The sequence below is a fragment of the Mchenga conophoros genome, linkage group LG7 (assembly GCF_057382185.1).
Source record: "Mchenga conophoros isolate Kocher_MC1m ecotype Shallow Benthic linkage group LG7, M_conophoros_male_GT1.1, whole genome shotgun sequence".
NCBI lineage: Eukaryota > Metazoa > Chordata > Actinopteri > Cichliformes > Cichlidae > Mchenga > Mchenga conophoros.
The window spans coordinates 27,325,437-27,469,273 of NC_140532.1; the positions used below are offsets into that span (position 1 = coordinate 27,325,437).

The 143,837-nt window shown below is 39.8% G+C and overlaps 8 protein-coding genes and 1 long non-coding RNA gene across 13 annotated transcripts; 5 read left to right on the top strand and 4 right to left on the bottom strand.

The window, feature by feature from the left end:
- Positions 1-5,444: 5,444 nt before the first annotated feature.
- On the bottom strand, positions 5,445-19,956 carry utp4 (UTP4 small subunit processome component). Its single transcript, XM_085283200.1, has 17 exons — positions 19,799-19,956; positions 18,180-18,344; positions 15,113-15,301; positions 14,919-15,003; positions 14,439-14,528; positions 14,110-14,321; positions 13,860-14,031; positions 12,003-12,094; positions 11,692-11,788; positions 11,074-11,138; positions 10,212-10,331; positions 9,657-9,813; positions 8,536-8,642; positions 8,354-8,449; positions 8,081-8,266; positions 6,739-6,849; positions 5,445-5,674 (listed from the first exon to the last, which is right to left on the bottom strand). The coding sequence occupies exons 2-17, from the start codon at positions 18,336-18,338 to the stop codon at positions 5,558-5,560; spliced, it is 2,055 nt and encodes a 684-aa protein (XP_085139326.1). The 5' UTR covers positions 18,339-18,344; positions 19,799-19,956; the 3' UTR covers positions 5,445-5,557.
- Positions 19,926-23,965, top strand: chtf8 (CTF8, chromosome transmission fidelity factor 8 homolog (S. cerevisiae)). Its single transcript, XM_085283201.1, has 3 exons — positions 19,926-20,310; positions 21,530-21,653; positions 22,538-23,965. Exons 1-3 carry the CDS (start codon positions 20,291-20,293, stop codon positions 22,802-22,804), a joined length of 411 nt encoding a protein of 136 aa, XP_085139327.1. The 5' UTR covers positions 19,926-20,290; the 3' UTR covers positions 22,805-23,965.
- Positions 23,966-29,329: 5,364 nt separating this feature from the next.
- Positions 29,330-43,327, bottom strand: has3 (hyaluronan synthase 3). Its single transcript, XM_085281156.1, has 5 exons — positions 43,170-43,327; positions 35,223-35,316; positions 34,598-35,133; positions 32,871-32,972; positions 29,330-30,995 (listed from the first exon to the last, which is right to left on the bottom strand). Exons 2-5 carry the CDS (start codon positions 35,314-35,316, stop codon positions 30,066-30,068), a joined length of 1,662 nt encoding a protein of 553 aa, XP_085137282.1. The 5' UTR covers positions 43,170-43,327; the 3' UTR covers positions 29,330-30,065.
- Positions 43,328-47,303: 3,976 nt separating this feature from the next.
- tango6 (transport and golgi organization 6 homolog (Drosophila)) lies at positions 47,304-70,770 on the bottom strand. 2 transcript variants are annotated; one of them, XM_085283202.1, is made up of 18 exons: positions 70,462-70,770; positions 67,797-68,437; positions 67,480-67,596; positions 67,072-67,216; positions 66,700-66,806; positions 66,297-66,459; positions 65,425-65,492; positions 64,636-64,748; positions 63,870-64,046; positions 62,979-63,105; positions 62,118-62,318; positions 60,197-60,340; positions 58,834-59,319; positions 56,991-57,048; positions 56,750-56,908; positions 52,238-52,389; positions 49,834-49,947; positions 47,304-47,646 (listed from the first exon to the last, which is right to left on the bottom strand). In XM_085283202.1, exons 1-18 carry the CDS (start codon positions 70,676-70,678, stop codon positions 47,470-47,472), a joined length of 3,366 nt encoding a protein of 1,121 aa, XP_085139328.1. In that variant the 5' UTR covers positions 70,679-70,770; the 3' UTR covers positions 47,304-47,469. The 2 variants fall into 2 exon arrangements, with proteins under 2 accessions (XP_085139328.1, XP_085139329.1); XM_085283203.1 differs by lacking the exon at positions 70,462-70,770 and adding an exon at positions 69,292-69,514.
- LOC146570276 (uncharacterized) lies at positions 69,583-78,999 on the top strand. Its single transcript, XR_014893450.1, has 3 exons — positions 69,583-69,917; positions 77,718-77,772; positions 77,961-78,999. It is a non-coding gene; the product is annotated as an uncharacterized LOC146570276 (long non-coding RNA).
- Positions 75,973-77,021, bottom strand: LOC146570277 (uncharacterized). Of its 3 annotated transcripts, none has more exons than XM_085283205.1 (5): positions 76,981-77,021; positions 76,847-76,893; positions 76,664-76,722; positions 76,121-76,577; positions 75,973-76,035 (listed from the first exon to the last, which is right to left on the bottom strand). In XM_085283205.1, the coding sequence occupies exons 2-4, from the start codon at positions 76,849-76,851 to the stop codon at positions 76,165-76,167; spliced, it is 477 nt and encodes a 158-aa protein (XP_085139331.1). In that variant the 5' UTR covers positions 76,852-76,893; positions 76,981-77,021; the 3' UTR covers positions 75,973-76,035; positions 76,121-76,164. The 3 variants fall into 3 exon arrangements, with proteins under 3 accessions (XP_085139331.1, XP_085139332.1, XP_085139330.1); XM_085283206.1 differs by having other exon boundaries at positions 76,847-76,888; positions 76,981-77,018; XM_085283204.1 differs by having other exon boundaries at positions 76,847-76,998.
- A 4,753-nt stretch (positions 79,000-83,752) lies between the features above and the next one.
- LOC146570278 (uncharacterized) lies at positions 83,753-84,923 on the top strand. The gene is made up of 4 exons (XM_085281157.1): positions 83,753-83,786; positions 83,870-83,911; positions 84,106-84,161; positions 84,270-84,923. The coding sequence occupies exons 2-4, from the start codon at positions 83,907-83,909 to the stop codon at positions 84,770-84,772; spliced, it is 564 nt and encodes a 187-aa protein (XP_085137283.1). The 5' UTR covers positions 83,753-83,786; positions 83,870-83,906; the 3' UTR covers positions 84,773-84,923.
- Positions 84,924-89,006: 4,083 nt separating this feature from the next.
- Positions 89,007-108,387, top strand: cry2 (cryptochrome circadian regulator 2). 2 transcript variants are annotated; one of them, XM_085283207.1, is made up of 13 exons: positions 89,007-89,300; positions 93,253-93,361; positions 94,051-94,193; positions 96,607-96,791; positions 96,963-97,051; positions 98,663-98,803; positions 100,507-100,632; positions 100,931-101,116; positions 101,239-101,390; positions 101,786-101,988; positions 103,347-103,427; positions 103,528-103,982; positions 105,719-108,387. In XM_085283207.1, the coding sequence occupies exons 1-12, from the start codon at positions 89,143-89,145 to the stop codon at positions 103,974-103,976; spliced, it is 2,022 nt and encodes a 673-aa protein (XP_085139333.1). In that variant the 5' UTR covers positions 89,007-89,142; the 3' UTR covers positions 103,977-103,982; positions 105,719-108,387. The 2 variants fall into 2 exon arrangements, with proteins under 2 accessions (XP_085139333.1, XP_085139334.1); XM_085283208.1 differs by lacking the exon at positions 105,719-108,387 and having other exon boundaries at positions 103,528-103,662; positions 103,770-103,968.
- Positions 108,388-115,245: 6,858 nt separating this feature from the next.
- Positions 115,246-140,125, top strand: LOC146570280 (C-Jun-amino-terminal kinase-interacting protein 1-like). The gene is made up of 12 exons (XM_085283210.1): positions 115,246-115,360; positions 121,941-122,013; positions 124,784-125,350; positions 126,807-127,355; positions 128,543-128,773; positions 129,215-129,290; positions 129,384-129,550; positions 129,638-129,741; positions 132,504-132,614; positions 136,112-136,182; positions 136,351-136,449; positions 137,556-140,125. Exons 1-12 carry the CDS (start codon positions 115,289-115,291, stop codon positions 137,626-137,628), a joined length of 2,193 nt encoding a protein of 730 aa, XP_085139336.1. The 5' UTR covers positions 115,246-115,288; the 3' UTR covers positions 137,629-140,125.
- The last annotated feature ends 3,712 nt before the right edge of the window (positions 140,126-143,837 follow it).

Consider the following 143,837-nt stretch of genomic DNA (forward strand, 5'->3'; position numbering starts at 1 on the left):
ATGTTACATATTATATCCCAAACAGTCCATTAGAACTGCTGAATAACTTTTAAAAGAACATTAATACCGATAATAGTCATTTTCAAGCTGACAAAAAGTGATTGGCGCCTATATCCTGTCACTGAAATAATATTTCTGCTTCAAATTTTATGGACATCATTCCCAAGGGTTATATGCAACACATTTTGCTGCAAATTTAAATCAAGCCTTTATTGCACAGTGTATAAAACCTCAAATTTCAAAAATGTTGTAATTCAAAAATAATACAAAACAAGGATAATGGCCAAATGGAAACAGGTGGGAGGAGATCTGCTTAAACAAATTAGGAACACTGAGTAATAGGAAAGAGAAAACAAGCGGTAATAAAAATGTCAATCCAATACAGCACTTATTAATTGAAACGAAAACCAAAAACGAATAACAATTACATCCAATTAAAGAAGAAACCACCAGTTAAAATAAACTAACAAATAGACCAGAAACAGGGGGTATAGCGGAAGCTCAACACCAGTAAACCATGGAACAACATATATATTAATTCTTTGCATACAGTAACTATGCTAACATGTTAGGAAACACAAAATAATTGAATAATCCTACAAACAAATTGCAATCAAAGCTGAACTCTAATGTTGTGAACAACACAGAAACGCACACAGCAACACGAACATAAATTAATGAATTAATAAACAAATAAACAACCAATAAATATTATAGGAGACAACGATACAAAACAAGAAACATTTCAAATCCCTAGAAAAATTGACAGCGTCCCTAACTTTCTGACCAGCATGCTTCACAAACAAATGGGGTTTTTTTTTGCTCTTGTGGGGCTTTTTTTTTTGGGGGGGGGGAACAATGTTTAAAGCAATAACAATAATAATATTTATATTTATGACAAGGTGCAATAATAATTAATGTGCAATAATAACAGTGTGCAATACACATACACTTCTTCTTTTTTTTATTACTAAGTTAATATACTGTGTTGTGTTGTTTGTGTTGCGTTGTGATGTGTCATATCGTGTCGTGTTGTATTATATGTATTGCCGACATAGGACAGTTTTCCAATCTCATTGTACTATTGTACTATGTATGACTGTGCAATGAAGAGTTATCTTATCTCTTCTTGGCACAGCTCCTGTGGTACCACCGTGGGTAAATGTTGCAGCCAGTATGAATTAGACAAAACAAGGTAACACGAGTATTTTGTTAAAAGTGTTATACAAATAAGTATGTAAATAACAATCTTGCAAAATACTCAGATCATAAAGCAGTCCACCATTCATTACAACTACAATAAGTCATATGATGTGTGGTCTGTGATATTTTTAAAATTAAATTTTGTTTCATGATTTTTTTTATCATCTTTTTAAGCTGAATAGGCTGAGGACATGTAAAACAAAAGCATTTATCCATTGAGTGTCACCATCGTGGTTCCCACAATAGTGGCATAGGTCAGTCAGGTCATCTTCAAATACAAGAAGCAAATACTTTACTTTTAACAATAATGAACTCTGTTTGCAAGACTACATAATAAGATTATAGCAAAAAAAGAACAATATTAAAAACACATTCAAGATAACAGTCTGTATTTTACCATTTAATTTATATTTGTAATGATACCTGTATTCTCAAGAAGACATATTGCAATCTGTTGTCTCTGACTTGCAATACTTGAAGCAGAGTTCTCAAACTCTACTGGAACATCTTTTAAGATGCACTCTGCAAACTGTGAATAAAATATATAACAATGCAGTCATTATTTGAAGTAACATTTGCTATTCAAAAAATTTGAATCATATTTATTTTTAGAAAAATCACAGTAAGTGCTTGTGTTGAACAAGAACGAGGACACAAATGGATACAATGGAGGAGACAGAGCAGAGACTAGAACCAAAAGCAAGTGGTTTTATTAAGGCAGGTAAACATGAACAAAACGCCAGCAAAGATGGAACAGGAGTAACAACTAAAGTGGGAAAATAATTATGAAAACTGTTATGAAACTATGATAAATATGAACCAATTTCGACAACTATCACAGCTCCTTCCTGAAACATCCTTGCTGCAGGAAGGAGCGCTTTCCCAGATAATTCATCCCAACAGCAGTTAGACTCTATAACTCAATCACGATGTCATAATTCACTGGACTTTGTGGACATCCATGGTTACAATTCATGCACATTGCACCTTCTATGTTTATGGACGTGCAGGTATACAGTATATGTATGTATATGTATACATATGTATATTTAGTGTGTACATATGTGTGTTCATGTATATCTATACGTATAGATATCTATTACTTTATGTGAACAGTAGTGGTAGAATGGTTATGTTAAGTTATGTTTTTGAAATGGTTTTCTAGGGATTTGAAATGTTTCTTGTTTTGTATCGTTGTCTCCTATAATATTTATTGGTTGTTTATTTGTTTATTAATTCATTAATTTATGTTCGTGTTGCTGTGTGCGTTTCTGTGTTGTTCACAACATTAGAGTTCAGCTTTGATTGCAATTTGTTTGTAGGATTATTCAATTATTTTGTGTTTCCTAACATGTTAGCATAGTTACTGTATGCAAAGAATTAATATATATGTTGTTCCATGGTTTACTGGTGTTGAGCTTCCGCTATACCCCCTGTTTCTGGTCTATTTGTTAGTTTATTTTAACTGGTGGTTTCTTCTTTAATTGGATGTAATTGTTATTCGTTTTTGGTTTTCGTTTCAATTAATAAGTGCTGTATTGGATCGACATTTTTATTACCGCTTGTTTTCTCTTTCCTATTACTCAGTGTTCCTAATTTGTTTAAGCAGATCTCCTCCCACCTGTTTCCATTTGGCCATTGTCCTTGTTTTGTATTATTTTTGAATTACAACATTTTTGACGTTTTATGCACAGGTTGAAAATGACATGTTATCGGTATTAATGTTCTTTTAAAAGTTATTCAGCAGTTCTGAGGGAATGTTTGGGCTCCTGTGTGTCACATTTAACCCTTCTTGATGATACCCAACAAGTTTGAAGCCGAAATATTGTTTCTGTCACGAGTTAGGAGACACACACACACACACACACACACACACACACACACACACACACACACACACACACACACACACACACACACACACACACACACGTTATATCAGTTGCACGGAAGTATCTGGCAACGCAAGTAATCCGGGCGCTGCAGCTTTAAGCAGCTGCGCGCGCTCCCGCGGACGGCAATCACTTTCTGGCACATCACCTGCTGCGGTGAGATAAGGAAGACAGGATAAACGCTTGCGTCGTTGTTTCACAGAACAGCATTATCAAAATGTGGCGATGGTCACATTATCCAGCAGACGTCACCGTGGAGATGGGCTCGAATGTTTCAGTGTTTCACGGAGCCTCGCCCTGTCCAACACTAGTTAAAAGTACAAACCGTGGATATATAAGTAAATAATATTCTGCGCTTGACAAACACGTAAATTCCCACACTTGCTCAATGAGCAAGACCTACCACACCTGGTGCACAGGTGTGCACCTCCCACTACACCCGCTATTGTCAGTGCTGCCAATTCTCCTGGGGATCTCGGAATTCCCAGACAATACACAATCGTCATTTGAAAAAAAAAACAGGAAAGTGGGTGGAGAAGAAGCAACAGTTTCACGAAAATCCCACAAATGTGTTCATCCGCCCACACTTTTCGATCAGACAGAGGGCGGAGATTGGTTTTCACCAGCATGACTACGTCACTGGAGGTATGCGACTGCCCAATGTTGACCCCAACTCTGCCCGTGGAAACTTTTATTTCCTGTGTAGATTTAGAAAAAAAAAAGGCAAACTTCAGTCAGTAGTTGCATATCTTTGGTACAGAGTCCCTACCCAAGTCAAAGTTGTTGCTGCAGAGGCAACACTGAGAGATGATACTTCTTCCAAGGTGATACTTGAATGTGCCATAGTTACAAGTAATGTTATTATTTTGGAGGATACTTAAAGTAAATACAGTTAAGCATATACAGTGGATATTATTCTGGTCTCGGACAGAAAAAACAATGTCAATCGGTTTATTTTTCTAAGCGCTAAATTAACTCAGGTTTGAGGGGGTATTCAAGCCTTTCCCAGCTGTGTTCAGTTAACTGTCGGGTTCACGCTCAAATCCACACCACTGATCAGTTTAAAATCACTAACCTGGTGTGAGGAAACCGAAGAACCCGGAGAAAGCATGCAAACTCAAAGCAATGACCTCATTCTGAAATGTGTGAATGTGAGCTTGAATTGTTGTCTGTGACTCTGCAGCCCACCACATCTCTTAAGTGGCATGCTTTAGCTAATCGACACCCTTGAATTGGGGAGGGGGGTGATTTATGGATATTTCACAGTCATTAATTACCCACATGGGAAGCACAGTTGTGCATCAAGAACATCCTGAGCTCTCATTTGGTGGGTCCTCTCGGGGTTCCTCCCACAGCCCATAGACATGCAGTTAGTGGGGTCAGGGTTTGCTGGTGATTCTAAATTGGTTGTCGGTTTCTCTGTGTTAGCGCTACATAAGCAGAGTGAATCAAAGACCATCTATACTGAGAGGTGACAAGTTTTAGATTTAATAGAATATATTTACCATTTGTATACTTCAGGTAATGTAATGCTATAGACTTTTCCCCCCAAGTGTCTATAAATGATTCTTTCCCAATTAACTGGCTGTAGCTCAGGTGGCAGAGCAGGTCAGCCACTAATCAGAAGGTCGGTGGTTCGATCCCAGGCTGCACGCCAAATATCCTTGGGCAAGATACTAACCCCGTGTTTGCCTACTGGTGGTGGTCAGAGGGCCCGGTGGCGCCTGTGTCCGGCAGCCTCGCCTCTGTCAGTGCGCCCCAGGGCAGCTGTGGCTACAATGTAGCTTGCTATCGCCAGTGTGTGAATGTGTATGTGAATGGGTGGATGACTGAATGTAGTGTAAAGCGCTTTGGGGTCCTATGGACTAGAAAAGCGCTATACAAATGCAGGCCATAACTGTGCAGATTAATTTATTCCATTAAAGGGAACAACATGAACATTTTAAAAACACAAATTAACACCAAAGCACAGGTTTAAAAACGTTCGCTTCATATGTCAACAGTACTGTAATCAGTGGCATTTGGCTTTATTTTCTCTAAAAGCATACAGTTCTGTGAGATATAAGTCATGCATGAACTAGTTTTCAGCACTACTGAGACAGGATGTTTCCAATTATAGAGATCTTGTGCAAATGCAAGTCCTACATATTTGTTTAATAGTCACACGGAAGGAAAAGGAAATCCAGGTTAAAGATTAGAAGTCATCCAGGTCTTTGTGTCTTTGAAACGTTCCATCATTTGTCTTTTCCCCATCATATAGCTCCAGTCTGGTTTACACTTTTGGTTTCCAGCAAGTTCATAACATTAAGTGAAGAAGAGACAAAGATTTCAGCGCACTTCTGCATCCAACACAGATAACAGTAAATACTTTATTTTATTTTCAAATTACATTATCAAAACTTTTTGTACAAAATGGATACTTAATACAACGAGGTAACAATCTCATCCTATCACATGTACTTTTAGGTTGCAAACTTCTTCTGGCGGACAGGTGCTGGCAGCTGAGACATGATGTCCAGGAGGGGGCGCTCCACTACCACCAGAGAGAGATCCTCCAATAGACTGACACACATGAGGTGCTGTGGGACAAAAGATCAGTAGAAGAGATGTCAGCAGAAAAGTGGTAACTAAGTGGCTTGGTGAAAGAAGCATCAAAATTCTGGATCCATGGCCAGGAAACGGCACAGAACCCACTGAGAACTTGCAGTGAATCCTCAAGAAGCTGGTGGACAAACAAAACCCACAAATTCTGACGAACTCCAAGCACTGGTTATGCAAGAACGTATAACCAGTATAATATCCACAGAGGCAGGTGTCTGCCACAGCCAACGAACCCAAGTGCTACAATCTACAACACACATTAGCAGAATGTGAGATACAAGTTGGAACGGCATAAACTGAGACACACAACCAAGTGGTTGTGATAGTGTACAGGAATATTTGTGCCGCCGTCTCCCTCTGGAAGATATCATCAGCTGTGGTTGTGAACAACAGTGCCAAGGTCCTGTGGGACTTGAAATTCCAGACAAACAAGGAACTGCTAGTTCTAAACTTCCAGGATCTTCTCTCCCTTACACGAATCTAAAAATAAAGTGCTCTGCTATTGGACTGAGCTACAAACAATGAACTGAAAACCGTTGCTGTACATCCACCCTTACCTGACATAGTGCACCTTACAACACAAAAACATATTTTATTTTCCAGCATGTTTATAACTTTAGCCAATAGCAGGACTTTCTCTTTTCATTTGCTCTGGTTAACTTTGTGTCTTCCTCACTCACAGTGAAGAACAGTCACACTTTAGTGACACGTGGCTACAAGTGTGCGAGCTAGTATAACAGCTTCATGTGAAGGATTAATGGAAGCTGAAAGTTATTTTTTATTATTTGTAGTTTATTGTTTATTTGTTGCAACAACAATGACATTGCTCAAATGTCTCATTTGAAACAAGGTGGTTTCTTTGCTTTTTGACCACCGTGCAGCTCTGAATTATTTGTCTGACTGTGATGATGTGTATTTCACAAGGTGGGATTTCATCCTTGAAAATTACTACATGTGCGCTTATAAACATAGATGAGTGTGAAGCGGACGCTACTGTTTGAAGGAGTAAAATGAAAGATTGTAGTCACCATAAATATCCTACCTGGAAACTCTTACAGATCTTAAAGGCATGGCTTTGTCCAATCCTCTGTGACACAGGAAGGCTCTTTAATGTCATTTGATTCCAGAGCACTGCATTCAATTCTGGGAAGGGCTGCATGTAGATACAAAGACACAGAAATACACAGTGACAGAAAGAGATTAGTAAAGCCTCAAGATTCTCAAAAAATCTTTCTAAAAATATAGCCAGCTCTTGACAGAGGCGGTCGCACTTTCTCCCTCTCCCTTATCTTTCCTGCTTGGCTTCTCATGTCTTTTGTATAGTCTCGCTTATTCTAACCCTAAGAGAGTCTCCCAGACTTGTTCTCTAAAAACCTAAAGAAGAATTATGGATTTGATCAACTGGTCCCTTAACAGAATTGACACCCTCCTGGGCTTGGGAGAGCCTGATTGTCCTGCGGAGACGTTTGTTGCCAGATACTCGATGGTTGGTTGCGTCGTGTGTCTGGCGACACTCTCGATGGAGGACATTGAACAGCTGATTGGAGCTGGCTCGGACCTGGCTTATCGAAGAACATGAAGCGGCTATAGCTGTTCAAAATCCCACAAGGCTGGCCGACATGATAGACGATGGGCAGGGCTGTGAGTACTCAGACTGTGTTTGTTTTTAAACGCAATATGGATAAGATCTTGAAGAAGAACAATGGGAATTGAGAGACCTGTTGACCAGTGACTGACATTAGACCAACTGTAAAATTGGAAGCAGTTTGTTCGCACTAACCAAAACAACTACCATCTTCCTCTCATGCGACCCCCCCTGGCGCCAGCTGGATGCTCAAGGCAAAAGCTGGCGGGAATAACAAAAATTCTCCCAAGGACTTCTCGATTAATTGTCCTAATGGATACATACAAACTAATCCAAAGATATTAGTTAATCAGTCATACAAGGGAACATCAGTGAAGAGGAGTATAAATGCAGACCACAGAATGTTCAACAAGGTCTGAAATAACTGCTGAACTGTCCATAAATCCTTGGAGAGGGTTAAAATGTTTGCTCATGACTCAGACACACACAGATGTTTAAACTGCAGTGGTGTCCATAGTAGGAAACCACAGAAACAGCTGCTGCTCTCCACAGAAGTCTGCAGTGCTTTGTAGTTTTGTGTGCTCAAAAACAACACTGCTGAATTAGTTATGATGTAGCATGAAGAGAGAGGCAAGCACAGTGGTGTTAGTCACATGATCAGGGCTGCCACTGGTTCTGGACTTCCTGTTATTAAAGCTTATCGAGACCATTGAATCATATTCAGCTTTCTCCTCCATCTGTATCACACTGACGCCTGGGCCAACTATTTTAACACAGCTATGGACATGCACACACATACCAGACTCTGATCAATGATGCAGAACATGTATGTGTCGTGCAGAATGATGTGATCCGGGTTTTTCGGGTTGAAGGTAATGTGGGTGATGGGCGTGTCCCGCTCCAGCCACAGGGAAAGCAGTCCTTGTGCCTGCAGTCTTCGACTCCACTGTGTGTACTCCTTCTGCACCAAGGAGAATTCAAAGATCTGCACACGACAGAGAACACATGCAGTTACAGGATCTGTTGGTTACTATGAGATCTGAGTAAAACTAAATCTTAAGCTGTTTCTGACCTGCTGGTCAGCATGCACAGAGATGAGATTGTTGGTCACTGGGTGGATGGCGATTGTAGTCGGACAGGAGTTGTACACAGGAACCATACAGTGGAGCTACAACAAAACAAAAATTACAATTTTACAAACTCCAATCTATCAAAAATGATTCAAGTTTGACACATCAATAAATCAGAACTCACCTTCATCTTGTGGAGGTTGTAGATGTGGATCTCACAGTCAGTGTTTGCTGTAGCCAGCCATTTACCATCATCACTGGCACAAAGGAGGTGCACTGGCTGTCTGGAACCTTGATATCCAACACACATACATACACACACCAGTTATGCAAGATGTTATCAAACAGTTACAACTGCACAGTATAGCTGCATGTAGCATTGGCAGGGAATGGCCTTCGTGCATTAGGATTTGTTTACATGTGACCACACTGGCAATTTGCATCATGGAGCAGAAGCAGTGAGGATCTCTGGCAAGAAGCCTGAGGAGAGTTAAGCAAGAGTTGAGTCTACTGCTACAATCTACAAAGAGGAAACAATAACTTGACAGAAAGAGCTGCATCAGGTCGGGAATGCCTACTGGTTACCATTTAAGTCCGGCTTTGACTTAAATATCGGGCTTTACAGAACCGTCCCTAGACATTTGAGGGAGAACGTTTAGTGCAATCATTTCTTTATATTTTCCTTCCAAGGGGCCAGACCTTCTTGTACCGTAATCTTATTACAAGAAGCTATGATGAATCCAAATTTGATATTTTTGATGCGTCATAAATATGTATAAAGGAGGTCAGAACAGCGAGTTTACAGGCATCTGTAAAACATGGTGGAACGTCTTGCTTGGCTTAGGATTATTTTTCAACCAGAAGTATTGTTAAAATTATTGCAATTGTAATTAAATGAACACACAATCACTGTCAGCTTTTTGATCACCATGCAATATCATCTGGACAGTGGTTTCATTTATCAGCATGACAAAGATCCCAAACAGTCTCCCAGCGCAGTAAAACTATACCTGGATAGAAAAGTGGAAAAAAAAATGCACACAATGGTGTGCGTGTGTGTGTGTTGGACTCTGGACTCACTAACAGGCTCCGAGGAGCATGGAGTCTAGGAGCCAGCTTCAAGTTCCAAAAACGCATTCACTCGAATGCATTTTTGGAACTTTAGCCTTGGTGAGATCACTCAGGCCTGGGCATTAATTTGCTTCAAAATATGATGCATGTACACAATATATTGTGTTTAAGGTACTGTCTTGTCTTTCTGTTTGGTTTGGCTTCTGTGGGTTGTGCTCCTGGCTTTCCACTCACCGGTCTTATGTTTAAGGGTATGAAGATATCTGCACTCCTGTTGACTGACAGCAACAACAATAACTGAAGATTGGCAGGAGGAAGCAAAGAGTTTGGAGGAGTCAGAGGAGAAGCAGAGCTGGTGGACCGAGCGAAGCTCTTTAGGCAGCTTGGACACCTGGAGAGATGAAGACACAGAGACCATCACACTTTGTTATATTTAGTCAAAGGCATCATTTTACTCTTGTGATTATTTGAGCAGCTTTACATGTAAAAACTTTTGTTGGATGGTAAATTGACACATCCAGTGAACCTGCGGTCTACACCCCGGTAGCTTGTCAAGGGGAGTAAATGTTAGTTTTAGCCACTCTGTGGTGCATTGAGAGAAGAGCTGTGCACTGTTTGCACTCACAGTTCTTGACAAGAGGGACATCCCACACAGTACTTAAGACACATACATTGCTGAAGTTACTTTACACCTTTAGAAAAACAAAAGAAAACAAAAACTCCTGCTATGATTTAAAGTTGTGTTATTTAAGTGCAATGTCACAGGCATGCTCGTGCTAAGGTACCCACCTTGTTAATGCTGATGGTGTTGTTATACTGTATTCTGTAGAGACGAACACTGGAGACAGTGGAATATGCCAACCAGCCTCCACATGCAGACAAAGCACTACAGCAGATGTGATCCTCTCCCTGCAGGAAGCGACACACAAAGTATGGATACATCAAGCACACTAGCGCCTAAAGCTAATTCTTCAAGGGTCATTGTTAAGTGTCTTGTTCAATCTGACTGAAAGGAAACAGAAAGGCCACACTAACACACTAGGGACATCATTTCCCTGCAATTAAATTAAATGTATTTTATTAGAAGACAATGTAATTATATTTAAAGCTGGTCACATTAGAATTAGAAGGTCAAAGTCTGTTTTTTTAATTTTATTTATTTATGTATTTATTTAACACACTATAAAGACATAATACAATTGCAGTGCACCCCCAATTTTGTTGCACATGTACAATTACAATAAAGGACGTTTCTATTATTAGGATGTTTTGCTGGACTCTTACCATGTGTGCAATCATGCTGCTGTAGTTTTAGCAAATGTCCTATAAAGTTATTTTGTGAATCACAGGACGTACACAAGAAAACTTCACTGTAAAAACACTTTTCGCACATATAAGGGCGTTAAACACACAAACAAGACAGATTATATATTTTAGTGTTTATGTCAACTAAACACTGATAAGTTACCAGATTTCATGATTGTAGAGAATTGTTTTTTCCTGTACACTTTCTAAAAATGTGACATTCCTTGTGAACAGAAAGGCCTTGACGCCACAGCTCGAAAGGAAGCAGCCAACTTTTAGAGCGTTGCAGCAAACCAAATGTTGCTCTGAAAGAAACTACGGATACATCGAAAATATTAACACATACCTTCCTCTTCAGCTCGATCAGCTTCTCTGGTTTCCTCTTCACAGGTAGACGGTCACCAGGTTTTCCTGTGTGTACATAACAGAATTATTACACTTTAGCTTTTCCACCAGTACCTACTCGGCACAACTCAATTAAACTCCACTCGGTTTCTGCCACATCTATTACAACTGAGCACCACCTAATGCATGTGGGATTGTTACAGCAGTGCAGCCAAAAGTCCTGTGACGCAGTATGTGACACAAACACAGCACAGCGATGGAGGTCGTCAAGGCGATGGTACACCTGCTGTCATTATTATTATTATTTACTCATCAAGGATTCTCATTACTGGACTGTAATTCATGCAAAGCTGCTGTAGTATTCAAGAATAAACTGTGGAACTGGAAATAATCATTTGTTTTATTTGTCCCTTCAAGGGCAATTTTCATTGTTAGCAAATCAGTGAAGGTGCCGAGTGCACAATTAGCACGACGAACAAAGCTGAAGCAGACACAATAAGGGGATTATTCTCAATAGCAGTAGAATTTTTTTGTTTCATTGTTGATTAACTACGTAGATCAAAGAGCTCCTTACATTTTCTTATAGTTAAATGTTTCTCTATTCAAGTGTGTTGCTCACCATGTCCTTCACTTTCTCCAAGTTTCCACAGCTCTAAGCGATCAGGGAACTGGAAGAGAAGGAGTCCAGCTTTCTTTGCACAGCCAACCAGGCTCCTCTACAAGAAGACAGAAAAAAAGGTCACTGCACATTGTAACAGGAACAGTCATGGACAACATTGTTTTAATAAATGGTATTAAACATTATTAAAGTGCTTCAGAATAATTTGTTAACAGGCTAATCCATGAAATACAGATAGAATAACAGGTTAGTTCAATTTTAAAGACGCCACTTTAGCTGAATTGACTTGTTCGACGTTTTCTTCTACTCACATGTGGAAAAGCTATTTTGCGCAGTGCTGACTCTTGAGTGTTCTTCTCCACCTTATCCAGCAATGGGCGCACCACCAACTGGGTGTCCATACCTGAAGGAAAATATCGAAACTTTACATCTAAACTTTAAATCCCTGGGTTGCTTCTTTAGCCACTTTGATTTAATGCGCTGATTTGCATGATCCCAAATGTTTTTTCCTTTTGTCACCTTAACTTTTTACAAACACACATCATGAGACCAGCATGACTGAATTTGAATGTAAAACTAACGGCAGCAACAGCAACTTGACTTTTAAAAGACAGGCCCTCTCTATACCCAGCTCTATTATCCATCTGGACACTACCATAACCACAAACAGACCACTAATAGGGACATGACATTGTGTTCAATAAGACTTCTATACAAGCCACCTTCTTTGTGCAACCAGGGTTGTTGCCTGTACTGGCCATTAGAATGAGCACAGATTTGAAGCACAGAAGCGAGCCATCCTTTATTTTCCACATTTTCCAGCCTTCGTTTCTCACATGTACCAAACAGCAGAAAATAGTCTGCTCCAGATGCTTCTGGACAAGTGGAAATACTCAGTGTTATTTAGGTGAGGTTGCTGCCTTGAGAGGATGCACTGGAGGCAACACTGGTGATGCCCTCTTTGTAGAGGTAAATGCAGTTACCTACACTTTGCACATCAGGCAATCTGACATCACAGACTTTGTCCTGGGGAGGTGGCAGGTTAACACAGTGTTGAATACTTGCATTCCTACATTCATCTCTAGATCAGTGATTTTCAGAGTGAGCCGGGGCCCCCTGGTGGCCACAAAGATACTACTGCAGAAGGGCCGCAGAAATAACAGAAATTCAGCTTGAAATTACTCTGTGTACAGCTACATATTCATATAAATGTATTTTTTTTTTATATAAAAAGCAAATTAAAACATAATTTGAGATGGTTAGTTTGTGATATTATTCATTACGTTGACCTGAATTTACTGCTTTTGTATTTAGGTTTGTGTCTAAGTGGCAGGTGAGTCTCACTTTGTCTTTAACACTTTGCGTATGACTGGGTAACATTCACAAGGACATAACTCTCCCTCATCTTTTGATTAGAGTGAAGATTTAAGCTTGGGTGGGCTCTATGGGAGTTTCTTGTTTTTAAGTAGGCCACAGCACTCTTGAATTTGGAAATGGGTGCTCTAGAGAGCAGGTCACAGGAAACTTCAAGGCTGAAATATTGGCTAAAAAAACCCAAAAAAAAGACATGTTAAAATATGCTGCAAATACTAACTTCTATGTTTGCTTGAGGTGAGGAGGATGACATTTTATTAAGACGCTTTGTCCCTTTCCTTCTCATTCATTTATTGGGGAGCCCTTCTCCAATGATTAAACAGCATGAACCTTCATGCTGGCACACATTTAAATGTCTCTACGGCACACGAACACCTCTGACGTCTGTCCCTGTGCCTTTGGTGTACTACATATGAGCTCACGTGATTACTCCTATGTATTTTTAAAAGATAAATTTATGTGAATGCATCACTTTGTTTGAAATTACACATTAATCTCTAAATTTGAGCATAATATCATTTTTTCCTATTAAATGACCTAAAAATTACTGACTGTACCTTTAATCTAATAAGGCAGCTCTACTCCTTTGGAAGATCAAAAAAACTAGTTCAGTTACAGCTTCACCTACAAAGCTCATCTTTCGCTACCAGCCATCATGTCAATAGCAACATTAAAAGAACACTTAGAAAACATCTTTACTGACAGAATCGTGGACTCATCGCCTGTATAAACTTTGAAACATCAACAATAACCGATTACATATAGAAACTTCCAAAAGCAGATTTAACACTTACCTCCAGAAACCACTGCGGTGTCTGTGTGAGCAAGTGCACTCACATCATGGGAGTGGTTTCGAAACGTCCTGGTCCGGACCCACTCTTTATCATGCTGGTCCACGGTTGAGGAGATGAACTGGAACTGGATGACAGTGCCCTCGGATGTTCCAGCTATGACACTGCTCTCATCCTGTGAAGCATTTATAACCAGTGACTTTACAGGTGTGTGCACCCATAGCTAGCTGCAGCAGTGAGTGTATCATCTCACCTTTGAAACGGACAGAACCAGAACATCCCACTTGGTGACCAGGTAAGTTCTAACCAGAGTTCCTGTGAGTCCGTTCCAGATCTGGACCTTTCCTGCAGAATCACCACTGATGATGGTGTGGTCGGACAGATAACCAACACTCCAAACAACCACTTCTTTATTCTTTGATGCTCCCATAGCCCTGTCCACCAGCAGTCTGCGTGTAGCATGCCCTGCAGTCACAAACACAATCACATCAGTAAAGAACACACATCTCTTCTCATGCTCCATTTCAGTTTTAACTGATTGTATTTCTGCTAATTGTGCAAAGCAGCTCAAGGAGAAAATACCCGTCTCTGCATCAAAGATTTTGATCATGTCAGTCATTCCAGCAGCAATCTGTGCACTCGATGGATGCCAGCACAAAGATATGATGCGTCCTAAAGAGGTCAAATACAACTGAATCAGGCGGGTTCACAAACACAAATATTTGTTTAAGACAGTTTTGTCATCCAGTGGTTAACACCACAAATGATCTCATCTTCTCATTAGTATAGGTGCTGTCTCTGTCTCTCCAGAGCGCAGACTCCAAGTTGGAGTCAGAAAAAACTCGATGCACCATTTGTGGTACAAATTTGTATTATGCAAAAGCACAGCCTGACACCATTTTAAGTTCAGTTGATCTGTTTTCAATACAACACACAGACGACAATCGCAGCTGCAGTAATATTAGCTGTTCTACTGTTCACTGTCTAACGTTTGTAGCCATTTTAAAGACAGAAATGTAGACTCTTTAAAGAAAAGACCTGTGAACTAGTTTGTCGTCTTACCTTTATGTCTGTTGAGGTTTCTTTGAAACTGGATCCTCTCCTCCAATATTGCAAATATCTTTACAGTCCCGTCCTCACAACCAACCTGACCCAGAAAACATTTCTTGTGATTAATGTATCAACAAGACTTCCTGATGAGTCTGACGCAGGAAATATCTGAAGTGTAAAATAACATCCAGAAGGTTTACACTCACTGCCAGCTGTGTTCCCTGGCTGTTGCTACTGATGGTCCAGATTGGTCCTCCATATGCATCTACAGTATACTGGGGCCTCAGGTTCTCCAGGTCATACTCTGTGATCTCTCCATTCAAACCAGCACTGAACAGTCGATGGCCCACCCAACACAGAGCCTCAGTAGCTCGGCCATCCTGTCCTGGGATCACCTGAGAAAATTAAAACCAGTGTGGAGGTTAGGTTCATTTGGTCTGCAGCCGTGAATCATCTACCTTCCTTCTGCCATTACAGAAACAACAGACACAACACAAAAGCAAAGTACAAAATACCCAAACCAAAAATTTATAATAATTTTAGCATCATATTATTACCCTCAAGACCACTTTTGCAAAACTCCATTATGCGATTGAGGGGTTTGAAAAAATGTAGAAAAATGCAAACCCTGAGCTTTGGCACCTGACACATCTCGCACTCACAGCAGTGATCATCATGCCTGTGGCTACATTTAACCACTTTCATTGGCTTTTAGCAATAAAAAAAAAAGAAAGAAATTTGGACAGTAACCAGAAGCCTTGGTCTTGAACATCCACCCATCATCCACACTTCAAACGGTGAGGTGGATGTGTCTCTTTGTGCAGTTCGAGTGTCTGGCTAGGCTCTTTAACATGGTTACTGGGGGTGAGGGGGTTCCCATGCCTGCCACTCTCCACTTGTCGTGGGAGCTTCCTGACATCTTCTCTCTCACACACTAACACACAGCAGAATTGTATTTTTGTTTATCTCCTTTTATTTTTTAAGGTGCTATGTGCATTTTTAGATCTATTTGGTACAGATGCAGGAGTTGGAGACCCAGTGTCTCTGTTGGCTTCATCCTTGACTCCTTCAATAATGAGGGAAATTACTGCACAAAACAACAACACTATGGTTTAAGAGTGTGACAAAAAGTGATACAGAGCAGTGAAGGGTTCCCTACAATTAATCTTCCAGCCATTATCAAAACTACACTATACTGCTGAAGTAATCACTTATCTGCCTTCACGCGCATTTGAATTTGATGGACGTCTCATTCTTAATCCATAGGGTTCGATATGATGCCAGCCCACCCTTTGCAGCTGTGACAGCATCATCCTCCCTGGGAAGGCTTTCCACAGGTTAGGAGTGTGTTTATGGAAATGTTTCATCATTCTTCCATAAACACATTTATGAGTCCAGACACTAATGTTGGATGAGGAGGTCTGGCTCAGTCTCCGCTCCAATTCAAATTCAAATTCAAATTTTATTTGTCACGTACACAGTCATACACAGTACGATATGTAGTGAAATGCTTGGACAACTGCTCGTGACCTAAAGAGAACAAAAAGGAAAAGGCTATGAATAAGAAAGGAAATAAATATGAAAAATTAAAAAGGGTAAATTTAACTAGGAAGGAATAAAATATAAATTAAGGTTAAAAATGAAATAACTGTACAACACAAATTAGAATGAAGGGTAAATTTAACTGGGAAGAATAAGATAAAGACAAATATATAAATTAAAGTACAACAAAATACACAATACACAATATAGAACTATATAAGAATGTATGAAGAAATCTAAATCTAAATAAATATATACACAATAACAGCAGCTGTACAAGTATTAACTGGAAATGAAGAATATAGTGACCAGTGTTGTGCAAAACCAAAGTCCAGAAAGTCCAGTGTGTGTGTAAGAACCATATGTGTGGGTCAGTACTGTGTGGTGGTGTGATTAAGAGACCGTATCGCCTGCGGGAAGAAGCTCCTCCTCAGTCTCTCTGTGTTGGTCTTCAGGGAGCGGAATCGCTTTCCTGACCTCAACAGAGAGAACAGTCTGTTGTTGGGATGGCTGAGGTCCTTCACGATCTTCCTGGCCTTGGTCCAGCACCGCCTGCTGTAGATTGAGTGCAGGTCAGGGAGCTCGGAGCGGATGGTGCGCTCAGCTGACCGCACAACCCTCTGTAGAGCTCGTCTGTCCTGCATGGTGCTGTTCCCGAACCAGGTTAAGATGTTTCCCGCCAGGATGCTCTCTATGGTGCACGAGTAAAAGTTCCTGAGCACCTTGGAGGGTAGTTGGAAGTCTCTCAAGCGTCTGAGGTGGTAGAGACGCTGTCGGGCCTTTTTCACCCCCATCCCAAAGATGTTCTGTTGGGTTGAGATTAGGACTCTGTGCAGGTCAGTCAAGTTCTTCCACGCCAAACTGTTCATGTCTATATGGACTTTGTTTTGTGCACTGGTGTGCAGTCATGTTGGAACAGGAAGGGACCATCCCCAAACTGTTCCCACAAAGTTGGGAGCATGAAATTGCCAAAAATGTGTGAGCATGCTGAAGGGTTTAGGGTTTCTTTCACTGGAACTATGGGACCAAGCCCAACCCCTGAAAAACAACCCCACACCACCAAACGTAACACTTGGCACAACACAATCATACAAGTACTCTTCTCCTAGCAACCTCCAAACCCAGACTCATCCATTGGATTGCCAGATGGAAAAACGCTCCATTACTCAAGAAAACATGTTTCCACTACTCTAGGAACCAGTGGTGGCGTGCTTACACCACCTGTATGTGACGCTTGGTGATGTAAGGGTTGGATGCAGTTGCTTGGTCGTGGAAACACATTCTATGAATCTCTCTATGCATTGTTCTGGAGGCCATATGAAGTTTAGAGGTCTGTAACAAATGAACCTGCAGAAAGTTGGAGACTTCTGCAGACTATGCACCTCAGCACCTGATCTCACTCTGTGATTTTACACATCGTACCATTTTATGGCTGAGTTCCTGTTTACAGTACTACTAACAGTGGACTGTGGAATGGTTAGTAGAGAGGTAATTTCACAACTGAGCTTGTTGCACTGGTGGCATCTTCTCACAGTACAATGCTGGAGTTCACTGAGCTTTTGAAATTGATCCATTCTTTCACAAATGATTGTAGAAGCAGTCTGCATACCTAGCTGCTTGATTTTATATACTTGTAGCCAACTCGGGTGTTCCAATGGATGATTTGGATGTGTGAATGAATACTTAGTGCATTTAAACCATGCAGTAATGTCATCTATCTGATGGCATTACCTTTTCTTGGAAGAAATTGTCATTGAAGTTGAAGATTTCTACTGCGCCATCAGCCCGGGCCACAGCCAGCCGCTCAGTTTGACTGTTGAACGCCATGGTCCGGATAGCACTCGGCATGTAGTCGAAGAAGCGGACTCGGTGTACTTTAAACTCGCCCATTATTGACTAGAAAACAGGAAAAAAGGTAGTCTCATTTCAGTGACAGCTGGGCAAAAGAAGCAAAACAATACTCATAAAACAACCTTTAATGGCATTTTGAAGTTCATTGAAGGTTTTTCTTAGTAAGAAATTGACAATTCCAAAAAGCCCAAATTATTTTTTGAAAACACTTACTGCCGATCTGAAAATGTACCTAGAATACATAAAGACGTTTCTTACAATTTGCAGTTTTATCATATAAAACGCTTCGTCCTTTTCCACGAGCAGTCACCTCTGCCTGCCAGTATATCACAAAGTTTGACAAGATTAAGACCTTGTATCAAAGCAATAAAATGAAAAGTTCGCCATCTCCAGTTCATAAAATATACAGAAATGAGCAGTCTTTTCACTGTAATGGAGATTAAAAAAAAATCATCCAAAAGTTCAGGAAAAAAACCCAGATAGATACAAATGATAAAATTTTTTGTACATGATTAAGTGAAATAACTATTTGATGCCTTGAAGCCCAGTCAAAATTCTGGCTCCCACAGACTGGCTATGCCCCCTTGTGGCACATCTCAACATGAGTTTTGTCTCATCTATGGTGATGGCACACCATAGATGAGACAAAACAGCTGTCAGATGAGCTCTGATGAGATACAAGACCATCAGAAAGGAGCTTTGTGAGAGGGTGACAACTTCCGGTGAATCGGGATCCTGCTATGTGGAGTTGTTTACAATACATCTGCTCCCTACACCATCTTGCTGCGGACCCTAACTCGGGGAATGTTGAATGACCAGTCCAGATACCTCGAACTCCGGAGTTAGCGCGTTCAAGAAAAAGCGAGGGAGGAAAAACAGGCTTTTGCATCAACACCACATATGAGTGGACGGAGTGAGGCCTAGGGTCTTTTCCGGAGCACTTCAGAGTTTGTATGGGCTGTGTGTGTGTGTGTGTGTGTGTGTGTGTGTGTGTGTGTGTGTGTGTGTACGGCGTCCATTTCTGTGTCTCCATGTTGGGTGAGTGTTTATATATGCGTGCATGAGGGTGGGAATGTATGTTTGTGTCTGTGTGTGCTTGTTTGTCTGTGTGTCAAAACGCGTCTTAGACTCCCTCTTTCTCTTATAAGATCTCAGCCCCCCAGGTGTGGGGGAGCCTGAGGTGTTCTACTTTGTTCGTTACAACGGGCTGACATGTGGATAAACATAACCAGTTAATGTGAACTGTAACACCGGTCTGCCACCTGAGGTACATAATGAGTAAACGAGTTAAAAATCTCTCACACGCTGCGCTGAATATATTAATCAAACAAATATCACAAAATTCACACATCTAGGTAAAAAAAAAGTGCTCGCTCTGTGTGCTAATATAAGAAGCACTGCGACAACCTACTCGTTAGCAAAGTGTAACACCTTACAGCTCATTACAAACACGTCGTGTAATTCAGTTGCATTAATTATTAATGTAAAACATAAGTTACCAACTGTGCCTCTTCGCTGTCGCCAGACTATCTTGAACACCAACTGAGACACGCCAGGACCCACGTTGTTACCCTTTGAACCGGTAGTGGATTCATGGACATACGTCATCACGTCGACAGTACGGACAACGGCTTGGATAAAATGTAGTGGATAGTAGTTGCATATGGATTTATTGGAATGGTTCATTCAACTGCTCCAAGTATCAGGGAGTTGGTAATTGGTGCATGGATTCTTTGTGGAATGGGAATCTCCCATCGTGTGCTGTAGATTACATCCCGGAGTCTTGTTACTTCAGTTCAGTAGGTGGCGGTAATACACCTGGTTGTTGATGTCAAGCGCCGAAGAAGACGACGAAGAAGAAACGCTCCCAGTGGGCGGGAAATACTGTCGGAATACGAACTGAGTGAAGAGTGCTGGTTTGTTACTGCAGCTGAAGCGCTACATCGGTAGCAAATTAGTTAGTGTTATTGCCAATCGTTATTGACGGGAGGATGGTTCAAATAATGATCAGGTAAAACTGATGAGCGAACTTTATCTTTCCATTACTTAGTGCCAAATATATGTTTATGGGGGAAATACTCAAGGCAAGTTCACGCTAATGATCGGAACAACTATAGTGTCATTAGCCACATTTTAAGAGGAGAGTAGAATTGATACTTACATTTAAAGCGGGATTTATGGTCCAGCAACACTTCTGACAAAGACTAGACCATTGAAAGGCTTAATGTTTGGTTTGTTAAAAGTAAGAAAAGGCTCATTTCATATTTATATCCTGTTCATAGCCTGTACATAGCTTGTACTCACTACAGCCTGTACATACTTATAGTTATAGAATATTCACAACATACTTCATACCGTGTACATTATAACATACCATAATAGACCCATTTCTGTCATATACTCACATATCTATATTATTGCTAATATATATTGTAATATATCTATATCACTAAAGCACTTCTGGATGGATGCAAACTGCATTTCGTTGCCCTGTACCTGTGACATGTGCAATGACAATAAAGTTGAATTCTATTCTATTCTATTCTATTCTTAAAAACTCAGGACCTGGGTATTCAAGCTCTAGTAAATCCTCCTGTGGTTTTGCCATGATGCTGACAGAGAGGGAGAGAAATGTTAGACATCCCTGTGTAGGCTTGGACAGGTGCATTCATCAGAGGATGAGATGGGTTTTTTTTTTTCATTTTAACAAAATTAGGTTTAGGAAATTTATATCATTATACAGTATTGCTATCACATTATACATGCGGAGATAAAATACTTGTTTTAGCTCAATAAGTTTGTAGGAGAATGAGGGAAGTCAAGGTTTAAGTCTAAAGTTGAATCTGTTTCGTACATGTGAGTGGTGTGTGCCTGAGCTAACAGTGTGAATATTTATATTTTTTCTTTTTAGAATATATTGACACTTGAATGTTTGTTTTTTTACAATTAAGTTTTTAGGGGTACCTTTTTATTATAGAAAATTATAACTGTAAAATGTATTGAAATCTTTCACCACAAGGTGGCAGGATTTTATCAGAAAGTTTTGCTTAATTGTCCAGCATTGCCATTATTAAACGCAACTTTGAAAGGATGTTGTATTGCTCTTGAAATATAACTTTTAATCTGATGTTTTTTTATGTTAATTAAAAACATATGCTCTTTTATCTACCGAATTAAACAGGCTGAGTATGACTGCTTTATAGGCTGTTGATATGCATCTGCTCTTGTAGAGGCAGCCCGGATGGCAGCAGTCCCCCCGAGTGGCTGGTGGTGGAATTACAGGGGGAGATGGTGTCTAGACACAACTCTGGTCTGGCAGGAAATGTGATGGGAGATCTACTGTATACCAAAGAGGTACACAACATGCTGAAAAACACAGTATAGCCCCCCAAAAAAGATCATTTATGTATTTACTAAAATCCAGCATCATTTCCCTCAAAAATAATAGCAGTGTTTATAAATCAATTAAAATTAAGTTTATACGAGAATAGCACAATCTCACACAGAAGAAAGTACTTTAGGTAGTAATAAAGCAAGTTTATTTATGAAATGGGACAGTATTGGTACAAAATACAGACTGACATGAAAAGCTCTGTTTTCTGAATTTTTTCATTTTCAGTTTTGTTTTGAGTTGTCATTGTGTCACCCAAATGCAAGTTTTGGATAATACAAAGATTAATTAAAGAAATGCAAATAGTTTACAGGCTTCCAAACTTAGCTAACAATGTTAACAGAATGTGAAGAAACAGCTGCTATGTTATGTCGAAAACATCTGTGTACTTTGATTAATTTAATTCAGTTTCAAAATGCAGTCACATCAGTGCAAAAATGACTGGTGAGAGAAAATGAGATGCTTAGGAATTTTCCATTCCCAGCATAAACACCATGGTCATACCAGCCACACAGACTCGTGAAGTCAGCATACTTGATGATAATATCAACATGTACAACTGAAGTAACAACAATGTTCGCTTCCACTTGTCTCAGTTGGGCTGTGTCTGTGGCTGCACAAGACTGCCATCAACTTGGCACTTAAGCGTCTGTTTGATACCCCTTTTTAGGGCTAAGACAGCAGACTTCCAAAAATGAACCCATGAGTCCTATTGTGTCAATAAATAACCAAATCATCAGATCAAAGAAAAAGTGGTACTTAAGTTGTTCTTGTAAATGGTCATCGTGTTGGGGGAAAGCTGAGAATCCACTGCCACTGTATTATTATTTTGTTTCCCATCCACCAGGGGGTGCCAGTGCTGATTGTAGGACATCACATTATCTACGGGAAGCAGGTCAAACTGGAGAAACCCTTTGCTGTTCTCACCAAGCACTTGGGCCATTCACAGGGCAGTCACAGCAGTAACAACGATGAAATAACACAGGAAGCAATGGAAACAGACCAACAAGGCTCTGCTTCCACATCTTATTCTGTGTCCGCACTCATTAAAACAAAACTGATTTTTAAGATCCGCCCCAAACCTATCATCACTAATGTACCCAAGAAGGTGTAGCAGGACTACATTTCATTGCTGGGACAGAGTCCCTGTCTGACTTGTCTTATTCTAAGAAGTATTTATACTGTGATGGTTTCTGATCTGAATGTTGTTGAAGGCAGCTTTTGGAAAGCAAAATAAGACATCAATGGGTTTGTCACTACCTGACTTTCTGTCCAAATTTAAAGAAAAACTGCAAATGAAAATTGTCATTTCCTTTTAATCATAGGAAAGACTGTATATGCTGGGCGGACTGATGGACAGGTGAAGCGTGTCTGAAGGCAAAAATTATATTTGTCATATATAATAACTGATGCACTCAACCTCAACCTTCGTGCCTCGCAGCAAGAAGGTTTTCTCTTCCTCCCACAGGATGAAGGCCTGCAGTTAGTGGGTCTTATCCTGTCTGTATTTCCTTTCCTGGGTGTCCCGTGCCTGTTGCGCCTGTGGTAGCTGGGATAGGCTCTAAACCTGTGACCCTGATAAGGATAAGTGAAAGAGATGTTTGTAACAGCAGTTTTTGTGTGCAGTCATGAATATATATTATAAAGAAATACTGGTGCAGACAAAGTTTTTTAGGGGCTTTGAACCAGAAATTAGACATACTTTCACTTACACTTTCTGTTTTACTTTTATTTTTGGTAAAATAGATTTAATTAAAATGGATTCATCGAGATAAAAATCAGATGATGCTAATTGTTTTGTAGTTTTAGTTCACCTTAACACTCTGGAGGGGAAGGGCACTGCAAATCAATACACATTTATTCGGAGTAACACATTTTGATCATTCCAGAGATTTGGGAACTCTGCCAGTGCACACTGAATTTGTTCTAGCATCACATAGTAGCCCAGAGTCTGAGAGCATTTTGAATTGGACTTTAAAAAAATAAAAAAATAAGCACTCACACACTCTCTCACAGATGCAGTGGATTTGGGTTCAGTATCTTCCCCAAAGATACATGCACACTGTGAGTCACTGAGCTATCTTCTCATCCCTTCTGTGTTTCTTTACTGTCTTTGGATTGATGCAGCAGTTGTATTATAATAAACTGAAGTGTAGATGATGAAATTGAATGATGTTAAAACTGAATAAATGTGATGTTTGAAACAAATACAGTTAAAAGTTTATGGGCAGTTTAAGAATATGTACATGAATAAATTCAATATGTAATACTGTAATTGTCTAATGTGTTTTTGTTTTATCTGAATATTCCGTTCAGTTTGATTTATATAGCATCACAACAACAGTTGCCTCAAGGTGCTTTACATTATAAGGTAAAGGCCCTACAATAATAGAGAGAAATCCCATCAAACAACCCTCTTGGAGCAAGCATTTGGTGACAGTGTGAAGGAAAAACTCCCTTTTAACAGGAAGAAAGCTCTGGCAGAACAGATTTTAAGGAGGGTTCGCCATCTCCCACAGTCAGTTGGAGGTGATGGGAGAAAGACAGGATAAAAGACACTGTGGAAGACATGCATAGCTTGAAATGAATCGCAGGTTATGATGGAGGAGGCCTTCAGACAGGTGGGAACCCTGGCATGAGTCAGGGAGAGGTTGAACAGCCTGATGAGGATCCTTGCCAGCTGGCAAGGCTTTGACCACAGCCCTGGGGTGACAGGGCTAATATAAGAGAGGCTATAGTGGCATTGCTTTGGATTGTAGGCAGACTAGAGGTAAGTCAGCAGGGGGCTGAGCATTAACTGCAGTGTTGAATCTGTTAAAGACTGGCTCTCCTCACCACCCTCAGCTCTTCTGCTGTTGGATGGCAGGAATCCAGTGATTGTCTTCTTGCCACTCCACATCTCTCATGTTGTTCTGCTGGAGTATCCACTCCAGCTTTCTCTTGTAATTAGTAAATTGTATTTCCACTGTATATATCAGAAATTTTTAAAGCTTTTATTTTACAAGAAGTGCAGAGAGCAGTGGGAAAAGCAGGGCTGCAACTTTGAAATCATTTGCGTGGAATCCAAGACTGTCCTTCACGTGACTCCTTCAGAAAGCTTCACGAGGAGGAACAGGACATAGACGTTATTTCACTTTGGGAAATTCACATTATAGCAGCAAGGAAAAGCGAATTAAAGATATAGCAGAAAAAATAAATGAATAAGAAAAAATTCTGTACAAAAAAGCAAAAAAATAAAACCTATAAAATGTATAATATTTACAAATATTTATAAAGAGTCAATGCACTCAAATTGAGAATTTTTTGTTTCATATGCATATAAAGTGCAGTAGGATTGATGCTATAAAGAACTGTATAATGTTTTGATCCAGCCTAGGAAGGATGAACTTAATTAAAATTTGTGTAGAATCGCTTATCAGAATTTCCACTTTATGTAATTTGTCTGGTTACATTTTCACTATTTTTGCTTTATCTAGTTGGCAAGGGATTTTGCAGATTTAATGCCATGTTTAGAGTTCTCCAAACACAGTCTTGGCACCAGAAATTATGTCTTCCTATCAATTCTTTAATTCAATTCCAGTTTTAGTTTTCTCAGGTGGGAAGGCTGTAGTAGAGCAGGTCATGTACTAATGGGGAGGTGGCTCTGTCCCTGGCTGCTCCAAGCTATCTTTGGGCAACATGCTGTGTTCACTTAGTCTGTCTGTCTTGTATGTCTCTGTATATCTTTGTTTAATGTGTTTTTTTGCTTTTTCTGTGTCTGTACTGTATGTTAATGAACCAAATAGCAGCGTGAAAGGCAAAAATATTGCTGATTGCAGAAAAAGATAAGAAAAGACACAAAAAAGACTGAAGAGTGACGACACTAAAGAACGATTCCAAAGTGACTTATTAAAAATGAATTTTATGTTTTCAAGTGAACAAAAAATACAGTAAAAAAACAGTCAGAAAATGATTTTAAACAGGGGGGAAATCCATGTAGTCCTTTAAATGAGACATTTTCTGTATCATATGAATAGGATTTTTGTGTTCTAAATAGAAAGCAGTTTAATGACTTTCAGCATCCTGTTGATGCCCAGAGATGGAAACAGCAGAAGATCAAGAAACAAGAGCTACAAAATGTCAGAGTTGTAATGTTCCTTTAAATGTATGTGACCTTTTCACCTTTCAAGTTGAAGCTTTTACATCTCAAAATAAAGCAATATGAATATAATTTAAATATTTTAAAGTGTCCATTATGCAGATGTTTCTCACACGAAACATACAGATACAGGTTTTTGGAACATATCCTAGAAAAAAACTTTGGTGTTTAGTCTTTTTGTTGGTGTGAACAGACAAAATCAAAATCTAGTGTAAAATGTGTAAATGACCCACATCAACATAACTGTATCCAGCAGAAAAACACACAGATATAATATATAATTCATTATATAAAAAAGACTTCTGAATTAAACTACAACACACCGAGAACTGTAAAATAACGATTCTAACAATGACACTGCTCAGCCACAACAAAATACAGCCCTACCTTCAGAGATGTTTGGATTCTCTTTTCTGGTAAATCATAGTGGATGATAATGCTGTTCGTGATTCATGAGAAACACGCAAAGTCTAGAAAACTTCCACACCTATCCTGTATACTTCCAAATGCAATCAGTGTCTCAGTAGGAACAGATTTCAGGTCTGGTTTTGATACAGTACACACTTTAGCATGTATGCAGAAGGGAGGTTCATAGTACTGTCTGAAATCACTATATAACTTCCAAACATCATTAAACTTTAATACAGTTGTGTCAACATACTGTTGTCTGATAAGATGGTCACTGTTTTTAGATTTTGACAAGAAGACTTTGATACCCCAGTAGAACAAATGACAATTGCACCTCGACCACATACTTTGAATCATTAAAGGTATTAATATGGATTTTTTTCTCCTCATAGTTGCTGCAAAATCAGTTGTTTCAAAAATTTATCACAACAATGTTTAAGACAGTTGTTTATATTGGCATGCCTACGCATTACTAGAAAAACGCCCATTTTAGGGTTATCCCCAGGAATTTCAGAATTGTAGTGCCATGCTGTAGTGGCAGTTTGCGGCAGTGTAAAATCTGTAGGCCTATTGCTTTAGTCAATTTGCCAGCTTGCTAACTAGCACAAAAGATATTAATGTCTTGAATGCCCCCTTCCCGATTTCCTATGTTTTTGTCTGTTTGTCACACTCAAATGTTTCAGATAATTAAACAAATCTAAATATTAGACAAAGATAACACACGTAAACACAAAATGTAGTTTCTAAATGATGGCATTTATTATTAAGGGGGGGGGGGGAATCCAAAAATAATCCAAACATAAATCGACCTGTGTGAAAAAGGGATTGGACCCCCCTGTTATAACATAAATTAACCGTGGCATATCACATCTTTGGATGTGATATCCATGTTGAATTTCTGTGGCCACATCCAGGCCTGATTGCTGCCACATCTGTTCTCAATTAAGAAATCACTTAAATAGGACCTGCCTGACAAAGTGGAGTAGACCAAAAGATCCTCAAAAGCCAGAGTTGATGCCACGGTCCAAGGAAATTCAGGAGCAAATCAGACACATCTCTCAGTCTCGAAAAGGTTATAAAGCATTTCTAAAGCTGTGGGACTCCAGCCAACAATAAGAGCCATTATCCACAAATGGCGAAAGGACGGAACAGTTTTGAACCTTCCAAGGAGTGACCGGCCGACCTAAATTACCCTAAGAGCACATTGATGACTCATCCAGGAGGTCACAAAAGACCCCAGAACAACACCTAAAGAACTGCAGGCCTCACTTGCCTCAGTTAAGGTCAGTGTCACAACTCCACCATAAGAAAGACGGAAAAAAATGGCCTGCATGGCAGAGTTTTAATATGAAAAGCACCGCGGAGCAAAAGGAACATCAAGTCTCAATTTTACCAGAAAACATCTTGATGATCCTCAAGATTTTTGGGAAAATACTCTGTGGACTGATGAGACAAAAGTTAAACTTTTTGGAAGGTGTGTGTCCCGTTACATCTGACATAAAAGTAACACAGCATTTCAGAAAAGGAACATCATACCAAGAGTAAAATTTGGTGGTGGTAGTGTGATGGTCTGGGGCTGTTTTGCTGCCTCAGGACCTGAAGACTTGCTGTGGTACACAGAGAATTCTGCGGTCTATCAAAACATCCTGAAGGAGAATGTCCGGCCACCTGTTCATGACCTCAAAGTAAAGCGCACTTGGGTTCTGCAGCAGGACGATGACCCAAAACGCACCAGCCAGTCCACTTATGAACGGCTGAATTTAAGAAACTACATTTTGTGTTTACTTGTGTTATGTTTGTCTAATATTTAAATTTGTTTGATAATCCTAAATATTTAAGTGTGACAAACATGCAAAAAAACAGGAAATCTGGAACGGGAAAATACTTTTTCATATCACTGTATGTATGCATCTTAACTAAATACATTTAGGGTCTTCACATGGGGAGATATGCTAGCTGGCCTAATAACAGTATAACAGTTTTAATAATGTAACAGCGTTCCATGACTGTTTGAAGCTATATTAGTAATGTTTCTTGCAATTCCTCATTTGTCTAAATCTCTTCTTGCTGTTACTCAAGTTCAAAGCAAATATTAATTTGAGAATAATTTTTCCCCGCACTGATAAACTAAATCTTGTGGTTCACCCACCTGCCAAATCTCAAGAGCCCTACAGGTACCGGTCAAAGCTAAGAGTGAACCATACTTTTTGAATCTACTCTTGGCTACATACAGTAACTGAAAGAGAGTTAAACAAATCAGTGTGAAAAAGCATCTTTAGTGGAATGCTATGTGGCAATGCTAATCAACGAGGTAAACACAGCAGATCTTTTTCAAGCACTAACACAACACGTTATGGTGGTGTTTGGTGATGAATTTAGCAATATGTATCATCTTAGGATCAACATGTTTCAAATTATTACAAAAGGTGGCAGCTGGTGCACAATCATGGTAAAACCTTACAAACATTATTTTTGTGACCTTTACAATTTACTGTTTGTAATCTGAGACAATGATCTAAATGGCTTGGAAAGAAAGTGACTGGACTTCTTAATTACTTGAAGACGTTTCACATCTTATCTGAGAAGCTTCTTCAGTTCTAAAACTAACTTGATCTCGTGCCTCACAACACGCCGCAAGGTGCGAAAAAAGGTCACTATCAGCAGAGGCTTCGGTTGAAACCATTGTGAGGCCTTGCCTTTCCCTATTATCTGACCCACTGAGATCACCTGATGCAAGAGCTAAGTGGAGGGTGAGGCGCCTGGGAAGGGAACACAGAACTGCATAGTAAGTGGCAGACAGTTGGTGTCGTAAGCCATCCCCTCTTTACAAAGATGGTCATTCATCTATGCCCACTGTGAATGACCAGTGGACCTGAAGAAGCTTCTCAGATCAGAGGTTAAAAGTCTTAAAGAAACTTAAAGAAGTCCAGATGATTTCTTTCCAAGCTCCTCACCTGGATCACCTGGATGACTGAGAACCTACACAGACAATTTGAGACAATGTTACTTTACTGAAATTCACACACTACACTAGTAGATACATAGTATAATGTATATACTATTAAAGTATAAATAGTAAAAATGGAAGTAGCGAAATTAAGACAGAATATTTATGTAATTTTTTTTCATGCACCAACTGTACAGATCTTAGGATGTTACAGAGTATGGATGTATTTTTATGTATAACTCACACACTAGTGTATTTTCTGTTTATTTCTTAAAGACTCTCTTCCTACTTCCTACCTCTCTATATTTTTAAATTCATGCTGACTGGCCAGGACAAATTCATCTCTTCCTCTCTTCCATGTTAAACACATCTTCAGTTGAATTTGTTGGCAGTTTCATATTTTTTAAAATTTGCTTTGTCTCTGTCTGGACTCTACACCTACTGAGCCTCCCTAATCTTTTCCAAAGCAGGTGCTCTGACTAATCTAAGTAAACATCTTAAATATAAAAGTTTCACATGTATTTTTAAAAAAAAAAAAGTAAAACACTGTATGACACTTTTCATTACAAAAAGCAACCTGTACCCATCAATTACCTGATGTTTTTCGTAGCAAGTATATGGATATTTTAAAACATTATGACCTATTCTGCTTGGTTAAGGTTTTCACTGTGAAGCACCATAAAAATGGGATAAATGGAAGAACTGTATGGATCTATAAGTCCCCACAACTAGAGTCATGCTTCTCAAATTTAAGAATCACAGTGTTGTAGCACCAGCAATGAAGATGTGTTTTCCTTGTTCAATGTTTTTGTTCCAGCAAGGTGAGTAGAGACCTTGCTTGAATCAAACTGCAGTGAAACTCAGACGAGCAATATTTCCAGTTTAGGCCTCTTCATATGGCAGATGATACTGTTCTTCCCTCTTATTACACCGTTTGGCTACAATTGCCAAATACAGTACCACAAGAATAAGCCAGTAGCAGGCGTAGAGTATCGTCCCTGCTATCAATAAGGCTTTCTCAGTCTCACTGAATGGCTCCTGTGTTTCACAGTAAACTGTATATGCCACACCTCCAAGCAGCACCATAGCCCAAACTGTAACTGGCACCGCTCCAATGAAGTTGACCACAATCTTCCTGCGGCCTGATGTGCCCCATCCAGCCTTGTTTATGGTAAGCAGGGCAAATATTTTGGCAGGAAGAAGGCTGGACATGTAGAGAAGTGAGTAAAGTGACATGAAGATCATGACCAGACTGCCACGCAAAAAACAGGCGTAGGTCGCCTTCACCATCCCAACCAACTGGACTGTCAATAAGAAGAGCAGGATATTCCACAGCCGTCCACGATAGAAGAGATGGATGACTGTAGCAACCAAGAAGAACGGGAAGAAGCCAGTGACCATGGATTCATAAGTCATCCAGAGGCTGTGTTTATGGAACCACAAGGCATTGTAGAGCCATTCACGAAAGTAAGACTTGCTCCATCGAGTCTGCTGGTTGAGCCAACGCAGATACTGGGTTGGTGTCTCAGTCTGACACTGTGATCGAGCTGTGAATTTTGTCTTGTACCCAAAGCTAAGCACCCGATTGGTGAGGTGGCGGTCATCTCCAAAGCTGCACTTGGAGCCTAAAAAGGTCTGATGGTACCATGGCTCCAAGAAGTGCTGTAGCAAGGAGTTCCTGTACATCCCGAGAGGGCCACTGATACACTGGACACAGCCAAAGTAGGACTGGCACGCACGCTCAATGTTGAAGGCCATCCAGTAGCGCACACTGCTTAAGAAGGAGATCCATGAGTCGTACTTGTTGAGTATCTGGAAGATAGGAAAGTGCATAAGAATATATTAAGATTGAAAGAAAGGAAAATCACAGTCAGGTTTCATTGTATCTTAACAGTTACTGAAAGCTAAGATTTTTCCATCAACTTTTCCTTTTTTTTTCAGGTTTAGAGAATATTGTCTTGAAACTCTCCAAGGAGCCTTCACCTTTTTTTGTCCCAGATATAAATAGAATAAAATAGACACATTTTCAGGACCTAGATGACATTTCAAATGTAGTTTTATACATTTTTGCATTGTAGTTTTTTTCTGTGAGGATTTTACATTTGAGTATTTCAAATGTGCAAAAATATGCATGGTTAGCCCACTTTTCTGAGTTAGATACAGCTCATTTCTGTATCTAACTCATTAAATTGCTAATTAATCTATCTACCTCATTAAACTCCTTTACTTTAATTAATGTAAAACTTTATGTTATTCAAGGTTGTGGCTGTAGCTGGGCTGGTTATGCTCCCTGCTCTGTTTCTCATGTCTCTCTTTGGCTGTCAGCAATATATGAGGTTAACCCGCTATAGGTAGGCTGCATGTCTGTTCACCTGATTCTGTCAGCTTAAATAATTAGCGTTATGACAGCTGATAATTCACCTAAATGTAGCTCACTGAACTGTCTACTTGTAAAATTGCCTGATTTGAGCAGCAGCTAGTGTGGGACTTTTGTTCAGAGTTGTCCTATGGACTTGGGCTGCCATAGGAGGTGCAGACCTGCCATTGCCTTTACGGAGAGATTGTTGAGCAATGGATTGTGGGTGGAACTGGCATTACAGTGTCCTTAGTGTCCTTATTTGAGGCCTGACTGAGCACTTGGTTTTTGGGCTGAGTGTCCATAGCTGTCAAGTTCAGCTTTGTGAATACTAATTATCTTGTTCAATCCTCTTCGTTGCTGGAATTGGCTACAGGAAGATGAGCTAGTAACAGTGTGGATTCCCCTTTGGCATTTCCTTTATTGTACAGCACTTTGGATGTGAAGCTGATGTTACGTGCTTTTCTTTTTATCTCCTTTCGTTATGTCCCCCAGCTCTGGTAAGTCTATTCCAGCCTCTCTTGCTTTTTATTTATTGATTGATTGACTGATTTTTGAGCACACCATGAGACCAATTTGCATTTCAAGTAGAGCCTTCAAGCTTCACAATATAGCCATGGTCTTCCGACAACAAGGGAAAGCATCGTCTCATGATGCAAATGTTGTTATAACTTCAGTCTGGATACGACCACTTGCTAGGCTAGCTATAATTTCAGTTTTTCGTTGAAGTGCCCAGAACGGTTCTTTGTGAATGACGGCCACTGTTGTGTTAATAGCCATGCCAAGGACAAAGAAAATGGATTGTCTGTCTTTGAATGATTTAACAAGGCCTTGTCTTGCAGTGAAAGCCATCCGGCAGTTAGTTGTAGGGCTGCTTGCCAAATCACAATATCTCCTATTTTTACACGTGTTCAATGTAAAAGGATAACTGTATGACTGAGAAGGATTTAGAGCTGTCTATGACATTTCCAATTGTTGTGATATTTTAAAGTACACTAGAAGGCAAAGTGACAATCGGTGACAAAGGGAAGCCCTGTCCAACAACACCCACCGCTATGGAGCCGCTACTCCTCCACATTGAAAGGAGCCAGTTGAGGTGGTTTGGGCATAAGCGAGCATATTAGCAATCTGAAGTTTGCCCTGTACTTTGATGCAAAAATGAACTGCATACTCACAGACACAGCGTAATAAAGAAGATAGAAGCCATTTTGATGCATAAAGGGTTCAGTATTCTGTGACTCTGATATTTAGATATTGAGTTTAATCAATAACAAGAGAGGAAATTCAAGTTGACTTTCTCATTACACTTTTCCTCTGCAGTGCTGTTTTACCTGCACGTCTCCACCAACCCCTCCCACCATTGGATCTTCCTCAAGGATCTTGAGCATTTCTATGGTACATGCTGGGTCTAAAACTGTGTCTGAATCACACACCTGGAGAAATAAAAGACGACATAAAAAACAAAAGGTGAGGCCTAGTGGGGGTTAAACACGGGCTCAGACAATTACAACCAGCAGTCTAAGACCCCAGGTGTTGCCAAACACAGGCTGGTATTGATTGTAAAATCCAAGAGAAAAATGAGAGGCTGCTGACAAACATCCCAGCTGGTTCTCTGTAATTTCAATGCACCTGGGTCAGCTGTGGACTCGACCTTTACCCTCAGTAAGGACAAAGGTGTGCAACAGTTGGCCATGAAGAAGGAACTCAATATCCAGCATTAACCCACAGGTCTGGATGCAGACCCGGAAAGTCTTTCCATAAGCAGTTAAATAACAACAACAACAGTTTCAACAGTCTTGCTTGACTATTACTTGTGTAAAGTAGTTAGGATTTCATTCTTGTTTTACATTACATTGCAAGTCCTTCACGGATGGTGAAGATTTTCATTCTTCTAATAAACAGATGGTTTATTTTTACTATGAAAAAAATCACAAGTAATGTTACTGTCATGTTAAATACAAAAGAGGTCATTTTTGGGTGTGCAGGATTTTATACTGCTGACAACGCATTTCACAGTGTTGATGTAAGAAAAGTCATGCGTTATAATTGGTGGGGGAATCCGGCTGTGGGTAAACAGGAAAGAAGGGGGCTATAAAACATAGTTTGTAACCTGGTCTGGTCCTATTTTTAAAATAACGTAGTTTTATTTGACAGAAGGATCAATTTAAATCAGGGTTTGTGAAGTTTTTAAAAAAGCACTGGACCGAATCTGCCGTCGGGCTCTGAGCAAAAGTCTACTGTGCAATTAGGAGGTGGCCAACCTGCTGAAATCACAGAGGACCCAAAGAAAAAGAGAGTTCTATTCCAAGGATCTGGTATGGAAACTCGTGTTCCACTAACACAAGGCCTATTAAGGTAGATGAAAACTCTCTTAGGAAGATGCAAGAGTCCGATTATTAAGATATGTGATTGACATCTTGTTCCTCTGAGCGACCACCTTTTCCTGTATGAAACCAGGCTGAAATTCTGACTGTGGTATCCTTGGGTTCTGGACTGCAGGTCAGAATTACACTGTCAGCACTAGTAGGCTTTGAAATAAAAAGAAATCTTGTGTACTCTATTTCACTGTGAGTGTGGTTTTTCTAATGGCCACATAGAACTTATGTACTTCTTGCTCTAAGGCAGTATTTTGCCCAGTTTTTAACATTAGTGTGTTAGCATTAGCATGTAGTTCAGAAGAAACAGCTAGCACAGGTAGACATAAGTGCAGGTTTTAAATGGCATCTGTTATCAAACATGGTTCTCTGGCATTCAAAAATGGATGTATTGGAGAGCAACTTGGGTTTAGTATCTGGCATACAGGCTGGACAGCCAGGGATTGAACTGCCAGTCTTCTGATTAGTAGATGGCCTGCTCTAACTCCTGAGCTACAGCCATCCCGTTTTACATTACCGTGGTTAGTAGCTAAGTGGTCAGAATGACTATACAAACTATGCAGATCATAACAAGTGGTCAGGATGAATATTCAGATTATACATCAGGTCAGCCTAAATTGTTCAAATGAATTCTTTGCCATTGCAAATGTACATATATGTGATGGTGTCTGTGTAGCCCTTACCTGCACGTAGTCCACACTGTCCCCCAGCGCTTTGAAGGCAGTGTACATCACCTCCCTTTTACCTCCCCACTCCTGCATAATGCAAGAATAGCGGCAACCTCTGACCATCCTTGACACCTGTGCCATCTCTTCCATGTGCGCTGTGCTTTCCCCCCCACCTCCACTACCGTCCCTGTGATAGTTCCCCTTCCACACCATGCTGCCAGCCTGGTCCGCTCCTCCCATCACTTCATGGAAAATGTCCATCATGTAGCGATCCTCGGGTCTATTTCCATCCACAACCAGCACCACCTTCAAGCCTGGAAAAGAGATTCGGCAGATGCTGTGGAGACACTTCCTTAGGTAGTCTGGGTCCTCTTGGTAAGCTGCGATGCAGAGGGCCACGGAACGCCGGAGGTGTTGAGGTCGGGCAGGACTCCTCATCCGCCGATGCTCCAAGAATGCAAAGAGGCTCTGGAGAAAGAGGTGGAGGGAGAGGAAGGCACCATATAGGCCAAAGGACAGGTGGTGCTGCTCAGTGTGGATAAACTGGTAGCCTTCACAATGAAGAAGGGAAAAAAAATCAGTAAATACGATCATACATTTTAATTATCATATACTTTTTGTGTTTGTGATTGAAATGAACCTGTAACATAGGCCAACAGAATGGTGAAGAGGACCACCGCAGCAAAAAGGGTGGTGACCACAATGTTCAGCGCATTCCTGTAGCAAGAGGGCATCTGAAGATGGAGCAGGAAGTGAGGCAGAGGGGTCCACAACAGATGTCAACATGAGAACAAGGGAGTGAGTGGAGATGGGTTTAGGAAAAGAGGGAACAATTTGTGGAGGGAAGAAGAGGTCAAGAAGAGAGAAAAAAAACCTCACGTGTGTAATCTTAATTTGTTGTCATATGGAAGTAATGAAACAAGACATGCTTTGAAAAAGCACAAACTTTATTCTGAGAGTCACTTAGACTCAACATGAATTTATACAATTGCCATTTTCTTTGTGTGTTTTTCAAAATAGTTGAGCACCTTGAGGCAACTGCTGTTGTGATTTGGCGCCATATAAATAAAATGCAACTGAACTGAGCTACAAACATCTCAGAAACAGCAAAAGCTACTAAAACAACTAAATCCCCCATTCTGCCATTAGAACCTCTGGTGCTCCTTTCTTCCACATCTCCAGGTTAGGGCTAGGGTTAACTTACTGCACAGGAGAGACTGGTTTATTCTTTACATTATTACATTCAGCTCTGTTGGACAAGCAGATTTATACACTTTTTTGAATGGATTCACAGATTTACATCATGGCATCATGCATTCTGCCCGCAGACTACATCAGGAGAATCTGTTTTATCGGCGCTCCTGACCAAAAGGAAAATTTTGCAAATAGAGGTGTTGGATCACATGACATCACAAAACATTTATATTCTTAATCACTGTTTTCATGAGTCATTTAGTCATTTACACAACAATTTAGTGTTTCTAGTAGCTCTAATTTGTCTGAAATATCTCCTCTCTCCTTTTCACTTTGGCATTTCTTTCCCCTTGTGCTCAGTGTGCTTACAGCAGTCTGAATCGTGAAATAAATCAACATATGAAAAATATACAAAAAAGACTAAACAGATTCAAACTACAAATTAAATCAATTGAAGTCAATTAGATAGAAATGATATAAACCATTGCAGCACAGTACCTTTAATACCTATGACATGCTCTAATTGCTGTAATAAAATATCGTCAACAGTGTCGAATGCTACACTGAAGTCTAATAGGACAAGCACAGAGATGAGTCCACTGTCAGAGGCCATAAGAAGATCATTTGTAACCTTCACTAAAGCTGTTTCTGTGCTGTGATGAGCTCTGAAACCTGACTGAAACTCTTCAAATAAATGATCCCTCTGCAGATGATAAGCTGGAAGTTTTAAAACTACTCTTTCAATAATTAAATGAAGGTTGGAGATTAGCTAAGACGGCTGGGTCAGGTGATGCTTTTATATTGAATCCTTAAACTTAATTACAGCACTTTTAGAAAGACATTTACTCTGATAAAACGTTTCCCCATTGCTGTATAATCCATTATTGTAAATGTAAAGTTATTAGTAAATGGTCAGATGAAAGATGGTTTTTGGGGAATACTGTTAAATGTTCAGTTTCTATGTCATATGTCAGAACAAGATCTAAGTGGGATTAAAGTGGTGTGTGGACGCTTTCACATTTTGTGAGAAGCCAACTGAGTCGAGTCTAGTTTAATCTATCATTTTCAGTATTTACACAAATGTTGAAATCACCCGCAACAATTATTTTATCTGAACTAAGCACTAAATGTGATAAAAAGCCCAAGAAACCAGATAGAAACTCTTAATAAGGATCAGGCAGACGATATATAACAACAAATAAAACAGCTTTTTGAGTTTTCCAATTAGAGTGGACAAGGTTAAGAGTCAGGCTATCAAATGAGTTAAAACTCTGTGTCTATGGTTAATAAGCTGGAATGGGACATTGTTGTTATTCTGCACCCTCAGACTGTGCTTCGAGGATTCTGACAGTTAGTTTATCATGAGGACGTTGATTTATTTCAACATATTCAACCTGCTGTAACCAGGTTTCTGTAAGGCAGAGTAAATCAATATGTTAGCCAATTATTAAATGGTTTACTAACAGGGACTCAGGGGAGAGAGACTAATTGTTTAATAATCCACATTTAACAGTTTTACTCTTTGATGTAGTTGTGTTTATTTTTTAATATTTAAATACTACTGTTACTGCCCATCACCCCTCCCAGGATATGGGCTGCCAAAGGTAGCCCTCCAGAGATTTCTGTCCTGCTTTTCTGTTCGGAGGGGGAGGTGTCAGGCATGATGGAAAGAGAGAAACTGCAGAGAGCCATGTAAGACCGCAGCTCTGCTTCCTCGTCCCAACTCTGGATAGTCACGTTTTAGAGGGGGTTAATAAATTTGTCCAGATTTCTAGAAATGACAGCTGCTCCATCCAAAGTGGGATGGATGCCGTCTCTTCTAATAAGACCAGATTTTCCCCAGAAAGTTTCCTAATTATCTATAAAGCCCATTTCATTTTTTGGACACTGCTCAGACAACCAGGAATTTAAGGAGAACATGCGGCTAAACATGTCACTCTTGGTTTGGTTTAACCACAAAGATGTCTGAAAGACTTCTCAAAGCTAGCTACTTAGAAGCTGAATCCAAAAAGCAATACACCATCGCAGACACATTAATATGACCTGCCTGCAAAGTCATTGCAAATGAGATGCTCAGCCCTGACCCAGTTAAAGAAACAGCCAAAGTTCTTCTATCAGATATGAGAGAGGGACTTTCAACTGATGAGGTGATGAGTCCGCTTTTGAATGAACTGAAAACATGCTAACCATAACTTTCTTTTAAATAGCAGTTTAATTATTTACATTTAGCTATGTGCTGCTTTCAGCTAACCATTAAATCGATTTATCACTGACGTATTAGTAATCAGTGTTGGGTGTTAAAAAGTAATATCACATATTGCATTAGTTCTTAATTCTAGTAATTTGTTGTTTGATGTAGTTACTTTTCAAATAAAGAAAAACAACAAAAGAAATATCTTACGTGCATTTGCAATTTCTTTGTCTTCCTATGACTCCTTGGCATGAAGCTTGGCAGCATGACATCCTCAATACCACATCACAGCCACAACAATTTATCATAGCAACACTAACAAAGCTATATAGAGAAATCCCCAGAATGTCAGTCACACACACTCTCTCTCACACTCACACACACCTTTTGACTAGTTGTTTCTGTACACATTAGCACATCCTTTTTTCTTTTTTTTACAAAAACCAAATATGCAAGAATGATGATGGCTGAATGATTCAAATGCTAAATGCAATGCTTAAAAAAATGCAAATGCTAAAATGACAGAAAATCTATTCAAGTTCTGGTGATGCAGATGCACAACAAAATGTGTTTCAACTGTAAAAACTGCCAATAGACTACAATTGCAATATTACGAGTATTTTACAACCTACTGACTCAACCAATGTCTACAATAAAAGCAGGTGGTATCCACAGCACTGGTCTTTAACGCTTTCACACATAGTGGTCACTACAGTGGACAGCTATTCAAAGGCTGTTTTCTTGTATTTGTGTCAGTGTTGATGGTATACTTGCACATAAACCACTACATTGGACACTGATGTGTCACTCAATACCAAATTCATAAGTCAAAACATATGTTGTCCACCTAAGTGGACATGTAAAAAACTCTTTGAAAAGTACATGTTTAAAAAAAATGAAGTTCAAAAATCTTTTTTTCATACCTAAAGATGAATAAAAATACTTAAGAAAGAAATCCTGATTGAGGTTGTCATAATTCATGCATGAACTGGTTAAAGAAGAGTAACAGGCGGCAGGAAGGAAGTATGCTGAGCTTTTGGGAACAGAACCACTGGTAGCTCTAGCAACTAATGGCAGCGAAATCTGATGAGTGGATAGAGACAGAGTTTTATTTGGACTGTTACCTTCAAAACAGGGTTCTAGTTCAAATTCGGGGATCTAGTGATCCCAATGTTGCAGATTTGAGTGGGTAAATGGAGCAAGCGGCTAAAAAGATCAGGCAACATTTGAAAAATCATCCGAATCTTCTCACTGTCAGTAAATACTGCTAAATCAGTGCTAAAACTATTGTGACACCTGACCCAAGCTAAAGTCTGGGCAGAGTCCTGGCAGAGAAGACATGACATCAGGATCAGTGGGACCACTTTCCTTAAAGCCACATATACAGATAGATAAAGTTATTATCCAACTTTGCCCCCAGCCATAAGCCACCTCAGTGGGACCTTCCAGATAAATTAGACCATCTCAGTAAAGACGAGCATGTCAGCATTTGTTTATGATGACTATCATGTTGGATGCGGCCACACTTTAGACATGTACATCACTGAAGACCTACATATCAGCCTCAAAACCTCTGAAGTGAAAGACTATCTTCAAGATCTGCTGAACCATGAGTGGATTTCAGAGTCCCGGTCACCCTACTCATCCCCAGTTGCCTGTATTAGAAAAAAGTCAGGTGAACTGAGATTGTGCTGAGATTTCAGGGGACTCAACAGAACGTCAGTACAGAGGCACAGAATTAAAAAATTTCCAGAATTCAAGATAGGCTAGATTCCCTTGACAGCCGCTTCTGGTTTTCTGCTCTTGATCAGGGCAAAGCATATCAACAGGGGTTCCTGGACCCTAAAGGTTGCCCCCTCACAGCCTTCATCACACCTTGGGGCAGCAAAACTGCATATTTAGGCCTTGAGCCTCAGCAGAGTTTCAATGAAGCATGGAGGACTAATTAAGAGGGCTTCAGGATGTAATCTGTCAGCTGTATTTGGAAGACAACCTAGTCCACTCTCCTTCATTTGATACTCATGTCGAACACATCAGAGATACCAAAAACATGGTGGCAAACTCAGATCACAGAAGTGTGATGTCTTCGAGAAGAAACTGGGTTTCCTCAGTCAGATGGTGCTAGAAAAAGGATAGCTGAGGACCCAGCTGAAATAGCTCCTGTCCAAGCTCTCAGAGAATGCAAAGAGATGTGGACCATTTTGTAATGCATGCTGACCCTCACCCTGCCCCACCCTGAGCCTGGTTCTGTTGGAGGTTTCTTCCTGTTAAAAGGGAGTTTTTCCTTTTAACTGTCACCACAGCACTGGTTCAAAGGGGGTCATATGATCTGTTTTCTTTGTATTATTGTCGAGTCTTTACCTCACAATATAAAGAACCTTGTGGCAACTGTTATTGTGTTTTGGTGCTATATAAATTTAATTTAATTCAATTGAAATTAATTGAATTTATCTAAAGAAGCAGATTGGAAAGACTCGCTGTCAAACATAGTGCCTGCCTACAACTACACTTGGAAGGAGGCTACTGGGTTTTCCACATACTATTTGCTGTTTGGCCACACTCCTCGGCTTTCTGTAGATGTCTTGTTCAACTTGCCTTCACAGGACCAGCAAGCAAGCTATGAGAAGTATGTGACAAAATGGCACTCTCAAATGAAGGAGGCTTATGAGATTGCACCTATTACAGCTCAAAAAGAAGCTTGGCAATCTCAAAGAGAGAAGTCCAGAGAAGCTTTGGTCATACTGGGGGGATGCAGTGTATGTGGTAGTGAGTCCAAAAGCCCTAGCATCCCAGTTTATGAGTTCAAACCACAAAAGGAGGAAAGAGTGACACAATACACAGGAACCTGTTCCATCAATGTACCAGCCTGCCCGTGGAAAAACCATACAGATGGGAACAAAACAAATAAAGAGAAGCCTGAGACAAAAGGAAGGAGAAGCTCAACAACGTATTAAGTTTTAATATTTGTTTAAGTATTAAGATGGGAGCTATTTGCCCCCAGGGGCTGTGAGGTCTTGATGGCCTGTAGATATACATAGAAGGTGTGAGAGACAGTTATAAGAAACTGATGCAGATTGAAGACACTAAGATGAACAGAAGTGCATTAATGTGTAAACAAAGATAAGTGTGGTAGAGTGTTGGATAAATATTGAGTCTGGTTACAGGAGAAAAGTCATAGTAATGTGATAAACTTGTTTATCGATCTAGACGGGAAAAATAATGTATACCTGGCAAAGACAACTGATGATTAATTGGTACTGTGGGTTTTATTTGGTGAACGTAACACAGTGTGGAAAATGTTTTATTGAACAGTTAAATGCAGTGTTTACAACCATAATTGTTACTCGGGGACAGGCACTAGTAGTGGAAAGAAATGTAATGAAAAAGAAAACATGTTAACAGAGTTTTATTATTAATTCGTTCAGGGTGTTGCACCCCATGTTTTAAGCATTAATAACAAGTTTCAACATTTTTCTTGATGTTGTTTTAATATGTTTGTTGTGAAAATAGTTCATCATAGTACAGAGTGAAAAAATTAATTTGCCCTCATCTGGCATTAAGGCAATACTGGGTTGCGTCAGTCAATGGGACTTGTGCCTCAGACAAATGAATGACTGTCAAAGTAATCGCTTACTAAAGTAATCCAAGCCAGTCATGGTTATGGTAGCTGACAGTAACACAGAACTGCTATTGTGTTGTACTTATGAGAAGTCGTGCTCATTGTAAAAAATAATCATGTGATCATTAAATGCCTCAGAGACTTCATCAATAACCAACGCCTCGTGGTGGCGCTGTGTGGCAGACAGGATGAGGACCAAAACACAGGACTCAAAAAAAAAGGAGTGAACTAAAGGAGGCAGCTTTGTTGCTGAAATAACGATATTTAAACATAGAAGCTCTGATAACCAAAAACTCAAAAACAAGGAACCAGAAGTAAACAACTAGGGGGAACAACGAGGAATAAACTGGGGTACCAAGGATCACACAGGAAAACACACAGCACATGGGACGACACGACAATAAGCAAAGGAACACAGAGGACTTAAATACACAGAGGATAACAGGAGGGAACACAGCCGGACGTAAACAGACACAATGTGTCAGGGAGGAAGCAAAGCTGAATACACTGAACACGCAACAAGGGACTATCAAAATGAAGCAGGAAACACACACAACTCAGATTCAAGACACCCAAGCTTAACACAGTGTCTAGGGAGACACGAGTAAACACAGGAGAAGATAAACACTGAGTGAGGGAGAACTAAGAACATTATGAACCTAAGAATCACAATAATTATTAAAAAACAAACAGCATCATGACTACAAAACACTGGGTGTGAATTTGTTGTGCCTAAAATACTCTGAAATGTTCGTCTTAGACATCTGTCTCAAGTCAATTAAAGCTTGCTAATGTGCTACTGTTACAGCTACCATCATATAACATAGCACACCAAATAAGGTTGTAGCAAAGAACGATTTATTTCCTATTTGTAATAGGAAGAACATTTTCATTCTTGCATGAACGTTCCACAGTCTTAGGCATTTTAGATTTACTTAAGTTCTTACTGTATGCACTGAGACTCTCTAATAATGGCAGGCATTGTGCAAAAAGGACCAACACATTAGGGAGGTCCAACACAGCAGTGATGCTGTGGAAAATCAAACAGTACAAGGTTTTTCATTGGAGACACCAGAAGCTTCAAATGGGTACTCTTTGGCTATTTTTTCAGATAGTTGCTGTCTTCTTCCACACAGGGAAAATGTTGCATATGCTAGGAGCTAACACAAGGACACAATAACAATGTTATGTTCAGACTGATTCACATTGATTTTTTTAGTTTTCAGTGTAATTTTAAAGCAGAGTAAGCTGAGCAATTCAAGCTAAGTGCCGGGCAGAAATCTCTACCATACACTGTAAACATTCAACACACATGCCTGAACACTATCCTACAATGTAACTATTGATTAATACGGTTTTTCTAACTTTTCATTCCGTTTTTGTCTCTATTCAACCTTCATTTAGTTAATCTTTAGAACTGCATACCAAATCTGAAGAGGTATCCAAAACTGAAGCCTAAGCATAGTCTATTTAATGAGCTTTTGTAAGATAAACCCACATTTTAATGTAGTTATGTTACAGAAATAAGAAATGACTGATTTTGCTATCCTGAGGGCAAGTGAAAAACATTTTAAAGACCTTACCTTCCTGAACCAGTGCCCCCTCTGTATTTTCCAGTTTTCAGTCCGTCAAGCCAGGACATCCAGCCCTCTCCTCTCCTTTGCACACAACTTTCCTTGTTCTCTCCCCCTCCTTCCTCCAGCTCACACTACATCTTTATTCCAGCTTGCTTGCTTAATTCACATCCAAAAATACACCAGGCTGCTTTGACCACCACACTCCAACCAGCGTGCCTGTAAGTCACCCTCCTCCTTCTCCTTCGATCTTCCAGGAGTTTCCCAGGGGATGAGGTCCCCAACCTGAGATGTGATCAGAGGTGCTCAGCCAGCAGCTGACGTTGGTGCAGTCTCTGTCGGTGTTAAGCAGCAGTTATTCTGCCGTCTGTGTGTTGCTCTCCATCCTATGGACATGGTCAGAGCAAAGTGAAGATGCCTGAGATTCAAAGCAAAAGGTTCCGTCTCTGCCTTAGTTTTGACGTCTTCTTTGTCGGGGGATTTCTCTAGCTTCTCTTCTCTCTTCTGCAGTCTCTGCTCAATTTTGCACCTACTGTTTTCAGCAGAGCTGAAAGCGTCCTCCTTTATCACTCTGTCCAAGCTGGTCGACTGAGAGCCCAACACTGCTGAGCGGCTCCTTCACCACCTGCTCCCCTCCCCTCCCTGGGCATCCTAACCAGCACCCGATCTCTCTGCAATGCAGCCAGCAGTCTTTAACAAGTCTGGGTGCTCCTTTCACTTCTCTACCTTACTCAAGGCAGCCCTTATGGGCTTATTCATCTTCCCTCCCTCTCTTTTCCTCTCCTCTTTGAGGCTGAGTTGCTGACACGCTTATACCTGGACAAACTGCAGCATGCACTGGAGAATCGATAGATGGCTGGCAAAGCACAGCGATCTAAACACAGCCATGTAAACACATTTCACTATCCATGCCAGGTAACATAATATACTAAACTTGTACACTTTATCTTTCTCTATGACACATAGTGAGATGTAGTAGTTATTGTAATAGAAGTCGCATGACTTTAGCCAGGGGCGCGTAAGGGAAGAAAAGTGATGACGAGGGGCCCTAGAAAACAGTAAAATAGTCAATTAGTCTTTTCTTTTAAAAGAAAATTATTAACCTATCACCATAAAATAATGTCTGACTCACAAGGATACTTGTGAACTTGATTATTTTATAGCATTAGTTTTGTTTTGCTATTGGCAACAAAAAATAAAATCCAATCAGCCTCTGACCCCGCCTCCCCCTCCTTCTTACACGATTTGGTTTGGTCCAGGTGCACGCGCTCCGGACTGACGCTGAGCGGTAAGATTGGAGGATAGCTCTGTGCAAAGTTAGAAGTTAGATTCAAAGAACAAAAGAGAGACAGGTGGAGATTAAACTCATAGAGAAGTCCACATGAAGGAAACTGCTTTACTTTCCATACACTAAATCATAGGTGTCAAACTCTGGCCCGTGGGCCAAATTTGGCCCGCAGCCTAATTACATTTGGCCCGCGAAGCCATACCAAATTACTATTAGAGCTGGCCTACTGGTGTTATACAGCTAATATATATATTGTTTAGTATTAAGCTTTGCTTGTTCCATATTCAGTTTTTCAGCAAAACGTGTTTGAGTCTATAAGAAAAGATTCATTCTTATATCTGGAGGAATAAATATATTTCAATAAATATTAACGTTAGCCTGCGACTTTGTTTCAGTTTTGAATTTTGGCCCACTGTGTATTTGAGTTTGACACCCCTGCACTAAATCATTTATGTGACAACGTGGTGCGGGGCCAAACAGACAAACACAGGCTCAGGCTTAGCTGTCCCACTCCCGTCTCCCCATACCCACACTCCTGACACTGAACCAGCCCCACTGTGTCTAATTGTGTCTAATTTGAGGAGGTTCATTGGGAAATTAATTCTATTCCACACACTATTCATTGTGTAATAACAATCCATTATTACAAAAGTATAATCCACATAAACAGAGAAGTGTGTATTTTGCTCTACATATATTTTGCACACTGCCTGTGACTGTTGCAGGTGATGAGATCTTTCAGGAAGCAAAATCTGATTAAAACCTGTTTGAGTTCCACAAGGTCTCAGGACAGAGATATGTTTTATTGTCACCTAGCGTAAAATATTACGCCTCGGGAGTGAGAATGTGTTGTTTTAGTTGGCTATACTAACATATAACATAACCCCGCACACTGTCTCGCCCAAGTACACACCCCCATCACCATCAACGGCGCTGCTGTGGAGAGAGTGAGCAGCTTCCGGTTCCTTGGCGTACACCTGGCTGAGGATCTTACGTGGTCAGTACACACAAACAAAACAGTGAAGAAGGCGCAGCAGCGCCTCTTCTTTCTCAGGAGACTGAAAAGATTCGGCATGAGCCCCCGCATCCTCAGGACCTTCTATCACTGTGCCATTGAGAGCATCCTCACTGGATGCATCACCACCTGGTATGGCAACAGCACCGCCTACAACTGCAAAGCTCTCCAGAGAGTAGTGCGGTGCTCTGAACGGATAATTGGAGGTGAGCTTCCCTCCCTCCAAGACATCTACAGGAAGCGCTGCCTGAGGAAAGCGGGGAGGATCATCAAGGACTCCAGTCACCCCAGCCATAAACTGTTCAGACTGCTTCCATCAGGAAGGAGGTTCTGCAGCATCCGGTCCCGAACCAGCAGACTGAGAGACAGCTTCTTCCACCAGGCCATCAGACTGCTGAACACGTCATAGACACCTCAGCTTCACTACTGGAACTTCAACATTATGCACTCCACACTGTATATAAATGCCACTTGTTTTGCACATATTCAACTCTGTATATTTTATATATTTTATTATTATTATATTTTTTTACTATTTAATTTGTAAAAATGTGTATACACACACACACACACACACACACACACACACACACACACGTAGGAAAATATTTAGTATACACATCCAGAAATGCATACACTATTATATATTGTACATATATTTATTAGTTTCAGGTTGGCCATTCTTGTATTTTGCTCGTTTGTGTTGTTGTGTTTGCACATCTCTGTTGCTTGTGGGGCTCGCACACAAGAATTTCACTCGCATGTGCTGTGCCAGTGTGCCTGCACATGTGATGTGACAATAAAAAAAAAAAATTAAAAAAAAAAAAAAGTGATTTGATCCCACCGCTGTCAAAGCGTTTGCTCATAGGGGGTCATATGATTGTTGGGGTTTTCTGTTTTCTTTCTATCATTGTAGAGTCTTTACCTTACAATATAAAGCACCTTGAGACAACTGTTGTTGTGATTTGGCGCCATTTTAAAAAATTGATTTGAATTATTTTATTACCATGTAATTGTAGCATATTTCAATCAGAATTTTGATTCTTCCTCTCTTGCAAATTTCTTCTTTGACAATCTCAATGTAATTTTTTTTGTTTAGGATAATTGCCTCCCATACTTTAGAAAGGCCCGTGGTAGTGAAGTGGAGAGAAGTGCAAATGTGTGATGTGTGATAATGTGATAATGTGCAGAAGTTCAGGGCAGTACTGTGGCATGAGGTTTTCTTTGGGCTTAAAGTTTTATAGTTTTTGTGGTACACAATATGAATATTATTTAACATCTTCATGCGTGCTCAATCATAAGGAAATCCCAAAAAGTAGATTCTGTTCATCTGGTTGTAGCGTTTGTAGTGGGTGGTGGTGTTTAGAGCTGCCTACCAAGGGGTTGAGGATCGAAGCCAAAAACTTTGAGCTGTTATAGGTGACCGAGTTGATCATACAGACAAAGGGTCTTTTCACGTTCTTACAATACCAACTCTGTGTAAATTGTACTCATGGCCATTGATCAATGGTTGTTAATCAGTGGTCATGACAATTTGCATATTAATGATCAATGAACTGACCTCACAGTCCATTGTTCATTAAAGGGTGCTAGTTTCACTCACTGTGCAAATGTACTGTTTATAAGGTTGGGGAAACCTGCAGTCAGCTGAGACTGAAGAAGTCACTTGGACGAGTGACGAAACATTTCTCCCACTGAAAACGCTACATACAGATGAACCGAATCAACCTTTTTGGGATTATTATTCAACATTAATATATATTAAAGTCAGTATTATTACAGTATTTAATTCACATAAATCTAAAGTTAAAATATTTTTCATATTTCAAATCACAGAAAATATGCTTAAAAATTTATTGTGGAATAGGGTGGTACACTAGGTCACAGTCCTTGGTATGCATGGATGTAGGATTTTCTGCTCTTTGTGGTCAACCACATTTCTGAAGACTTAATCCACATTACACGGAGGCATAAATTGTAGTGCAAAGAGCCCACGGAAATTAGTTCTATGGTAGGACGACAATCTTCTTCTCCAGCTTCTGCTCAGGGAAGATGAACCTCCTCATTATGTCGTCAAGCTCCTCCAGAGCCAGGTGGGCATGAAGCACGGATACCTCATCCAGGTCAGAGTTAACCACCCATTTGAGAGCTCGGTACAGGTCCAACAAAACATCACTGAGAACCTGGAGGAGACAGACACTAATGAAACTTTGGAAAAGGTGACACTAAAGTGACACAAATGTGGGGGTGCTGAGTTTGCTACCAAGTACATTTCATACAATATGACTCAAAACACTCCTTATCCTCCCATACACTTAAAAAAAAAAAAAAAAAAAAAAAAAAAAGCATAATAGTAATTGGTTACTTAATAAAAAGTCTGCTTAACTGAACTACATTCATTTTTTATTTGTACTTCAACTATTGTTCATTCATATTTACCGAGCTTTAGCAGGTTTATTTTAGTTGCCTTTTTTGCTTTTTTCTATTAGACATTATTTAAAGTATCGTCAAATTCAAAGCCAAGGAAAACTTTATTTGTTGGTCTCAACATTGACCAAAATATATTGTTTCCAGTTATATTACCAATTGATAATTGCCCTGAATCCAGACCCTTATACTGTAAGGCAACTGCTGCCTTGGAAAGTTGCTTAAAGTAGTTTAATCAGCACAACCCATTTTTACATAAAGTGGGAACCAGTTTACATAAAATCTGGAATTTTAGATAGATATAGTTATTGTTATAATTTGGTTTAGGGTCTGATTAAATAAAGTAGGAACACAGCATTTAGTATTTCTAATTTACCTTGAAAACTATGATTAAAAAAAATAATGTTCCAGATTTCAAATGGATTCTGTCGTTGGGGGAGGTGAGGGGGGTTAAACAGTCCTTCTGGTTTCTTCCCAGTCTTGTCTTCCAATAATGTCACTGTGTGTCATTAGTGCTGTGCAGCTGGTGTCACCATTCTCCAGCTGTTCCAGTAATTATACAACCTGGACTAAGTCAAACAGCTAGCCACTTCACTGGGGTCATGACAGGTGATTAAAAGCTATATAACACCTGAGCCAGCTTTTTACATACAATTAGCAGCAGCTACTACAGCTTTAAAACCACCAGCCTATTATTATTAGCTCTATTTCATGGCTTTGATCAGTTTGGCCATAGACAGAGGAACTGTAAGGATGTACTGTGCTGATTGGGTCTTATGGGTTGCTAGGTGGGGGTGGGGGGTTCTGTGTAAGAAACAGACCCCAGGACTCTTTGGTGTGCTTTTGTTGTTTCATCCTGAGATATTTCTAGTTAGTTCTCTGACTGTTTCCCTGCTTTCACGGTTTTCCCTGGACTTAGTTGCTAACCAGCTTGCTGGTCTAGTGAATCACCTGTGTAGCTGACTCAGTCTATTCTCCACATAGTTCTCATTCACCATGCATACACCTACAAAACCTAACATTAAGGCTAACAGACGGATTTTTCCATTTCAGTTCAGGTAGACAACAATGAAGAACCACTTACAGCTAAAAAGACAGAGCGAAAGTGGCTAAAGAAATAAGTTTTACGTCATGGTCCCTCAGTCCTCTCTGTGCGACTTCACTGGATTTTATTTTTATCTCTCCTCTGCCTGGTGCACTCCAAATGTACCTCCTCCTCTTCCCCACCTCTTTTCCTTGACCTCGATAAAAACGTCATTGATGAAAACGGCATCGAGGTCAAGCAAAAGTGGGTAGGAAATTTGAAAAGGACTTAGGAAACGAAAAGAGCGTGCCGAGAATAAAAACGACCTTACATTAGTCTCTCATTAACAACATGATGTCCGGATGTTGAAATGACAATATGCAGGATGTGGAGAAAATGGACTACAAAACATGGAAAAGTGTTTGCCCCCTTCCTGATCTCCTATTTTTTGGCATGTTTGTCACACTTAAATGTAAATATTAGAAAAAGCTAACAGCCTGACCTCAAACTGAAGCGTATTTGCACATTTGCAAGTGTTTCACTTTTAGGAGAAAAATATTTAAATGAGTCACGTAAATGTTAATTAAAAAGTTTAAGGCACACAATTTACTGCAAATTGCACGCAGTCAAACGTGGAAAAAACAAAAGAAAACAAAAAAACGTGTCTTGTGCCTGTTGTCTGTAAAAACAGCCCAGCACTGTCAGAAACACCCCTTATGGAACTGTGTTAATGTCACAATAATAGAACATTCAATAAAACATTTATTCACAATAGCACCTTACGCGGGTCCCCAGTAATACACCTACCAAATATGAAGTAACATCTCATCTTAAGGTCTTCTGGCATTAGGTTTAGAAAACTGAATCCAGTGCTTCCGAAGACATTTTTAAAAATACCCAGTGAGCTGTGAGAGTGTACCTGTGTGCTTTTGTCCCCAAGACCACGGAGCAGCGACGCAATAACGTGGACAGCAGCTCTCCTCACCTCTGCCTCCTTCTCCGTCTTTATCAGTGACGTCAGACAGGAGCTAATCTGCACAAAAACAGCATGCAAGATGTTCTTTTTAGCACTTTTCCAGCGTTTTGCTGCACCTGTCCCAACTTTTTTTTAGTCATGCTGTTGTCATCAAATATGAATTGAGTTATTTTTCATGAAAGAGTCAAATGTAAAATATTGCATTCCTTGTCCAATGTATCTGTTCCTATTTTACACAAGTGTCCCAATTTATGGGGAATTATATTTGTACAAAGTGTATCCACGACAGATAATAACAGTTAATAATGCTTTAAACTAACAAGCACAGATAACACAACTGTAGATAACTGTGGAAGCATGGAGTCTCACATTTCAGAAACACAGAAAATTATTTTCCCAATTGGACTTAGTGCAGTTTGATTTATTTTAAATACCTACCATCTTTATCTTGCACAGAGCTGCTGTAACTTTTGATTTGATTTTTGATTTTATTGATTAGCATTCAAATTCAAATCTCAGTGAAAACAGTGAAAAAACAAACAAACAGTGAAAACAGAACAAAAATCTACCATAAAGAAAGAAAGCATGAGACAAGGCTAATCAAAAGGTATTGGCTGAAGCATTTGCTTATTACGCCAACCCTTTTCACAAAATATCTTTTTGTATGCAGCTCCTGTACACAGGGCTTGAAGAAAATAATAAAACAAAGCAAAAACCAAACAAACAAATAAACAAACAAACAAACCAACAAACAAACAAAGAAAAAAAAAACTTTCCACCTTAGATAAGTAACTACATCAAAGCAAAAGAATCAAGAGGTTATTTTTTTTCTCCTTTTTGCTCTTTTAATTCTTGATTTATATATTTTTCTAATACTCTATTTTTAAACATGTTTTTAAACAAGGAAAATGAACTACACCTTTTTAAATCACTGTCATAACTATTCCACAGGTTAACTCCTCTAACAGAAACACATCTCTGCTTTATATTTGTCCTTATCTTGTTTTTTTTAAAGAAATCTGTTCCCCTTAAGTCATATTGACTCTTTCTGACTTTGAACAGCTTCTGAGTACTGGGGCAAAGCAAGTTATTTTGTGCTTTATACATTATCTGTGCCATTTTATATTCAACTAAATCATAAAATTTCAGGGTATTCAGATTAATAAACAAAATGTTAGTTGGTTCTATATAGTTTGATTGGTTTATAATTCTTATAGCTCTTTTTTGTAACTTGAAAATATGAAGAGTGTTCGTTTTATATGCATTACCCCATATCTCCAGACAGTAAGTCATATATGGAAGCAACAGAGTACAATAAAGTGTGTATAATGATTTTTTGTTCAGGACATTCTTTGTTTTATAGAGAATAGCAATGGTTTTTGACATTTTTGTTTTCACGTGGTTTACTCTCAAACTACTCTCAAAATATTACCTACCAAACCAAAATAATCACAAATACATCTGGTTGGTTATTGCAGCCTTGCAGCCTGGTTGAAAGAACTGGTGTATTTTCAGTATTTTTGTGAGTTTTGCAGTTTTCATTTCAGTATCTATGTAATATTACAGACATGAAGTCTGTTAACTTAACAACATTGAAAAATTACAAAGAGTTAGTCACTATAGAGCTGAGCTGTGCATCTCAGGACAAACATTCAGTATATTTAGAGTGAGATCTGTTTGTGTGCTGCAGACATATACAGAGGTGGCTCATTCATGCCAGCTGGCTGCAGCATGGAACCAACATGTCAGCCAGTTTACAGAGTGAAGTTAAACCAAAGTTCTTGAAAACCCACTTGTTCAACTCAATTATTTTACTAATTATCTTTTCACTGTTTCTATTGTAAATTATTGTCCTGTGTTTACATTGTTCCATCGGTTGTCCTGTATGAGGCATGAGTTATATAATGCTGTAAAATGTTTATTTGTAAAATCTTGTTGGTTTTATTTTTGTCAGTTGAAGCTGTACAGCTGTTTGTTTGATTTGGTGACTGGACTGAGAGTTCTCTCTCTTTTCTACTCTCCAGGAGCACTCAAAGCACCCATTCATACAAGAATCATGCTTTTCTATCTAACATTCACAGACGTTCATACTCGATGGATGCAGCAGAGAGCAACATGGGGTTTAGCCCAAGAATATCTGGCACGCACACTGGAGCAGCCTGGGATCGATCCACCAAACTTCTGATCAGTAGACAACCCGCTCTACCTCCTGAGCAACAGGAGTCAGATGAAGCCTCTAGAATTTCATGCCATTTAATTTATACTCTAACAATAACCTGTTTTTTGCTTAATGGGTTCTTAGAAATGTTAATGTGTTTATTTTCTATTGTCTATTGGTTAACCCTACCTCTTGAGCTAGTGACCCCAGGGAATAGTCCAGTCTCTGACAGATTTCCCCCAGGTTGGACAGACTGCTAGCCCGGATGCTTTGGTCAGGGTCTCTGGATTCTCGCAGGAAGATGCCCACCAGAGGACGGCCAAGGTGGGGAGCTAGTTCTCCTAAAGGAGAAACATCAAGCAGACAGGTTAGATCTAAGGCTCCATAAAACTGACCATTTATCAGAGGATGTCATGTCTGTGGTTCTCTAGGTGATTGTAGTCATCTTCTGTGGAAAATACAATATATGGACAAAAGTACTGGGATGACCTCTTAATATTTGATTCCAGGTATTTCCAGATGTATAAAAATTAAGCACTTAGTCATGCGGTCTGCCTTTAAAAACATTTGTTAAAGAGTGGGCTAATTGTAAAGGACTCAGTGAATTCAGGCATGGTACTGTAATAGGATGCCACCACTGCAACAGTCAATTTGTACATTTTTTTCCTTCTAGATATTCCACGATTTACTGTAATCAGTATTACAGCAAAGTGAAAGCATTTCAGAACCACTCAATCACAAAGTGGGAGCCCAAGTAAAGTAACTGAACAGGGTCAAAGGGGTTTCTGGTTACGTCACAAGTTATGATGTAGAGTTCAGAGCCAGTTAGATTTGTCTTATCCAGAAACAGACACCTTGCACCTTAATGATGTTAGCTTGTTCTACAATAGCCTTTTTTCAGCTCAGCTGCTCTCACTTTATTTCCATCTTTCACTAGCCGGTCACAACTTGCTTTAACAGACTCCATGAAAGAGAAATGCTGTTTTAGAGTCCATACTTGTATCAGTGTGTGTCTCAACTACACACATTAATATTCAACATTGGTAAAGCTGGTAAAACTGATGCACTCCAACAAATACATCTGCACGTCCTCGTCCTGTACATCCTGATAAACATCATGTTTTGAGAACAGCAGCTGGTTCAGAGCTCTTCCCTTTCAGTACATGTCCTATCACTGGTTACTATGAGAGTTCACAGGACTGTGCAAGGCCATTAAGCCAGTCACAGTTAGCAAACCAAACATTCATTTATTAAACATTTGCTCAACCAGGCGAGTCAATTAAGAGAACTTTCTTACTTAAAAACGATGGCCTGGCAAAAGCCAAATCTTGGCCAGTCTTGTGGGAGCATTTTAGCCAAACAGAGGAGCTCTCTGGGTGCCTGTGCAACAAACTGAATCTCGATCCAATCTCTCAGCAAGGATATAAACCATCTAATTGTCCCAGAGAAGTGGTACGATGGCAATCTGGCACAGTAAAACAGAGTGGGGTGGGGGGGGTTCTGTCAGGAAAGATTTTTATACACAGGGTTCCTTCTGATGGGGATCTGCAAAGAAAACAAGCGTGCACTGTGGTTTTTGTGTGGCTGTGATGACTACAACAAAGTAGTCACTTTTTTACCCGTTTCTTAAGGTCATGATATTCAGATATTGTTTATCTGCTGTGGATGGCTTTTAGACGTGACACTTCTTTTACCCTTCACTTGTCAAGTTTCCTCAGTTTTTTAAGGACACACAGCACACCATGCAGACATGTGCCATGTTTTACCAACGTGTCAGGTGGCTAGCTCTTTGGTCAGCACTTTTTGGTGTGAAAATGTCATTTCCTGTTTTGTACAGCTTTTTGAGTATGTTGATTATGACTAAATCGAATATTACATCTAGGGCTGCAACGATTCATCGAGAAATTCTATTATAAAAAATTCTTGTCAGAAATTATTTTCTTCGATGTTTCATTTAAGGCAGGGGTGGGCAACTCCAGGTCTCAAGGGCCGGTGTCCTGCAGGTTTTAGATATCACCCTGGGTCAACACACCTGATCGTTGTGTTAAACAATGTAAATGCAAGAGTGTCACCCACATTTGCAACTAAAAACAGACCTGTGATACAAAAATATTCACAAGCAATTATTAGAAACCTGATAACACAACAGCAGCAGTGATAATGATGCTGGTGTAGTTTAACGTGGAGCCAGAGTCTGTTTACACACTGTGAAGAGCAAAGAGGCAGAGCCGTTACCGACACACTGAGCTCAGGCAGCAGCGCTGCTCCCGTAACCACCTTTCAAACCTTTACTGGGAAAAACCTAGCACGAGCTCCATCCACACCGTTTGTTTTACACAGTGAAAAATCTGCAGTAAGCCTCCAGATGTTTTAAAATATGCTGATGAACTGTTAACTTAATCTGAGAGCATGTTTAAATTATACAGCTTATTGAAGGCTGATGGCAGCTGTCCTATTCTGCATAACAGGGGCGAGTCTAAAGGGGGGCATGGGTGTACTAGACCATGTTTCAAGGATTTCACAAGATTATTAAGATTAAAAGTGAAATAATATAAAATATTGTATTCATTAAATTGCATTAAAAATGTGAACTAAAATAAAATAAAAGCTACTTTTACAAGCCAATAAAGACGTACATGACAAGTGAATTATTGTTAATATTAATTACCATCGGTCTTCAGCAACACAAAAACTTGCCTATTATTAATGTCAAAGAGGTCGAGTACAGGTACATTTTATGCCTTAAGATATATACACCATATAAACCATTTCATTCTAATTTTAAATAAGATTTTTCATAGTCTGGAGGCTGCAGATGGCTCAGGTCTCCTGGGTCTTTCTCTGTCTGCCTCTGGCTCCTAGACACAGTTAGTGTGGCTTCTTCTTCCATCATTACCAAGTATAATTGGTGACAAACACACACACACACACACACACACACACACACACACACACACACACGATTGTGGTCAGCTGCTGCGTTCTTGTATGCGTTTTCTTATAGGTGCAGCAGTTAGAGACTAGAGATGGCACAATACTACTTTTTTATGTCCGATACCGATATCATAAATTTGGATATCTGCTGATACCGATATGAATCCAATATAGTGTATTTTTAATCAATAAAGCTGTTTTTCTAATATCTTGCTGCATTGTGTATAAGTTCATAGTGAAGTTTTAAAAAACAAAACACTAAAGCTATTCTGTTATACCTGTATTCAAAAAATACACTGCACCCAAAATGTTTCATAGTTCAGCAACACTGATCAAGCTAATAAACTTAAACCTGCACCATCCTCCCTATTCTGGTATTTTAAAGAGTACTTAGCAGAAATATTAAACAACCTAACTAATAGGGTTGCAAACTCCCAGCACAAAAAAAAAAAAAAAAAAAAAAAAAAAAAAAAAGGGAACCACCCCCCCGTGATGCTTAATCGACGTAATCAACCTTAATTTAATGCACATGTAAAAAAAAAAAAAAAAAAAAAAGCACAGAAATCAATTATTTTTCTACAATAATTAAATTGATTCAACATCTTTCTTCAACAGAATTGCAGACTGCACAGATCGTACCTTCCCAAAAGTACTATAGCTTACTGGGTTATATTAGACTTAATAGTTCCTCTATACAATAATGGATTTCTATACATTTTACATCAGATTAAAACTGGGTGTAAGATTCAGATAATTTATTAAAAGCTAGACATTTTAAATGAGAATAAGAAAGAAAAGTATGTCTTTGTGCCCCCTTTTCCCTGTTTATGCCCTATCGGCCCCCCTGGCTAAACTTTGCTAGATCCGCCCCTGCACAGTGACCGGCGTCAGCTACGTAGAAAAAGATCCTCGAGTAGAAAGTAATATTAAATAAATTCTAACAACAGATTATCAAGTTTAAACGTGCTGCTGTTGTTCAGCCGCTGGTTTCCTCTTTCTGGCGCAAACTGGGCCAAAAAACAAACAAGAGACACGGACTCACAACAGAAAAGCCGATCAGCTGATCATTGATCGGTTTCATGATTGAAGTAGCAACAGGAGAGGGAGGGGGAGAGAAGAGGCAGTCGCTCCATATATCGGTTGTTAAGCTTAACGCAGGAATGCTTTACAAACATTCAGAGATGAACTGACACACTTGCTTTACTTCTCTTTGGGATCACTTCCTCGGAGATGAAATGCCGGGCTGGTAGCGAGGCTACAAATGCTCCACCAGACCGCCGAGAGATCTGGCAAGCCACAGCCGCTCTATCACGTGATGCACACTGCTCCGACGTGCTACGGTTATGAGCCGAGTTACGCCATGTCGCAAGTCTTCTGAGGTGCTTTTGTGATATTTAATGGATCGGATTACATTTTTTATTTCTCTCCGATATCCGATCCAGTAATTTAGGTCAGTATCAGACCGATACCGATACGTAATATCCGATCGGTCCATCTCTATTAGAGACACATTGTGTTTTTCCACTTGTGCTCTGTCTTGCTATTCTTGTCTTTTGACCTATTTTCTTTTTTATATATACAGAAATAAGATGAGTTTATAGAGAGTCTATAGAGCTCATCAGAGAAAAAAGCAATGTTGTCACAACAGTGCGTTCAGATCCTGATTCAACACACAAGAGCACACAGCACTGACAGACATGAAACAGAAGCAACAACAACAAAGTAACATCACAGCATAACTGTTAAGTTGAATCTGATGATGCTCACCCATGGCCCTGCTTGTCCTCATCAGGACCTCTCCCACTTTAAGGCGGGTTTCCACGGAGCGCTCTTTGTTGGAGGAAAGGAGGGAGGGTCCATGTTGGAAGTCTTTTAGGAGCCGTTCCAGTATTTTGTCAGGGTAGGAATCAGCCAATGCAGCCAGACCTAAAGACGGTTTATAACGAGTCCATCAATCATCAGCAGCATCTGAATACTTCATCAACATTGGGATGAATCACTAGATTACCTTGAATGGCTGACAGGTAGACAAATGAGTCTACATGCTCCAGGCTTTCTAAGAAGAGCTGGAGAAAAATAGACCATCAGCATGATTTATAACCACATGGTCTACTGTGTAAAAAACACACACAACATCAAAACACATACAAACAGCAGAGCCAAGAAGAATACACACCACTCCATACATCAAACAAACAACTTTTTTTTTTTTTAAACTGTAGTTTCAGTTAAAATAAGGAGAAAGGACAGTACACATGAAAAGTGACCTCTAGAAAACTCAACTGTGTGACAAGGCAGAAAAATCAATAAAGGGGGGTTTTGCTGAAGGATGGTTGAAGGGGATGGGCTTCTGATCAAATAGAATAATACATTAGTTGGTATCTTCTCTTACCATCTTAACAAGCCCCAAGAGCTCAAAGCTCTTTTGAGCTGTCTCAAAGAGCTTCAGCTCCCTCATTTATTATAGAAGTCTCAAGAGACAGAGATATTGCCAGTGCTCACATTTTTTTTTTTTGAAACAATAACACACTGTGACAGATTTTATTGTATGTGTGCCAAAAAAAAAAAAATACACCAGATGAACATGGAAAAGAAAAAAAATCCATCTAAAACTTGACACAGACTTGAGAGCTGTTCACAAAAGCCTAAACAGAAATGGGCTCAATGGAAGAGTAGATGTCAAGAAGCCATTATTAACCATAGAGAGGGAAACTGGGAGGAAAAGCTATGGTACGCTAAATTACTCAAGAACTGGGCTGAGAATCAGTGACAACTGGTTTTTTGGAGTAAAAAGCTATGTTAGCTGCTCCCCTGCATGATTTGGCAAAGCTTCAAGCTGGATGCCCTTCCTGACATCAAAGCAGTGACCTTTCACTTGCCAAGTGAAAGTGTTAACTAGTACACCATGGGGGGCATAACAGGTGTTATGGAGTGATATAATCTCTCCAGTGTGTCCTGGGTCTGCCCCAGGGCCTCCTCCTGGTGGGACATGCCCAGAACACCTCACCCAGGAGGCATCCTTGTCAGATGCCAGAACCACCTCAACTGGCTTCTTTCAATGTGGAGGAGCAGCGGCTCTACTCTGAGCCCCTCCCGGATGGCTGAACTTCTCACCCTCTCTCTAAAAGAGAGACCAGCCACCCTTCAGAAGAAGCTCATTTCTGCCGATTGTATCCACAATCTCGTACTTTCGGTCACTACCCACAGCTCGTGACCAGTTTAAACAACTTTTAATAAATTGCTGGACGCAGTTTGTGGGGATGAACAAAAGTATTTTACCAGCATAATATAATCTGCAGTATGATCATTGCTTTAACAATGTAACAGATAGCTTTAAGATGGCCTTAAGATCCTCCTAGCAAAATATATACAGAAATGAGGGGTAGCTGAAGACCTTTGTACAGTGCTGCAAATGGTAATGATACTGGTTCTTATATAATGATTTTCTATTTAATGTCTAAATGTTTTTTCTATTTAACACTGACATACTGTCACACTAAGATGAACACACTGGGAGCAACTAACGCTTCAGTATCTCACCCGCTCTACACAGGCCACACCAACTCCTGTATATTATATGTGTGGATAATCATTTAATTTATTTTGAAATAAAGTACTTGAATCAAATTTCTCTACCTAAAAATTTAATTTATAATTTTAATTTATACAGGACTTGCAAATGTGAAGAACATAACATCTACTCAACTTGACAAACAAAAAGAAAAGAAAAGCCTAAGTTAAAAAAAAAAAAAAAAAAAGAGAACAGAACAAAAAAAATGAAAACACCAAAAAAGCCAAAACATATTTAAAACAAAAAAACAAACAAACAGAGCAGCTACCAGGTAACTTACCGTCAGGATTTTCTCCTGCGCCTGGATGGCCTCTGGCTTTCTATGTTGCACCATTTGTGTCAGTACCCTCAGGGCGTACGCTCTTGTTGGCACGTCTGGGTCACATGCCTCTATCAGCCAGTCAGAGATGGGCTTGGAAGGAGGGCAAGAGTCACTGGAGCCAGAGATCTGTCCTTCACATCCTGGACTTATTCCTGACCCTCCAGAAGATGCTGTAAGTCTTTCATGGCTTTGGGCAGGTTTATGTGAGTCGTTTGCTTCACCTTTCACTACATTTTTTACAGCTGTTTTATGGTTTCTGGGGGGCGGTGCGTCAGTGACAGAGATAGCCTCACTGCTGCTGTCAGGGCGGTACGCCCCGTGAGTGGCAATGACCGCTCTCAGGTTGGACGCTAGCTCCTGAATAATCACGTCAGGATGCTGCTGAGAGAGTATCTCCAGAGGTGGCAGCAGCTTTGACATCGACAAGTAGTCCTCCACACTGAACTGTAAAGTCAAATGTAAGGGTTTCTTGAGAGTTTCTGTTATGCATTTACTGTTATAAAGTGTGTTAAAGTTCTAAAACTTTGTTTTTAATGTTGCTTTAATGTTCTTCAAAAAACAGATTTCAAATTGTTTGCACATGTACACAGAAGTACATAATAGCTAAAGCTGGAATTATACTACCTGATTAGATCTCCATATAACAGGCATATGTACATCCTCAGAGTCTCAAAACGTTCCTTAAATAAAAATTCTAAATGTTTTTTTTAAAAAGCTATCTAGTGTTATGTGAGGCATGATAGCAGATAAGCAGCAAGAAATAGAGGGATGCATTTTGTAAAACAAAGTCAACATATGAACATCACAGGTTTAGAATGACTTAAAATTACTGGCGACCACCGGTGCTACCTCTCAGCCTCTTAGAAGACACACCTATGGTATCAATTCAAAATTCTTTATCTCCTTTTTCTCAAGTTATTGCATTCATTAGATTTTCAGGAAAAAGTGACCTCTGAGAGGTTGAGGTCACTGAGATTTGGACTCATCTGAGATATTTAGTAGATATGCCCAGATTAACAATTTGAAGCTCCTACATCACCTTTTATGGTTGGAGGTAATTAAAAACCTTTCTTAAAACCCCCCAAAATAACAAACAACTACCAACTGTAGCCGTCTATAAAAACACATAGAAAATGACCTTTGAAATTTAACTGAAGCTGCTGTCTTGAGCAAAATTAATGCTCAAGACCTGCAGATACTCTGTTATTGTACAAATATAATGTATAATCAAAGCTACAAAAAATGAAACTACAGAACATTATGAACTGAACGTGAAAGAGCCACATGCAGCAGAATGGAGTTATCAGTCACTTGTGCATACCTGAGGCTCAGACAACAGCGCAGACACCAGACCCATCCCCATTCTCAGTGTCTGGCTCTCTGCTGCACTGCCAGCATTCAGCCCAGCGGTCAGATCCAGGCCCGCACAGGCCCTCTGGAGCAGAGACATCATAAAGTCCACAACCTATAACAAACCCAGACAGGGGTCAGTTGCTCAGTGATGAAACATCAGGGAGGCAAATGTAGAAAGACTAAAAACAACAAAAGCAATTTGAAAAACTGAAGTGACAAAATTCATTTGAAAAGGGTGAAGTGCTAAGATATTAGCAAGCATAGGTGTATATGATTGTAACAAATACTATCATAAATAGCATACTAATAAAGTACTAGAATTTATACCCAAAGCTGAAAAATTTAGACGGATTATTTTTACATTTTTTCTTTTTCTTTGAAACTTCTAAGAAGTTTATGCTTCACTGTTGGGAAATAAAATTATAGTATTTTTTAGTACAAATGAGCAGAAATGAGTGTCTGTGTGTTGCACCTGTGCAGTGTGTGGATGCATCTTGATAACCAAGCTTCTCAGCATTGACCAGTAATTTAGCCCTCTATCTTCTCATCCAAGCACGGCCTCCAAAAACTAACATGGTAAGTGTGGTGAGGTCCAAAAATGTGAACTCCAGAAACTGATGGGTAATAAATGTGTCCTTTCATCTGATTTCAGGTTTTGTGTCTACAACTTTGAGGACTGCACATATTAATATTGCTTTCGGTTCGATTGCACGAAGAACGATGCATTAAAGTCCCAACTGCTCCAAAACCAGTAACAGCCCTCCACTTGTGCCGTCAACTGACAGTGACAGTGCAAAACTGAAGTCATCTGCTTTAGGAAAAATGACACTGAAGACATCCATTCTGTTCCTTCTGTCTAGGAGAAACTAAATTACATATATCGAATCAATTCAAATCCAATCTGGTAATGGCTTGCTGTATAAATGTTGTGTTTGGTCCAGAAGGTCCAGACCAGAAGCTTTATTTGAGAATTCAAGGTGACATTTAACCAGCATGGCTACCACAACATGCTGCAGCACAGCTTTGATCTTACTGGGAAAATCATTAATTTTTCAGCAGGAAAACGACCCCAAGGTGAGTAAGGTCTGTCTGAGCAAGAAGCAAAGTGATGGAGTGCTGCATAAGATCTCATTATCTCCACTCACAAATCTTGTATAGAGCGAAATTAGTAAAAACAAAGGTTTACACGTGTAAAAAAAGATTCACAAGGATAAACTAAGATTTTAAAATGTGTACGGTGATTAGTGTTTACATTTTGAGTACTCACACACGCATGCTTGGATTGATACACTAATACTGAGCAATAAAAAAAAAGTTAATAGTGACAGATTATACAGGTGACAGAGATGGAGTAAAATATTGGTAGTGGTAAATGTATGTTTTCTAGTAGAGGGGTGATCAGTCGTTCTGCTTATTTAGAAAAACAGGAATTCACAGGAAGTTGAATTCCCCGTTTCCTACTAGTACTTGAACAAACATTATATTACTGAAACATTGAGGAGCCTCAAACCCCATCTACACATGTGACCTGTGTGTATCGTGCACACATATTTAAGAATCCGTAAATGAGCAAAAAGAATGTCAGAAATGTATTTATTTTTTAAAGACATCTGCATGCACAAGAAGAGTTTTGAGAGCAGAAATAATCTGATTTTTGACATTGACCTTAAAAATGTGTGTGTAAATTATCAACGTTAACATTTTCACATAAGCAATTGTAAAATACTGCTACATGTGTTTAACTTGCCCTCTTTTAGTGTATGGACTGGTACACTCATTTCTGCTCAAAATATATACACAATCATTGTCATACTTTACACCTCTGGATCACATCAGATCTGTATACCTTTTAAGACTAATTTCATGCGTTTCTGTATGTCTCCACTCACCTGTGTTGTTTTTCTCAGGAGATGAGCGTGCTGCAGGGACTCAACCATCGTAGCCAGTACATGAAGCAAAGCCAGTCTTTGGGCTTGTTTCTCAGCTCGACCCAGTAGCTGCTGCTCCACTTCCAGCAGCGTCATGGCCGACATGTCAACCTCTTCTTCATCCTTTGTTTCTTCATCTGCAACAGCCCAGCTGGTGAGCTCCTACAGAAGGAGCAAAGTTATCTGAGGTTGCTTTCTGTCACAGAGCAAACACTGTAATATAATCTAGACATAAAACACTCCAATTCCCAATCATAACTACATAAAATGATCAATTTCTACTGAGGCTGATGAAAGCTCACATAAGCACTATTTATGAGGTTCAGTTCTTTTAAAACTGATCCATATTTAAATGAAAATGGCCAAAAAAATAATATAAATAAAGCAAATTAAAACATTTTGTTCTGATTTTCACTGCAATATTTGGTTGTTCAACTAATTAGATTCATTATTCTTTCAGGAAATCAGGAATCAGGAAATTGGAGGACATGTAAGAGTTGACTTGGATCGTTGACTGGTCCATCTTGGTGGGGTCCTAGGAGTGGGGGCTTTGAGGTCAAGGTCAGAGGTCACCTTGAAGTCGAGGTCACTTAATTTCAAGCTCAAAGATTTTTAGCAGATGCACCTACGGTATGAATTTCAAAATCCTATGTTGCCTTGTTATCAAGTTATTGCATTCACAAACTTGGGTTTCCACCTGGCAGGGTGATGATAATATTTCATCAGTCATTTAAGACTGAGAGGTAATGATTGAATGCTGGAAGTAACCCTCACTTTTGACCATCATAGGTCAGCAGTCTATCCTCGTGCATCCCTGTTTACCTGTAGCAGGTCAAGGAAAAAGTCTCCTGGCAGATCACAGTCTTTGAGCTCAGCCAGCAGGTGCATCAGACACTCCACTCTCCACTGGTCCCCTGACAGTCTCTCATACATCTCATCATCTTCATCACTGGGAAACAGCATCAGAAAGAACATATTTAATATACTACTCTGCTTAAGCATTATGTTTTTTTGGACGCCCCATTAATGTTTGGTTAAATACAACCAGTCATAAGTGATCACACACATACATCCCTCATTATTCTAACTTGCCCCATTTTTAAATCATCTCCCTTATGAGATGATATGCGATTTTCAAATACAGAGGCAAACTATGTTTCTTAATGCTTAATTCTTCATATTGACAACTTATGTAAGCATATAGGGAACAATATAATGAGATTCTAAATATTATATTACTTTGGACCTCTGACCTCTTCTGCAAGGCCAAATACTGCCTGTGTTTGCATTGAAAGAATAAGCTGCCTAGTTAGTTAGAAATATACTATAGTATAAAATTATATAACAAGCTCAAGTGGTTCATGTACAGTTATTTACCAATTAATACCAAATGTTCATTACCTATTTGTGCACAATGTTTGAAAGCAAAATAAAACAATATTCCCTTAAAACTAAACACTGCCTGTCAGCTTTGTGCTGTTCGACTGCTTCTTGTTGTTTGTATACTGTCGACACCTTGTGGATCAGACGAAAACCAAAAACAAATTCAGATTTTTGCATGTCATTAAAGATGTATTAATAAACACTTAACTTGTAAAACTTGAACATTTTACTTGTAATGTAACATTTTTACATTGCTGTGCTTTTGTTTTTTACTTTAAATTAAGGTTTTTAATACTTAGGATCTGTCATCTGTATGTTTAACATCATTACCTGCAGCTCTCTCTGCAGCTGAGCCTGGCCCCTCCTTCACTGCCAGCAGTGAAGTGGAAGTTTGCTGCCACCTGGTTATTCCCTCTCTGGAGGCCTGAAAGCTGCCTCAGCATTGACAAGGCTGCAGACATCTCAGCGTGGGTCAAGTACCACAGCAAGATCTCCTGACAGGGGGCGCTGTGGAGCACAGAGCGCACACAGGTAATTACTGTGTTCTACATCCAGTATCAGTTTAACTTTTCCAACAAAATTAGTGACTAAAACTGTTTGTTGAGCAGCATTTTAATTGTGATTACACTAAGACCAAAACTGAATTCTTCAACCCTTTCTTCCAAAATGGTCAACTCAGGTTTAGAAAAAAAAGTGTTGGTCAAAGTATCCAACCAATTAGCAGTGATCCACACGGCAAAGGGTAATATTATTGTAGCCACATCCATTACACACTCGAAGGCAGCGGTCCCCAACCCCCGGGCCACGGAGTCGTTTGGTACCGGGCCGCGAGCGTTGAGGCTCAGGTGTGAAATGCATGCTTTTCAGGGTTTTATCGTTTTTTTAGCGTTATTTTATTATCGGGTTTATGGTTAACTCGGTTTTCCTGGGTCTTTTCACATGTGTTATGCATAAAACTTTTTTTTTTTCGGCACCGCAAAAAAGATTGGGGACCGCTGCTCTAAGGCATGAATGCATTTAAATACACAAACTGATGAAAAAAGAAGCTGAAGAATGAAACGAAGTTAAATCGCAGCTAAAAACAGAAAATGTTTACCGGAGGTGAGAAACATTCTTCTTGGTAAAACAGAAGAGTGTGAAGATAACAGGAAGAACTTCTTCTAGAGCTCTGAGAAGAGAAGCTGAGGGAGTGTTTTCAACCATGCAGACCTGGCAGCAACGGGAGACACAAGACAAGCATCAAGTAAACAGCACGACCAGGATTCACCCTGTGAAAGAATTCTGTTTATCAAAGCCACAAGCTGCAGGTACAGGCATGAAATCAGCTGATGGTTCTTTTTTAATGACATTTCATTCAAATCAATTTATTCAAGTTCTGCAGTTTTCACTAGATACTGTTACAAAAGTTAATCTGTGGTCTTCGTAAATGGTAAATACGCTGGTTCTTATAATCACACTTTTCTACTCTGAGCACTCACAGCGCTTTACAACTTGCCTCATTCACCCACTCGCACAAGCACTTTTTTCTATGCTACTTCAACGCCACTGAGAAGACATGTCTGACTCAACTGCAACAACAATTCAATGAAACTCAAACGCAGGTTACTCAAAGACCACAGTTCAGCTGGATTAAAGCAGAAGAATAGGAAGAGGCAATACAATAATGCAGCATGAGTAGGCTGGCTAAAAAAAATGGAATACACTGGACCTAGTTATTAGGAAGATGCTGGATGGCACATTCAGAGATCATCTTGATGGCCCTATTCTACTCCACCAACATCCTCAATGCCGGACACATCCTTCCCAAAGAGCTCTGTTAGATGAAAGAAATTCACTCCTCTTACATTCCTGCTTTTACATGTCTGTAAAGACCTTGCGTCCTCACCTTGTATACATCTTCCACACACTGTGTCAGTTCTGACTCTTCCACAGCAGTTTGGGAATCACACTCACCTGGAAAAATGCACATAAACTGATTTATCATCCATATACTGCTCATCCATCCATCCATCCATCCATCCACCTTTATTTATAAAGCACTTTTAAACCACAGCTGATGCAAAGTGCTGACAACACAGCCTGGACATCTTCCTACATGAATTACACAAAGTAAATTCTCATCCTCAGTCAAACTCACCTTTTGATACTGGCTTTAGTTGTTAGCATATATCGTAGTCATGTGCATTACTTAACAAATGTATAAGACTACCAACCCAATGTGAGCTTTATGCCACAGGTGGCCTAAGTTAATAGTGTTGGAATTTTTGGTATTAACAAATGTTGGATGTTTCTATAATGGTTAATCCACCAGTGTGTTCTTTAAGCAAATCAAAACTTTCATGATAAAATACAACTATTGTTTACTGTGTACCAAGACAGCACTTTTTTTTTTTTTTTAAGATGCCAAATTACAGTTTATTACATATATAAAATTCCAGAAGGGAAGTCTTGATGCATGCTCAATCATCCAGGGAAGTAAATCCCAAAAGGCTGATTCTGTTCATCTGGACGTAGCGTTTTCAATGGGAGAAACATTCAGTAACTTGGATGAGCGACTAAACGTTTCTCCCACTAAAAACACTACGTCCAGATGAACAGAATCAACCTTTTAAGGCTCCAGGAGAGAATTTGCAGAACCTTTCAGAGAAGTATGTTGGGTATTAACCCCCCCCCCAAATATATATATATATATATATATATATTTTTTTTTATCTTGTCATATTATGACGTAGAGATGAAGATGGTTGTGTTACTGACTGGGGATAGTGGTGCAATGGTGCAGTGCAGCAAGCAGAGGGCTGAGAAGGTACTTTTCGGCAAAGCTAGATCTTTCTTGCACCATAAAGATCACCGCCCTGGTGGCCACAAGCTGGAATTGACGGGATGTCAGCTTGTCTTTGAAGTGCAGGAGTTCAAGGATCTGGAAAACAACACAAACAGCAAGCAAGCTGATTTATTTAAACAAGAAATGTAAAGAGTATATAAACTAGACAGAAAAATGAATAAAGAAAACTGGTTAAAGCAAGAAGGAGTCCATAAGGACAGCGTTAGTTTTAGCTTATGGTTAGGATAAAGGTAAGGATCAGTCAAATACTGATTAAGGTTGTGTAACACAGGTGACTGTCATTGTGATGTACTCTCCACAAACACAGGGGATGACCTGAGGGCAGATGTGTCTGAAGTAGGCGTCAGCTGAGGCAGACTGCTGAGGGCAGGCAATGAGGATCTTTGCCACAGCATCGCATTTCCTCCAGTCTGACTCACCCCCTGAAACAGGACAGAAACAGTGCGTCTATTTGGTTGGAACCACAGACATATATTGGCACAATTGGCATCACCCACTGGTCTGTGGACTTTGTACTTGTTTCTAGAGCTCACATTATCTTCTGGCAGCATTTTATATGATTCAGATTTCATAGATGAATTAGTGATCACAAGCTGGTGATACACCAACCACAACATTTCCACTTCTTCATGATGTGCTAATTCTTTTCAAAATACTGTACATGCTGGCTGCAATTACACTTCTCACCTGTGCCACCCTCCAGAATTGCTCTGATAACAGCCTGCACACCACTGGGCTGCATCAGTCGCTCAGACAGCAGCTGACCACACAGACGCCTCAGCCAAGCTGGAGCCCTGCAGCTGCAACCACTGGAGCTCTGAACTGGACCAGACTGAAAGGAAGGAGACATCTAAAGTGAGACCTCTGAAGTAAAATCTTTATTATTATGTGAAAAACAAACAGGCTTACAAAGATTGAATAAGATTAAAAAACATGACCTACACAGCAGCCCAAATGAATTGATCCAATGAGGAAATCAGAACAATAAGCCTTGATGAAGTTTGTCTAAACTTTGGGGTGATTTCAAGCAAACAAATCACCATCCAGCAGCACAAATTTATATTTGTCAAATAAAAACCATGCCGTCATTATCACCTGTTTGGCTCCTCCTTGGAGAATAAGGAGCTCTTTGATGACAATCGGCTGGTACACTTTTCCAAGGAGGGTCTTGAGGGTCTCCTTACATGTTTGACATTCCTCAGCACTGAGCAGCTGCATTAAAAAAAAAAAACATTCAAGAAGAACGAAAGAAAATTAAAACAGTATCTTCCAAAGAGACTGCTGGGTCTCAAAAATTAAAAACAAAAACCCATCTCCCACCCTGCCTACCCCACTATTAAGTCAGTTACGTCATTATTCCCTGACATTTCAATTTGTGCAAAAATAATCCTGACAGTGAGAACAATAATTACCTTTTCATCCTTGTGGTGTGGCATGTATCCCAGCTGGCATATTGCTGCAATAATGTCTCCCAGATATCGGGTGAACACGAGTGTGGCAAGAGACGATAACTCTGCCAGCTCCAACAGGACCTTAGTGGTGGTAAGAAGGCGGCGTGCCATTCCAGACACCGGGCCCACATGGACTAGTTTTTCCACCATGGCTCCAAAAGCTGACCTCCGTCCTAGTGGGACACCCACTCCAGGGGCCAAGTATGGGCAGAGCCCCAGACAAACCACAAACTGCAGAGCAGCTCCGATTGTCTTCTGCTGGGTGATGCTGAGGATGTCAGGAGCTAAAGGTGGGGCCATCTCAGGGGTACGACTTTTTGGTGCCAAGCAAGATTGATCCTGTTGGAAACGCTCCAGTTCATCAGAAAGGTGACGTGATAACGTGAGTAGCAGCAGGAGGCATTCCTGGACAAAAGCCCATGTGGCATCATCTGTATCCACACAGAACCAATCTGCTGTTGCCTTAACCTCCTCCCTTAGCCTCTTCACAACCTCAAAGTTGCTCTCCCTTTGAAGTTGCTCCAGGAGATGGGCCCAGTTGGCCCGCAGAGCTGCCAGAAGGACCTCCTGATGTGACAGTTGAGCCTCATGTGCAGATACCTCTGCAGACACACAGAACATCACACTACACAAAACTTCTATACAACACTATAAACCTTTTTTAATGAGAGAAAAATATTAAATTCAATTCAATTCCGTTTTATTAATACAGTACCAAATCACAACATCAGTCATCTCAAGTCGCTTTATATTGTAAGGTAGATCCTACAACAATATATAATAATTGGGCTTGTTTTCTCTAAACATCATAATATACACATTAAAAGTGTCCTCAAGTACATCTGTCATCCTTTTTTACTTTTAGGGGTACGATGTTTTGAAGCGTTTAGCTTCCAGAATCATAATCATAATCATATAAGCAGGTATTGGAGAATAAATTAAAAATTATAAATCAACTTGGGGGTTTTTTCGTTTTTGTTTTGTTTTTTTGTTTGTTTTTTGACAAATCACCAGCTGTAGCCAGAAACAAACACACACATCCACACATGTGCAATAACACTAAGTGCAATAATCTTTTCTGGCATCGTTGTATTTTTACTCAGTTGTATATAGCATTCGTATTCTATTTTTATTCTATTTTATTCTACTGTATATAGTATATTATTTTATTCTATTCTGTACAGCTGTGTACTGTATTTATTCTTATTGTATTCTAATTTTTGCGTCATAACTTTTGCACTGTCCACTTCCTGCTGTGACAAAACAAATTTCCCACGTGTGGGACTAATAAAGGTTATCTTATCTTAAACCAAAGACGTTCTCTACCGACTGTGAGACCAAAGGCAAAAGTTAAGACAGCTAAAATATTTGCTTTATATTATTCAATGTACTTAACCGATGTGCTTCCGGAATACATGCGTTTATTTAGATTAACGCTGTAAAACAGTCCACTTACCTTTAAGAGGTCTGGTGAGGATGTTTATCGCACATATAATCGCGGAAGTCATTTGACTTTCATACAGATTACAAATTTTACATTCCAAGTCTGGGTACGACTTCAGCGTTTGATTTAAAGTAAGACAGAATAAGTTGATCGTCGGATATAGACGGCTAAGGCTATTAAAAACATTTCCAACGGGCGCCGAAATAAGACGTCAGCACGCTCCTTTCATGGAATAGTTGGGTTGCGGTCATGTGGTTCTGATGACGTGCGGAGGCAGCGCGATTTTTGAGTGGAGGGCGGAAGTAAACATGGAGGACACTGTGAAGAGTCAGGAGAGCAGCTATTGTGCAACTTTAGACCCCGTTTCTCGGGAGAGATATAAACAGATAGTTAAAAAATATATCGGACGTGATCCGTATTCTTTGAAAATGTCCGAATACACCACAGAAGTAAAGGATTTGCCTACTATCGAGGCTGTGGATATCACCAACTACTTGGTCCTCCAGACTTCTTACTACACTAGGCAGCAAATGAAAGCTTTCAAGAGTCTGGAGGCGTACAATTTTTTTGTCAGCGGGTGGGTCCACAACCTTGGAACAAAACGTCTCCGTGATGGATACAGTTTGGTGTTTGCAAGGGTGAGTGTTTGTTCTTATATTGCTTTATCTTAAACACGCTAACAGTTAGCGGTAGCGGCTTTAACGTCAACAAACATGCCACATCCTTAGGACTTCGTTAGAGTGACAGTTGTTTGTTTCAAGGTAAACCATTCTCAGCGGTCTAACGAGACACCTCTGAAGACTTGGGTAATTGCAAAGGAGGATGGAGAAGTGATTGCAGCTCATTGCAATTGTATGGCAGGGTTAGTAGCCTAATTAAGTAGGCTCAAATCCGGGCTCTCAGCCGTCTGTTGCATATCCAAAATCGCCTCTGCACATCGATGCTGTTCTGCCTTAAGCTTCATTCTTTTCTCTCGTTTGAGAACTGATTCCGATCTGGGTTTTCGTTCGTAGCCGAGATTGACCGTCGGAGCCCAGTCCTCCGACTCTCGTCATCCAAAGCACTTGGGCAGCCTATAGTCCCAATCAAGTCAATATTAGACTACTAACTTAAAAGCACTAAGTAAACGAGAATTTAACGACAACCTAATGCTAATAAGTTCGTTTGCAAACATAACATTACCTCTGACGAAGTGGTCGCTGCAGACACGGGCATTGGCAGACTCTGCTCCTCCCGACTGTAAACGTAAATTTAAAATCCATTTTTTCCTACGTTTTTCGGTTAGAATTTTCCATTTTTCTCCTCTTCGTTGGGCTATTTTTGGTACCCTAAAATACCGTTTATCAGTTTCTCTGGTCGACCTACTGGAGCATCCGTAAACACAACAGGACATAGGCATTTTGCGTACTGTCTGTCTGTGATTTTGCGCTTATCTTTTTCACTTCCGACCGCCAGTCAAATTTCGCGCTTTACGTCGACGTCACGTCTACGTCAAATGAAACCTAGCTATTGGCTGGCAAGTAGTGATGGGTCGGTCGCGAACGAAATGGCTCTTAGATCCGATTCTTTGAAGTGAACGATGCGATCCGACTCCTTATTGGTAGTCGGGGTTTTTGTTTTTGTTTTTTCCCTTCTCCTGCCCTCTCTTTCACTTTTTTTTGCTTCACGCTGCAAGTCACCCTTGTGTTTGCGCTGAGAAGAGATGGCAAACAGAGCCTTGCATTTGCACCCCTCCCCCCAGCGCTGAGCTGAGGGGGCAGGGCCGTAGTTACACTCATATCAGCACACAACAAGAGCAGGAGGGAGAGGGAAAGAAAGAGAGCCAGGAGCAACAAGAGACAACACCATCACATTGGAAAGGTACAGTAAAGAAAATGAGTGACACCAAGAAAAGAAGCAAAGTCTGGAACCATTTCAATCTTATTGACAAAACAAAGGCAGAGTGTAGAGTCTACAAGAAAAGGATATCATATAGAGCCGGCTCCACAAACAACATGCACAGGCACCTAAGAACCATCAGTGCAATGGGAAGATAAAACGAAGTCAGTTGAGTGTGATATTAATATTTCTAAATGCCAACGTCCCCCTTAATTTAATAAATAATTTCCCCCAGGGATCAATAAAGTATTCTGATTCTGATTCTGATTAATTAAAGATCTGAGCGTTCTTTTTTTTTTTCATATTTTATTGTGTTGTGGTTTGCAGTGTTTTGTGTTGCTTCACTTTATATTTGTTTAAAAGGAAAAAGCTGAAAATTGAAGTAGTTAAAAGTTGAAATGTAAATAGTTGGTTTTTGTATTTTATTTATTACATTTTGTGGAGTGAATAAATAAAAGTATATTTACAGTGGCCCCTAGAGACAAAGCACGTACAAACTCCAAAACACAACGGAAGTGCTCCAGGATGCTAGGGGCCGTGTTGAGATAGATAGATAATCTAAGTGCTTTGTAGTTTTGGACGCATTTCGTCTCTAGGGACCCCCATAAATATTTATTTATTTATATATATACACACATACATGCATAAAGAAAACCACGTTTCTTTATATTACTAATTCCTTTTGTGCATAATTGTATATTGTTGTTGATAGTTAAAGCAACAAAACAACCTGAAGAGCCGGTTGGGAGCTGAAAGAGCTGACTCTTTAGTGAGTCAAGCCGAAAGAGCCGGTTCTCTAAAAAGATCCGGAAATCCCATCACTACTGGCAAGTGCCGGAGGGTCGTTCCCAACAGTGGGTTCAGACTTCGGGGTGTCACGTGATGCACGGGACTTAAAACAGTTCCGGCAGTGCTTACCGCTGCTTTAAATGGAGACAGTCAATTTTGGGAAATTATTAATCTATAAATGCATTAATTTATCTTATTTACATAACAAATGCAATTACATGTTGACATATATTTGTATTTTTACAGTAGAATATATGAGGGTTAGTCTGAACAGTTACTAAGACCCACTAGCTAAAAACAATTTTGGCTGTTCACCAAAAGCCAAACCCCCCAAAGAAGCCATACTAATTAAAATAACATGGCTACAAAAATCTATTAACAAAATAATGAAGATTGTTATTTCAAGATTTTGAACATCTAAAGTAGAGCTGGGCGATATGAGATTTTTTCATATCACGATATGTTTTTTTCATTTCAGGCGATAACGATATCTATCACGATATAAGCCAAATAACTATATTTGTAAGATTTAAATGTGCCGTTGCTCACAAGTAAAATGTGAAATAATCAGCAGCTTGTTTTTATTTAAATATTTATTTCCCATAATAAGTTCAACAGGGTAGATGTACTTAAGGAACATGAGACTTTTTCAGATAAATAAAGGCAAATATTGCAAACTACACAAAAGGCAGCCGCTAAAGCGTTTAAGTTTCAAAATAGAACAAACGAAACAGACTAAATTGTCAATTCAACTTAGAAACAAAATATTAATTCTAAAAATAAATCTTAGTTTGTTTTACAGAAGAACAGACAAAACTGACTAACTTTTTTCAATATCAAATAAACTGAGAACTAAAAGGAAATTCTCAATCTCTCCTTGTTGTATAGCTGAGCTTTTCAAACAGTTACTTTAGTCTGACAAAAGCCGAATGACGAATTAGCGCTTCCAGTCAGAGACTGAGGCTACGTCCACACGTACACGGGTATTTGTGAAAACGGAGATTTTCCGTTTTCGTTTTAAAAAATAATCCCGTCCACACATAAAGGCAGAAATGAAGGAAAACGCTGCTATGAACATGCCAAAGCAGCAGGTGGCGCTAGATTCCTAACCGTGCCGAAATGTTGGCCAATCAGAAGTCTAGAAGCCTCGGTGGGAAAAAGTAAACAAAGCTGGGGCATAGAAGCAGAACCGAGTCGTATGTGTGGAGGGACAGTAACTGTGTGTATATGTAAGCATTTAAACACTGCAGAGAGTAGAATTAACAGTATTGTAGAAATTCATTTCACAGAAACAATAACGTGGCGCACAGTGTGACGCATTCACCAGTTTATTGTATTTCCAGACTTGCTTTCGGCACATTTACAGTGCACGCTACTCTGTTTTTTGTCAGACTTGAAATAGCCGAAATACCTTCACACTACGGAACTTCTATGGCTCTTCCGTTCGACAATCTCTCCGGCATTGGAACCATCATCTGTTTTCTCTTCGGTCACGCTCGGTTGATTTTTCTAGTCGGCACACTCATTTCCTCCATTACGCGCTGGCTCCATTACCCGCTGGCTGCTTCCCAAACAAACACACGTGCGGCTTGGCACTTGTGCTGTACGTAACAAGTCACGCGACGTGACGCTGCGGCTGTGATTGGTTCGGCTCTGCGCTACTTAATTTGGATTGGCTGACCTTTTTTTTTTTTTTTGAGGACAAGAGCAGCGAGGTCTATCGGGATAGCTTAATTTCTCTATCGAGTAAAAGTTATATCGCGATACATATCGTTATCGTTCTATCGCCCAGCTCTAATCTAAAGTTAACAGTACCATGTGCAGTACTTGTATAAGTTATTAAGATAGAGGAAAAGCAGAAGGGAAGAGACTGAGAAGAGCAAGCAAGTGTGAGAGAGAAGACTTGGCTTGAAATGAGGAAGAGCTTACACCTGCCAGTCAGCATACCAATTAGGCAGGAGGGGGACAGTGTCCCAGAGACAGAACATGTAGACACTCAGTGGCAGAGGTGTGGACTCGAGTCACATTCGAGTCATTAATTTTATGACTTTAGACTTGACTTGAAAAAATGTTCTAAGACTTGTGACTTGACTTGGACTTTTACACCAATGACCTGGGACTTGAATTGGACTTGAACCGGTTTACTTGAAAAGACTTGATATTTCACCCCAAATATAAAATTTAACATGCATATTATATAGAGATTGAAAATGTGACGTCATTCAGGGGTAGAACCACAAAGGATTCTGGGAACTCGTGGCAAGAGGTACTAGCGCACGCAGGCTTTCAATTGAAATCAGTTACACAGCGATAAAAAGAAACAAAAAATGCCAAGAAGCTGTTGTATTATTAACTGCAATAGCCGGTCGCATGACAGCCACGGGAAGCCGACGGGTAAAGAGATCGGTTGTTATCGGATTACGTTGTGGAAGAGAAATTGTTCGAGCCATGTTTCCGAAGTAACAAAGAGGCGACTGGATTGCAGCCATTCAAAGACCAAATATAACGTCCCAGAACACTCCAGCTCACAGGTTAGTCTGCTCCAAGCATTCCCACAAAGGTCAGTCTGCTGTTGTAGTTAATGCGTCATTTTTCTTAACATAATTGGTGATATAGGTTACAAGCAAGTCTGGCGCTGAACAGAAATTGTCACGCTATGCTCCTTTATTTATTGTGCATAAATAGTGAATTGTCCTGACACAATATTGTGTTTCGCTTCTGTTATTATGGTACATTGACAAAAACATATACTTTTATTCACAGGATAAAACAGTTGTTTTGTATCACTAATTGCCCAGTACGATTACAGCATACAGTATTATTGTCACTGCTACATTTCTGTGATGCTACCAGAAATTATTTCCACTGCTAATTAATTACCATTGAGCTCAAAGGTCCTATTAATAAACGGTTAACGAATGTGTATTTATGACGACGATTTGTGAGACTGGTAAACTTATGATACGTACGATGGTCTTTCGTTCTACACGGTGCGTTTCAAGGTCCTGCACCCATCCGTCGGTAAACTGTACCTGGGCTTGTTGCAGTGACCTGAAGTTACTAAACTTCATGAGTGTATGCACTCACTCCAAGAACCGTATAATTATAAATATGCATATAAATATGCTACGATGAGATAGCTGACTTCATCTAACTAGCAAATGTTGTCCAGGCTACGTTGGTGATTCAGTTTTTTTTTTAAATGTGTATGATATTTTTGTCATGCGATTTTAAAGCTGGTCCTACAACCGCATCCAAGAATAACATGCAGCTTATCTCAGAACTGTCGGTGAAAATTATTCTTGGAGCTAAGTTTAATTGAGCTGCATTTTAAAGAGGTGCAATTTCACAATTTGTGTATATTTTCTAAGTTCACTATTTTGTCATGTGTTGAGAAAAACAGATTTAAAAATCACATGGTCTAATATTTACATTTAGCATAACTGCAACATGCTTTTCTCTTTTTCTTTTTTTTTTTTAAAGACTCAAAAGGACTTGAAATTCAAAGTTTCAGACTTGTGACTTTACTTGGACTTTTACACCAGTGACTTGAGACTCGACTCTGACTTGCCTGACATTACTTGAGACTTGACTTGAGGATAAAGACTTGAGACTTGCAAAACAATGACTTGGTCCCACCTCTGCTCAGTGGGTTCTCTTGAAACAATCCACCCCCCTATCGTCTTCTATCCATTCTGCATAATTTAACAGATCTTGCATCAGAGATATTATCGATTAAGCCCAATTGGAGTCTGGCTTTTAGTAAATATTTTTTAAACATTATGTTCTTAAATAATTTTTTAATTATTCCTTGCCCCTTATTAAAAGTAAATTCTTTTGTGCACACTCTTTTACTTCAAAAAAAAAAAAAAAAAAAAAAAAAAAGTATGATTATAAGTCTTTATTGTAAAAAGCCTTCTGCTTGGATATCAATACCTGATATTTTTTGGCAAACTTTCAGAACAGTCATACATGCATCTATATGCTTAAATTGTTAAACACCAGCTTAGGAGGAAATAAGTGGCATTGTTTAAGTTTAAAGCAATTTATTAAGTATTTTGGCAACTGGGCAAAGAGTCATTGACAGACCTGAGAATAGAGAAGAGCAGACAAGTTAATCAACCAGTTATCATTCACACCACTCAAATGAAAAGCCAAGAGTAACTGAACTCACCAAGAGTTAATAGGCAGCTTTGGCTGGAGTTTGAAGATTGCATGTCAAGAAAGTGTGTAGCTGGTGTATGGGAGTAGCGGCATAGGTAAGCCAACAGACTCTGTGGGGGTGTAGCGGGTTTGGGCAAACACTGCTCTTCCTCTTTGGTAGCGTGAACGAGAGCCAGTAGTGTAGACTGGTTCCAGACCAGACACGTCACTAAAAACAGGCTTGTTTTCCTCACCGCTGGTATCAGTGTAAACACGGTCCCCCCCTGTATAGCCACTAGTGAACCAGTCATCCCCAACCATCGTGTTACTCCCGTAACTACGAGGACCAGCACTGGAGTCTGTGGCGATGTGGGCATAGCCGTCGTTTGCCTCATAATTTGCACTGTCTTGGGAATGGTCATAAAAAAATGCTCCCTCCTGCATGGGGTATGTGCCCATATCGTCATATTCCATATCAAATCCATAATCTGAGGAGAAACAAGGCAAGAGCCAGAATGTATTCAAGGCCACTTAATTTTGTTCAGCTTTCTCAATTTTGTTAGTGTTATCATACCATATTCTACAGGAACACAGATGATGCTTCCAATCAGCAGACATGAAATCCACAAAACCCTAGAAACAGTCATTTCAGAACATAAGGTTTAAGCCAATATTTAGCCGTTTTAGTACCCATTTATCTTGATGCATCAGACAGGCCCTTTAAAATTTAGCTTTAGACTTAAACATAATTACTCACCTCATTCTGCTGCAGTTTGAGTTCTGACCTGCCCCTGAGAGCCTGCACTAACAAAAATGGAGAAACCCTGGTCAACCATAATATATCAATAATCCCAGCCCAAAATAAGCCACAAACTCATAGCTTCTACCAACCCTTAACTTGTGCCAAGAACTTCTCCTTAGTTGATGCAACCTACAGAAGCTGCTTTTATATGATCCTCAGTGCAGCAGGAGCTGATTGCTTAGTGATAGCAGCTGCCTTTGAAGTTAATCGCAAACAGCCGGCTTCTCAGTTCCCTCACTTCGCCTTTACCCTTATAATTGACGATCCATTTATTTACACTGATACATGGACCAGAGAACCACCTTAGCTCTGTATTGCAAAACAGAATTTGAGGTTTAAGGAAGTTTGTATTGAAAAACAGTTCATCACTCAAAGCTTTTTAACACAGTCCTCTTTAGGGACATCTGGTGGCCAGAAATATGAAGAGCAGCTTGAATCTAAAACGTACAATGAACTGCTTCATTATGACTGCCCACTCTACAGAGCTATGGTGCTTTGAATATGTTTTTTGGGGGGTGAAAAAATTATCTTATGTCTATTTTAATAATAAATAATTCAGACAAATAAACCTTCCTTGTTTAAACATGTGCCATGGTTTGTTTTCTTTTTGCTTGTGACGTCTTGATGTTTGTTTGTTTTTAACTAAAACTAAAATACACTATATATAACAATGTACAACACAATCTTATAATAGGTTAATAGGTTAACATTAAGACTGCCATAGCAGAAGATCTAGGAAAGAGATATGTAAATGAGAGGGAGACACTATGGATGGCATCGACTGTTAATCCTCGGTTTAAGGACCTGCCCTTCCTGTCTGAAGCAGAGACCTATTCCAGACTGTTGGACACTGTGGTGACTGTGATAAAGAAGGAAGAAATGTAAGTAAATAAATGAATTTATTTGGAAAAATTCAACTGAAGTTATAAGCAAGTGAATAAAGTAAAAAGCAAAAAAAAAATGCATATTGATGACATTTGTCATCAAATATTAGTGAAAAACAGGGTGAATCTTGGATTTGAATTTGGGCTTTCTGACATTAATATTATTTGAATTTAATGTTTTTCAGCAGCAAAAGAATGAGGAGACTGACAAACAGGTGGAGGAAGAGAATGCCACAGAGGAGGCTGTGGAGGATGCCACCCACATATCAAAGACAGCTTTGACTCCATCCCTCGGCCACCCCTAAAGAGACAGAGGACCTCATGTGCATTGGTGGACTTGCTCGGAGCTACGTTTGCCTCTACTAGTGACAATACTGCACCAAAATCAGACCATGATGTTGCTGCAGCTGAGATCAAGAGGTATAGAGATGAGACCCCTTTGCCTCTCACAGGAAATCCTCTCAGTTGGTGGAAGGACCATGAACAGGAATACCCTCAGCTATCCAAAGTAGCAAGGAGTTTCCTATGCATTCCTGGAACAAGTGTCTCTGCAGAGAGAGTTTTCTCCTCTGCAGGAGACATAGTAAATACACAGAGAAGTGTCCTGAGAGCTGACCATGTCGATCAGCTTGTATTCCTGCACAAAAATCTGAAAATTGAAAAATAAACACTGAGAAAACACTACACATGTAAAATCTCTGATATGAGAATGTTTGACATTTTGGTTGAGTCTCATAAGCACTTATTTAGATGAGTAAATTCCTTTTTTCAGGTTGTACTAAAAGTGTTCCATTGATGGACACTGCAGAGCTGTACTTTATTTTATTAACACTTAATTGTAATAGCACTTTACATTTTTTGTTAATGTTTACTTGGATGGATTCTTCAAGCAATTTCATTTTTGATTTATATTTGTTTATGTTAAGGTCACATAAAAAGTACTTTGTTTTGATGCTCCATAGAGCAGTTTTTGGACAAGTATTTTACAATCATAGTACTTAGAAAGACTTCAGTGTTACATGTTTACTTTTTTCATGTTAAAAAATACTTGATATTTCAGTAAAGTAGTTTTTGTTTGTTTATTTGACATGACTTCTAATAAGGCAGATGTTAATTTCTCCATTCATTTTGAACTTAGAGAGTGTTTTTGTTTCAGATGTTTCATGTCAAGCATTAAACAGTTTGGACTGTTTACTGTGAGTTTTCCTAATTAAATTTAGTCCTACTAAACACAAATATCGTCTGGCTTTTAGTATTGCAATATATCGTATCGTCTACCCTGTATTATGATACATATTGTATCGCCAGATTCTTGCCAATACACATCCCTAGTAACTTCCATAATTATAGCTATATGTAACCTATAGTGTATTCCTTATGTCCATTTTATACCTGGGAGCACAAGTGCTGATGAACTGTTTTTTATTTAGGCACAGGCAGAGCGTCCTCTTTTCCTGGCTCTAATTATGACGCACACTGGTTTGCTCCCTCTCGCACAAAATCACCCAAACACAGCACAAATCCCACTAATGATTCAATTCCTTATAAACCACTGAATCTGGTACTGAGGTAGTGACGTGCTGAATTAAGCTTCGGACGTCATTGATCATGTGACTGTTCAGACTAACAAAGCCCTGGCATAGTGTTTCTGAAGCAGTGTGTTGATGTTTTTTGACAAATATGCTGGAGCTTCAGCTTCCATTACTACTTAGCCTTCAGATATTAATAGTTGTAGTACTGTGTCTAAATGCTGACCTTTATGGGACTACTGTTGTAGCAAAAGGATTTTTGTGTGAGCCTATTTTAGTCTGCATGTGTGAATTTTGTAAAGATTTGTGTGTGCCTATTGAAATCTCTCTCTCTCTCTCTGTGTGTGTGTGTGTGTGTGTGTGTGTGTGTGTGTGTGTGTGTGTGTGTGTGTGCTCTCAGAACTATACACATGTATTTAGAGCTCTTTGTGCATTTTCAGATCTATGTGTATATAATCACATTTGTAAATGTGTGAATACATCTGTTCAGTGATTTGTGCTGATGCAAGGCAGGCTTAGGCTATGGACTGTGGATTGTGCTTGCTCAAAGCAGGGGCGGATCTTCTGTAGTGGCAATAGGTGGCATGTGCCATCCTAAAATAATCTCTTCCCACCCCTAGTGAGACCCTAGTTTTGCATATGATAATGCTGTTTATTAAAAAACCCTAGGCTAGCATTAACCCTTTGTGCAAGTGTAGAAACAATTAATATGAAATACATTTTTCAATTACACAATATAAACATATTGTGTAATTGAAAAATGGTTCATCCCACTGGGTCCCCTCAAAGTCATTAGTTTTCCTCACACAATGAGAATGTATGGAGACACAGCAGATGTAGCTATGAATGGTGTAACAGGAGAAGGTGAAATACAAAGCAAGATGAAGGAGAACAAGCTGAAAAGGACAAGCAACAGAGGAAGAAGAAATTGGCATATAGCCTAAAATCCAAACCAAAGAAGAAGAACACATTAAAAAAAAAGCTCTTAGAAAAAACGGAAAAAAGTGACATATTGCCCTAACTGACAGAATACCTGAAGCAGAGTGGTACAAAAGAAGAACAAGACAATAAGGATTTTTAAAAAAAGTATCCCGATGGCAATGCAGGTGAATGATTGCACGCGTACAAGTGTGCAATCATCATCCATTTGTCTTTCGCTCTGTGAGAGACCTCATCTGGAAGAGAACAAAGAACAGGTCCTTCCTGAAAAAGAAGTGTTGTTTTGGTAATATCTGTTTATACAAGTGATTTACAAAACTCAGTAAAGAGGAAAGCCTTGTGTTTTGTCTTACTTATAGATGAAAACAGATCTAATTGTTCTACAGGAATGTCATCCATGCTTAGATGATTTGACATTCAGGAAAAATCAATGGGGTAATGATATTTGGTTCTCACATGGCTCAAGTCACATTGCTGGGATAGCTACTCCCAAAGGTAAAACCATAGGATAATAATGGATTGCATTTATACAGCGCTTTTCTAGGCACCCAAAGCACTTTACAATTCCACTATTCATTCACTCTCACATTCACACACTGGTGGAGGCGAGCTACAATTGTAGCCACAGCTGCCCTGGGGCAGACTGACAGAAGCGAGGCTGCCATATCACACCATTGGGCCCTCTGGCCAACACCAGCTGGCGGTAGGGTAAAGTGTCTTGCCCAAGGACACAACGACCAGGACAGAGAGCCTGGGGATCGAACTGGCAACCTTCCGGTTACAGATGAGCCTCCCAATCCCCTGAGCCACGGTCACCCCAAAGCAATAACGAAGCAATCCCAAAGGCCACGGTTTTTGTTTTGTTTTTTTGTTATTAAAGAGATCATACTCAGTATATACTGAGTAACATTTATGGTTATATTTCTCTCTGGAAACACTGAACAACTCAAAGAAACTGAAACACCCATTAACTTCCTGCTTGAAAAATGTACCTTAGCTGCAGTCCATCACGTTGATTTTAGCAGAGCTAGAAACTAATGTAAATGAGTCACGAAAAGTTGATTCTGTTCATCTGGACGGATCGTTTTGTGGGAGAAATGTTCCGTCACTCATCCGAGTGACTTCTTCAGTCTCAGCTGACTGCAGGTTTCCCCAATCTTATAAACAGTACATTGCATAATGACTGAAATCAGCCCAGTGAAGGAACAATGGGCTGGGAGGTCAGTAAACGAGACACTATTTTAATAGACTGCATTGGTGTTCAGTAACAACATCTACTGGATTTTAAAAGGTCATAGCAGGCAACCTGGACAAAGAATGTGGTGAAAGACTATAGATACGTTTATTCTGACATCTGGGACCTATACTACGAAGCAAGTTCAACATATCCAGGATATTTTTTCATTACCCTAACACTGTTGATCAGGATAACTGGTCACAGAAACATGGCTATCTACAAACTAGGTTAACCCAGAGAATACTCACATGAAAGGTGTGGTGTTGGCAGCATCTGACCAATCTAAAAGAGGTGTTTCACAGATCATATCACTTTTCTCCCACAGAAAATGATCTATATGACACCTACACCAGAGACATTATCAAATGGTAATGAAATTATCTATAAAGAACACAAAATAAAGAAAATAAAATAGTGGAGGGCAACACTGTTGTAAGAGACTTTCTATGAACAGGAGACCATCATCGATCAAGTGGTGATATAGAGCTACTCTAATGTGCAGCCAAGTGACGGCACATTGGTCATTGTGTTCAGAATATGGGGTTGTCGTGTGCTTAGCAAGCAGTAGGAATGTGTCAATAAAAAGTGACAAAACTACACTGATCTACAATAACGCCTTCAGGCTGCACGGTTGCACGTTCCAAAGATCAGGACCACAGTAACTGAAGGCCCCCTCAGCACACTTGGGTCTGATTTACATTTGGGACAGAGCGAGCAGTGTGATCTCACTTGTTTCCCCTTTTCAGATTCATACTTTTCTCTGTCTACACTGAAATTGAGAAGAAAAAATTCAAAGAAGACAAAAAGATCTGCTTCTGTTGTAATACTTCTGCCGTGATCTTCAAGAACTGTGTGCTGCAGAGTATAGACTGAATACAGTGTGTGCACACTGTGTGCACACTGTGTGCACACGGTGTGGGATCAACATAATTTTCTTAAGTAACCTGTGACGGCTCATGTGCTTTGGATTTTGTAAAGGTTAATCAGTTTACCTCAACCTCAATTGTAACTTTTTGTTCCATGGCTCTGGTTCTTTTTTCTAGTGTAATGGTTTTACAAAAACAATTATGTTTGTTTATTTAGTGAAAATATTTTTTAGTAAGAATGACTTTTATTTCTGTCATCATTCTTTCAAGTATAGTTTTTTCTTTTTAATTGATTACTGCTTTTAATTTCTGGAAATATAAAATGTCATCAGTGACCACTGTGTCATTGCTACAATTAGACAATTCTCAAAACCAAGCCTGGAATTCTTGTAAAATGAAACATAAAACATTTTCCTGTATAGGGATTTGTAAATGTTGTACATGTTTTTGGCTGGGATAAGCTTTATCTTATTCCAAACGTGAAAAATTTATGGGAATTTTTCTATGAAGGTTTCATTAAAATCATTGATAAACATGCTCCATTAAAAAAATAGAGATTTTAAGGTCGTAAAAATACCTGGTTCACACAAGAACTTTTAAAGTTACTTCATGAGTGTAATGTGGTGTGAGCCAAAACCAGAAAAACAGATCCTAGCTCAGATTGGAAATGCTTTATAGAGCTCTGCAATAAATGCATTGTGACAATAATAAATGCAAAGGCTGCATATTTTATCTCAGAAAATGTGAACACTTCCTTAAAATTTTGGAAAACACTTCATAATAATAATAATAATAATAATAATAAATTTTATTTATGAGCGCCTTTCAAGTCACCCAAGGACACTTTACAATAGGATAAAACACTTAGTAAAACAATGGCAGAATAAGAACAAAAAAATAAAGCACAAGATAAAATGAACAAACAGTGGATTCACAGTGAATATGCAGATTTGAACAGATGAGTTTTGAGTTGGGATTTAAACTTCAGTTACTAAATGGATAAGATACTGATTCAGATCCCCCCTCACATACATAATCAAAGATAATGAGAAATTTGACAAAAAGAATGAAATACATAGTATTTTTAATAAGTATTTTATTAATTCCTAAAATGTTATTAAAACTCTAAATGCTACCTTGTGAAATGCATCTGGTCTGATTTGAAGCTGTGAGAAGGATGGAACAAAACTGTGTTGGTGATGAAAGGTTTAGAGACTGTAAGAGGACACAATTTGGTGGAAAGACAATGTGGAAACAACTTAAGATGGTAGAATAAAAGGGAAACATGGGGACATCTCCACAAATGAGAAGCTACTTGTTTCCAATTAACTACACAGGCAGCTGTTACCACTGAGCAATCAGTCCCCTCTGCAGCAAAGATCATATAAAATCAGCTCTTGTTGTTTCTAGTCAGTATGTGGAAGCTCCTGTTGCAATAAGGTACAGTGCTGGTATTGAGTTTGCATTGTAGTTTATTTATTGGTCTATTATGCATCTTATTATTTTTTGTGATCCTGTAACAGACTCTTGGGAGGTTGAAACACCTTACTCTACAGCAAAATGAGGTAAGTGATGCTATAAAACTAAAAAAAGAGTGCCGTAATCCAGCGGTGTCTGCATTAAAGTCAGAAATTTTAAAAACTGTTCATGTGCAGTGATGCTTCATAGGAAGGGTGCATTATGGGTGTGGATTGGATGTGTACATATCATGAATTTTATTTATTATTATTATTTTTTTTTTTAAAAACATGGTCTGCAGGTGGTTGTGGCTATTATGTCTCACTGGAAGCATCACTTGTGCACCTGTGGAGAAAGGCAAGAGGTTTACTAAACTTAAATGATTGACCAGTTAAAGTTAATGGGAGCTTAAATGTATTAGTAGCTAAGCTTAAAAGTCTTAGCTTCCATTAATTTCTCTTCTAGGGCTGGGACTGAACAGAGCTGAGACACCACAAACTCTTCCTTGGTATACATTCAGGGGAACGGGGAGTGACTCTGACAAAGCACCAGAACGCACTAGTAGTGGCTATGGAGTACAGAGCAGTCCTCCATATACCCTGTATGATGCTCCAGCAGCTGGTTCGTTGGGATATACAGTGGGTCAGTATGGAGCTCCAGCAGTTGGCTTTGCAGTAGGTCAGTATGGGTCTCCGGGAGGAGGTTCGGACAGATATGCAGCGGGTCAGTATCAGACAGGACCTACACAGTTTAACACTCAATCTGGCATCAACAATGGTGAAAACGAGCCAGTTTTCAGTGACGTGTATGGTCTGGAGCCAGTCTACTCCTTAAGTTCCCGTTCACGCTACCACAAAGGAAGAGCGGCTTTCGCCCAAACCCGCTACACCGCCACAGAATCTCTTGGTTTGTCTGTGCCGCTATTCCCATACACCAGCTACATGTTTGCTCCTCACATTGTCTACTGAAGAGCTGGGACTAGCTCTCTTGAATTGGGTTTCTTAAGCTAGTGATGGTTGATGGACTTGTCTTTACCTTGCAGGTGTTAATGTTGTGTCTCTGCTGCTTATGACTCAAAATTTGTCAATAAATGACTTTGGTTTGACTTGTTTAAATCAATTCTGATGCCTTTTGCCATGTTTCCTGAGGCAATATTCCAGAAACTGGCAGTCTTGTCACTACATTATTATTATATATATATATATATCTCTTTAAAAACCTTAACTGTGAAAATGATCAAATGTCAAAATTTGAGCCATGCAATTTAAACACGGACAAAATGGTCTTTACTGTCACCTTGAAGGCGTTCTTATATATAGCTTACTGTGGACACAATTGCAGGGCACAGAGGTAAGGTTAAAGGATGTTTTAATAGTCTGACTCAAGCCTTGGGAATTACAGGCAGCTTTATGATGCTTGTGCAGCAGTACCAACTCCTTGGGGCTAAGGCAGCGGTGGGCAATTCCAGGCCCCGAGGGTCCTGCAGGTTTTAGATCTCACCTTGGGTCAACACACCAGAATCCCATGATTAGTTCGTTACCAGGCCTCTGGAGAACTGAAGACATGTTGAGGAGCTAATTTATCCATTTAAATCAGCTGTGTTGGTTCAAAGACACATCTAAAACGGGCAGGGACACCGGCTCTCGAGGCCTGGCGATGCCCATCCGTGGGCTAAGGGCACTACAGGAAGGTCATCTAGCTCATCTTGCAGCTGTTTGTCAAATGCAACTACTAATCTAGTTAAGAGTGGACTTCTGTAAACCAGTCCACCTCCAAGTGATAACAAGGAAAAAGCAAAAAAAAAAAAAAAACCCTTATAGCTCTTTCTGAGTCTCACCTGAACTCAAAACATTCATTACAATGTTGTTCGGTAAAGTTGGGCAGCTATTAGGTCTGTTGGATGCAAATTATGTGACATTACAGCCAAGGCTCAGCCATAAAGCCCCGAAACTTAACTGCTGAGAGCAAAAAGCGAGAAAAAAAAAAGCGGTAAATGTAAAACTTTTATTTTTCAATGCCATTTTTTTTAATGCTAAAATTGAGTGTCGCTGTTCTGGAATTATAAATACACATTTACAGATTCCTTTGAAAATTCAGAAATGTCTGTACAGATTTACCGATTTATTCAAAACATTTAAAAATTGATTACACACACACAAATCTGCACACAAATCAAAATACACACTGAAGGAAACGGTTTCCAGGGCCTAATCCGTGGATCGACTTCCTTCGAGGCGTGGACGTCTATCAGCAGAGAATGTACCTTAGTCTGTAACACAGTCAAATATATTCTCAAGCAACATTCAAGCATGCCATTCAGCGTGTTAGTATGAGCTCGGGAGCAGCTTGGGAGAACAAGAAAACAGAGACTGCTTCAGGTTGTCTTCCCAAATTGACTCAACTTTATTCTCAAGTACAACAGTTTATATAGAGGGTAAAATTCATGAGACAGCAGATTTATCAGTTTAAACCAGTACAGACCAAGATAAGGCAGCGTCTTCCTGCCCTTGGGTGAAGAAGCATCCTTTGTGTAGTTTATCAGTTCAGCTACAATTGTGATTATCTCAGCGACATATTTTCAAGGCACAAAACGAAGAGTTCTTTCATTAGTGAAATCTGAAACAAACCATTTGGCCTCAACAGGCGTCTAAAAGATTAAGAAACTAATGTAGCTGAGGGAGTGATCTCTGTGGTATTTCAACCTTGTACCAGCCTGTGATTCTCACACATCAATTCTTGGGTCAAAGAGAAAAATAACTAAAACAAAGAGGCCTTATTGAATGACAGAGTTTTCCTGTATAATGTCACTATAAAACAATATCCAGTAAATGCTCCCATGGTACTAAAATACCTAACACACACATGCACAAAATGTTTTGCCACAATGATAGTCTTATACAACTGCTAGAAATAGAACTAATTGAACTTGCTGAAGCCTGTACAGGGAGTGCAGAATTATTAGGCAAATGAGTATTTTGTCCACTTCATCCTCTTCATGCATGTTTTCCTACTCCAAGCTGTATAGGATTGAAAGCCTACTACCAATTAAGCATATTAGGTGATGTGCATCTCTGTAATGAGAAGGGGTGTGGTCTAATGACATCAACACCCTATATCAGGTGTGCATAATTATTAGGCAACGTCCTTTCCTTTGGCAAAATGGGTCAAAAGAAGGACTTGACAGGCTCAGAAAAGTCAAAAATAGTGAGATATCTTGCAGAGGGATGCAGCAGTCTCAAAATTGCAAAGCTTCTGAAGCGTGATCATCGAACAATCAAGCGTTTCATTCAAAATAGTCAACAGGGTCGCAAGAAGCGTGTGGAAAACCCAAGGTGCAAAATAACTGCCCATGAACTGAGAAAAGTCAAGCGTGCAGCTGCCAAGATGCCACTTGCCACCAGTTTGGCCATATTTCAGAGCTGCAACATCACTGGAGTGCCCAAAAGCACAAGGTGTGCAATACTCAGAGACATGGCCAAGGTAAGAAAGGCTGAAAGACGACCACCACTGAACAAGACACACAAGCTGAAACGTCAAGACTGGGCCAAGAAATATCTCAAGACTGATTTTTCTAAGGTTTTATGGACTGATGAAATGAGAGTGAGTCTTGATGGGCCAGATGGATGGGCCCGTGGCTGGATTGGTAAAGGGCAGAGAGCTCCAGTCCGACTCAGACGCCAGCAAGGTGGAGGTGGAGTACTGGTTTGGGCTGGTATCATCAAAGATGAGCTTGTGGGGCCTTTTCGGGTTGAGGATGGAGTCAAGCTCAACTCCCAGTCCTACTGCCAGTTTCTGGAAGACACCTTCTTCAAGCAGTGGTACAGGAAGAAGTCTGCATCCTTCAAGAAAAACATGATTTTCATGCAGGACAATGCTCCATCACACGCGTCCAAGTACTCCACAGCGTGGCTGGCAAGAAAGGGTATAAAAGAAGAAAAACTAATGACATGGCCTCCTTGTTCACCTGATCTGAACCCCATTGAGAACCTGTGGTCCATCATCAAATGTGAGATTTACAAGGAGGGAAAACAGTACACCTCTCTGAACTGGGAATGTACAGGTTTTTTTTGTTTGTTTGTTTTTTTAATGAAAATGATTAGTCTATCACAATGAGATAATGCTTGCTTCACATGGTACTTATAAACGTGTTGATTTCCTAGCATTTTATTTTTGGCAACAAAGAATAAATTAAATTAAGTCTGACTCTGCTCCCCCCTCCTCATTTCATGATTTGGTTTAGTCCAAGTGGTGCTGATGCTGAGATTAAAGTAAGGATGGCACCTTAAAAGTAAAGTCTGGGTTTCAAAAAAGAAAAGGGAGACAGTAGAAATTAAACTCATAGCAAGCTCCACATGAAAGAAACAGTTTGACATTTACTAGTATCAGTTAGCTTACTTCATTTCTAACAGAAAATGTGTTCTGTTAATATAGCCAAAAAGCAATTGGTGCAGACAGACCCTTTCTACATATGTACGCGAAATCAATTCTCTGACAATCCACTGCCAGGCCAAACAGATCAAACCCCTGGCTCAGGCTTAGTTATAGGTGAGCTCTTTTATGTCAAACACTGTGTCTAATTGCAGGAGGGCCTTTGGGAATTTAGATTAAAACCTTTTTGAGTTTAACTAGGTCTAAGGACAGAGACATATTTTAGTTGGCTATACTTTGTTTGAAAATTAATATACAAAGAATTATTAAAATTATAAAATTATATTTCCTAAATAATACTAAATATTATATTTACACATTTAAGGAGTAAAAAAACCCCAACTTTCACTTTTTTATTTTGGTACAAGGTACCAATCAGTGTAAACGAAATGAATGAGTAAATAAATAAATAACATTACCATTAAAAAATAAAATGTAAAGAAAATGGCACATGTCTCAACAATCTTGAGCAAAATCTAAGCAAAATATATATCCATGTTTGCAATGTGCTATAGTGTTAGTGCTGGAATGGTTTCCAAAATTAAACGGTGGGGCCCAAGGTGATATTTGTTTTCACGGGTCCCCAAATCCCTGCAGGCACCCGTGCTGGTCTGTATCAGAAAGGTGACACAACCTCTCACCGATGCTGCCTGCATCTGCAGCTTCAACCAAGTACAAATCTCCAGTTTTGTAACTCATGTTCACGATTTCAATTCTGTCCAACCAGCAAACCGACACAACCTAACCTATAGCCATGCCCACAGAACAGGCCACGCCCCCGAGTGTCAGTTTTCGTTTGACAGTGAGTAAAGTTTGTTGGGAGTCGTTGAGTTGTCAGTGATTTTAACCTTTTTGCTTAATTTCGCCTGTTTTTTCGGATTTTACTATAACGATGGAATAACAAATAAGAATGGTGGTGAATTCAGTCCACTGGTTTCGTAAATGTCTGCGGTTGCACGATAATCCTGCGCTGCAGGAGGCCCTGAATGGAGCGGACGCAGTGCGCTGTGTTTATATTCTAGACCCCTTTTTTGCTGGAGCTGCTAACGTGGGAATCAACCGATGGAGGTTTGTGACTTTATATTGTGACAGTTTGGGGTTATTAAAGGCTAACTTAACCCAGTGAAATACAGGAAGAGCATTTACTAGGTCAATATTTACACGATCCATTACTCTTGGGCCTCGGCTCCACGTCATTTAGCTAATGCTAGCATAGAATGCAACCCGATTAATGCTAAGCGCCATTGAAGAAATACACAACTTTAACTTATCGTCGCATATCAGCCAAGTATGTCCACTTAAAAGGCGAAGTGTTTAACGTAAATTAAATACTGTACATTCTTGTTCGGCTTACACTCAAAATTACATTTAAAAAACATTGGAGCTAATTCTTGATGGTGTCTGAAAGGCTTCTGCTAACCAAGTTAACTTACAACAGTTTGGTACAGAAACTATGGAGACAACGATGTCCATTTAACATGAGTAAAAGAAAGGTTCGCATGAAATGGCAAAGCCCGTTAATCACGCAAGCGGAGAGAGGTGCACTATGGGAGTTGATGTCAATTTCGATTTGCTTAGTGAGTAGCTATGCGAAAATTATTACAAAATAATTCATTGTCACGCCTGCCAAGGAAACATAGAGGTTGCTATAGTAAATTAATTGATAATGACGCTCCAACACGACATAGCTGGAATAACTGCATAAACGTCAACACTCCACCACGTTTCAGAAGAGAACGCTGTACTTTCTGTTTACTACAGGTATACTACAGGCAATATATAAACACATTTATCCAAAATTCCTCAAATGTCAGTGCTTCTCAAGCGCAACGGTTTGATACGTTATGTTAAAATTTATACCACTATAAAGTGTATTTTAAAATTCTATATATTTAATAATATTAAGGTTGTTGCATATTCATCAATTTAATTTTTTCTAGTTATAATATACTAGTGGCTTGGATATGGGTATTTGGTAATACAAAGTACTGTGTTCACTCAATAGTAGTGCTGGAGCTATGGATTATGTTTATCTGTCTATTGTATCACTTATTACTATTACTTGGTTACTTGAGTATTTGGTAAATATTAAAAGGTAAAAGACAAAACCCCCCCACAGGTCTTTTAAAAAGAACTGCTCATTGGATTGGAATATAGAATTTATAAGGTTTTTAAGTTTAACTGCATAAATTTCTTATATGCAAAAAGTAAAACAATCTCAGGTACAGTCAAAGGTCAGTCAAATAAAATAAGGTACACACGCAATCTAGATCAAGGTATAAATTAAATTTGGCTTTATTAGGCTTTCTTACATTAATAGAAGGCAAAGTCATTCTGACGGTATTATATCACCTGGATGAGCTAGATTTTGTGTCTGTTTATATGTATGTGGTTTTTGTGTGTGTGTGTGTGTGTGTCTGTGTTTAAGTCAGTTAGTGTATATTTTGTGTCTGTAAGCCTTTAAAGGAGTATGTTGTGGCTGCAATAAACAAAAGCAACAAAATCAGCATTTAGAAGTTTGCCTTTTGTGTTGATGCAAAAATTTGTGCTGCTGAAAACAGCAAGTTATAATGCTGTACATGTTAATATGTAATTATTAAGAATTATCAATACTTACGGCAACTAATTTCCCAGTGTACTAAAAAAAAGTAAAACTAAGAAACACTCAGATATTATGTTAAATTTGAGAACTGTTTAATGAACAGTGTCAAAACCAACAATAAAGATATTTGAACCCATTAATCCAATTCTTCAGTAATGAATCATGCAGCACCTCGCATCGTTTAGAGCAGGTCCCCTACTGATCGGCGGGTTAGTGGTTCAATCCTAGGCTCCTCCAGTCTGCATGCCAAGTATCCTTGGGCAAGATACTAACCCCAAGTTGCTCTCCGATGCATCCATCGGAATCTGAATGTGTATGAATGAAGTTAGGAAGTACTAAGTATAGAAAGAAAGTGCTTTTGTGAATGGGTGTGATTGGGTGAATGGGGCATGTTGTAGAAAAGTAGTTTGAAAAGAATCAGTCCATTAACCATTTACCATCCCACACACTGCGAATGCAACATTAACCCCCGGCCTCCCAACCGGAAAATCTTCTACCCGGCACGCTGTGCTGAGCATGTCTGTTTATATACTACCAGATAGGGAAAAATATGGCAGCAGGAGTTTCAGATAAGTGAGAGAATGACACTTGCTGTCGTTTGGATTTCACTGGGAGGATGTTGAACAAAATGTGATAATTACCAAAACATGCCTTAAAGACCATTGCTGCAAAAAGTAGCAGTAACACTAATTTATCCAACAAGCTGAAAAGTCATCCACTGCAAAATGAAGCCTGTTTTAAACGCGGCATTTCAGCGTCTCCCCGCACAGCAAAGAAAACGTTAAATAAACCAGCTCTGATATCTGCCACTGTTGTTTCTGAATGTTTCTGTAATTTGAGGTCAGCACATTTTTATTTTATGGTTTTTACATGTTATAAGCACAAGAGTACCTTTTTAAGGTCATTTAATTTTTATCTTGTGTATTTTTGCTTGATGTAGTTTTTCTTTTTGTTGTTGTTATATTTTGTTTGGTAAAGGTTTAGTGTTGACCACTGAAAGAGACTTTCTGTGGCAATATTGTCATTTGTGAAAAACATCTGTGTGCAAATATTGAATGGTCGATTTGAATGAGTATACCAGTGCAATTTTAGGCACTATATGATTGGAAAAAAACTTTTTTTAGGATGCTATTGAAACGTATCGCAATATGTATCATTATATAGCCCACAAAAAATTGCAAAATTAGATTTTCCTCATATCACCCAGCCCTAACTCCAAACAGACAAGAAGACAAACACTTAAAATAAACTGATCTTAATTATGATATTTAAAAAAAATCTCTTACTATAAAAGATGTTCACGTTTTAATATAATATGACAAATTAACATCCAAAAAACTAAAAAGCTGCGACTGAAATGTGTGGCACGTTGTGCTGTGGATTATGAATGATCCACACTGTTCAAAGCTGATTGACAGCTACTTTAACAAAAGTTAAAACCTAAAATAATTTAACAATTGGGGGAAACCTCGAGCCTTTCCCTGCCCAGCCAATAGTAAGTAATCTCTCCGGTGTGTCCTGGGTCTACATCAGGACATCCTCTCAGTAGGACATTATCAGCTGCAACTCCTTAGCTGGCTCATTTCAATGTGGAGGAGTAGCGCCTCTACTCTCAGCCCCTCCCATGTGACTAAACCCCCGGCCTATCGTCCACCTTGAACTTAAATGTCTCTAGGGCCAGATATCAGTACGTCCCACTGCAGCGGCACATGGTCTAAGCACAGGGTGAACGGGCGTCTCAGGAGGTAATAAAAAAAAGGGAGTCTACCACTCACTGGATTACCAGACACTTTCTCTCCACTGTACTGTATCTGACCTCTCTCAGACAGTCTCCGGCTGATGTAGTAAATGGGGCAACCAAGTCCCCTTACCTGCTGGGACAAAACGGTCGGAGTAGCCTACTACGCACAGTTTCTGTTGCCTAAACAGATAAGCAGCTACAGCTGTGGTTTGTATATTTTAGGCTTACTGTAGATTTCCTTGCTGTAAAACAAACACTGCTGGATTGAAGCTGCAGCATCACATGATGATGACTGAGCATTAAAGATTTTAAGTAAAGCATTGACCCAAAAAAATTGCTCAGGGTTTTTTGTCATGTTATTTAATTTCAAATTCAAATTGAATGAATAGTTGCAGCCCGACTGAATAAGCTGCATTCCTCACTCTGAAAAAGAGACTGGAAATCTTTCTTTTATGTTTAAGAAAAACATTGCTTTCTTGACTTTGTAAATAAAGACCACAATCACAAGAGACAACCTTCACTCTCTACCTGCACAATGAGCCTCGGCCACCTTTTTTACTGGTTCATCGCTGTTCTTTCCTTGGACCACTTTTCATAGATACGAACCATAGGTGCTGATCACTGCAAACTGGAAACACCCCACAAGGGAGTTTATGTTTATGTTTATGTCTGTGCAGGTTTCTCTTGGAAGCTCTGGAGGACCTGGACAGCAGTCTCAAGAAGCTCAATTCCAGGCTTTTTGTAGTCAGAGGCCAGCCTACAGATGTGTTCCCCAGGCTTTTCAAGGTCTGTATTCCTGTCAGTTGCTTCTCCTCTGTTATTCCTCATCTGCAAAGAATGTTCAGATAGTACAGATGCAGAATTTGCATGTGGGATATATTTATTTTTACATTTTTCTCACTGAAATTGCTGTTCTAATATTTTTCTGCATCTAAAACTAGATTAAAGATCTAGAACTGAACAAGTTCACATTCATACGTCTATCATTTGCATACAAAAACCAAACCTTTTATCTATGTTTTCAATGCTTTTAGCTAATGCATTACAATCAATTTAGCTCTCTGTTAACCATTTATCTAGTTATAAGGTAACATTTTATGCTACCTTATAACAAACCAATTCTCTGGCCCATTGTTTCTTTTAGGCCTGCCATGTGTTTCGCTGCTATCATCTGCTACCATCAGTGTGAACAGGAAACACAACAGATGAAGTGGCTGTCAAATACATTTCATTTTCTTTACTTCTTATTTCTGTTCAAACTGACCCATTTGGAACAATCCAGTTTGGCATTGTAAACCGAAGCTTGAATGCACAACTTGAATACAACAGTTTGACTTGGTGGTCTGGGTTATAAGTAGGCACATGATAGATCTATACAAGACTTACAAACTGTTAAAGCCAAAGATTTAATTAGTTCTTTGATCATTGTTACTATTTAACATCCTTTTTTCGAATTCTTTTATTCTTTGCTGCAGGAGTGGAACGTGACCAGGCTGACCTTTGAATATGACCCAGAGCCTTACGGGAAAGAGAGGGATGGCGCAATCATTAAGTTGGCCCAAGAATTTGGAGTGGAGACCATTGTCAGAAACTCTCATACCCTCTACAACCTAGATAGGTTTGTGTTTTCCACACAATTAGTCGATTTCTAGTGGTATTCCCACCACAAACGCAGGTATTATGCAACTCCATTTAGTCTCTTCCTTCCTGTATCAGCAGTCCATTCTTGTATAACGACAGGAGCTCTTTATTGACAAGTGTTTGAGAAGTAATTTTAAAAAGTAATTCTTTTACCTTAACAAAAGGTAATGAATAAGTCTTCATAGTCTGCTGCAACCAGTATTTGATAGCAAGCTTATGGACTTCGGTATCATTTTCCTTTTGTTTGTTTGTTGTTTTAACTTGTTAATCCAATTCTCAGTTACGTATAGTCAAGCCCATTTGGAAAATGACAATTTTGACCTCATACAACAACAACAGTGGCTTTAAAATTAAGCAGTTGTGAATTAAAGTGTCGACCTGCACCTTTAATACTGAAACTGATGACTGGGTTTCCTGCCTTGAGGTGATGTCCTAGATTTAGCTTCTGCTGTCTTTGGTTGATACTTGAATACCTTCCTCAGTTTTGTATTCAGGAAGTGAATCACATGCTCAGTCAAACTGAACTCAAGTGACTGACTAATCCTATAACAAATATGTGAAATTAATCAGCTATCTGATTAAACTAGAGATGGACCGATCCGATATTACGTATCGGTATCGGTCCGATACTGACCTAAATTACTGGATCGGATATCGGAGAAAAATAAAAAATTTAATCCGATCCATTAAATATCACGAAAGCACCTCGCAAAACTTGCAACACGCCGTAACTCACCTCAGAACGTTAGCAGTCGGAGCAGTATGCATCACGTGATAGAGCGGCTGTGGCATGCCGGACCTGTCGGTGGTCTGGATAGCATGTGGAGCTTCGCTAGCAACCTGGCATTTCATCTCCGACAAAGTTATCCCCGAGAGAAGTAAAGCAAGTGTGTAAGTCCATCTCTGAATGTTTGTAAAGCATTCCCACGTTAAGCTTAACAAGCGACTGCCTCTCGCTCTCCGGCTGCTACTTCAATCGTGAAACTGCTTAAATGATCAGCTGATCGGCTTTTCTGTCGCGAGTCCGTCTCTCTTGTTTGTTTTTGGCCCACTTTGCACCAGAAAGAGGAAACCAGCGGCTGAACAACAGCAGCACGTTTAAGCTTGATAAGCTGTTGTTAGAATTTATTTAATATTACTTTCTACACCAGGATCTTTTTCTACGTAGCTGACGCTGGTAACTGTGCAGGGGCGGATCTAGCAAAGTTTAGCCAGGGGGGCCGATAGGGCATTAACAGGGAAAAGGGGGCACAAAGACATACTTTTCTTTCTTATTCTCATTTAAAATGTCGAGCTTTTAATAAATAATTATCTGACACCCAAAGTTTTAATTTGATGTAAAATGAATAGAAGTCAATTACTGTATATAGTAACTATTAAGTCTAATATACCCTAGTAAGCTATAGTACTTTTTACTTTGGGAAGGTACCATCTGTGCAGTCTGCAATTTTGTTGAAGAAAGATGTTGAATCTATTTAATATTTCTTGAAAAATAATTGATTTCTGTGCATTTTTTTTCACACTGCATCAAATTAAGGTTGATTACGTCGATTAAGCATCATGAGGTGGCGCGTGAGGGGTGGTTCCTTATTTTTTATTTATTTAATTTTGTTGTTGCTGGGAGTTGGAACCCTATTAGTTAGGTTGCTTAATATTTACGCTAAGTACTCTTTAAAATACCAGAATAGGGAGGATGGTGTAGGTCTAAGTTTATTAGATTGATCAGTATTGCTGAACTATGAAATATTTTTTTTGTATACAGGTATAACAGAATAGCTTTAGTGTAGTTGTTGTTTTAAACTTGAGTATGAACTTGCAGACTTGCAAAATGCAGCAAGATATTTTAAAAAACAGTTTTGTTGATTAAAAAACACTATATCGGATTCATATCGGTATCGGCAGATATCCAAATTTATGATATCGGTATCGGTATCGGACATAAAAAAGTGGTATCGTGCCATCTCTAGATTAAACACAGATGCTCTTGCAAACTTACATCTTAAGAACAGTTCATTAATAGTTTTGTTTATTAACTGTTGTAACATTACTCAGTGTTTTCCTGGGTTAATATCACCGTGTGGTTCACCTGGAAAATAATTTCCTGATGGCTTTTTGGTACCAACATCTGGCAACTCACTTAATACAGTCTGTCCCTAATCATTAAAAAATGTGGTAATGTCAGTGTTACATCAGGGCGCACCAATTGACCATTGCTTTTAATCACTTGTTCAAAGGCTGAGCATAGTGTTGTCACGCCGTGTGGAGCCCCTTTACATATTGCCGGCACACTGTATTTCCCAGACTTCTCTCCCAGAGAGGCCACTGGTAAACTGATACAGATATGTTGCTGTGTGTTACTCAAATTTTCTTCCTTTTCTGTTTTGCTACAGGATAATAGAGATGAACAACAACAGTCCTCCTCTGACGTTTAAGCGTTTTCAGACTATTGTGAGCAGACTGGAGTTGCCTAGGAGACCTCTGCCTCCCATCACTCAGCAACAAATGGACAAATGTCACACCAAAATAGAAGACAACCATGACCAGCTATACAGTATCCCTTCTTTAGAAGAATTAGGTACGCATAATTTATCTTTTCACGTAAAGTTTTTCTATAACATTTATGTTTTTAATCTGATTTTAAGAAAAATAATTAATGGTTTGCAAACTACACAACTCTACTTTCCTTATTTATTGAATCTAAAGTTAACACATTGATCTGTATTTAAACTTATTTTGATGTGCCCAGGTTTCAGGACAGATGGTTTACCTCTGGCTGTGTGGCATGGAGGAGAGTCTCAGGCATTGGACAGACTCGGTAAACATCTGGACAAAAAGGTAAAGCTAAAGTCAAAGTGCTTTAATTGGTCTAATCCAGAATCCAGGAGTTTATTTTGAATGCTAAGTTGCATTGGCTGATTTTTTTGTTTGTTTGTTTGTTTGTTTGTTTACTTTTGTCCTCCTTGTTCTTAAACTTTCAGTAAATGCCCACAGAATAGGGATAAATTAGTAATTTGACAGTGTTGCCTCCTTGCTCTGCTATCCATACCTACTTACCTGGTAATCTCCGGATGTAATGCAAGTTTTTCCGTGTACGATGGTTAAAATGGTTTTATCGTAACAATCGAGTATACAAGATGGCTGCTGTGTTTGCTTCGGATTACTCCTCACCCCTGTTGCTTGTCACGTGCTCCATAATGTTGTGCTGTGGACATTTATGTGCTTTCTGTGTAGAGGAGTGTTGTTGTTTTCTGTTCTCATGCTGTCCTCCCAGGAGCCCAGCATGAGTAGAGGTCTCTTTTTTCCCCTCTTGGACTTTCCCATTGTAGTGTACATTTCAGTGTTTTTCCATAATACTACCGATCTCCGACCTGTCTCCCCATGTGATGTCTGTGTTGTGTATGTAAGGTCGGGGGGGGGGTCCATTTCACTGCAGGGAAACTTGCATGTGACAAATAAAGTTTTCTTGAATCTTGTATAAGTTGCCATGGCAACATTAAGCCTGTTTGCATGTAGATCACTGAGTTTTTTTTCTTCTCACACACACTGCGAATGCATCAAACATTTTTAAGTTCATTTGTTTAACTTTTGTCTCATGAATTCTTGCTTGATGTAGTTTTTTTTGTTGCTATGATCTTTTGTTTATTAAAGGTCTAGTGTTGACCACAGAAAGAGACTTACTGTGGCAGTATTGTCATTTATGAGAAACTTGTGTGTGCAACTGATGGTTTTTGTATTCAAAGTAGAAAAAAAACATTGAATGGTTGATTTGAATGAGTATGCCAGTGCAATTTCAGCCACTATATGGTTGAAAATAACATTTGTTTTTGTAGTTTATTTAAACATATGGTGATATATATCGTATATTGTGATATAGCCAAATAATATCATGATTGTGACTCCATAAGGCTTTCATTGATATACTTTTTTTTCCGTTGTAATTTTGCATTTGTGAATCACTCCCTACTTTGACTCCTGAAAGCCTTAGCGTCTTTAAGGTGCTCTGTTTGTTTCAAGTCATTCTGTTTACCTGTAGCAATTAATTTAGAGTTACTACACATATTTCTGTAAGCATTACACAGCTAGTCTTGTCTTGCTTCTTTTCAGTTTTTACCCCTCACACGTAAAAGGCTGATGAGATATTTGCGTGACCCCACTTGGGTTAGAGAGAATATATCATAAAATATAAAATACTTTTTGGCATAGTGGTTGGACAGTCATAATTTAAGTGTTGTGGACAGCATGGATAGCTAAGTTTGTAAATGTGATAACTCAAAAATGAGGCGCTGTAGGAGCTTCAAATTCATATCATAGGTGTATCTGCTAGGAGGCTGAGGGGTCACACTGGTGGGGTCAAGCTTTTTTTTTTTTTTTTTTTTTTTTTTTTTCTTTCACATGATACAGCCTCAGCTTGAAGATGATGATTCCTGATTGTGTCTGTCTCTTTAGGTGTGGGTAACCAGCTTGGAGCACTCCCGTGTTAAAACCTGCTCTCTATATGCCAGTCCTACCGGTCTCAGCCCCTACCTGCGTTTCGGGTGTCTGTCCTGCAGAGTTTTGTACTACAACCTGAGAGAGCTCTACATGAAGGTACTGTCACAGATAAAATGACTCAAAATAACCGAAGGGTGGTTTAAAATGTCTTCAATTAATATTCATCTAAAAAAGGCCTTAAAATGTTACATTGACCTAAATTTGTATTGGATAGTTATTGCATGTTTCTCTTGACTACATCAGAACTTCCAGCAGACAGTGATTCAGTTTATTTTTTAAGGTATTTATTAGTTTAAAAAAAATTTAATAATTTTTTTTAAATTACTTTTGCCAAGGAGTTCCCCTGTTTAAGAAGAGGCACCGAGGGGTGTGCTCCTACAGCAGGGGGATTACACTCTCTCAGCCTCTGGGAAAGTCTATGCAAGGGTATTGGAGTGGAGAGTCCATCTGTTTGTAGAGTCTTGGATTCTGGAGGAATAATCTGGGTTTTGTCCTTCTTGCGGACCTCTGGACCAGCTCTAAATCCTTTCGAAGATATTCGAGGGTGCCTGGGAGTTTGTCCAACCAGTTAAAGAAATGATTTGTTGACATGGAAAAGACATTCGACTGAGTCCTTTGACGTATCCAGTGGGTGGTGCTTCGCAAGTATGGGATCTCTGGCCCATTGTTACTGTCCATTCGTTCCCTGTAAACAAGAGCTTTATTCCTATTGATGGTAGTAGCTTTTCACTACTGATATACAGCAGTGACAGTGGAGTGTCATTCAGACTGGAGAGGTGTAGTCTGATGGTAACAAAGAGAGGGAAGGTAGTCAGAACTGAGGGGATTGAACTACCACAAGGCAACATTGCAGACATTGAGGACAGTTACAAGTACATGGGAATCCCGCAGGCAAATGGGAACCACGAAGAGGTTGCTAGGAAACGCGCAACCACTAAATACCTGTAGAGAATCAGGCAAGTCCTAAGGAGTCCGCTGAATGGGAAGAACAAGAGCTGGGTTATCAACACCTACACCATGCCCGTGATCAAGTAATCAAGGAGGAGATGGAAGCCAGTGGCGTCAAGACAAGGAAGCTACTCACCATGCACGGAGGGTTTCACCCCTAATCCAGCACCTTGAAACTGTACACCAAGCGGAAGGAAGGAGGCCAGACACTAGTAAGTGTTAGTACCACGATCAAGGATGACACAACGAACATCCATAAGTACATGAGGAAGATGTCCATGTCCAACCGCATGCTCAATGAATACTTGAGGAAGCAGAAACCCAAAAAAGAGGAGCAAGAGGAAGAATCATCATGGAAGAACAGGCCCCTGCACGGTATGTACCACCGGCAGATAGGATTTCTGGATGTCAGCCACTTCCTCTATCAGTGGCTGGACAAAGCTGGATTGATAGACAGCACGGAGGCACTAATCATGGCAGCACAGGAACAAGCATTGAGCACAAGATCCATAGAGGCTGGGGTCTATCACACCAGGCAAGACCCCATGACAAAATAATAGTGGCTAACTAACCGGACATAGTGCTGATAGACAAGTAGATGTAGTGATTCCGAATGACCGCAACATCAGGAAAAAGGAAAACGAGAAGTGCCAACTGCTCAGAGAAGAGCTCAAGAAGATGTGGAGGGTGAAGGTAACAGTGGTCCCAGTGGTAGTTGGAGCACTTGGTGTGGTGACTCCCAAACTAGCTTGCACTTCAATAACCCCTCATTAATGGGGTTTTAACACAGTGTTAACTGAAGATGAATTACTTTCTCATCCCAGTTTTTCCCCTGTCTGTTTTTCCATCAGGTCCGCAAACGCTGTACTCCTCCTCTGTCCCTGTTCGGCCAGCTCTTATGGAGGGAATTCTTTTACACTGCAGCCACCAACAACCCAAACTTTGACCGTATGGATGGAAACCCCATCTGTGTCCAGGTGAACCTTTGCAGGGAGTGGATGTATAAATAAGCATTACTGTAGGTAAAAGAGTTATTAGCACCTGTCTCTAGATAAAGTGCCACAAACTGACATTTTATAATACGCCGCCCCCCCCCCCCCCCCCCCCCCCCCAAAAAAAAAAAAAAAAAAGATAAACAGCTGCATTATCAATTTTGGAACTAGGTGAGAGAGACTGAAAAGTTGATTTCTCAGCTTATAAGTACAGGTAACATGTTTATCAGCCTAAATATATGTCTAAACACAGTTACTTACTATGTAACATGTTTGTTTCCAGATCCCATGGGACCAGAACCCAGAAGCACTGGCCAAGTGGGCTGAGGGTCGGACTGGTTTCCCCTGGATCGACGCCATTATGACCCAGTTGAGACAAGAGGGCTGGATCCACCACCTGGCGCGGCACGCTGTGGCCTGCTTTCTCACCAGGGGAGACTTGTGGATCAGCTGGGAGAGCGGCATGAAAGTAGGACTGTCTGTTTTTTCATTCAATCTGAAACCTGTTGTCTCCCAGGTGATGAACAGGTAAATTGACCTTATAAGACACGGTAACAGTGCTCCTTGCAATCTGGTTCTGTGTTCCTGCAGGTGTTTGAGGAAATGCTGCTGGATGCAGACTGGAGTGTGAATGCTGGTAGCTGGATGTGGTTGTCCTGTAGTGCTTTCTTTCAGCAGTTCTTCCACTGCTACTGTCCTGTTGGCTTCGGAAGGAGAACTGACCCGACGGGAGACTACATCAGGTATCTCGTACCATCACATTCTGAACACATCATTACCTCTGAGGGGAGGTAGCATGTAATCAATTCTGTTTGCTTGTTAGCCTGTTTTGTGACAGTCTAGCATCCAAAGTTTTCAAGATATCATTTCCAAATTTTGTGTTATAGTATATACCAATAACAGCTCAAAACATTGTGCACATGAGGACCAAATTGCTTTCTTTTTTTGTCCCTTGACGTCAGGGGCTTTTGAGCATGTAGATAACTGATGTCGTAATGCACTCATGTGAAAAGGATTAAAAATGTCTGTAAATTCTGGAATGGATGATTAAGCTCTGCTATAGGCTGACTTAAAGTGATTTGAAGTGAAACACATGCCATATTAAAGTTCAGATTATATTCTTTTGAAATCTCTGCAGGCATTACATCCCCATTCTTAAGGACTACCCGAACCGGTATATCTATGAGCCATGGAACGCCCCTGAGTCACTACAGAAAGCAGCCAACTGTGTGGTGGGAGTGGATTACCCCAAACCCATGATCAACCATGCAGAGAGTAGTAGGCTTAACATTGAGAGGATGAAACAAGTTTACCAGCAGCTTTCCCACTACAGAGGACTCAGTAAGTCATCATACCAAAGGGCAAAGTGTGCCACTCCCTTCATGTTGAGATTGGTTTGGATTAGGGCAGTGCAATATGAGTAGAATCTCACTGGTCCTGGTATAAGAATTTGTTTCCCTGGATTACGACATATATCACATCACAGTGCATTTTCTGTACATATATTACATAGTTAATGTAATCATTACATCAAAAGCACTATTTCTGTTTTACATTTAAATAAATCAAAAATGAAATGAACTTGGGGGCTTATGTGGCGTTATCCCATAGTGATACATGCTACATGACCCTATGGAGTCACGCAATTACTTCCCTGAAGCCTCTGCCTTTCATTACTGCTCCTGTATGTTTGTCAGGAATCTAGCTTGTGTACAAACACTGACTGCAGAGTGTCCAGTCTCGGTTGAAGTGCACCATTAAGCTAATACAGGGATGTGTTGGGTGTACAGACCATTCCACTCTAAAAACTGCACAATAATGCAACACAACAAAAATCTCCGTTATGAAAACTCAAAATGGCATTATAACAGTTGCTCTCCTACTGCTATAAGAAGAATAGCACCTCAAGATTTTTTAACTGTGGGCCTAACCCCGCTGCAGGATATTTTTTCTTGAAAATTCCATCAGTAATTCATTCTAGGAATGTGCAATTCAAATAAGAGAGAGGCTTCTGTGGATTGACTTCTATTGGACATAATTTGTTTTTGCATTCATGCACCTCACAGATGGTAACAGTAGCAGCATGACATGACAGTCTGTCTGTCGATAACCTGAACAGACTGATAAAAAACAGACACCCCAAGTCAAAATATACAGACACCCCAGGCCCGATTTAACAATCCAAGAAGGCGTCAGTTAAACAGAAGAATCTGTACTGATGCTGTTGTGTGCCTGTGACTTGCTAATAAGCCATATGCAGAGCTGAATCCGATTGAGATGCTGTGGCATGACCTTAAAAAGGTGGTTCATGCTCGAAAAACCTCTAGTGTGGCTGAATTAAAACAATTCTCTAAAGATGAGTGGACCAAAATCTCTCCACAGTGCTGTGAATGACTACCAGTTTATCACAAACGCTTGATTGCAGTTGCTGCTGTTAAGTGTGGTGCAACTAGTTATTAGGTTTAGGGGGCAATCAGTTTTTCACACAGGGCCATTTAAGTTTGGATTTTTTCCCCTTAATAATAAACACCTTTGTGCATGGAGGGAGTGTCATGTCATTATCTACCAATGACAGTGCTACCACAGTATATCTCGGCATAACAAATAATTGGGACAACATAAGAAGATTTCTCACTTTATCATTAGACAGGACATTAAATCAACATTGCACTTATAAAGTATGTATGTGTGTATGTTAGGTCTGCTAGCATCTGTACCAACAATCCAGGAAGAAGCAGAGCCACCGATGACTGATGAGTCCCAGACCAGCAGTGGCCCAGGTCGGAAGAAACAAAGAACCAAGATTCATTTTCTCCCTAAAAAGAATGTTCACAAATAAACTGTACGCAATTTGCTCATTATTGTTTTCTGTTTTCTTAGATTCTCCTCAAAGAGTTCCTGCAAACACAGAGGAAGATGTCTGCTATGAAGCTCCTGATTCTTCGACAGTCTGTCCATCCTCCACATCAGCCCCACATCCAGACCAGGAGTACCAGGCTCCTTGCATCTCCTCAGGTTGCCACACTGATCCCAGTCGTCCTCCTTCCCTTTCCTCAATACAGAGACACAGCCCACCGTTAAAGTCCAAACCGTGCTCCCCTTCATCTTCTTGTTCATCTCAGTCATCCTCATTGGGAACAAAGAGAAAAGGCCTTAGCCGCAAGGTGCGACGTGGCCAAAGGCAGCGAGGGCGACAGTACTGCACTCTAACAGCTCGTGAGGAGGCTACAGGACAAGAGGAGACGATGGAGGAGGACATGGAGCAGGAGGAGGAAAGAATGGAGGAGGAAGAGGAGACTTGTGCAGAAACTGCAGGACAGCTAGAGTGATAAAAGGTGAAACATTTGGTGTCTGCGTTTGTATTCAATACATAGAAACAAATAATTATTTACAAAATGTGGATTTTGTTGCTAGTGACTGACATGCAAGCTCAGCAAAGTCATCAAAAGAAATGAGAACAATACTGAAAAGTTGAAGTTAAGATATCTGCTAAAAAAAATCCCGTGCTCCTGTACCATGTCACACATTCTAATATGGCATTGCAGCACCTTTAGCTTTTATGTTGTATGCTATTGCATCACTTCAATAAGCTTGTGCATTGTCACATTTCTGGAGGGGAGTCAAGAACCGGTTGTCCCATTCCTTGAAATTGTTAGTCTGCTTGTTTGTCGATCTCACGTATCAATTCTAGTTGCACTTGCACTACAATCAGGTGATTTCAGTTTGTGTGTTGGAGGAGGATATTACCAGAGCAGTGAATATGGATATAACATTCAATTTTTACTGAGCACAGGGTAAGTTCAACCTGATCCAGGACAGAAACTGCTTCAGAATATCACGTTGCATAATCTACCAGACCTAATAGAAAGCAATATCCCTGTGTGCTCTGGTGAAATGGCCTGATGAGGTTCGGGCCAGTCACTCAAACACGACCTTAAGGTAGAAGGTCATTATTATATTCCATATGCCCTGTCATCGGGTTATAGTGAGCTGCCTGGAGCAGCTCCATCAGTGGGATGTGTCCCAAACTCCTGGCTTCCAACACCTTCAACACTCCTGCCCCTACGTTCATGTTGCTCTCAGTGGGTGGGGCACAGTGTCCTTAGCTGCCAGGGCAAAACAGCAAACGTGACACTACATACAATATATTGTTTAGCTTGTGTTTGGGGCCTCTGAAGCAGCAGGTCATGATGGAGATGGACCCTAGAGCCTCCTCCTCTGGGCTGGGCCTGGGACTGACTGACTGCCCGCCACTGGTTGTGGCAGTCCCACTGGCCCTATGTGTATGCGTAGTGCTCTCTCGGCTGGGGGTTCCTCTGCCAGCGTCACCACTGGGTCCAAGCCAGCTGGGCATTGGCAGTGGACCCATTCAGTGCCTGGTAGAAGTCCCTCCACGAACTGCTCCAACACAATCAAGTGAAACATGTGTAGTTATTTATTATATACACGAGTAGTCAACTGACCTCATTTTTTGGGGGCATATAATGACTTGAAGCTCAAAATAATCAAAATATTTGGTAATACAAATGCAAAACGGAAACACTTAGGCATCATCCTGAGAAGTTTTACTTACTGTACAAACATTAACATAAGGTATCAATGCGACGCACTAACTTAACTGTCAAAAACTGGCCCGTTCAGAGTGGACGTTACAGCTCCAGGGTGCTGGCATTTTGAATGCTGACGCACTGCAATAGTGCTGTCATGGAGGGAAACCTTAGATTTGATTTCAGGAGATGACCTGACCTCTCCTTTTATTTTTATCCTGGACTTTTTGTCTTTTATTACATGGATTATTTACCTAATAAATCCTAATAGTTCAGTACATGTATATTCTTTATGTATGAGCTGCTCAACTTGAGCCTGACTTTTCTTGTATTGTGTGTAAAATAACTGAGTCTCTTTCTCACAAAGAGGGTTACAGATTATTAATTCTCTTTAGATTCTGCGTATCGAAATGCTCTTACCTTTACTACGCGGCGTGAATTCTATTGCTGATTATTATTTTATTACTTTTTATAATTGTGTTTGTTTTACAATTTTAAAATCTTTCCTGCTGTTTTTTCTTCAGGTGGAATGTAAAAGAAGAATGAGGGAAGAAATAAATCCCGCACACCGGGACACGTAAAGACACACAAAGAACAATCTTCTGGATATGTGGATAAATACAAACAGAAGCATGTATATAACACTAGTGAAAGATGTACAAAAGCATTTAGATCCTACTTCAGTCAAGAGAAATGCTAAAAAGCTGTCTAGATGAGCATTTTAATCATATCATTAAAAGTAACTTGACTGCATGTGGACGTTCATTTCCCTCAGAAATTCTTAAGTATGAGTAAACGTTTATAGAATTCCACCTCTGAAGCACACGGTGAATAAGAAGCAATGTCAACTTCTTCACACTGAAGCCATACAACACACAGTGGCACTTGTTCTTCCCTTAGCACTCAATGTGTCTGTCATATTTCTGCACTAGACAATCTCTAAGGTGAAATGACGATTTTACATACAGTGACTTGTTACTATGCTTTACGAGGTTTAACGAGTGATGATCTGAATTGCAAACTAAATGAAGATGAACAAGTAAAGCTAAGTATGCCGGAAACCATCTGTGGCGGAGGTGTGGTCCCGGGCGCGTCTGCAGGGGAGGAGTGGTTCTCACCGGCATCTCCAGCACCGCCCCGTTGACGCGCCCGGGACCACACCTCCGCCACACCATCTTGTGCTCTTTGATAGAAGAAATTCAACGTCACTTCTTCAAGTTCAACCTGACATAGGCCGGCCATCTTGAGAGTTCACAATTATATTTTGTACAGGGATGGTTAGCAGTAGACAACTGTGCACTTGTCGTAGCATGGGGAACCGTTCCAGTTAAGAACTGGTACCACACTGCACAGTCTTCATCTTTAACTACAGCTGCAGGTATCAGCCCACCAAAAGCTTCAGGCAAGTTTTACTGGGTTATACACTAGGTTCAGATTTTGCAGCATCCCAATATTCCCTTTAAAGGAAAGACCAAGGGTAGATTGGCTTTATTTTGTGCACTGTATAAAGTTGTATCTTCAACTTTTTGCCATCTTTTCTTACCAAAGACTGAGCATTAGCCCATGTAACATGGATTTTCTTGTCAAAGAAACAGACTAGACTTAACTTGCTCTCGACCAAGTTAAGTCTAGTTGTTAAAGCTCAAACACCTTCAGAACTGAAGTTGCTGTAACACATACAGCCAAATTCAAAAAAGTTTCGGGGGCTTTTTTGTTTTTGTAAATAGTTTTGATGAAGAAAAGCACCAAGACTTCTTTTTTTTTCTACTCAAAAAAATACACAGACGTGAAATGGTTTTATGCTCATGTTGAGCATTAAATCAGCTGGGTTTTTCTTCTTCTTCTCTTTTTTTGTCTTCTCAGTCTGAATCTTGCATGTGGCTTCAGTGTGAAGACAGTTTTAGGAGGCACTTGTTTACACAGTTGCTCCAAGCTCCAAAATCCCCAATTTTGAATATATCTGATATTTTTTGTTACTAACTATGGTAACTAGGGAATTGGCTAATATTTGATTGTCTATGAATCCTTTGTGTATTTGGTGGTTTGTGGAAAAAATGGCAAATGGCTGACTGAATATGACAGTGGATCCTGTAGATATGGTGCAGGGGGATGGCAGGCATGAAAGAGAGTCATTTTCCTCTGTGGCAACTTAAGATCCTGCTTGTGTCACCTGAATATAGCAGAAACAAGTGTTGTGCTTTTCTCCTCACATTTATCTGTTTGTATATAAAATTAAATATCATAACCTGTCTATTTTGCTAGAAATAGTATGGAGGGGTTTTCATAAAGGCTCATGGCTGCCCAGAGTGTCCACTAGAGGGCAACACCAGATCCAGCAGTGAGTGTACTACAGTGATTCCACAGCTTGTTTTTTCTCTTCGCCTGCAGGAATAATAATGATAATAATAATAATAATAATAACGATAATAATAATAAAGTTAAACTGACTATCATTCCCTTGTTTCCTTCAACCAACAATTTTAAAAAGAAAGTGTTTTACTTTTTGAATAGATTGGATTAGCTTAATCGCTTTCTTTCACCAGCAAAGTTCAAAGATCTTCAGGATCATGGCTCAACAGCTATGAATAAGTAAAGTGACACACATCGGTACACCCTGAAATAATTTTGCACTTGATATATTATCTGCTGATTATTAGTAATTTAAAAAAAATTCTAGGTGACAACTTTAACTTTAGCATAAAATATTTTTATGAATAATTAGTCACTTTGCCAAAACAAATTGCAGGAAATTGTATTTTTTTAAGTCAGCTACCATAGACATCTCCAACTTATATTGATAGACAGAAATAAAAGAGTACTTCAATAAAAGATGTACTTTTCCTTTGTGTCAAACAAATCTCCGTAAATGTAATTAGTAAATATAATTATGAAGTCTATAACTTGTAATTTATATGCACATGTTTGTGTAAAACAAAAAAGGTAAATTTGACAACCATGCATAAGTCAAATTTACCTGCAGGAGAAAAAAACAAGTGGAAACTACGCTGGCCAGAAAAGTTCAGTTCCAACTTTTCCTAGAAGCAACAGCAGTGCTGACATGCTGGTGTGCTCCTTCACATTCTACTTGCTGACAGCATAATGTGTTGCCTGAGTCCAGCATGAAATACTTGGTTATTTATTTGTTTTGTATTCTAAACATAATGTTTATTTTCATTAAAACTGATGAAAAGTTGTGACTGGAATGCGTGTGGGTTTTTCTTTGTTTGTTTTTAATAATGTGCTCTCAGCTTGGTCCATAAAATGATTCCTTGCTACAGAGAAATGCCTTTTCCAAGTCCAAAAAACACGTGTGGACTGGTTGGGTAAAATCGCATGCACCCAAAATATCCTTGAGAGGATAAAAAGCTGGTCCAGATTGAGGAGTGTTCCTCTGCTGTGTCTGTAGAAAGCTCTGTATGAATAAACTTCAACTCAGTTTACTTACCCATTTGAAATCAGCAGCATCCCACCACCACTGTAAACAGTGTTCAGAATAACGCTTCCCCCTTTGTATGAATCACTGCCAGAGCCACAATCTGCTTGGCCTGCCGTACCTGTCAAGCGCGTCTGGAGTCCCACAGGCTAGCTAAGCCCGATAAGTCTCCTATTTCAGCCTAACGTCTTCTTTCACCTCTGGTGTCCACCATATGGTTCTGGGATTACTGCCACCACAAAAGTTGTGTGAAGAACCTTGTAGCTGCAGATGAACGTGGAGCCGAACATGGTCCACTTGTACTCAATGTCCCCAGCCCCCCTTAAAATGCAGTCTGCCGGAAGTGGGAGTTGAAGATTTCGCGGAGTGGGCCTCTGACATATGTTCTCAAGCTATGCATTGAGCTGAGCCCGACTATATCTAATTGGTATCTCCCAACCTCACGCACCAGCTCAGGTTCCTTCCCCACCTGCAAGGTGACATTGTACCAAAGGCCAGTTTTGGAAGCTGAGCATTGGAGCACCACGACCTCTGCCTCTGACTGCCACTCGATCTACAAAGCATTGAACCCTTTGGTTGCTTGGCTGGTCTCAGAGTTAGGCAACCGTTTCTCAAAATGTTCTTGATCTCGTAAAGCCATCCTGAAATCCAAAGTTGCATTACATTCAGGCAGGAAAGAAAAATTCGGACAGCTTATAGATGTAGCTTGGATCACAGTTAGTAGCATTAGCTCATAGCTTAGCACTCTACATTCTTTCAAAATATCAGCTACAAAATGTGGAGTCCAAAATAAGTGATGTCTCAGTGGCTGCAAAGTCTTTTTCACCTCTGGTGCCTGTCCATTGCTTTGTAAGGTATTTAAACTCATACTCATTTAGCTTGATCTGCTGCTGCTTACCAATCATCGTCTTAACCTGGCTCCAGCAACTCTCTCCCATAGCTTTAAAGAATGGCTCGTCTCCTTAAACCCCCAAATCAGTTCCGATACACTTCTCGATTTCTCTGTTCCTCACGTGTTCTCTTATTCTCCAAGATTGTGTTAAACACAGGACATAAAGTCCACTGCCTGTTCTCCTGGGCATGTCCGTACCTCTACAGGTATGTCATCTGAACCAACTGCCTTTACACACTTATTTTTTACAACTGTCATTGTTTCCTCCCTAATAATCCTCTGCGCTTGCTGCTTCGCTAAAGGTACTCCATCTGTCCTCATTTTCTACATTCATGAGCTCTTCAAAGTAATCCTTCCATCAATACTCTGCACTTGTTAGCACATTTCTCTTTTTCATTTTCCCTCTTTTTCTTTGGTAACTTCTTACTTTCAGTACTTTCCTATACTTCCTCATTTCCACCACCACTGCGCATCACAAGGACAAATGCACACACAGTGGAGCCCGTTCTCACTCCTGACGCGTAATATACCGACGATTTGCCACGTCCCAAAGTGTTCCATGGGAATGCGAAAGGTGTCCTTCTGCGTTCATATGCTACGTGCTGGATTGTGGATTAATCTTAACCACCACCTTAATCATGTTAGATAGTACGGAGCCCCGCAGGGGACATGGGAGAAAAGAAATTAAGACGGACTTTTGCAAGATCTCGCAAAAGTTTTGCGAAATCTCGCAAATGTTTTGCGAAATCTCGCAAAACAAACTCGGGATCTCACAAAACAAACTCAGGATCTCACAAAACTTTTGCGAGATCTCGCAAAAGTTGAATTCCAACAATGGCGGCAGCTACTTAGTTGTAATATTACTCTTTCTGGGTCACAAAATACACTTTTAAGATATTTTGAGGCGTGAATGTAGTTGTGTAAACATCAGATATCTGCTTGGTTTACAAGACATCACATATTTGCAAAAGTGCTCCGATGTTTTCGGAGATCTGACACCCACCATCTTGAAGCTAACGGGAGGTCGAGACCTACTACAGCCGGGAGGAACACCGCTTTCCCGGCACATCGTGCCTCGACCTCCCAGTTGGCTTCGATCTGGCGGCCTCCGAAGAATGCGGCTAAAACTTTTGCGAGATCCCGAGTTTGTTTTGCGAGATCTCGCAAAAGTCCGTCTTAATTTTTTTTTTCTCCCATGTCCCCTGCGGGGCTCCGTAAGATAGTGTTTTCCAAAGCGATTTGAGTAAAATAAACATACATGCGTAGATTTGTTCCAAACTGTTTTGATGTTTTCAAATTTTTCCAAACTCATAATATAGGGACATGTTGGGTGGCTGAAAGCGTAATATAATATAGGATAAAACACTTTTTTACTAAGTGTTTTATCCTATTGTAAAGTGTCCTTGGGTGACTTGAAAGGCGCTCATAAATAAAATTTATTATTATTATTATTATTATTATTATATCCACGATTTGTCACCTAGCGTAAAATGTTACGTCTTGGGACTGAGAACGTGTTGCACATTGTAGTTGTTTTGTGTCTTTTATGTTTTTTATTGTCACATTTATTTACTCTTTTTAATTCACCCAGTTTGATCTTTATTTTGTTCTATTTTATTTTCATTTTCCAATTTATTTTTTATTTGAACTAAGCGGAGTGCTCCGCAGGTGTCGACACCTGCACGAGAGATGTAGGCTACTGTTGCAGTTTAACCTACAGAGTTTATCTCGTGTGAAAGATGTCACATTACAAATTCCAAACTTGTAGTGTGACATTTGTCTCTACGATGGCTTATGGGAGGCATATCGATGCTGCTTTCCAGATGCCTCGGAACTCGAATGTTGGAACTTGGGAGTGATGTCAATCCCAAGTTAACCCAACACTTACTGATGTCATTTGCTCTTACACTGTGTTTTGTAGAGACATGATTAGTCTTTCTATCCAAGTTTTTTCTTTTTAATAAAATACCCTAGTAATTAACCATTGGTGACTAAATCTGTGAAGTCCATCATACTGAAAAGGAATCTTGGTTTTAAACATAGTACTGTGGTGGTTTGCTTACCAAGGAGGCTCAACAATGAGTCGTCTCTTCCAGGGTGCCAGTCAGGTTTCTCTCCCTGACATATAAACCTAGTTTGTTTTGCAAACCATACACAAAGGAAGCTCAAGCACTTTAAGACCTGACACTTTAAACATCAAAAGAAAACCAGCCCAGTATACTTTGTGAACACCAAGCAATATATTAAACGCTGCAATTGCACATAACAATTCCCAAAACACCCATCTACCAAAATATGTAGTTAGTAATTCTTCTACCCATTGATTAAACTCTTCATAATGATAACCTTTTTAATTTACCAGGTTTAGCTATAGGGAAGCCTTACAGGACCGAGCTGCAGACCATCTTCCTGGACTGTGCCTTGAAAATAATCCTGAAAACCACAGCGGTTTTCTCCTTGGTGTTTTACAAACACGAGGTAAGCTAGCACGGGAACTCACTGAACGAGGTGGCCAAGTGTTGACCGTGATGCGTTGCAACAAACTGATCATTTCCACTCTGATCTCTCTCGCACTTCATTCTGTGTGTTGGTCCATATGAAAAGGAGTGATTGGCTGATTGGCTGGTTTCATTTTTTGGAGGTTGGGCAGTTCAGACTCCTTGCATAGTGAATGTAAAAGAACACAGTTTTTAAAATCAGCTTTTTTCACTAGCCATCACTCAACAAATTATAGCTTTGTTACTTTGTGGGTTACATGATGCTGAAAATTATTATTAGTTCTTGTTTTTAGTACTTTGTACTATGTTTATTTGTTGTGTGTTGTGTCTGTATTGAGAGTGTGCATGTAAGGATGCATGACTCGTGCCTGCAGAACAGGTGCAAATAAAATAACCTGAACATGAACCAAATCTCCTTGTCCTCTTTTTCTCGTCCCGAACATGCACCAAACACCTTCTTGGCACTTTCCCTCAGCACTACAGCTATATTTTCCCAGTCATCTGGTAATACTTCCTTACCACTGAGAATCTGGCTCAACTTCTGGAATTCTGTGCAACATTCGTCCCTCTTCATCTTCAACCATTCATTGCTGCCTAGTCATATTCTTCCCTGCCACCACCTTACAGCCTCCTGTTTCTTTTGCACCATCAGCATTTGATGTAGTTCACCTGTGTGCTCCTTCCTCCACTCTTATATTCTGTTTCCCCATCTGTTTGAAGTATGTGTTCACCTCAGCTTTAACACCATACCACTCGGTTTCCTTCACCTACATGTTAACCCCAATCACCCCAGGGGACACAATCTACCACTTCATCCAGCTTACTCCAGAATTCCTTTTTCATATCTGACATCCAATCTGTTAGGCATACTTATTGATAACAATTAACAATATCTCTTTTCCAGCTTCAAATTCATGATCCTGTCAGACACAACACTATTTAGATACTTCTTTTTCAAGAATACCCCTACTCCTTTTCAGAATCAGAATACTTTATTGATCCCTGGGGGAAATAATTTTTTTGTTACAGTGCTCCATTATAAACAAACATTAACAAGACAGACAATACGCTAACTAAGAATAGTACTATATATATATATATATATATATATATATATATATATATATATATATAAAATAAATAAATAGCTGGAAAAGAAACACGTGTAGTTGTAGCAGTAAACAGTGTGTTAAGTGGAACATGCTCCTGTGACTGACCAGCATGTCATGGAGTGGGTGGGAGGTGTTATCCAACATTGTCTTTATCTTGGACAACATCCGCCTCTCCGACACCACTTTGAGGGAGTCCAGCTCCATCCCCACAACATTACCGGCCTTACGGATTAGTTTATTAAGTCTGTTGGCATCTGCGACCTTCAGCCTGCTCCCCCAGCATGCAACAGCATAGAGGATCGCACTGGCCACAACAGACTCATAGAAAATCCTCAGCATTTTCTGGCAGATGTTGAAGGACCTCAGTCGCCTCAAAAAACAGAGACGACTCTGGCCCTTCCTGTAAAGTGCTGTGGTGTTTTTAGCCCAGTCCAGTTTATTGTCGATGTGTACTCCAACATTGACCCCCTGGATTGAAACAGGGGTCAAGTGTTTCCTGGTCTTCTTGAAGTCCACGATCAGTTCCTTGGTCTTTGCCACGTTGAGCTGCAGATGATTCTGCTCACACCACGTGACAAAGGAGTCGACCACAGCCCGGTACTCTGTCTCATCATCCCTGCTGATGCATCCAACCACCGCAGAGTCATCAGAAAACTTCTGAAGATGGCAGGTCTCTGTGCAGTGGCTGAAGTCTGTGGTGTAGAGGGTGAAGAGGAAGGGGGAGAGGACAGTCCCCTGTGGTGCCCCTGTGTTGCTAATTACCTTGTCAGACACACACTGTGGGAGATGTACATATTGTGGTCTTCCTGTCAGGTAATCAACAATCCAGGACACCAGAGAAGCATCCACCTGCATCGCTGCTAACTTATCACCCAGGAGGGTCGGCCTGATGGTGTTGAAAGCACTGGAAAAGTCAAAAAACATGACCCTCAGTGCTCGCCGGCTGTTCTCTTCATAGAACAGTTGAATCCACCTCCAATGTTTCCAGCCTTGCTTTTCTTTCAACTGGTCTTCTGCACACACAGTATATCTACCTTGCATCTACATTTAGAGTCCCTACTCTCACATCCACAATCTCACACCCCTTCTCTCTTGCTGCCTCCTAACATGCTTTTCCCTCTTCTTTTCCTTTGCTTCAGCTAACAGTACATGATTGGGCAAAATGGTAAATAAAACTTATTTGTCTAAGGATTAACATTCATCTGTCAGTTTTTTTGGATCAGTATATGGGGTTGATGTGGATTATGGTAAAATCACCAAAAAGTAGTTATGGAGATGACTTTCCAAGTGTTTTATAATGAAATTAATGATCTGTATACTGTTATTTACATGCTCCCTCCTCTGGCCTTGGTTTTAGTCACTGACTACTGTGAATCATGTGAAAAGGCTTGTTCGTGATGTTCACTGAATAACTAACTGATTTGTGGACTGTTGTTTTATTTATTTATTTATTTTTAAAATCTGTGTGTTTCACTAACTGGTTCTCAGTTTACTGGCTGATCTTTTCTTCAGCTGTGTTGTAGGCCGACTGTCTGGTTTGCTCACTGGGCTATTTCCTTTGTTTGAATTTTCATATTACTGTCTAATCTTATTTTACTGGGTCACAAGCACATATGCATGCCCACAACATCACAATGTTTATTAGCCTCAAATCAGAAAGCACCACAGGCAGATCAGTTGATGATGTCATGCTTTTCCCTGATTGGCTGGTACAGAACTCCCCCTCCTCCCTGCATCTCTGTTCTTTTCCTCCTCCTCTTTCAGCCCTCATTCACTCCATCACTACCCAACACCACCCACTTCTCTTTCTCCTTCTGTCTCCTCTCGTCTCCATTTCCACATCATCAGGAAGATAACTGTGGTGATGATGATGATGATGATTATGGTAGTCTGACGCTGTGGATGCCGAATGATAACGCAAGAAAGGACTGAAAGAGATGTGCCCTGAGGCTGAGCTCAGCACTGATCGATGCTGAGAAGACAAAAGGAAAATAACGGAAAGAGAGGGAGGTAGAGGTGGTTGGAGGGTGGGGTGGGGGGGGGGGTGGGGGGTCTGTCTGAGCAGCAGTGCGAACATTGGCTTAATAAAAGAGAAGAGGAGGGGGAGGGAGGGAGAAAGGAAGCTGTCATTTGTCAAGGGGGGATCCGTCTATGCTGTCATGGACAAATATCGACCAAAGAGACCAACTACCTTGGCCCTGTTCCCACAGCTGCCACAAGCCGGCACCCAGGTAGGAGGCCTGTTTTTAAAAGGAGCTGTGGGGTGCTGTGGAAAGTGTGTGTCATGGTTGGATTGTGTATTTGGAATGAGACATCTGAGCATCCAGCTGAATAACCGTATTTCTGTGCATTTCCGGGGAGGATCCAGTCCTGAGGATGAGACAGCAGTGGCTTGTTGTGTATCTGTGTATATTTTGTGTTTATGCGTGTGCTGGCACATAGTCAAATGCTGTAGATTCCTGTTTATTGATTGTTATTGTTTTTTTCACAAATTCTCCCACATGCTTTTATTTAGAGAGGCGGTCCTGATAAATCAGTCTGTATCATGGCAGCTGAACGGCTAGGGGTTGGGTTAGCTGGGGGATTTGCTCAAGGACACTTGGAAAAGCAGTTTTTTTGTTGTTGTTTTTTACCATCCTATTAAATATATACTTAATATAGGTATACTGCACTGCCTTGCCAACCTCGAATACCTTAACTAACTTCTGGACATTTGATTAAAATTACACCAGAATAATCTAGTCTATAGGATGGTAGCTAACACCCCTTCAGTGTTATCCCTTCTTTCTGTCATTGCATCTTCCTTAGCTTTGTTGAGTTACTTATGAGTCAACACATTCATATAGGTTATTTAAATTATACATATTTAATGTCATGTACAATCAAGTAAATTTACAGGGGCTGCTTTCTCACTCTCCTTCTGTTTTTCTGAGCAAACTCTTTACAGTAGTGACCTGAGATTTTACACAATTCCTTTTGAAAAACATACCTTTACCTTCTCAGGTAAATCTGAAATGGTCTGGTGGAAAGTATTTAATAAATTGGTATAAAGTAATTCTTATGTGCTTATGTTGCCTTTAAATTGCATGCTTTCAGAAGTTATTAAACTATAGATAAGTATATTTTGCTTGTAAACACTAACTTTCAGACAGCTTGTCTATTTGTAAGGTTTCAAATTGTAAAATAAAACAGTTAAAAGCTAAATCAAGCTAAAACCACCTAACATTTAACTAGTATGGTTTTTGTGTGTTCAACTAATACATTTTTACATTTTACATTATTTTTTACATCTCCTGTGGGCTCACCACCCACAGAATGTGCCATAAGTGTCCAGTGCCAGTGAGTATGTCAGCAGTCAAAAATGGAGGCCCTGGCAGTCCAATTCCTGACTACTAAAACTAGCTCTTGGTACATGAAACATCAGCTCTTTGGTGGAAAAGAAGCCCCAGCTAGTGCCTGACGTTGAGGAGATGGACTAGATAAAATAGGATTTACCTCAATGCATGGCATAAGCTCTGGAACCAGTCTTGCTGAGAGGAACTGAACTCTGTTGCAATCTGGAGTTACGCTCAGTGAATGGTGGTATGAAGGGGTAGGACAGGCAAGACAAGTTCTAGAAATTCTGTATATAAAAACTGTAAAAAGAATTAGTGAAAAGGGCAGCCCTGGTGGAGTCCAACAGCCATCTGAAAGAAGTTCAACATGCTGCCAGCATTAGGACCAAACCTCTCGTTATGATTATACAGGGACTGAATTGCCTCGTCCAGTGCTCCACGACCAGGATGAAAACTGCATTGTTCATCCTGAATCTAAGGTTCAACTAAAAAAAAGGACCCTCCTCTATAGTACCCTTGCCTAGAGTGCTGTGACAAAGTGTTTGCCCCCCTTCCCGATTTCCAATTTTTGTGTGTGTTTGTCACACTCAAATGTTTTGGAGCATTAAACAAATTTAAATATTAGACAAAGATAACACAAGCAAACAAAAAATGCAGTTTCTAAATGAAGGTCTTCGCTATTAAGGGGAAAAAAAATCCAAACCTATATGTGTGAAAAATGTTTTGGAAGGTGTGTGTCCCATTACATCTGCCATACAAATAACATAGCATTTCAGAAAAGGAACATGATACCAACAGTAAAATATGGTGGTAGTGTGATGGTCTGGGGCTGTTTTGCTGCCTCATGACCTGGAAGACCTGCTGTGGTAAATGGAACCAGGAATTCTGCTGTCTGCCAAAACATCCTGAAGAAGAATGTCCGGCCATCTGTTCTTGGCCTCAAGCTGAAGCGCACTTGGGTCCTGCAGCAGGACAATGATCCAAAACACACCAGAAAGTCAAACTCTGAATGGCTTAAGACAAACAAAATGAAGACTTTGGAGTTGCCTAGCCAAAGTTCTGACCTGAATCCGATTGAGATGCTGTGGGATGACCTTAAATAGGCAAGTTCATACTCGAAAACCCTCCGGTGTGGCTGAATTACAACAATTCTGCAAAGACACATGGGTTAAAATTCCTCCACAGTCCGGTAAAAGACTGATTGCTAGTTTTTGCAAATGCTTGATTGCAGTTGTTGCCACTAAGGGTTGTCCAACCAGTTATTACGTTTAGGGGGCAATCCCTTTTTCACACAAAGCCATGTAGGTTTGGATTTTTTTACCCCTTAATCACAAACACCTTCATTTTAAAAATACATTTTGTGTTTACTTGTGTCATTTTTGTCTAATATTTAAAATTTCTTTCATGATCTGAAACATTTAAATGTGACAAACATACAAAAAAAAAAGGGAAATCAGGAAAAGGGGCAAACATTGTTTTCACACCACTATAAAATTTCCCAGTGAACCACAAAGAACCACCATCCCAGTCTGCCAGTCCAGAGGCACTTCCCCAGACCTCCACACAATGTTGCAGAGATGTGTCAGCCAGGACAGCCCTACAATATCCAGGAACTCCAAGAACGCTCTGCGAATCTCATCTACTCTAGGGGCCCTGCAGCTGAGCAGTTGTCTAAGTAAATGAGTGACCTAACAGCTAGTGGTAGAACAGTCATTCCTCTCACCCCCAGAGTTTGCCTCTATCACAGAAGATGTGACTGAGGGATTTAAGAGATCTGGGAAGCTGTTCCTTCCACTGCCTGACTATAGTCTCAGTTGAGGTCAGCAGAGTCCCACTACGGCTGTGTGCAGTGTGAGTGGAGCACTGCTTCCTCCTCCAGTCACCTGATGGTTTGCCAGAATTGCTTTGAGGCTGACCAAAACTATTTTTCCATGGTCTCACTGAACTCCTCCCACAACCAGTTTTTGCATCAGCCACTGACAGAGCCACACTTTGCTTGGCCTGCAAAATGTAGAAATATTTGATGGTGCAGTTTCTACATGTTATGATTTTCCAGACCTTTGCTTCAAGAAATTTTCTCTAACTGGATCCCGTTATATTTTTTCTATATCTCTGCTGTAGATCGATGCTATTGATCAAAAACAAAACATAAACATTTGAGCTGCCAAATACACATTCTCCTTTCCATTACTGCATGTTTGCACATAGCTGTAGAAAGGAACGTCCATACATGTTTGCATACATGATTCTATGTTTGTTCATCTGCAGTATTCTGCAGGTTATCAAATCATGACAGAGGAGGGGATGTCTGGGTGGACGCCCTTAGTCAGAAGTGTCTCTCTGCTCTTTGCAGATGATGTGGTTCTGTTTGCGTCATCAGGAGGTGACATGATGACAAAGACAGAAAATGTTATGGATTAACATTGTTAATGTTAGGGTCATTTGTGTCACTTTGTGTCACTTAGTGGTTATTGAGTGTCTGTGGTTGTCTTTTAATATCCATGGTCATTTTTTTCTATTTTGGGAGTTATTTTCAGTGTCTGTCATTATCTTACATGATTGTGGTTGTTTTGTATCTCTTTTTGTTTGGTACCTCACTGACAGGGTAGTGTATTTCAATGCTATACATGAAAATAACATTATATAATGTATATTGTAGTCTGGTACAATGCCCTTAAAGTATATTCTTCACTAGACTTTGTATTTGTTATTGATAAAGGGTTTCCAGTGTAGGTTTGTAAGCTCCTCAGTCTGAAACAGCAAAATCTTTGAAACAGCAAAATCTTGAGTCTCTAAAGCCGTTTTGTGCTGTTTTGTTATTAATGTGCTGAGAACATTCTCTGAGTATATTCTGCACAACAAATGCACAAGAATAAAAAACACCTCTTGTCCCAACTATATTAAATATGAATGATATAGATTCTCTATGGACAGAATATATTACATGTGCAAATGTCAGGGTTCTGGGTCTTTGTCCCAGCCTTTTCAGTTTATTTAGAATTTAATTCTTTCTTTATATTGTAATGATTTAAGTTTCATACAATTTACACTTGAGGTTAGTCCTTTTCATCTCTCTGAGTTTATTGTACTTTCTGGTTGTCTATTAGGCACCCTTTGTGCCTTTGCCCTCGTCCTCTGTGTTTCTTAGTCATGTCGCTGTGTTTTGTCGCCTGAGTCTGTCTTGTTCACATGTCTGTTTCTTCCCTGTGTTTTCGTTTGTTTCTCAATGTGTTTCCTGTCTTATTTTTGACAGTTTCTCATCCTGTGTTCAGTGTGTTTGGTTTTGCCTCCCCTGTCATGTCATGTCTAATTTATTTCTGCTGTGTTCTCATGCGTTTCCACTTCCCTTGTCACCTTTCAGTATATATATTGTCTCCGTCTTATTCAGCCCTTTGTCAGAAAATCTGTTAATCCTCTTTCTCATCTTCATGTTTCCAAGTCATCGAGGTCTCACTTTTTTCCCCTCTTATGTTGAACCCCCCTACTTTTTTGTTCAGTTTGAAAATTTAGTAGTTGTATCTTGTACTGCCAGGATTTTGTACCTGGGTTTAAATTGAGTCACGGTCATTTTCATAGACATATAGAGGTGCTCATTGTTGATCCTTGAACATTATTTAGTTTTGATTTTGTTCATTGGGCCTCACAGTTGTGTGTGGACCCAAACAATGTCAAGATCAGACCTAAGAAATCTGCCCCAGGGACCATTTGAGGCCAGGAAGTGGAAGAATCTGTTCTTTCAGGGCCACGTCTGCTTGGAGATAAACCAAATGCATCTGGAAAGGCCCAGCACTTACTCATGCATTTTTGCTTTCCACTTTTTTTTTTTTTAAAAAGAGTTTTTAAACAATTTTTTCCTTATTTTATTCTCACTTTCTCCATCTTACCTGTCTTTTTCTCAGCTTTCTCTGGTGGAGTCATCTGTATCTCTCCCTTTTTTCTACATGTATCACTATCTTTCTTTTACTTTTCTACCATTTTTTCATGTGTAACTTGCCTATCATCTGTCTGCATTGATTGGCTTAGTGGTGTCTTGAGGGCTTGCTTAACTCACATCCAGTTGGTCTGTGCATTCCCTTATCCACTAAACCCCTACCATAAAGACTACAAAAGCACCACCAGTTAAAATAGATGCGCCTCGTCAGGTTTTAAATCATAACCTTCACTTTTTGGCTCTAGATCCAAGTCCATATGTGACATTTGCCCAGACCCAGACCACAGTCTGCCTGTTGGTGACCTCTGATCCAGGGACTCCACTGTGTTATTTGCAGTGCGTACTGCCTGGAATGCACAGACTTGATTAGCTCAGTGATGTCTTGTGGGATTGCTTAACTCACGTCCACTTAGACCATTCATTGACGACCAGTTAAAATTGAAGCTTCACGTCAGCTTTTAAATAATAACCTTCTGTTTTGGCTGTGGCTCCAGCTCCATATGGGTCTGAATACAGGTCCACCTGTTGGTGACCTCTGGTGTATATTATAAAAAATAAAGACAAGTTAGGAGTGTGGATCAGAGGTTACCCTGATTACCCTCTCAAGGTGACCTGGCATTGCTCTGTCCTCTGGACCAGATCCGAAGCACCTTTGAGTGTGAGGTCATTTAGAGGGCTGGTCAGTGAGGGATTGGCATACCTTTTCGTGATGATGCCACACACTTCCTCATCAGTCCTCCTACCTCTTCCTGGCATTGCTGTCATTAGAGACTTTGGGCCTAGTTATGTACCTAATGTGATAGAAATAAGATTTCACACTTTTTGTGTTAGTAATCCAGTCATTTGTTGTTGTTGGTGTTAGATTTGTATTGTTGATTGTCATTTATGCTTAGAAATATTTACTTATATATGCTTAGAGTTTTGTAATTAGTTGTAGATTGGTAGAGGTTTTGATCCTTGATAGTCTGCAAACTTTGTGTGTATTAGACAGCACTTTGGGAGCATGAGAGGTCATACCGTGTCTTATTGTTTTATGGTAGGATTAACGTAGTTGCGTCTGTTCTAGTCTAAGTGCTCTTTGTTTAGATGAACTGCAGGACTTCCTCACCGTGTTATCTAGGATGAACCATCTAGGGTGAGGGGGAGGCTACCCTCTTCCTGACCAAGGATGTTTGACCCTTTGATCAGCAGTCCACACACACACACACACACACACACACACACACACACACACACACACACACAGGCAAGGTACTCTTTGTGTGTATGTAGACGTCATATGTTAATGAACTTATGCATATTCATGTAACCTCAATAAAAGAACAGTGGTACGGGAGAACGGACGAGAGCAACTGGGGTCAAGCGAAGGAACGGTGCCTGTCCGGTTCTCTCCCATGCACGAGAAACATGAAGAAGCTTGCCTACTTGTGTCTTGCTTTGCAGTGTAATTATATTGCCTTCAACGTTCCAGCGGATGGGTTCAAGCTACAAACCTATCAGTTGGTCTTATTCTTATTGCTGCTCTGTTTCATACTTTCTTTTCAGGACTCCATCAACAACAATTCTTTAGGCAAGGCCAGCTGGAAAGACTCCCACTCTTCCTCCCCACATATCACAGGTACGAAAACTCAACACAGGTTCAAAATACAAACTTATAGTAGTTCTTAAGATCCCTCAGATTATTACAGTATAATGCAAAATAGTGTATTTGATGATTTAGAACAGAGCAGGATAAATCACACAGTGCTCTCATATACAAATCTTAAACCGTAACTAATATAGAGTTCGTGGGGCAGATAGCTTTTTACAACTAGTGGGTGACTGCAATATTTTACTTTCATTTGGCTATTTCTAGGTTTAGGGCAGGGCATAGGTCAGCAAACTTTATTTTATTTCTTTTTTTTCTAATTCGTTATCTAATTCGAACCCAGGAAGCAGACTGTGGGTGGTTTCGTGCTTAGTTTGTCTTTTTACAGTTAATACAGAGAATTCCAGAGATTGAGCAGCTGGCCGTTAGCATGTGATTAATCAACCACTGATGTCTGTGAAAATCTAGTTGGAGGAGGCCTGTGAAAGGCTGAGGGGCTGCTTCGAGACCACAGACTGGGATGTACTCTGCAGTCCACATGGGGAAGACACTGATGGTCTGACGCAGCGCATCACAGATTACATCAGTTTCTGTGTGGAGAGCACAGTACCCTCCAAGAAAATATGGGGGGTTTCCAACAATAAACCATAGGTGACCCCTGAGCTACAAGCCTTGCTAAATGAGAAGAAGATGCCTTTTAGCTCAGGGGACAAAGACAATCTCGAGCGAATCCAAAAGGAACTAAAATGCAAATTAGGCAGGACAAGAACAGCTACAGGAGGAAACTGGAACAGCAACTGGAGCAAAACAACAATAGGGAGATCTGGACAGGGCTGAAGAAAGTTTTAGGTCATAGAAATAATGGGGGTACTACACAGGACAATGGCAGTAAGGAGTGAACAGATTATTATTTCAACAGGTTATCAAAGAAGCTTTGAAAGAAAAGTGACTGGCATTCTCAAAAGAGTGACCTTTATCCTTTAGATGGAGATGTAAAGTTGAGTCTTGTCCTGTCGAGGTAGCGCTTCAACATTGTCATCCCTTATATAGCAGGTTTATCAGAGACAGATGCCAATGCTGACATTTTGGACAGAGGAGACAGATGGTTTGAAAGAGGAGTGAAAGAAGCCATCTATGTCCAGTGTGAACAGCCATCTTTGAACAGAGGAGGTGGTTTATGAAACCAACTATCAGCCACCTACAATGCAGCTTTGAGATCCCTTCCCAGGCACCTGCTCGCCGACTAACATTTTGAGTTAGGTGATCTCAATGGGTGTGGTAAGGTCTCACAATGGTTTCACCTGAAACCTCTGCATATAATGACTAACACCCTTTTTCTCACCTTGGCTCATGCAAAGAGGCTCATGATCAACAGTAGGTCAGCGACCCTGCTAAGGGACAGATCCCACTAGGGTTTTAATACCTGGGCTGAAGAAGCTTCTAGGATGAGAGATGAACCATCTTCAAGAAAATTAAAGAAGTCCAGTTGCTTTTCTTTCCAAGCTCCTTAGATTACCATGACCTGGATGAGTGAGAACCTACAAAGACATATTCATCAGGTTTGATTCAGACCATAGCCCTCCCCCACATCACCCTAGGCTGCCAGACACTATCCCCAGATTTGATAAACTGTAAATTTAAAGCTTGCATGTAATCATGTGTTTAAATCAAATATTGGGTCTGTACATGTGACACTGTTTTTCATATGGTGAAACATGTTGCTAAACAAACTAAGGCAGACTAACTGTGTTATTTAAAGACTGCAAGAAAATACATTGCAGGTTAGTGCAGGATAAACGGGTTAGTCTGTCATGGATTTGAAGTAAACAACAGTGTGTGACTGGTGCACAGTGGCTGTGGTGCTCGTGGTCTGCTAGATCAAGATTAGCAGAGATGAATATGACTCTTAGCTAATGATGCTTAGATCTAGAAAAAAGACAGCATCAACAGTGTACTGTCAGTGCAGAGGATAGAAATCAGCCAGGACAACTCGTGGAACACCTGCTTAGATCTTGTTGAATTCAGTTGTGCAAATCTACAAAGAGCAGGGAACCTCAGAGTGCCAGTCGCCCAAATCAACTGATCACAGCCTGCACACAAAGATCTATTGGAGCTCTCAATAGCAGTTATTGTGACTTCACCTGTGATTCCCCCCCCCCCCCCCCCCCCCCCCACTGAGTCACTACAACTGATTTTAGGGCTCCCCCACCTGCTAGATCACACTTTAACCCCTGACTGTACACATTTTCCTGTTTAGAGGCAAAGTCAAGCTAAGTACAATTAGAATTAAAAATTGGACTAAATTATATATTCTTATATACTAATTTTATTTTATTATTACAATATGTACAAAGCTTTGCACTAAATATAGAAGTCTAAAAGCTTTAAAAAATAGTAAAAGTAGAAAACTGATAGTTAAGGTAACATTTTGTGTAAGGTCAGACTCAAGCTGCAGATCAAGCATACCAGTAAGCAACTAATGGCATAATAAGTCTGTTCATGCACTGTTAAAGTCTCTGTTTTCCTGAGTTCTTTTTTTTCTTGTTTTTCTTTGGAATCCGCGGCTGTCATCCTTTTGTCTAATGTAACAGTGGAATTATTTGTGTGGCAAGCAATGATGACGTAACAGAACAACAATTCCTTCAGTCAGGAAAACATCATGTGTGTTTTTTTCTTCTGCTGTTGCTGTAACAGGATTAACAGCTTACCATAGGCTACTTTGAATATCCCTCTGTATACCGTATATCTGATTGCCTAATACATAATCTGCTGCTTTTGTTGTTTGTGTGTATGTATTAAGGGGATCTCGCTCCACTAGATGTCCAACCAAAAGCTGAGGACAAAGTCCAGCACAGCACTCAGCGCCGGCCAGCACCCAAACCTCCAACAGCCAATGTATCCAACAGCAGAACCAATGGTCAGGCTGCTGCCACTGGCTCAGACACACGAGCTCGACCACGGGAACAATCAATGCCTGGAGCTATGCATACACAGTCTTCTCGCACACTAAGGAACCAGAGGAGAGCAGGAAGTGGAGGAGGAAGAGGGGGAGGAAAAGGAGCAACAGTGATGAGAGACAGGGGCCTGGGCGACCTCAGAGGAAAAGATGGAGTGATAGATAGAAGAGGAGGACGACCGTGTGAAGAGTCAAAAGCAAAAGACAAGAATGGACATCAGAGGCCAAGGGAAGAAAACGGACTGAAAGGCCGAGCAGCTGATGGGAGAGGAAAAGGAGGCACTAAAGGAGGCAACAGAGGAAGCGCCTTAAAGTCGAATAAAACTCTGTCTAATAAGGAAGTCTATCTGCCTGCTATGGTGGTGCCGCGCACACCCATAGTACAGAGAAACCTGGAGACAACACACCAAGGTATTGAACCAAGGTTCACACCAATTTTTTTTAATAATCATTTCCTGTTTGGCAGTTTTAGCAAACAGGATCATGGTTTCGTCTGTGAAACACATTATGCTCTCTGCAGGCTCCTCTTTTTATTAATTTTTACATTGATTTTATTTTATTATTGACCTTAATGTCTGCGTGGATATTGGACAGGGGGTGAAGACCAGGTTGGTAAAAGGAGAAGAAGTTGGAGGAACAGAAAAAGAAAAGTGACAGAAAGAAAGAAAGAGAGAAACATGCCTGGAAATGAGAGTGAGAAAATCTCTTAACGGACCATCACTATCAGGAGGAATGTTATTATTAGCATTGAAAACTAAAGTCAGAGAGACGTCTGTGTTGAGATAGATATCTTTTTTAAATTTCTTTAAGTCATTACATTTGAAATGAGCTACTTATATTTCTGAAATCAATTAAAAAATATTAAGTAATTAAAAATACATTACTAGAGTCGACTAATGAAGGATTTCTGTGCCTGATATTGCTTTTGAGCCAAAGCTATTAAAAGAAAATCAGAGATCCAGGGTTACGCTTGATTTAAAATCTTGCATTAAATATATGTTATAGTCATGGTATACCCTTAAACCCTACAAATGCACCTTTTAATAAAGTTAAGTATAGTTGTGATGCAATCTATAGTACAGCATAGGCTCTACTGAGGTCCAGCGCAGTACTAGAAATGTAGTTTCCTAGAAATTTCTCCTTTTTTTTCCCTCTCTATTTTTGTTTCTTATGTAGCCCCCAATGGTCACCCCTATGAAAAAATTCTGAAAAAACTCACCCTGCATAAAAAACTACTTTAGAGCACAGAAAATATTTGCAGGTTTAATAACTGTTGCAGTGAACAGGAAGCCTATAGTTGTGTTGTGCGAGGCGGCACCAGAATGCTAATATCAACCTGCTAGCCTACATTTCAAAAGCTTCCTAGAAATTTCTAAAGGCAAATAGTCCACACAATTTTATTTACATTGGTTGGTTCACCTGTATTAATTAGACTGAACCCCCACTTTACTAATTAGAATTGTTTTAGTATTAGCAGTTGCCAGCTTTCACCATTCATATCTCACTGAGCTCAGGCAAATGTTCCATTTATAGCTACAGGTAGAGATATAAATGGGCTATCTATAAATAATTCCCCGTGTTTGTGCAGTGCACTACAATATTTGATGTTTGAAAATTATTCCCCTGGGATTTGATAAATACCCAAGTATACTGTGGGACTATTGTAAATTCTATTACCTAAACCTGCAAACGTATTCTGGAACCTTTGTTAACCAATTGTTAGAATTCCCTTGATATCAGCTATAAAGAATATTGCAAAATAAAACGATCTTAGAGTATAACCATATGTGTGAAGTTCATCTGTGTTATCTAAAATTTTACAAACTGGAAACATTTGACAGTGATGCTCCGTGTTTTGTATTCTTAGACCAGAACCATGACAGGACCCAGGACAACCCCTCTGTCCTCTCCCGGTCCAGCAGTGAGGGAGGGTCCAACAGGATGTCCCTTAGCTCAGACACAGAAGGACCCCCATCAGGGCCTCTGCATCCCTCTCTGACCTACCGAACTAACCCTGACATCAGTGAAGAAGAGGGGGAGGGAGTTCCAACTCCATGCCTAAACTTACAGAATGATCTAACGTGCTGTCCCACAGGTAACAGCAAAACGGACTGTACCACTGAAACAGGGGTAGACCCCAAGAAAGAAAAGGATGACAATATCATGGCCTCTGTGGCTAATCAGACTGTACCAATCCGTGAAACTTTAACAGGGTTAAATTATGACTCTGTTAAATATACTCTGGTGGTGGATGAACATGCTCAACTGGAGCTGGTGAACCTCAAGTACTGCTTGAATGGTTACAACGAGCACAATGATGACAGTGATGCAGAAACGGTCTATCAGTCAGCCAATGAGGATGAAGACCCACAGTATGTGGAGGAGAAGAAGAAAAATGAGGAAGCAAAAAAGAAAGGTAAATACTTCTGCTAATTTTTAACATGCCCCTTGCACATTTCTGTTTTTAGAAAAGAAATAAGCATATTTTATGGCTACAAAGTGTAGTAAGGTATATCTAAGGCCTACAATCTCACATAACATTATATATATATATATGAGTAATAGCAACTCCCATTTCTTCCGGGATTAAAACACTTTTTCCCTTTTAAAAAAATATAGGGAGGAAAACAGGAAGACCAATTTGCCACCATACGGTAGCTGGTGATCTGGCAGAAAGTAAAGGTCTGAGCTTAAATACTGCCGCTGCTGCTGATGACCTGGTTGCAGCAGATGGTGGTCTTGGGGCTCGAGTTGCTGGTTGAGTCTGGTTGAGTCTCTCTCTATCAATTTGTCTGAGGATGAAAACCAGAACTTAAACATTGCTCGTACCTCAGGGGTACAATAAGTCTCCCAGACTTGGGAGATGAACTGACGCCCCTTGTCAGCCACGACTTGTACTGTGATCCCGGGTAACGTGAAAACATGGGCAACAAGCAGTTTGGCCATCTCAGGTGGACAGTTCAGAGGGCAAGGAATTGAAAGGATGACTGTCTTACTGTTTGAGGCAGGTAAACTGATGAGTTTAATGTGTGACGATGGCACAGTCATAGGGTCTGTGCGGGGGCAGACATAGAGCCTTGTCTTTGCTAAACATTTCTTGTAGGTCACGGTATTCCTCCAGCGGATCTGATAGATTAAGAGGAGGTGTGTGTACTGAACCTGGGCTGGTGGGTCCACAGGGTTTTGGAAAGTCTAGAAAACTATTTCTGAAGATTTTGCTTAAGAGCGTTAAGATTGTGTTGATGAATAAAGATGGTCATATCAAATACGGACTTGAAAGCTTGTTATAATTATACAAACTCTCTTTTACCTTTTGCACACACTTCAGTAAATCACTGCACCTATGTCCGATTTTAATAGCAAAGACTTTTGAGCAGAGATAAGTATCTTCTGAATATCAACAAACATTGAAAGCATGCCATGCTCTTATTGAATTACAGAAACAAGTAGATAACTTAGTACAAAACCTTGTGTAACACCACTGACCAGATTAAATTATGACAATTTAAAAAGAGAGAATACTGGCGAAGTTGAAATCAAACCTACACCACCTGCTCGTTCCTCTCTGCTCTCAGTATAACCTGTCTTTTCTACTGCTCCAAGAGAGGAGGGAAGTGGCGGAAAAAAGAAGAAATGAGGAAGACGTGAAGAAGAGGAGGGAGGAGGAGGTGAAGAGGAGCAGGGAAGTCATGCCAAGATCCTGCAAGCTGTCCAAGGTAACATCATCCACAACGTCAGAGGAAGAAGAGTCGAATGGTGGAAGAGCTTGTGCTCCCATAAGCAGAAAGTTCCTCAACCTGTTTGCCAAGAACGACAGCCAGAACAGTGCCACAGGTGTGTATTTCCAAACTTTTTTTCACACACATCAATACGTGCCATTGCCAAAAGATTTGCTGTGTTTCCCAGAATAGTAAGAAGGAGACTCCAGAAGACAAGTAGTTACTTTAGGGGAAGGTCTTTAACCCATCAGAAAGACTGGAGCAGCAAGAGCAATGATATGCTGCAGTATTGCTGCAGTATTGACAAGTATTTTGGTTTAATTTAAGCCTTCCAATACTACATTATTAGAAAATGATGCAGGGCAGCCATAATTTTACATAAAAAATGAAGCTTTTCTAAATAAATGTCAGTGGATGCTTTTTTTTTGTTTGTTTGTTTTATTTTGATTTGTTGCTTTTCTTTTCTTTCCTTGTTTCCCATTAGATGTTGAGGATGGCAAATATACAAACTTTAAGTAGCTGATTGTGAGTATAATGCCAGTGATGTGTTGTTCAGGTGCTGGCTCGTTTGGTGTGTTCTCCTGTGTTCTGGATGGAGTGGAGAGGCAACAGAGTCACAGAGCTGTCTACAGGTCAGCACACATGAACTTACACAAATTAACTGTGCCATGTGCAAAGAGTCACATGAATCTGAAATCCTGTACTTTTTCTCTCTATGGTTTTAGGTTTGTTCCTCGTCATGCAGATGAGCTGGACCTTGAAGCAGATGACCCTATCTTAATGTTGAACCAGTCTAAGGACCTGTGGTGTCAGGGTTACAACATGAGGACTGGGGCTATAGGCATTTTTCCCGCCTTCTATGCTGTCAGGGTGCCCAAAGAAATTGAGCAAGGTGCGTTGCAGCACACTGGATTGTGTAAAGAGAATTTCATCAGCTGCAACGATGATTAAAAGCATGTTTTCTTCTTTCTTCTTGCAGTTCAAAAAGATGGTTGGATTGAGAAGTTCCTGGTGCAATATCTGGGTTCCGTTCCGGTTCCCATCTACACAGGCAAAGATGTGCTGTGTGCTGCAATGCAGAAGGTACAAAAAGTAACTGTTAAATTAAAGCTCACAGCTGAAGTATGGACTAAACAAATTCATTAACATAAATTATCAAAATCCCCCAAGAATCAGATAAAATATTTTTTTTAAATAAAAAACAAATGAGATAAAGGCAGCTCTTCACACTGATATAGAAAAGGGAAGTTTTAAGCCTAATCTTAAAAGTAGAGATAGTGTCTGTCTCCCAAATCCAAACTGGGAGCTGTTTCGCCAAAGGAGGGGACTGAAAACCGAAGGCTTTGCCTCCAGTTCTACTTTTAAATACCCAAGAAACCACAAGTAGGGCTGCAGTCTGAGAGCAAAGTGGGTGATGCAGTACTATGAGGTCTTTCCGATAAGATGGGGCCTGATTATTAAAGACCTTGTATGTGATGAGAAAGATTTTAAATTCAATTCTGGATTTGGAATGGAAGAAAGCAGTCCTACATATTTGTTTAATATGTGCTTTGAAGGACATATCCTGGTCAAAAATGACTCCAAGGTTCCTCACAGTGTTACTGGAGGCCAAGGTAATGTTATCCAGAGTAAGAATCTGGTTAGACACCATATTTCTAAGATTTTTAGAGCTGAGTACAATAATATACAATAATAACTTCAGTTTTATCTGAATTTAGAACCAATGTCAAATTATGACTTTTTAAGTAACAGTTTAACGACTGGCAGCTTGAAGGCCTGTGGTACATAGACGATTAATAGAGATGGGTTAATCCTATTTAAGATTGAAGCATTAATTAATGGCAGAACTTGCGCATTTGAAAGTAATACAAGGGAGTCAAATACTTCTGATTTGAGGCTTTTTTTAAAGGAGTTACAGTGGTATTGTTGTAAGTTAAATGTTATTAGGAAATGATCCAACAAAAGAGAGTTTTCAGGAAACACTGTTAAATGTAAATGTTAAATGATCCATTTCAACTAACATCATCCTGCTGTAACCAGGTTTCTGTAAGTCAGAGTAAATCAGTGTGTTGATCAGTTATTAATTCATGAAGTAACAGGGACCTGTTAAAGAGACCTAATGTTTAATAATCCATTTTTGACTGCTTTACTCTATGGTGCAGTTGTGGATACTATATTGTTCTTTCGTTGTTTTATTATGTTTAAATTGTTTTTTACTCACTTTTTGGTTGGTTTTTTAGTGGTTTGGGAGACACAGTTTCTAAGGGAACGGGGCCTCGAGTGAATAAAAGGAGGAAAAAAACTGCGGATAGGCGTGTAAGACTGTAACTTTGCTTCCTGGTTCCAACTCAGGACAGTCATGATTTTTTTTTTTTTTTGGGGGGGGGGGGGTTAATACATTACTAGAAATGAGAGCTGCTCCGTACAACTTTGGATGGAGCAGCTCTCCTAACAAGACCAGGTTTTGCCCAGAGAGCTCATATGTGGTGTTGGTATGTGCTGTTCTAAATTTCATTTAAAACTTGGGAGGGGCATGGTGTCAACAACCAGATAGCAGCTTGTGTCAGCACGGCCCCTCCCGAGAACCCTCAATGTCTACATAAAATTGAGAGGTGAGGTTGAATAAACAGAGTGCCAAGGGCCTATACGTATGTGTCGTGACAATGTAAATAATTTGAGTGTCTAAGTTGTGGAATAAAATTGAGGCACAGGTGGCCAGGAGGGGACGGAGGAGGAATGCCTCCCCTGCACCTCAGTGACGCACCTGTACCTCAAGGCCCTGCATGTGTGGTGGTGTGATGGAGCGGAAGGGGGGAGGCAACTGGGCATGGGAATGAAAGGATTGGCTAGGGGCAGCTCCCCCGCTGACCTCCATGGGCACGCCCGTCCCCCTGAATCCACCAAGGGCAGGGGCCCTGGGTCCATTCACACCGGGGCTCACAGCAGCAGCACCTCCAAGCCCCACAGAGCATTGGGCAGCATTATGTGCATTTTCCATAGAATTATGTCTTCATTACTGACTTTCATTCAATATATTGAAAGTTTAGTCCAGTTTCAGTCAGTGTATTCACAGTACTGTGCAAAAGTTTTCGGAAGGTGTGAAAAAATGCTGTAAACAAAAAATGCTTTCAGAAATATAAATGATTGTTTACTGGCCCCATTCTGCAGCAGGACAATGACCCCAAACATACAGCCAAAGTCATTAAGAACTAGCTTCAGCGTAACAAAGAACAAGAAGTACTGGGAGTGATGGTATGGCCCCCACAGAGCCCTAATCTCAACATCATCGAGTGTTGTACATGAAGAGACAGGAAGATGTGAGGATGTGGTTAGTTCCCCGAGATGTTTGGGACAACCTACCATCCAAGTTCCTTCAAAAACTGATGCTATTTTAAAGGCAAAGGGTGGTCACACCAAATATTGATGTGATTAAGATTTTTCTTTTGTTCATTTGCTGCATTTTGTTGATTGATGAAAATAAATGGTTAACACTTCCATTTTTGAAAGCATTCTTTGTTTACAGCATTTTTTTCTCACCTGCCTAAAACCTTTGCACAGTACTGTATACTGTTTGATACTTTTTATTTGTTTATCACAGTTTCTCTTTCTTTCTTTTTTTGTACAGAAAATAAAAGTTAAATTGAATGGGGTTGCATATAATTCTATTGTGCTTTTGGCATAATGACAATAAAGATTTTGATTCTGAAAAAAGCTTTTGAAGAGATGGTTAAAGAACATTTTCCCGATGCCACTTTCATACTTGATTCATGCGGGATTAGTCCTGTTAGACTCAAAGCAAATCTCGCCTGGCATGATTACTAACTAACTGTGTGTTTGTGTTACAGGTAGCATACAACAGGCGGTCAGCGGGTCAGCCTCCATCAGCCTGTGCGCTGGAAGTCAGTGTGAAAGGGGTGAAGATGAGTGTCCAGGATCGGTGCCACTCCGCTCACAGGGTACAGCACTATTCTCTCTCTTCACACTTTTCTTTACTCACAGAATGAAAATGGAACTCTGATTTATAGAAGGAATTTTTAAAATGTATGTATTTTACAATAAAGTAGTATTTGTTTGAACAGAGAGCACATTTGAATATTAGACTACTGTTAAAATGGTGCTAAAACCATTAAAACAAATAGTGTTTAATATGTACAATAAACAATAATAATAAACAATAATATACCAATGTTAAATCTCGCGACACCGTACGTGACTTAATCTCGCCTGCTTTGGCTCAGTCAAGTCGAGCAGCCGCCTCTACTTTTTTTCCAACATGCTCTTGAACACCCTTGAACGGCTAAAGAATTGGTGCAGCGTTTCATGATGAGAAGGAAATCCGCATTATTTCTCCAGAATCCAAGGTTTGACTAACGGACCTCTCATTCAATAAATTTCAGTTTTTTTTATTAGCAAATCACAACAGTATTCATTAAAAGTTCCTTTACATTTTAAGGTAAAAATCCTACAATAATAAAGAGACAACCCCAACAATCAGACAGCCCCTTATAAACAAGCACTTGGCAACAGTGGGAAGAAACCTCCAGCAGATCCAGGCTCAGGGAAGGGAGCCATCTGCCATGACCTGTTGGGGTCGAGGGGAGGAAGACAGGAAAGCTTAGACCTTCCTAAAGAGGCTGAGTGGTGTAATCCTATAGTTGGAATAGACGCGTCAGTCCCCCGTCTTGATGATGGGAATTATGAACCCAGTCTTCCAATCCAGAGGCACAACCCCACATCTTGAATGAACATTGCAGAGGCTTGTCAAGCAAAACATCTCTACAGCATCCAGGGTTTTTAGGAACTCAGGGTGAATCTCATCCACCCCTCTGGCCTCTACCAGACTCCTCTACATGCCTTTCGTAAAATAAGAGTCTGGGAACAAGGATTAAGAAGATCCTCAAAGTATTTCTTCTTATACATTTTCTATTCAGCAGCTTTAATTTAGCATTTTCTATTCACGTTTCCCATTTTGCTTTATATGTATTTCCATTTTCCATCCTAATATTTGGTCTCTACGGAGCCCCTCTGATGACATGGTCCAAAAAATAAATAAATTGTGGCCACAAAATACTACTTCGTGGGCACGAAATGGGTATAACGTGCCCACGAAATACTTATTTGTGGCCACGAAATACTATTTTGAGGGCACGAAATAGGTATAACGTGCTCACGAAATGCTAATTTGTGGGCACGAAACACTTGACCGATAACCGTGATCCTTCCCAGACCCTTGCAGTTGGTTGACAATAAAATCTATCCCGGCATCCAGGTCGTACTTACATCTGTAAAGCAACTGGGCTCTCAATAATAATATTTGCTACATAACTTTTGCACTGTCCACTTCCTGCTGTGACAAAACAAATTTCCCACGTGTGGGACTAATAAAGGTTATCTTATCTTATCTTTTCTTATCTTATCTTATCTTATCTTATCTTATCTTATCTTATCTTATCTTATCTTATCTTATCTTATCTTATCTTATCTTATCTTAATATCCTGTTTAAATGTCTCTCCGTAATAATGGTTCCTTGCATTGCCAGGCTTTTCAAAATGCATTTGTAGCTCATTCCCAGCCTAAAATAAAAGTCAATCATACTGTCTCTGTCCATGGTGTATAAGTTTAGCCTACTCTTATGCTTATGTGTCTACGCAGCTGTCCAGGAATTGTATCAATATGGTGTGCGCACGTTATCTATTTCATTGCCACAAATGTGTAATTCGTGGGCACGTTATACTATTTCAAGGGCACGAAGTAGTATTTTGTGGCCACGATTTATTTAGTTTTTGGACCATGTCATCAGAGGGGCTCCGTAGGTCTCATATCTCTACTTGAATAAATAATTAAAACAAGGATGGATTTTCCTCCTGGGATTTTTTGTTCACCATTTCACATATGCCATTTTAATTTTTAAAATTCCCATCTTTATTTATTTATTTAGTTTTTATTAATTTTTATTGAAAATATTTTTTTCTGTTGTTTTAGTCTTCAGAAAAGAAACTGTTTTCATCCACATTTATATGCTGTTTCTGTTTTCTGTGTGTGGTTTGTGGCTTAGCATAGGAGGGGTGGAGCAGTGAGTTCAGGGTGTGGTGTGTCAGAGGTTGACCCACACAGCTGTTCTCCATTACAGGGTCATTCCTTCCCTATTTCAGGAGGATGCTGAAATATTTCCTATTTCAGGAAAAGGCAGTTAAAAAGCTGCGCGAACAAAGTTTGTCAAAAACCCTTATCAATAAAACACCTCTCAACGTGCAACACCCTGTGGGTGGGTCCTTATTGTGGTCACACTGTGATACTATGTCAATTGAATACATTGAGATGGGTTTAATTTCTAAATACAACAAACCCAATATTAAATATTGCATTTTCTTGTGTACTTACAACCTAACATAACCTAACATATTCACATGGTTCATGATTTAAAGCTTGTCATCTTCTAATCAGAGGCCTCCAGCCCATTTGTCAAAGTGTCATTAGGCAAGCTACAAATCCTCAAATTGCTCAGAATGAAGGCACAGATAGAAGCAATGTATTAATGGCTGAATGTGGTTGCATTCTTAGTTAGAAAAGTCCTGCATAAGTTCAAATTTAAGAAGTTATATTCACTATCCATCCATCCATCTTCTTCCGCTTTATCCGGGCCGGGTCACGGTGCCCCCGGGTCACCCTCAGGCGTTCCCAGGCCAGCCAAGAGATATAATCTCTCCAGCGTGTCCGGGGTCTGCCCCAGGGCCTCCTCCCAGTGGGACCTGCCAGGAACACCTCGCCCAGGAGGCATCCTTGTCAGATGCCCGAACCACCTCAGCTGGCTCCTTTCGATGTGGAGGAGCAGCGGCTCTACTCTGAGCCCCTCCCAGATGGCTGAACTTCTCACCCTATCCCTAAGGGAGAGGCCAAGCTCATTTTTGCCGCTTGTATCCGCGATCTCGTTCTTTCGGTCACTACCCACAGCTCGTGACCATAGTTGAGGGTAGGGACGTAGATCGACCGGTAAATTGAGAGCTTCGCTTTTACGCTCTGCTCTCTCTTCAGCACGACGGACCGGTGCAGCACCAATCCGTCTGTTGATCTCCCGCTCCCTTCTCGCTTCACTCGCGAACAAGACCCTGAGATACTTGAACTCCTCCACTTGGGGCAGGAACTCATCCCCGACCCGGAGTGGGCAAACAACTGTCAGTGGCATCATAGCCCCTCTAGGTAGAAGATAATCAACTCTTAGTGATGTACTCATAAAGTTATCTTAAATATAATTGTTGACTGCTACCCGGTGACTTTGCTATGGGACTTTAGTTCCAATAGATCTACTGGTAGTTGATTTCTCCAGTTGTAAGTTACCATTTAACAACATTTTCTAATGTTATTCACTGTAATGAATTATGAACTATGATGTTAATTTAGAGTAATATTCCAGAATTACATGTTTACATGGCTCTTTGTCTTTGTTGTTATCAGGGGGACCAGTGCTTCCATTTCTTCCAGTTGAAAAATATTTCATTCTGTGGTTGTCATCCAAAATACAGCAGGTGAGTCAAATGCTTTAGATGGCTTGTATTACAATTCCCTCACCTCGTGAGAGATTAGTTAACTTTTATGAACATGAATCTTTCCTGTGTGCTGCTTGCTCTGTTGTTTTTCATCCTGCAACAGGCTCAATTGAACCTTTGGAAATAATTGTTTTATTTGCACTGCAGGTACTTTGGCTTCATCACCAAGCACCCTGACCAGCAGCGCTTTGCTTGTCATGTCCTGATGTCACAAACAACTTTACATCCTTTAGCAGAATCTGTCGGGTAAGTCCTACTCTACTGTGTTCTGCTCTGCATTTAATTCAATTATATTTAAGATTCAATGCATATGACTGTCCTATCTATGGACATGCTGCAGAGGGATTATTACTTCTGTAGACACTAGTTTATAGTGTGTTACGATTTCTATCAGGGTTTCAAACTCTGACAGATGAAAGCTCTGAGAAAGTAGTGTCTTTTTAATTGTTTTATGGGGGGAAAAACACATCACCGAGGTTAAGTACAATTCACTATGGTCACTATGGTGTCCAGTAAGTAACAAGGCTGATGTTGGGAGGCTTTTATTAGCTACAGTTTTGTTTTCATCCTTAACAAAACAACATGGAGATATAACCTGTTTCCAAAAAAGATGTTAGGCTGTGTAAAAGATAAATAAGAAAAAATATAATTACATTTTTTTATTAAAAGAACAGTGGAATATTTTCCAATGTTACATTACAACCTTATCAACAACAAAAGTGCTGGAAGCCCAGGAGGCCAGTTGTAGTTTTAAAAGCTAAATGTTTTCATGCTAGATGTGAGATTTTAAATACCCAATTAATACCTATACAGCAGCATTTCTGGATTCCTTTTATGTCTCGTTATTTCTTTGCCATGTAGAGTTTTAACTTGCGTTAGTGGCTGATGGGAATGGTCTTCACTGGCACGATTTTCATGAATTGGCCTGCGAAATGATTTCTACAACAGAACTGTGTTAAATGCAGAAAGCTGCGGGCCTTGACTACTTGGTTAGGTTCAGGAAATAAAAACATTAGACAATAAAAGGTTTATAAAAGGATCGTGTTTTGGGTTCAAATATAACAGCTGCCATGTCATTCAAAGAGCTTTTTTCTCGATGAGTTCCCTTTGAGGATTCTCAGCAGCACATTCACACACATAAACACTCTTCTGTTGAAATATATTAGGTTTAAAGCTGATTTTAAAACAATTTTTGTTTATGTACACAAAATAAGTACAATAGGGTCACATTTTGCCATAACACTGGCTGGACCATTAGAACAAGTCAGTCTGGCTTGTAGCTTGTAAATCAACCATTTCCAGTGACCTGGTCTGCTTGGTTATGGAATCTTTTGTGCTATTTTTCCCAACAGGAGGGCATTCCAGCAGTATTACAAGGAGCACGTCGGCTACTCCTGTCCCACTGAAGACATCTTCATTGAATAATGCCTCCTGTCCATCCATTCTATGAATTTAATATTCACTATGTGCATGTAAGCCTGGTCTTATATACCACCAACTGGATTACCAATATATCTTCTTTGCATGGTGGGTTATTTCTTTTCTAAGCTGCATCCACTAATACAGCAAGCTTCTCCTTCTTTTGGCCATATCACAATATGAATAATTCTATGGATTGATAGGGACACGTGGGATTTTTCACGCCACAGAAAGTTACCAATAGTTAAACAGAGATATTGAATATTAATGCATTTTATTTGCAAAAATTATCTTAATTAACTATGCATGGATATTGCATATATACAGACTACCTTCAGAGCTACTCTAGCCCACAAAGCCAAATCTCAGCAACTACAAATGTTGCTAGAAAAAATCTGAATCATCTTTCTGATATTAGCAATTACCATACAAACAATCTGGCACCATAGAAACATGTCAATATCTGTCAATGATTGTAAGCAATCTAATGAGACAATGTTTAAATAACAGTGTTAGTCATTGAATCACATAACATTATAGGAGCTCAAATAAAACACATGAGTAAAAGCTCATAAGATTTAAAGTAGTGGTCCTAAAAACTAGCTGGAAGTGCAGCTTCTGATTTTATTTGATTAAACAACCTTTGAAGTACATATTTAAATGTTCAGAGATACATATATTTAACTTTAGCTCATAAGTCCTGGGCAACAAAGCTTTAAGCAGAATAAAAATTTAATTATATAACTTAAATATTTGTTAGATTGTTTAAGAGCCTTAAAACTTAAGAGCCAGGTCGCTGTGGTTCAGGTAGGAGAGCAGGTGTCGACCAATTTGGTTGGTAGATTGAGCCCTGGCTCCTCCAGTCCACATGTCAAAGTATCCGTGGACGAGACACTCAACCCCAAGTTGCCCCTGATGCATCTAGAAGCACTAGATAAAAGTGGTGTGAATGTGTGATTGGGTGAAAAAGACTTGTGGTAGAAAGTCCTTTGAGTGCTCATATTGAGTAGAAAAGAGCTATATAAGTACCAGTCCATTTAACATTTAAGTGCTGTTTGCATAGGTAATCATGTATGACTTTTTAGGGTTAGTATGGAGTTCAATGAAAACAAAAATTTTAAATAAATTCTTCCTGAATTTGCAAAGAGTGCGCAAAAGAAAATAATCACTTTGATGATTGAGCAAACAACCACAAATAACATCACCCGAAAGAGACTTCAAATAGTCACAAAACAACTACCAAGAGATGCAAGACGCAGGTGAGAGAACGTTTAAGTGTATTTAGGGGCTCATAGTCTCAGGATGAATCTATGGTCACCAGCCATTAGGATTCATGATCATTTGTTTAAACTCACATGGCAGTCTGTCCAGTATTTGTATAGTCTATGAAACTGATGGGTGACACTACATAGTTCAACAAATGGAAAAACAAAAAAATCTGGTTCTTCTAGTTAAACAAATCTAGAGATGTTACTGCTTTTCTCTTTTAGAGTGAGGGAAAAATTATCTGATGCCCTGCTGAATTTGTAAAGTTTACTCACTTATAAAGAAATGAACACTCTCAAATGTTTATGGTAGTTTCATTTTAATGGAGAAAGAATGACACACAAAAATCCAGAATAAAAACATAAAAGTTCGAAATGTATTTGGACGCCATTGAGTGAAATATGTATTGGATTTCCAAGCCGTTTTCTAGTTACCTGAAATGATGGATATTGGGAATGTCATTACTCCAGAGTTGAGTGCATTCTTATAGTAAAGTCAGAAACACAAGGAAAAACTTTTTTTGTCTAAGGACGGTTGAGCCATTCATGTATCGTTACCAATACAATACAGTACTTTTTTTGCACTTTACAACCCGACTGCTGCAACACTGGCTGCACGGATTAAAGATTTTACAGTTTTTCTAATGTTTGATGTTCACTGCCATCATCTTGGACTGTTAACTTGGGGTTAATTCCACAAATTCAGCTTCTGCATGTATAAAGGCTAATTTACACTGCCTGTAGCCCTGCTCTCAAAAACTGACATAGATGTAACTCTGTATGTGTGGCTGGTTTTAAGAAAGAAATGCTTAAAGTTCAAGTTTTTAGAATATGTGTAGCACCATCTTGTATCAGTTACAGAACATTACATCATCGGGTTGGTTGGAGTCAACAGACATTGCATTAGTTTATGTTAGCTAACTAGTAACACAACCAATAACCCAGGGAAAAATAAGGACTGTAAATTTTTTGTGCTGCTTTTCCTCACCAGGCCTGAACTGTGCAGTCAGCTGTTAAAACAGTTTCTCACAAGGTGTGATCAGCACTATTTTATGTAATAATATTCTCTTTTCCCAAGCATATCCAAACTGGGTTTTTTTTGTCACACCACAAACATAACTATGTTTTTTACCAAAACACGATTGAAAATCTTAACGTCCATCAGCATGTCCATAGGAAAAAATTTTTTTAAATCTCCACTAGTGCTGTCAGCGTTAATCTCATTAAAATGACGTTAATGCCATAACCGCATTAACGCAGCAAATCTCCGTTAGCGAGTAAGCGCGGGTCGCCCCGTGCGTGGGGCTGCACGGCATCAACGCATTAGCACGGTTAGTTCGTTAACGCATTAGCGCTGTGCAACCCCACACACAAGGCGATCCGCGCTTACTGGCTAACGGCAATTTGCCACATTAGTGCGGTTATGGTGTTAACGTCATTCTAACGAGGTTAACGCTGACAGCACTAATCTCCAAATTACGCTCCCCCTCACTAACGTTTGGGCTTCACTTTTCTCCAGTTCAGTTCAGTTCATTTTTATTTCAAACATATACATTCACCAACATTTCATAAAATCTTTCCATGCAGTTGTTTGAAAAGGCAGAAGTATATACTTATTTAGCCCGACCCCCTCAGGTTTACATCCTCATCATCTAAATTTGAACAACAAAAACGTATACAACGCCTTCAACTTAGAACGTAACATCACAAAAAAATATTTTCTCATGTTCAACTAAAACTATATTTAGATTTGTTAATTTGCAGGAAAAAAATAAACGTCACTTTGACTGCTGTCTTGGGTTAATTGCATTTTCTTCATTCTTATACTTATTTAAAATTTCTTTTTTGAGTTTTATTTTAAACTGGTTTATATCACATTCTTCACTTCTAATATTTGTCCATCACACACATCGACACATTTTTCCTGCAGTTCATGGGATTCCCAATCGTGCTTTGGTAAGAAACGTAGTTGTGCTTGTGGTGTGATTCGCATGTAGTAATCTGTTATGCTGTAAACTGTCTGGATGTGCTTGGAAAAAAGAGAGACTCTTTTATTGCATAAAATAGTGCCGATCGCATCAGCTGATTGCGCGATTCTGTACAGCCAGAGGAGGAAAAATCTGAGTTTCTTACTCCAGCTTGTCCGTCCAGTGAATCATCTGTCGCCTGACTCAAAAACAGACTCTCCTCCACACTGTCCTCATTCAAAAAGTGCTTTGCAAACCCGAACATTACGCCTTACAGTTCTATTTTCCTGTTTTAGTGTAGCTAGCCAAACATCGAAGAGCCAGGTACTACTAAAGAGACAGACAGTGAAAGTGGACAGTATATGCTTATATAGCAGAAAAGTGATCCCCTCAAACTGATTTTTAGCTTTAGTGCTTTTAGTGCATTTATTATCCCCTCAGTTATTGGTTGTGTTACTAGTTAGTTAACATAAACTAATGTAATGTCTATTGACTCCAACCAACCGATGATGTCTTGTTCTGTAATGGCACAAATAGCACTAAAAATGTTCTTTAAATGTTAACGTTGAGCACTATTTCTTCAATAAATAACTGCAGATACACAGACAGAGTTACATCTATGTCAGTTTTTTGAGTTCTGGGCTCGATGGTGTAAATTAGCCTTTATACATGTAGTGTTTCATGTCCACTTTAAACTAAAATGCACTTTTAGTACTTTGTAGACAGTGTTGGTCAAGTTACTTGAAAAAAGTAATCAGTAACTAATTACTGATTACTTCCCCAAAAAAGTAATCCCGTTACTTTACTGATTACTTATTTTCAAAAGTAATTAATTACTTAGTTACTTAGTTACTTTTTAAAAACACGATTTACAACCTGAATAGGTGATAAAGTGATAGATCTTCAGCCCAATTCTACTTTTTCTACATAATCCATCATACAAAATGTAATAAAATGGAAAAGTCTTTTTTTAAAACTTGTTTTATTAGTTTTAAGCTTTTAACTTTATGCATCAAGCAAAAATTTAATTATATGCAACATTCTCTGACTTGAAGAAATTTGTTTAACATTTAAACCTATTTTCTGCACATTCCAGCACATAAAATAAAATATTTTTTGTGTTTACACTCAGTCTTTCAAATAGATGCAAGTAAAACACAGCAGAAAATAAATAAAGTCAAAGACTAGCGGTCCTGTTGCTCTATTTTCACCTGTAAAGCAGGAGTGGGGTAGGTGGAGGTTTACCCTGGTGCAGGTGTGCCGCAGCGGTCAGTTGAAGAATCCGCGAGTTTCTCTGTGAATTTCCCATTACGTCATTGCGCACTAGGAGCTTGTTTAGGGGGGGGTTTCGGTGTAAAAAGAAGTTTTCTTCCCACACACAACGGACACTAATGTTTTTGTCACTTTTTATGGAATCAAACTCAAAGTAAGGTCAGTGCTTCCACGCTTTAAACGCTGCACGCTCATACTCTCTCCCGCACTCGATATATTATCCATTGTTGATCTGCACACAGCTGTTGCCACGAACGTCGCACTTGCTTACGTCACTGTTGTGAGACACTCTCGCAAAAAAAATCACGGTTTTAGTAACGCAGTAACGCAGCGTTCCTACGGGAAAGTAGCGGTAATCTAATTACTGTTTTTGCAATAGTAATCCCTTACTTTACTCAGTACTTGAAAAAAGTAATCAGATTACAGTAACACCCATCTCTGTTGGTAGATAACTCCTTATTGGCAAGCACAGCAGTAAGATGTTTCTTGTAGTTGGTCACCATTTTTTCACACATCTCAGCAGGGATTTTGCGCCCACTCGTCTTTACAGAAATTCTCCAAATCCTTTAATTTTCTTGGCTGCCTGTTGGCAACTTCAAGCTTCAGTGCTGATTCTCTCTACAGATCTGATTTATAGGATAGAGGTCTACAGACTGGCCACTCCATGATCATAATGTTCTCCTTTTTTAGCTGCTCTGTTGTTTACTTGTTTGTATTTAGATAATTTTCATGCTTTAAGACCCATGTACAACCGCTCTTCAGTGTTCTAACTCAGGGAAGAAGGTTCTCATCCAAGATCTTACAGTACAGCTCTGTCCACTGGCCCACTCAATGTGAAATTGTTTTGGTGGGCATGATTAATGTATAAACAATGCAGGTTGAGACCAGGAGTATCTCCAGTGTACTGAATGATTGATTTATTGTGGTTTGTGTGCCATGTGGGCACTCAGAAATCTGTGGGACCCAGAATTCTTACTGGGTTGTAGGGGATCAAATATTTTTTTCGCTCAGGGACATGCAAATCAATTTAGGACAGTTTTTTTTCCTGGATTTTTGGTTGACATCATGTTGCTCTCCATTTGAATGAAACTGACATAGAAATTCAAAACTGTTCTTTTCTTTGTAAGTGAGAAAATGTACATGTTCAGTAGGGATTCAATTAAATATTTGTATGCCACTGAACACTTAGACCACACTTTGAGCTCCAGGAACATAGTCATTCATTTTTAAACAAACTGAATAGTTAGTAAAACAAGAAACTAGTGCATGAATGCTCTTTCTCATTATTAACATTTGATGTAACTGAGTGATACAGGCACTTGAGTTCAAATGATAACGCTTTATTTTACAAGTTTTATATTTTCCAGCTAACGTGGTAAAAACAAAAGACTATAAATTACAAGGATATTTTTTAAACCCCTCATAAAGCCCCTTTTAAACACTTTCTACTTTCCCCCATTCTTTCTTATTTTCTCTGTAGTCATTCACAACTTAAAGTAGGATTTAAAAAATAGCTGATCTATTCTACCTGCTGCAGTGATGTGCAATGATGATCATCTCAGTGACGTAACTACATTCTTCTGATCAAACGAAATTCTTTTGACAATCTTTGATTCAAGTTTATTTTAAAGGTTCCCCCTGCAGTTTCCAAGACAGTATTTTAAAGGACAATAAAAACAAAAAACATTTCTAAAACTCTAAACTGTGTATT

Bases quoted from the DNA above. Each gene is read 5' to 3' on its own strand.
- utp4 (XM_085283200.1), bottom strand. From the start codon at position 18,338: ATGGGCGAGTTTAAAGTACACCGAGTCCGCTTCTTCGACTACATGCCG. The intron at 14,529-14,918 runs GTAAGACGACAA...TGACCTCTTTAG, and splicing joins AAACCTCAACAGACATAAAG to GACGCATCATATCTTTGTGC. The intron at 10,332-11,073 runs GTATGTGTTAAT...CGCTTCCTGCAG, and splicing joins TGATCGAGCTGAAGAGGAAG to GGAGAGGATCACATCTGCTG.
- chtf8 (XM_085283201.1), top strand. From the start codon at position 20,291: ATGGTTCAAATAATGATCAG. The intron at 20,311-21,529 runs GTAAAACTGATG...CTGCTCTTGTAG, and splicing joins ATGGTTCAAATAATGATCAG to AGGCAGCCCGGATGGCAGCA. The intron at 21,654-22,537 runs GTACACAACATG...CCCATCCACCAG, and splicing joins ATCTACTGTATACCAAAGAG to GGGGTGCCAGTGCTGATTGT.
- has3 (XM_085281156.1), bottom strand. From the start codon at position 35,316: ATGCCCTCTTGCTACAGGAATGCGCTGAACATTGTGGTCACCACCCTT. The intron at 35,134-35,222 runs GTTCATTTCAAT...TTCATTGTGAAG, and splicing joins TCTGTTGGCCTATGTTACAG to GCTACCAGTTTATCCACACT. The intron at 32,973-34,597 runs GTAAGGGCTACA...TTATTTCTCCAG, and splicing joins ACAGTGTGGACTACGTGCAG to GTGTGTGATTCAGACACAGT.
- tango6 (XM_085283202.1), bottom strand. From the start codon at position 70,678: ATGCCTATGTCCTGTTGTGTTTACGGATGCTCCAGTAGGTCGACCAGA. The intron at 59,320-60,196 runs GTATGCACAAGT...TTGACTTTACAG, and splicing joins CGCTGTTGTCTGAGCCTCAG to TTCAGTGTGGAGGACTACTT. The intron at 56,909-56,990 runs GTAATCTAGTGA...AACCGTCTTTAG, and splicing joins CTACCTGTCAGCCATTCAAG to GTCTGGCTGCATTGGCTGAT.
- LOC146570277 (XM_085283205.1), bottom strand. The intron at 76,578-76,663 runs GTATGATAACAC...GTTTCTCCTCAG, and splicing joins CTGTGTTCCTGTAGAATATG to ATTATGGATTTGATATGGAA.
- LOC146570278 (XM_085281157.1), top strand. The intron at 84,162-84,269 runs GCAAGAGGTTTA...TTTCTCTTCTAG, and splicing joins TTGTGCACCTGTGGAGAAAG to GGCTGGGACTGAACAGAGCT.
- cry2 (XM_085283207.1), top strand. From the start codon at position 89,143: ATGGTGGTGAATTCAGTCCACTGGTTTCGTAAATGTCTGCGGTTGCAC. The intron at 100,633-100,930 runs GTGAACCTTTGC...GTTTGTTTCCAG, and splicing joins GAAACCCCATCTGTGTCCAG to ATCCCATGGGACCAGAACCC. The intron at 101,989-103,346 runs GTAAGTCATCAT...TGTGTATGTTAG, and splicing joins TTCCCACTACAGAGGACTCA to GTCTGCTAGCATCTGTACCA.
- LOC146570280 (XM_085283210.1), top strand. From the start codon at position 115,289: ATGGACAAATATCGACCAAAGAGACCAACTACCTTGGCCCTGTTCCCA. The intron at 115,361-121,940 runs GTAGGAGGCCTG...CTTTCTTTTCAG, and splicing joins TGCCACAAGCCGGCACCCAG to GACTCCATCAACAACAATTC. The intron at 129,551-129,637 runs GTGCGTTGCAGC...TTCTTCTTGCAG, and splicing joins GCCCAAAGAAATTGAGCAAG to TTCAAAAAGATGGTTGGATT.